This window comes from Catharus ustulatus, chromosome 1 (assembly GCF_009819885.2).
Source record: "Catharus ustulatus isolate bCatUst1 chromosome 1, bCatUst1.pri.v2, whole genome shotgun sequence".
NCBI classification, from domain to species: Eukaryota; Metazoa; Chordata; class Aves; order Passeriformes; family Turdidae; genus Catharus; species Catharus ustulatus.
The window spans coordinates 32313202-32457380 of NC_046221.1; the positions used below are offsets into that span (position 1 = coordinate 32313202).

The 144179-nt window shown below is 40.6% G+C and overlaps 2 protein-coding genes across 11 annotated transcripts; one reads left to right on the forward strand and one right to left on the reverse strand.

The window, feature by feature from the left end:
* The first annotated feature begins 980 nt into the window (after window positions 1-980).
* Window positions 981-61355, forward strand: ABCB5 (ATP binding cassette subfamily B member 5). Of its 10 annotated transcripts, XM_033079922.2 has the most exons (30): window positions 991-1341; window positions 10119-10224; window positions 22744-22838; window positions 23852-23939; window positions 24061-24109; window positions 24918-25062; window positions 25502-25568; window positions 25784-25975; window positions 27092-27263; window positions 28226-28350; window positions 30645-30819; window positions 31099-31212; window positions 32076-32186; window positions 34485-34610; window positions 35865-36068; window positions 37202-37372; window positions 39725-39886; window positions 40378-40608; window positions 42511-42657; window positions 43192-43296; window positions 44148-44225; window positions 45668-45751; window positions 47661-47864; window positions 48349-48449; window positions 49733-49873; window positions 50365-50521; window positions 52515-52712; window positions 53618-53824; window positions 54808-54954; window positions 55476-61355. In XM_033079922.2, exons 3-30 carry the CDS (start codon window positions 22790-22792, stop codon window positions 55671-55673), a joined length of 3948 nt encoding a protein of 1315 aa, XP_032935813.1. In that variant the 5' UTR covers window positions 991-1341; window positions 10119-10224; window positions 22744-22789; the 3' UTR covers window positions 55674-61355. The 10 variants fall into 10 exon arrangements, 7 of the variants coding, with proteins under 7 accessions (XP_032935858.1, XP_042635817.1, XP_032935848.1 ...); XR_004420078.2 differs by lacking the exons at window positions 10119-10224; window positions 55476-61355 and adding an exon at window positions 54163-54291 and having other exon boundaries at window positions 988-1341; window positions 54808-54854; XM_033079914.2 differs by lacking the exon at window positions 10119-10224.
* A 52780-nt stretch (window positions 61356-114135) lies between these two features.
* Window positions 114136-116877, reverse strand: SP8 (Sp8 transcription factor). The gene is made up of 2 exons (XM_033070209.2): window positions 116674-116877; window positions 114136-115614 (listed from the first exon to the last, which is right to left on the reverse strand). Exons 1-2 carry the CDS (start codon window positions 116692-116694, stop codon window positions 114136-114138), a joined length of 1500 nt encoding a protein of 499 aa, XP_032926100.1. The 5' UTR covers window positions 116695-116877.
* Window positions 116878-144179: the final 27302 nt, after the last annotated feature.

Consider the following 144179-nt stretch of genomic DNA (forward strand, 5'->3'; position numbering starts at 1 on the left):
GTAGAGCGTGAAATACTGAGGAACAAATGTTCCACAAGACAGGAACTGCACACAGTAAATGAAGCAAATAATGGCTTAATCCTTTATATGAATGTTTGGTTCTGGTTTGTTTCCCTGAGGGTAAATGAATATTTTATTACTTTTGGTTGAAATAGATAAATACACTAATGCTGATTACTGATAACAGCTTATGGAAATAAATTAAGTAAACTGCATATGTGGGAAAGAAAAAGGCATACAGTCCTGCTCTTCTTTAAGTCAACTACATTAGTTTCAAGCTTACCTAAAATGCTGGACAATATGTTTCATTTGCATATTAGGACCACATCGCCTAATGCAGTAAACTGGATTGGGAGGTGACTGAACCTTTAAGTAGCACTTGTGTTTAGATATCATGGTGCATTCAATAACTACTGCTACAAGTTACAGCTAAAGTCACAGTTATCTGTAAGAATTTTGCTTTGGAGTATAAGATCCACCAGGAAAAAGGACCTTGAAGCATGGGTAAGTTTCTGACCAGCAGGAAAACATTCATCCAAACTTTCTGTGATGTAAAGTCAGTCTTGTGTTAAGTCAATTTGCAAATCTGCACTGTTTGGGCAGGATAATAGTTTTGGTGAACAGCTTCTTCCACAAAGCAAAACAGATCCTGGAGAAAATTTTCACTTCACAGCGGACTTTTTTCATTTGGACAAAGATTCATGTAATGGAATGTGCTTGGTTATCAAATCCTGCTCAGTAAGAAGAGTGAGTGCAAAGGGTTACTCGTTAGCACCTCTTCCTGTTGAGTACACAAAGTGGAGCCCCCACTGAGACTACAGAGACAGAACAATACCAGAGGACGTGCTGAGAAAGATTGACCACACCAGACCCTTATCAACTTCCATCAGGAGGTGGAAGCGACCCCCTAGCAAGTCCTTGCCCCTGCTTGCTAAAATCACAGAGTGCACCAGCAAATCAGAACGAGCAACCGCAAGAACCGGAAAATAGACTGTATAAAAACGAACTAAAACTGCTTTTTGGTGCGAGCCATTGGCAGAGAAATGATTCCCTGGCCGTCCAGCGCTGCTTTTGCTTAGTTATCGCTTACTAAATTAGCTTACTAATAAATTGTCACCAGTATCTATGACAATCTTGGTGCCGTGACTTGGATCCAGGTCTCTTTGGTGCAGATTCCTGCAGAGAGGGAGGCGCCCTATCTCCGGATAGCCCTGTTCTGGGGAATTCTGTCACTAAATACTGGATCTGCGAATCCCTCTAAATTACGATACCTGAGCAAATAAACCTGCAGGACCCCCTTAAAATTCGTGCACGAAGACCAGACAAAGACACCTGGGAGAGGTAAGTATACGTGCCTTTGTGCGGTCCGTCGGGGAGACAGAACTGTCTGATGGGGGTGGTGATCCTGGAGTATGCCTGTATGAGAGATCTCTTTAGAGACTCTGCAAGTGGGACCCTCCAGGAGTGCAGTTCTTGTAGCCCACGAGGGAGTGAGTCACCGAGCAAGTGTGTGTGTGAGAGAAGGCACCTCGGAAGATGGGGCAGAAGAAAAGCAAGCCTTCTGAACCCATGGGAGGGGGAAAGACGTTACCGGATATTCCCTCGGAGAGCCCTTTAGGTGTAATATTGAAATATTGGAATGATTCCCCTAGGAGAGATAGGTTGAGAGAGAAAATGATACATTATTGTGTAGAAGTATGGGGAGGAAAGCCCATCCAAGGCCCAGGCGTAATCTGGTCAATTTTTGGATCTTTTGATGGTTGGGTCTGTGTAAACCTAAATTTGTATGTTAATGACCAGGAACCACCCCCAAGTCTTGAGGGGAGTAAGTGGGATTTTGTCACTGAGAGCTCCAAGGAGTAAGAGACAGATCAGGCAGCTGCTGGGATTGTTTGGATATTGTCAGCAATGGATTGAGAATTTATTGCAAAGGTGAGGTTCCTATACCAGAAACTGACCATGGACGGGTTAGTAAAGTGGACTCAGGAGGACAAGGGAAGGCTAGAGGAATTAAAAACTGACTTAGTAACAGCTCCAGTTTTAAGCCTCCCAGATGTAAGGCGACCTTTTTATTTATTTGTAGCCACCAAAGAGGGAACAAAATATGGGGTACTAACTCCAAGAGTAGGCAGGAAGGAGAAAACCCATGGGGTGTATCTGGAAATTGTTAGACCCTGTCAGCAGGGGATGGCTCACTTGCCTACAAGCTGTGGTGGCTGTAGCTTTGTTGGTAGAAGAGGTGAACAAAGCCACCTTTGGGGGCAAATTGAAGGTGTATTCCCCACACAATATTCAAGGGGTATTGAAACAAAAGGCTGAAAAATGGATTACTGACGCCAGACTCCTGAAGTATGAGGGTATTTTAATCCAGTCCCTGAAATTAGAGATTGAAACTACTACGCTGCAGAATCCAGCTCAGTTCCTTTATGGGGAACCTGCCGGGCAATTAACCCATGATTGCCTGAAAACCATAAGGGAACAAACTAAAATTAGGCCTGATTTAGAAGAAGAAGCATGGAAATCGGGGAAAGGTTGTTTGTCGATGGGCCCTCCTGAATAATAGAAGGGAAAAGGAAATTTGGATATGCAATAGTGGATGAAAAAGTCTTATCAATAAAGGAGTCAGGCCCCCTGAGCCCTAGGTGGTCAGCGCAGGCATGCAAATTATTTGCAGTAATACGGGTTTTGAAGTTACTTAAAGGGAAAGAAGGGACTATATGTGCAGACTCCAAATACGCCTATAGGTTAATACACACCTTTGGGAAAATTTGGGAAGAAAGGGGGCTTATAAACTCCCAAGGAAAAGGCCTGGTACACAAAGCATTAATCACAAAAGCTCTAAAGGCATTGAGAGAACTGGAGAAAATTGTGGCAGTACATATCAAAGGACATCAAAAAGGCACATCTCCCAAGATAACGGAAAACAATCTGGCAGACCAGGAGGCAAAATTAGCATCACTATTGACACTATCTCAGAAACCAGACACAGAAGAGTCACACACCCAATCCCTTAGATTTCGATTTACCAACACAGAAGAAGCAAATCTTCGGGAGATGGGAGTAGCAGAGAAAGATGGGGTTTGGGAATTGCCCCATGGGAGACAAGTAGTACCAAAGGCAATTGCTTCCAGAATTATGAGAAAGATACATTCCACCACTCATTGGGGAACTCAGGCTTTGGTAGATCATTTTGCTATAAAGTACATGTGCATTGGGGTTTATAATGTTGCTAAAGGGATAATAGAGGGTTGTTTAACATGTCAGAAGGTAAATAAGCGGCAATTACGGTAACACACTCCAGGTGGCCGTAGTTTGGCTTACAGACCATTTGCTAAAATCCAAATTGACTTCACTGAACTTCCAAAGATGGGCCGATACAAGTATCTTCTGGTAATGGTTGATCATTTGACACATTATGTTGAGGCGGTTCTGACTGCCCACCAAACAGCAAACACAGTAGTAAAAAAACTTTTTGAGAACATTTTCCTGAGATATGGAAATATAGAGGTTATTGATTCAGACCGGGACCCACACTTTGTGTCTAAAACAGTGCAAAAAGCTTTAGAACCTCTGGGAACAAGGTGGGAGTTCCATACTCCGTGGCATCCACAGAGCTCTGGGAGAGTAGAAAGCATGAACAGGGAAATAAAGAAGCAACTAACCAAATTAACAATAGAGACAAAAATGTCTTGGGTAAAGTGTTTACCCATGGCTCTCTTGAAAATGTGAACGCAACCCTGTACTGACATTGGAATATCCCCATTCGAGCTGCTCTATGGGATGCCGTACGATATGGAATTCTCAGCAGATTGTGCTCCTCTGGACGATAAAAGCATACATCCATATGTAATGAAAATTATGAAAAAGAGACAGGAGTACTGGAAAACAGGATTAGTGGCTCAAAGACCCCCTCTGGAAATAGCATTACACTCCATACAGCCTGGGGATATGGTACTAATAAAAGCATGGAAGGAAACCTCCTTCATCCCTCGATGGGAGAGACCATTTCTTGTTCTACTTACTTCAGATACTGCTGTTCGGACTGCTGAGTGAGGATGGACACATGCCTCCAGAGTAAAGGGTCCTCTTCCCCAAGACCGATGGGATGTATTGAGCAACCAGGACTTAAAGCTGACAGACGTAGGCATAGATGTCGACAATACTCCTTACTACTGGAGCCACCAACGTTCTACAATTTTATAGTAGGAATAATTATTTTTTGACAGATAGTGGTCCCTGTGCATACTAACCCCTCACATCAACCATATAAATGGTATCTTTATCAACTTGAAACATCCCAGGTTATCCAGTCAAGAATAATTCCTGGAAGCCCCAGTTTTGAAGTATAACTCCTTTCCCTAATCCCTGAGGAAATACCAGGAGGTAATTACAGGCTATTTTACATGTGTCCAAATTGTAATCCAGGGAAAGGATATTGTAACCAGCCTGGCCACTATTACTGTGCTTATTGGGGATGTGAAACTATTGCCTCAGACTAGACCCCACCTCAGTGAAATCAGTTCATCAAGGTAGGGTGGGGGCCCCCGAGCTCCAAGCCCCTGAAATATGGTTTTGGCGTTGGTATGATGGCTATGATTAGGGCCAACAATATTTGCTGGAAGATTTGTATGGATGTAACCAGACCTCAGGACCCTGGATGGCTCATAGGTCGAACCTGGGGTATTAGAATCTGGGAAGACAGGATTGATAGAGGGAGTTTATTCCAAATAAAAAAAGAACCTACCCCGCTAGATCCTCTACCTGTAGGACCAAATCTTGTATTATCTTGTCAACCAGAAGTGATTCTTGAGACAAGTACCTCCATTGTCAGTTCCAACTCCACCGAAGAAAGCAATAGTACCCCTGTAGACCTAGCTAACACCAAGAAGGGAAATAAAATATGGAATCTTATGGAGGCAAGTTTTAAAGCCCTGAAATTTACAAACCCCAATTTGACAAAACATTGCAGGCTTTGCCTTGTCATCATGCCACCCTATTATGAGGCACTGGGAGTAACTTCAAAACCACAAGGCACAAACGGGAGGAACCCTAAAGAATGCACATGGGGTGGTGGAAAGGAGGGGACTACAATGGAATATGTAACGGGTAAGGGGAGATGTATTGGAAAAGTACCCAAAGACAGAGCACATCTATGTGGAGTACCAATGAGCATTAAAGGGCGTAAAAGTCCTGCAGATTGGTTGGTAGCAGCTAAAATTGCCATGTGGATTTGCTCGGTGACAGGTCTGACCCCTTGTGTCTCCTTCCAGAAATTTGATGAAACTGAAGAATATTGTATACAGGTCACAATAATACCTAGAATAACATACCACCCCAAAGCGGCAATGTATGATGCCTATGACAGACTAACCAACAGAATACACAAAAGGGAGCCCTTCATTGCCCTAACAATAGCGACCTTGATGACTCTAGGACTTGCAGGGGCAGATACAGGGATAACTTCCCTTGTACAGCAAAACCAGGGATTCCAAGGACTCAGACTAGCGGTACATGAAGATTTAGTGTGAATAGAAAAGTCTATCACAGCACTCGGGGAATCATTGCAATCCTTATCTGAAGTAGTGCTCCAAAATAGGAGGGGACTAGACCTAATCTTTCTACAACAAGGGGACCTCTATGTCACATTAAGGGAGGAATGTTGTGTATATGCAGACCATACAGAGGTAGCTCGAAATCCCATGGAAAAATTCAAAGAAGGGCTAGAAAAAAGAAAGAGAGAACAAGAAATGCAGCAAAACTGGTATGAATCCTGGTTTAACCATTCCCCTTGATTAACTACCTTATTTTCCACACTAACAGGACCACTGATACTGTTAATATTGAGATTAACCTTTGGGCCATGTATTTTTAACAAAGTTATCTCCATTGTAAAAGGAACATTAGAGGCAACTCACTTGATGCTAATTAGAGCACAATATGATCCCCTTAAGGAAGTTAAAATCGAAGAAATAGCAATATTAGAAAATGCTCCAGAGGTATTAATCAGATTTGATAAACAAAATGGGAAATAAAAGAGAGGGGAATTGTAATAGAATGTGCTTTGTTATCAAATCCTGCTCAGTAAGTGCTTACAGACACTGAGTGCAAAGGGTTACTTGTTAGCACCTCTTCCTGTTGAATAAACAAAGTGGAGCCCCCATGAGACTACAGGGACAGAACAATACCAGAGGACGTGCTGAGAAAGATGACCACACCAGACCCTTATCAAGTCCCACCAGGAGGTGGAAGCGACCCCCTAGTGAGTCCTTGTCCCTGCTTGCTAGAATTGCAGAGTACACCAGCAAATCAGAACGAGCAACCGCAAGAACTGGAAAATAGACCGTATAAAAACGAACTAAAACTGCTTTTTGGTGTGGCTATTGGCGGAGCAATGACTCCCTGGCCGCCCAGCACTGCTTTTGCTCAGTTATTGCTTGCTAAATTCACTTACTAATAAATTTTCTATGATTAATCTAAACTGGCTCCTCCGATTTGTCACGGGTACCTATAAAAATTCATATTGATCCCGTGTGCTTGGCCAGTGTTTGCTTCTTAATATTTCTGCAAACTTGCTTCAGTTTTACTTGTATTTCTCCCTGTAGTAAACAAATGCATTAAGGAATAGCAGGTACACTCGAATATATACATCTCCCTCACATTAGATACCAATGGTCTAATCAATAAAAGTCATCAATTTTAGAAAGATCTCACTGAATTTTTTCTGCTTTCACTAGGCTAAAGTACAGTAATTTTACAGCTATAAGGTGCATCGGATTATAAGGTATACTTCTGGGTGTCAGCAAATTTCCAAACTTTGTCCATATATAAGGTGCACCAGACCATACGGCACACTTTTCTTTTTTGCAGACAGGATTTGCGCACAACAAAGTAACGAATTAGTAATGGAATCGCGCAATTGCGGGGTTTACTGGCAGGTGCTCAATTTGCAAGCATTTTTTCACAGACTGGTGTGGCCCTTAAACGCAGCCCCAGGTGCCATCCCCGTGCCGCGGGCCCTGGCACTCCTGCCCGCCCCCAGCGCCGGTTGGCACGGCACGGCTCGGCTCGGCTCGTGGCGCAGCTCGTGGCTTGGCTCGTGGTGCGGCTCGCGGCTCAGCCCCTGCGGCCGCCTCACCTAATGGCTCGGCCTCCACACCCGCCGCGCCTCATGGCTCGGCTCCCGACTCGCACTTCTGGGTTGGCAAATTTCCGAACTTTGTCCATATATAAGGCACACTTTGTCCGGATTATAAGGCTCACTTCCAAGTTTCAATCAAAATTTTAGTCAAAAGGGTGTGCCTTATAGTTGTGAAATTACTGTATTTTCTCTATTCAAAGTTCATGCAACCCCACAGTAAAATCTGGTTTTAACAAATATTTGCCTGCGAGACCTGTGAAAACTCCTTCACAGTCTTCAGTTGTCTTCCTCTTCTTTATGGCTTTCATCATCACGTGTCCTATAAAAAGCAAATATTAAAGGTCTGATTCTTTTATGCCTCTGTAGAAAGATCTGAAATACATGTAATAGAATAATTAAAATAATATATTTTACATATATGAAATGGAATAAAGGACATTTCAGTGGCTCATAGATTTTTTTGAAAACATCTAAATTCTATCAGGTGAAAAAAAAAACTTAGCCTTGTTGATATTAAATTATTTTCAGGAAGTTTAATTTATTTCAGAAATCTGATGTCTAGAAGCCCTGTCATTTTAAAGTTGTTTAGAAACTAAAATAAACCTTACTGCCTTAGAGGTAAGATCTTGCCAGACCAGACACTGGCCACTCTGGTAGGAAAAATGTTTCAAGTGTTACAAAGCAGATGTCAAGTCTGACTGATTTGACTGAAATCTTGTTCAGAGAAAATGGCAGAAGGACAAGTGGGAATTCTTTTGTTTTTTTTTTTTTTTTTTTGAGTTTTGAGTTTTGAGTTTTAAGCGTGGATGACAGATTTGTGGATCTCTTCTAGGGAAACATGAAACAAGTCCTGTTTTCCTGGGTGTGGTTTTCCCAGGTGCTGGAGGAAGTGACAGAAAATTCATTTTATTCTGTGTTTGAGACTCTGATTTCCTAAACATAGACACGTCAGAAAATCAGTAAGACTGATCATACAGAAGTAAGCAATAATTCTTTTCCTCACAGATAGGAAATTATACAACAAAAGTTTAAATTCTGTGGCAGATCTTTTCTTATCAGAAATTAATTTACAATCTTCATGGCACTTCTGCCCAGAAAAACACTCACATGTTATCACTTAAGCTGGAAATATTCCATATTGTACAGAATTTTTTTTTTTTTTTGGTATGAAATGGGTGGCAACTTTCCAATATCATGAATTACCTTCCTGAGAAAAAACATTATTTTGGTAAGAAAAAAACCCCATCCTTATTTACTGGTACCTTTAGAGTTTTTGCTTTATTTTTTACAAGTTATGCCAATTTCCAAAAGTTAAAACTGAAATGTTGATCTTCCCAGCTCCTGAAGTATGTCCCTTTTCCTGTTGCTGGACAAGACTGTGTGACAGATAAAACTTTGGGCTCTGATGGGCACAATCTGGAAAAGTGTCTCAAAATTCTTGGAAAGAAAACAACTGAGACAATAGAAAAACATACACCTGTAAATTTCTCATAATTTTGTATCCTTACATGACCCTGTTGTGATGTTAGACACTCCCTTCTGCTCACAAGGCAGTAACTGGACTTTTCCTGGGCTGACTTACCCTACAAAAAAAAATCCAACACAATGTGGAGATAATTCTTGAAGCTCTCTGCCTGCTGGCATACATTAACCCGGTACAGTAAAAGATCTACTGAGCTGTACCCAGCAATGATTGGTTTCTAAATATTGATCTTTTGCGCCAGGGAAACTCTTGCCTTCTGCACAGCAAAGCAGCTGAGCAGATTGCTTTCTGCCAGGGGTGTTTGTTTGAATTAACAAGTTGACAGGAGAAAGAGGTGTGTTCTGCTCATCACAGTGATGTGCATGGTGAGAGGCGGCTTTTCTATACCAGAAGGTAAGCTGAAATGAACCTCACTCCCTTTCTGTCACCTTGCATGAGCATCAGGGCCAGGTTCCTGGTTCATAACCTTTTATCTCTTTGAAAATATTAAACATAAACCACCCTCTGATAAGCAGTGATAATGCATTTTGTAAAGGAGTTGTAAAATAGATAAGGCAGTTGAGAAACTTGACTTCAATTTTCCCCTCTGGCTCAAGGGAATTTCCTGCTCCCTGCAAACAAAATCAGTCTGTGGGGGAGAGAACAGTAACCAACTGAAGGTGTGAGGGGTACTAAAGCTCTTCAATAATTACAAATAGTACGTGGTAAGAAGTAACAGGAACTGGTGTTTTTATTTCCACATTTTCTGACCCATCCAACAAGTGAATGTCTATTTATGGACTCTTTGGTAAGTGAGCGCATTTTATCTCTCTCTGATTGTGGTTATATTCAGTTATCTGCTTCCTACTGCATAAATCTCTGGTCTATTTGCTAGTCACTTGTTACCAAAAGTTTTAAGCGCAATTTAATTTTGATAACCCTCACATTACACAGAGATCAGATTTAGTAGCAAAGTTCAAACTGAAAGTTGGTTGCACTGATCACAGATTGTATCTCTTCTATAAGACTCACAAGGGCCTTTTGGTGGGAGTGACATCATGTCTCAACATTTTGCTTGTCTCTCAGAAATTATGCTTTTATCACAAATTATGCTTTTATCAGATTTCAGTGCCTGATTTTGTAGCTGAAGCTCAGTGCTAGCAGTCAGCCTGTCTTGTCTAGGTTTACTCTTCTGTGATTAACTGATCATTTACTCAAATATGTGTCCCTTTTTTTTTTTTAAATAAAATGTAAGGGAGATAAAAGGTCTTTCCGTTTCACTAGGAAGTTGAAATCCAGTCAATGCTGTAATATTGTTGCAAAAAGTCCTAAGTCTCAGATGACAGTCACTATCAAACTCAAGATATTACTTATTTAGGGGTGTTAAGTAGTAACTACCCCAAGAATAAGATTGTTCCTGCTCTGAGGTGCTAATGTGTGAATCCTAAGCGTGACCTAAGGGTGGGAAACAGCTGGATTTTCCTTTGATGCCCAGGGATTCTTCATTTTGTTCTGCAGGTTCTCACAGAGCCAGGACTGGGACACAGAGCAGCAGCAGGGCACCTGTCCTTGGAGACCTTTGGGAGGCACAGCTGAGCCTGGCCAGGAGTGCCCAGGAGGGCTGGTGAGGCCAGTGGGGGAGGAAAGCAGGAGTTATTTAAGGTCGAGGGCAGAGGGGAGAAAGAACAGCCCTGGGAATCAGAGCAGGAGGTATCCTGTTTGCCATAGTGCCTTTCTACAGCGTTGTTTATTACTATGGAGCATGCAACAGAGGGCACGTCTTTTATAGCGGGAGGTAAACAGGAATGGCCTCAGCACAGCACTTCAAGTGCTTAATTAGATTGCCCTTCACTTTTTATCACGTGCTTCAGCAAGAGCCCAGCCTGTGAATGCTGGCTGAGCAGGTTGTACATGTGCGTGACCCTGCATGCTGATAATTCACCAGCTTCTTCAGCTTTTTCTCACAATCTTCCCACTCATGTGTCTTTGCTGTTTGGGTTGTTACTGAGCTAAGAAACAGCTTCAACTACTGAGATACTTTTCCTCTCTTTTAAACACACCATGTGGGAGAGTAAATGAGAGATAAAAAGTGATGTTTTCAGTAGTAGTTCCTCTGCAGTTCACAGCCCACACAATGCTGTACAAAATATCCTGGCTTTAAACAGAAGGTATGTCCTGCTGTGGCCTTCCAGATTTGCCAAGATTTCCTGACCAGCCTAGTACATTTCTGGTCTTTCTTAAGAAAAGTCAACAGGTTTTTTTCATACACCATAACATTCAGCAAAATCTGAACAGGTGTGACTCATATTAATAAGTTCTGCAAAATTGAAACCTTGGCTTTAACAAATCTGCTAACACCACAGAAATTCTAGCTCCTCTTCTGTGGGCAAATGTCATTCTCAAATGAAAGCTTGTATTTCTGAGCTCTAGCCCACACGGTTCATCTTCCAGAAGAAAATAAAATTTTATTGGATTTTGTTTTTCATCTGCTGACTGATATTTAGTACTATGCACATATTTGACTTTTCGGTCTGTAGATTTTGGGCATTTCATCCTTTCTTTGTATTTTCAGAGCACTTCTGCAGATCAGGAAACATGCATTTCATAAATTCAGTTTCATAAATATATAAATAATTCAAAACTGCAATAAAATCTCTCTCTTTTTTTAAGCAAATAGGAAAGAATTGTCTGCCCAAGATCACACAAGTTAGAGGTTAAAGAGCTGAAAAAGCAAACCAATCACTTTCTGGATTATGTCATATCTAAAAATTATTTTCCTAAATATTGAGAGCAAAGTTCTTATTGTTAGAAGACATGGGAAGTTATATAATTGCAAGAATAAAGGATATAACATAAGGAAAGTTTTGTGTGGTGTTCCAGTTTAATTCCTTGCGTTCCTGAATCATTGTCTTTCCCCTGGGGAAAAAATGCATTAACATTTGCAAAATTATATTTGCTTACATTCAGCATGGGACACTGTTCCTACCTTCAGACACATCATTTGAGATGTCTGCTTGTAGAGATGTCCTCCCAGAGCCACACTTGTACTCAAATCCTGCAGAGCAGCAATATAAATGTTGTGCATCCCATAGAATGCTGAGCTGCTGGTGGATAAGAGCTTCTTGCCCTCATTCTTGATTGCTTTCAGCACTTCAGTAATTTTTGGCTTTGTCTTATTCCATCTACGAGCTTTTATGTGCTTTTCGCAAGAGAGGGATTATTCCCTCTTGGATTCTGATTAAGGCTATGATAAATTATTCTAGGGTCTTTGGAAGGAAAAGACACAATAATAGTTTTCTTGATTAAAAAATACATAAATCTCCAAGTTCTCAGGAGAAATAGCTGGGTTCTGAGCTTATTCATTTTTATCAAATGTATAGCTAATGTAACATTGCAGAATGTTGTACTCCATGGCACTGCAGTACAAATGCCTTGGAGGTGTAAAAGTGTTGAATGTTCAGATTGGGTCTTCTTACTGGTAATAGGACAGCATCCAATATAAACAGAAAAAAAATCCAATGCTTTTATAGCATTACTGACTGAAAATTCCTCCCAATTGCTTTATTGGACATATGGTAAGAATTTACTTGCAATTCATTAAAAGCTTTTCTGAATGACATTACAAAGGGTAACACAGTACACATTGACTTCCAGGATATTTGGCAATGGGTAGTGGGTACTGCTGGGATCTTCTAATTATTTCCATAAGTATCAGTTCATCAGAATAGTACAACTGGGTCATAGTGAATGACACAGATTGTTATAAAGAGAGAAAAGAGGAAAAAGTCTTTTTTGTTTGTGTTTTGGGGTTGGTTGTTTGGGGTTTTTTTTGCTTGTTTTGGCTTTTTTTATGTGTGTGTACCTGAACAAATTTGTATCCCTTAATAAATCAAAGCAATATTTGGGTAGCAACTATATTAAAGCTGAATTTCTTATTATACTTTGTAGTTTACTTCTGGTGACACTGATCCCAAATAGTTACTTAGAATGTCTATTTTACTATCATTATGCAATGCAACTAAAGATGCCTTAAAATGAAGTATTTCTTCTCTGAATGTAGTTATTTCATGAGCTAGTTAATTAAGGGATGTACTACCTGAATTTATTCCCATACTAAGACATTTATTAGGCAATGGTGAGACCATTCAGGATCTTCAAATAGATTTGTTAGTATTGCAGAGATAATTTGACATCCTTTTGAAAATAATACAGAGGAATTAAAACCAGTTACCATTATTTTTCAGTGTTCCTATCCTTTCTCTTATAATCATAGGTGCATAAGGGAATATTGACATATTTCAAAGCCTAGTCTCTGGTAACTCAATCTTTTTTGGGATGCTGTTGCTAATTTGAAAAGTCTAACCATTTCCTAGCTCTTTAAGAGCTACTGAGGCATGTTCTTGTGCATACCTTGGAAGACCTTTCTGTTAGCCATGCTAATTTCAGTCCAACCAGAAGTTTTTCAGAGTTCTTGTAGTCTGTTTAGAAAGTGGTGCAGAAGGAAACAGAAGGAAAGTTTGGTGAGAGCCCAGGCATGACTGTGCAGTGATGCATACAAAAATTTGCACTTACATAACTAGTTTAATATTGCAAACACATTTAGAGCTAAAAGTTTAGCCCTGCATGAAAACAGTACAGAGTCCTGATTTAGAGTTTACATCACAACAAAAACCAGGATCTCACTAGCCCCTTTAGTCACCTGAGGACTCCTCAGTCCATGTAAAGGGCTTCCTTCATTCTTGGAAGTGTAAATTGTTAGATTACACTGGACAAAACATGCTCCTAAATCTGTTCACCTGTCAGCTGAAGGACTGGGTCAGGAACTTATGGGAAACAGATGTGGCTTTAGATCCCAGTCTGCAGAGTATGCAGATAACCAAGGTCAGCAAATACTGTTACTTCTCAAAGTGGAAGGGGGAAGAAGTAGGAAAGGGAGATTGTAGTGACACTTGACAGACTACCTACCCAGAAGGAAATTTAGAACATACCAGCATCTTCCTTTTCAGCAGTAAAGTTTGACTAAGGCAGCTTTGGGACATGGAGTTCTCACTCTGCCTGTCACCACAATTTATCCACCTATGTGACAGGCAGGTGTGATACTTTATTCCTCCCCTCAGCTCTGTCAGTCTTGTTACCTCTGAACCAGAACTTGGTGCCATCGTAGCCAGAATCAAGACCAGCCACAAGACACTGCAGTCTGAAATGCAGGAACAACCAGCTGGCAGGAATCCTGCTGTTTTTTTGTGGAATGCCAAAATATTTTTCCTCAGAAGAGAATGTGGCCAAGTACATGTGAATGGCCTGTCATGGAAAAAACCTAACTACCCCAAGGCAAAACAATGTTGTGACCACATAGCACATGAGCAGAAGCAACAACTCCAATCTGAGAGATTTAAGACAAGTTTATAATTAGGATAATTTATTCTGGGGATCAATTGTAATTTGCATGCATGTAGTACAAGGCAGCTGCCTTCAGAAATTTTCCCCATCTCCTCTGTTCTGAGACAATTTCTTATTACGTTTAATAAGGATGTTTTTCCCATTCATGTCCTCAGGGACCACATACCTTGGAGGTGACTGTGAGATATAACGGCAGGGGATAGCTAAGATTTTCATCACCTGAGGCATGCCAAAAGAAATGGGAACTTTTAAACAAAGGAAAAATGTAGGTTTGAAATGAGGGAATTGGTGATACCAGCAGCACAGGCAGGTGCTGTGTCTCTCAGAAGAGGGGACAGCTAGGGTGCAGAGCTGGGTGGGGGAGCAGATATGAAAAACTATTTAGGAAAAACTATGCTCCCAAACATCAACATCAGCTCAATCTAGAGACAGCCACTCTCTCCATCTGTCAGGACTTGTCCATATACATTATTTAAATACAAAACCCACAGCTGTTTGTCTCAAGAGTTTTATTTTAGGCAGGGTTAAATATTTTATGTGTCTTCATCACTTTTTTTGTGCCTCTGCATTTTAACTTTATTTTTTCCTCGGGTAAATAGCATCAGTGGAAAGTCAATCTGCACAAAACTTTAAAAATTTTTTAAAAACCTAAATTTTTATCATGGCCTGTTCTGACAAGGGAAAGATTCAGTGATGTGCTCATGAGCCATGAAGAGCATGCTCAGAGAGATGTTTACACTGATTCCTTTAGATGAAAATTACCACACTCATTGACCCTTGGGAGCATATAAACATTTAATCAGAACATCTTCCAGTAGTAAACATATGCTACATGTATAAATAACACCCATTTGATTCAGTCATGTTATTTAAATTAAATATATGTACAAAATGTTCTATTATCAGAGGGTGAGACAGAAAAGTAAAAGAGACAGGTCTTTGCCATCAAGATTTGGCATTATGTTGAGAAATACAAATATTTAAAAGATAATAAGTGTCACTTGGCAATTCCCTTTGAGAGTTTGAGACTAAAAAGTGAACTTCCTCTGCGCTGCTCACATCCTGCCCAGCACTATGTAGCATATTCAAAGTGTTGTTCAGTTCAAGGACAGGAGCTTGGTTGGTGCCATCCTTGTGGTAAAGACATCTGATATTTTCTCCACATTTTTGTATTGTAAACTGTTCACTATCACCTAACTTTGTGATTGGTGAGATGGGATAGGGTGCTTGAATAAGACCTTTCAGACACAGAAAGGTTTTATTTCATACAGCTTTGTTCATCCCAGGGTTATATTCATGAAACACTATGAAAATGTATCAGTGAAAAAATTGTATCAGGAGTCATATCCACACTGCTGAAAATACACTTGCAGAAGAGATCCATGGACTTTATGGTTTTTACAGCTTTCATCCATTTTGCTCAGAAACAGTCCCTCTGGACAGCGTCATTTCTATGCAACACCACACAGCCTGGGTTTCCTTGGCATCTTGGCTGTGATGTTATATAGAATGAAAAAACCACATTTTTGCAGGCCAAAGCTAAGGACATGCATTGTATTCTCTAGAATGCAACATGTCAGTGCAGAAACAAAGCCACAAGGACAATGTTTCAAGATGACAAAAGATGGAAAGAACCAAAAGTGTTCTATAGAAATAAGCTCTTGGGAGTAAACTCAGAAACAAACTATTCCCAAAACCAATCCCCACTTTCATCTGAAAGTGAAACAACTGGTGCACTCCAAAAAGAATCCTGAAAATTTATATTAATTTCAATAGGCCATGTCAATGACCCACCCCAGGGTACAGACTGGGTTGTGACGTCACTGCCATTTGTCCACTTTCCCATCTTTCACCAGTGGAAGCCTTCACCAAAACTGTTGCCAGCTGTTCCATGTACTCAGTTTATTGCTAAACTCATTCTTTAAGCACAATACAAATTCCAATTAAACCTCTTTTGTTTCGTTTTACCATTCACTATATTTATCAGCACAACAGAGAAAATTAAGCTAATGAAGATCTCAGAAGACAATTTCATCTTTTCCCAATCTTCAAGACAAAATCATCTATAACAATCTTTTTCCTCGTAGGAAAAACATGCTTCACTTTAAAAGAAAAAAAAATACATCAAAAGCCTAGACACCAAGAGTTTAATCAGCTATTTGGCCCAGCGCATCCTGCTTTTTTTCTTTCTTATTGTAATTCAATGCCACAGTAGATGTGGAAGACACTGGATTATGCTGGTTTTGCAACAGTCTCTCAGACTTTTCTAGAGTTGATTGCGTATTTTCCAGTATACCAAACTCAATTCCATCTGTATTTCCTCAAGGGTCATATCTTTTATATTCCTTCAGTTTTTTCTTTCTTCCTTAATTCCTATCACCCACATCTGTCTTGGAACAACCAAAATTAGGACTTGACAGTGCTACACAGAGAAAAGACTACTCCATATGTTTCACATGTGACTCCTGTGCTTTTGTGAATTTTGCTTTTTTTCATCCCAGTTTGACAGCATTGGCTTCTATTCAGTTTTCCTTCCAGTACATCTCCCAGATGCTATTTTGCAGAAAAGCTGCCTGTAACATTCTTCCCAGGTTCTGCTTATTGATAGATTATCTCTATACAAGAATCTCATGCTTCTGAATGAAATGTTCTATTATTTGTGTTTCAAGTTCACAAAAAGATTCTATTAATGACTAACTCTTTTTATCCCATTTGCCCTTAGACTGCCTTTCCATAAGTAACAATGATCCTATTGAGTAAAAATTATCCTATATTCAAGCTTTCATTTATTCTGTAATCATTCCTCTCTTTTTCTCTAGATAAACATGAATTTCAGAATATCACTGTCTCTTCTATGCAAATCTCCTTCCTTGATTTCATTCCATTTCTCAGGTTGAAATGTAGAAAAGCCAATCTCCAGTTACTTCTTTTGACTTCTTAAAGAAAATTCTGTTCTTGGCACTTTCCAGGAACTTAAGGGGCGTTTTTTCACCTTTTGTCTCTGTTGCCCACTTAATACCCCTGAGCTGATAGCTGAAAGCTCATTGTTCTGTCTTCCTCCTGATACAGGAAGGAAGGCCCTAGAATTAATAACTCGATTACAAAAGACAGTTCCTCTTCCCTTTCCCTTTCTTTCCTCCCTGTCTTTCTGAAATATGTGTATAACAACGTCCAGTCCTCTGAACTATCTGTATAGATCTTCACCAGTTTAAGTCACCATTTCCATAATGTATAACATTTTCTTGTTCAAGGCATACAAAGTTTTCAGCAGAATGACTGCCTTCTTTGCTTAATATGATCTTACCTACTTATCTCATTCTATTACTTTGAAGGGGAAAAGAGTAAAAAATCCCTATTTTATGAAAAGCAACGAATCACATTGGCTTGACTTTTATTTTTTTTTTTTTAAGGTAAGAAGAATTATAGTAATTCTGCCAAATTCTTTTATCACTTAAGTGTCTCCTAAAACAGACCTGCAAACTATACAGATGAGAATAAAATGCATGTCTTTGTTTTTATCCTCTGAGAATATGTGTACTACAGAGAACTTGAAAAATTATTTCAGCGTTAATGAATAAATTCTTGCAAGTTGCTCTGTTAGAAACTTTTATAAAAAAATAGCTATCTTTGATGTTACATTTCAGTTAAAAAGAATCAGATGTGTTCCTGCTCCCCAGTTTCTGGGAAACCACAAATAATGGTTTTCCTTGGTTGCAGCACTAGGACTTTTGGACAACATAGCTCAGCCTTTCTCAGAAAGTTCAAGTGTTGGGACATATTTCTTTATCTGATTTTTCTTTCTTCCATCATTCACCTCTACCCAGACCTTCTCCCTTCACTGCATCAAATCTCCAACAGCTCTGCATTTGTCAGTGCTACAGCAGAAAAAATAACATTGCTTCAGTTTGGAGAATTACAACATTTAGCTAGCTGCTTCCTGTATTAAACCATTCCATTTATGCCCAGCAAAATCCAGTCTCCTAATTCCAAGTACAGTGCCACGACTACAGCTACTTCAGCTTCAATAGAGTACTTATATGTAGTACTGCTGTGGATATGTGGGAAGGGATTATAACTAGTGGCCCCCAAACCTTACAATTTCGATTTCCCATTTTTAGTCTGATAGCCAACAAATAAATGAGAAATCACAACTTTCTTATTTTTAAGTGACTCTGTCAAGTCCTTTCTGGCTGAATCTCAGGTTGTGTAAGCAGAAGTCACAAAGCAACAAAAACCAAAGTGCAACACGATCTTTTATAGGTCCTCCCTGTGAATATGATCAGCTGCAATTAAGGTGGTGGATCAAATACTAGCCTTGACTTCCCTCATGTGTTTTCTGAGTGCAGACAGGTGTCTTGCTGGTGTTCTTCTGGTCTGTTGGAGAAATCAAAAATTGCTAAGGAGCTATAATAAGAGTGAAATACAGTACACCTCCTTTGTATTTGACTGTCATTTTGAGGAAATATTTCAGTAAAGCTGGGTGTCACCTGGTTTTGCACAGTATGCATTGCATTCTTTTCAGGGTTAATGGTTTTCTTGGGAAAACAAGTTGTCATTTCCCGCTAGTGTTACAGGGTGTTTCTGGTAGGGTGTTTCATTTGCTTGTTTTTCATAATGTGCTTATGGATAATAGTTTTTTTAAGTAGATATATTTTCTAGTCCATTATGGCTGGTGTTAATCGATGATATTTGTGTTTAACAAATGTTGTTGTCCTGTCAGTGACAACATTTGCACGGATGAACCAAACACATGGAGACATGGGCGTATATTGGCCGTTCAGAATAGAATAGTTTTCAGATGCATCTAGTATTTTACAAAGATAGACAATACTTCTTGATAAAGGAAGAATACTATTTCTTCTCCAAATTGTATTATGATATTTTTATCATAATGTGCTCGCCCCAAAATTATAAAGGCAAAATTGTAAACTACATTTTTTGTTGCTCCCACCCTTCTATTGATGGGAGTCTTCTCTGTTTTACGTGTGTATTTTAGTCCAGAATTTTTTCTTCTGAAAAACTGTTAGAATATGCTGATTAATTTTTTACTGAAACACACAGTGGTTAGCTGTAACTAGATTATGAGCCCATGTTTCTCAGTAAGTTTGATGGGGAATTTTTTTTCCAGGAGACTATTTCTTATTCCTTCTTTTGTTTATTTTCTATTTAATCTCTTTTTTTATAGTTTGGACGATGCTCATTAACTTGCATAAAGCATAGCATCCCTTCCAAAGGAAGAAATAGGGAGAGTAGGGAGAGAGAAGGAAACAAATTCCTGCTCAACACCCTGTGATTCTTTTTTCTGCATGATCAGTTCTGTGCTTTGCTCTTCTCTCCCACCCTTTTTGGATCAACTTTTCTATGCAGGGGAGTTCTGAGGCTCTTGCCAGGCCTGTGGAGTGTAGAGCAATGGATCTGAATTGTGACTGACGCTTCACTGTGTGTGAATAACTAATAATGAAGCTTTAAAAAGTGGAAGTGTCTGTGTTTTGGAGGTATTAAACACTCCCTAGATGCCAGTGATGCTGAGTATGATGTGTGTGTATTTCATAGCTCTGAAATCTGGTCCTGGTGATTTTTTTTTGCATTCATGCTACCTCCATTCTTCTACTTTGCTATCTATGTGCTCTCAATCCCACACCAGGAGTTTGCTTTCCAGGTCCCTTTATCTAAAATTTTATATGCAAATATAGTTTTCTTCAGAAAATAATAGTTTATAACTGGTTTAAACAAAAAACTGAGATGTGGTAAGGAGATGATCTCACTCTTGTTGAGATGAGCAAGAAGAAAACCTTTTATCTTTGGTGAAGGAAATACTGCATAAAATTGTGAAGCCTGAGGCTGGGGCAGTGAAGTAACTTCAGTTTGCTGTTCTGGCTCTTCCAAAAATCTGTAAATTCATGTTCTTCACAGCAGCAGAAGTCAAAGCCCTTCTTAATTTTTGAAACAGATGTGTATGTGCATAATGAAGGCTTAACACTGAACTGTAGGATCATAGAACCATTCAGATTTGAAAATATCTCAAAGATCATTGAGTCAGACTATTAACCCAGAACTGTCAAGCCCACCACTCAGCCATGTCCCTACATGCCACAGCTACACATCTTAAATGCCTTCAGGAATGGTGACAAAACAACCTCCCTGGGCAGCCTATTCCAATGCTTGGCAAGACTGGTGAAGGTATTTTTTCATAATATCCAAACTAAACTTCCTCTGGCACAACTGAAGGCCACTTCCTCATCCTGTGACTTGTTATTTGGGAAAAGAGGCAGATGCACACTTTGCCACAACCTGCTTCCAGGTAGTTCTAAAGAACAGCAAGGCTCCCCCACACTTCCTTTTCTCCAGGCTAATATTAATCACATATAAGTAATATAAAATATAAGTAAGTTATATAAACCCTAAGTAAAGCTAAGGAGATGAGAAAATAGTAAAAAAGTCATAGGCCTGACATGCAGGAGTTTGGCTCTATCTAAACATACAGGGTTCCAGTGGGCAGGGAGCAAATAACACCCAATAATGCATTTTCTTCTGAGGTTCTTTCAGAGCATCATGAGCAATGAATTTCAGCTGAATAACTAGTTTAAATATCTGGAAAGCTTCTTTGGGATACTGGCATTGAAGTGGATGGAAGAACAACTAGGAGTTTATACATTATAAACTCTAGAGGCATTACTGAAAGCAAATTATATAGCTTATAATATGTATCGGTGGTGGAGCTGAAATACTGTTATTTTTAAGCTTGTACAGAAAACCTTGTTTACCTGATTTCTTCAGACAGGGGAGAAAAATAACACATCAGCAAAACCACCACCCTCTCAACTAACCCAAAACAAGAAACAGTCTTATTTCTGGGGGGTGGAATTTAATAATAATAATAATCATCATCATAAACAAAATCCCACACAAATTGTGGGGAAGAGGTGAGAACCAAATGAGGAAAACCTGTTGCTTAGCTTCTCTAAGCACAATTTTGAGTTTAGCTGGCCTCAGTTGTCATGTCACTTAAAAGAGGAACACAAAAGCCTTTATATAATAACATTTTTTAGTTGCATACCTTCAGTCTTATTTTAAATTCTCCAAGTGCAGTGATGCAATTTCCCAAATGTGGCAGGACCTTCAAGGGAGTTTTCCCAAATCTGAATGTTTCCCCGGACAAGTGACACTTCAAATACCCCTTCATTTCTGCTTAGCAGCTGAGATTTCTAGATTTAAATCCATCTGGTTTTAGTGATGGTGAGACTCTGTGTCCAGTTCTGGGCTTCTCAGTATAAGAGAGATATGGAACTTCTGGAGCAGTGTAAGGCTATGAGGATGATGAGGGTACTGGAGCACCTCACTTATGAGGAAAGGCTGAGGGAGCTGGTCCTGTTTAGCCTGGAAGGGATCTCGTCAATGCCTGTGAGCATCTGGTGCCAAGAGGACAGGGCATCTCCTCTCAGTGATGGCAGGCAATAGGGCAAGGGGCAACAAACAGAAACGGGAACATGAAAAGTTCCACCTGGACATGTGGAAGAACTTTTTTGCTTTGCAGATAACCAAGCACTCTAACAGGTTTCCCAGAAAGGCTGCACAGTCCTATTTCGCTGGGAATATTCAAAATATGTCTGTACCGATCGAGCCTCTGTGCCCTAGATGCTGGAGCAGGGGGGTTGGGCCGAGTGAGGAGCAGTGGTCCCCTTCTCCCATGAACCATTCTGTGACTCGGGGTGGATGCGATGCCCCGCAAGGCGCTGACGGTCTCTCCGTGCGCGCTGTGCCGGCTCGGAGCCCCTCGGGCGGCTCCCGAAGGGCGGCAGAGGGCAGGAGCCGGCCGGCATCCCTCTGCGGGGCCCTTATCCTGGGCGGCTCTGCAGCACCGACCTTTATCTGCAACCCGAGCCGAGGCGGGCGGAGGGCGGCCCTGCCCGGCTCTGCACCGACCTTCGCGGGCAGCCCGGGCCAAGGGCGGGCGCGGCCGCCGCTATAAACCCCGGGCGGGCGGGACCCGCCCTGCCGCGGCCGTCCGCGCCTGCGGGAGCCGGCCCGGGCCGTGCAGGTGAGCTGAAACAGCGGGAGGGAACGGCACCGGCAGAAATCGAACAGGTTGTTTCGTTCTTTTTTTTTTTTTTTCTTTTTTTTTTTTTAAATTTTTTAAAATTTTTTAAAATTTTTAAAATTGATCTGAGATTGATAAATCGTTTTCTTGTCAATGTTTTACGCTTTGTCAGATTCACCTGTACCTTTTTGTTTGGCATTTGGTTGTTGTTGTTTGATTTTTTTTTTAAACCATATATCTGATAGGTCAAGAAGAAAAGCCTTGGGAGACTTATTTACTGCGTCTAAATGCATCCTAGTACCACATGGTATAGTGAGTGCAGGTCTTTATCATTGTGCTCATGACCGCATTATGGCTGTTCATTTAGTTCTAATCAAACATAAGGTAATGAGGGACGTCGTCTGTTCTGTAATAGGTTGTCTACAATAACTTTTATATGGATGATTTCAGGATTTAGCATAAAAGACCACTAAAACAGGCTACTGACCTAATTATCTAGTAATAGTATGCATTGTTCTTAAGATATCATTAATAGTAGTAGTTCTTTTTCATGCTGTTTCCTATTTTATTTTCTTTTTAGTCTTTCAATTAAAGTGGAATAATGTTGAGACCAAATGTGATGAGTCATGGAAAAACCCACTGATATGAACTCTTTAAATATTTACTAAATCAAAGTGGTTTTTTTGTTGGGGGGGTTTATTGCAGGTTCTAATTAATGTGACTCTCGCATAAGCATGCAACAGAAAGAACAATGAAGGACTATTCTGCAAATTCCACGGAACAGGACCTCCCTGATCCTGGTAAGTAGGAAAACTACATGTATTTTTGAAGAATATGTTCCACAGATTTGAATCTAAAGAACATTTGAAAGCTCTCCTGATTGCCATAGTAGTTTTTGTAGGAGATAAAATTATGTGATTCCTACGAATGAGTGAATTAAAACCACACCTATAAAACATTTTCTCCATGAAGCAAGTTCAGCAAAATTAATTTACATTGGCAAAAATGTTCAGGAAGGCATGAAAATTCTTCTGAAGAGAATGTTATTGCTTTCAAATGGTTGTCTAAAAGAGCCATTGTAGGCCAACTAACATTAAAACAGTAGGTAGAAAATTCTATTCATCATGAGTCAGCAGCTAAAATTCAGGTAAATGTAAATTGGGAGTGGCTGGTGCATAGAGCACCTTTTCTACTTCTGTTTTACAGCTGGTTCCCACTGTGGTAACTCATCTGTTTCTTCATATATTTGTTACATCTTACTCTGTGCATTTAGAACTATAAGCTTCCAGGGTAGGATGATGCTTTCATATATCTTTCTGACATCCTCAGTACAAAGGAAGTGGGAGATGTAACAACTACTGCAATAGAGTAGTGAAGATAGTTATCAGAGTCAAGGACATGATTCTTTAGTGAATTGCCATCTATTCTGTGTTACCTACAGCAATTATAACCTTCACTATAAGCAATTGCACTCATTTCATTACGACTTCTCCTAATTTTCATTCAGTTGTGCAGGTATTTGAAGAAAGAATTAACTCTTTATTTTTGTTTTAGTCTTTGATAATATTTCTGTGTAAATATATTTTAATTATAAAAATGAAGTTATCTCCATGTCAGAAAGGGACATGGAAGCTTTTTTTGGTAATGAAGATGAACTGAAGAGAAAGAACCTGTTGAAGTCTTCTTGAAACTTTCTCCCAAGAACACAAAAAAACCGCTAGTCTTTAAATGCAAAAGAATCAGCAGTGAAAAACACAAGAAGTTGATACAATAGATGGATTATTATGCTAAAAAAAGCCTTTTTATTTCACAGAATCTGGAAGCAAGGGGTGTGATGGTCCTTCTTTCCAGCATGAAGAACATGTAGAACAAGTTGACCAGTTAGAGCCCAAGAAGAAAAAGTAGGTATTTTTTAACTTAAAGTTAACTGGGTGTATGGGGAAGTCAGAGGGGCAGGGGAAGGAAGAACTTAATGCAGGTTTACGTAAAAACCCTCATTTTAATTAGTATTTTGTACTTTAGGAAGGAAGATAAGAAGCCAGAGAAACGAATGGTTGGCATTCTTGAATTGGTTAGTGTCCTTTTTAATGGTCTGCTTTATGCTCTCTTCTCTTTATTTGGCATTGTGAGTTGTTCATGAATTGCAATTCATAGACAATCAAAAACTGGAGAAGAAGCCTGAGGGACTACTGATTCTAGACCTGCTCTCTGAGAACCAGTGATATGGTTTTGTGTCAGCTTTCTATAGGACAGCTATTCCCAAACAAAAATAGCTCTTTCATGTGGACTTGCTTACTCTGAAACAATAAAAGTTTTACTCTTCTTCATGGTTTGTTCCATGTGTATTTACACTTTATGAGATGATTAGGCCAGTCAAAAATAAAATGCTCTGATTTCAGATTGAAATTCACATCCTTCCTTAAACTAAACAAAACTACAGAGATAAACAAGTCTTAAGATACAATTTCTCTCTGCTGAAAACATTTTCTACTGGTAGATGTAAGCCAGGCACTGGTCAATAACTCACTCTTGTTTACATTGTAGAGGCATTATCTTAGTAAATATGTAATTCAGTAGAACACAAAATACAATACATTCCACAAAGGTCATCATTGTTTGGAAACATGTAGGTTTTTTCCAGACTGAGAATCTGTGTCCTACCAGTATTCTCTTAGCAGCTCGAGTACTGGTTCAAAGATGTGTTGGACTACTACAAAATCCTTATGTACTGAGTTTACCTTCAGTTGGAGTGTTGCTACTTAAAATATGTGGATGAAGCATGTTCTACAGTCTGCTGTACGGTAGCAAACGCATGAACTGTCGGATGTAATGTCACTTTTTTTTCTCTTTTTTTTCTTTTCTTTTTAATGCTTACATAGTTTCGCTATGCTGATGGGGTGGATGTCCTGTTGATGATAGTTGGTTTGGTCGCAGCGGCTGCAAATGGTACTGGAATGCCACTTATGATTATTCTCTTTGGAGAGATGACAAACAGCTTTGTGCTAAGTGGCATACAATCCAATGGTAAAAAGTTTAAATTTCTATACATATCGGTTGGCTTTTCTACTGAGGCAAAGATTCTTTTTTCCCCCAGACTATACATTGGTACATTATCTAAGAAAGTATATTATGAGTGTCACTCATCCTGCTGGTAATAACCCAGTCATTTCCATCCATTTTTAATGACTATACCAGGGCAAAACCAAAGCATTGGATGTACACTTTATAAATGAATTTTTACTTTTTTGAGATAGTAGGTAGTACAACCAACCTCAGTTATCAGGCACTAATTGCTTAAAAATCAATGTGCATTCACCAAATCATTTTGTATGTGAGTTTGTATAGCAAGACCCCACTTGCAAAACACAAAACACTCCCAAACTGACGACACCATATTGCCATGAATCAACTGTTGTATATAACGCTTCCACAAATATTCCTACCTTTTATTTCCATTTCACAGACACTTCAGTAAACAGTTCCAGCTGCCCATCACACCCAGGCGTGGATATAGAAGGTGAAATGACAAAGTAAGGGTCTGTAGTATCCTGTTAATAATGTATTGGAGGATTTTCTTTTACTGTGTTATCTGTTTGTGCAGAAGCCATGTTTGCTTCCCAATAATGCATTCACAGGCTTCAGTATTTATTTTGGTGTGATTAATGAGGGCTACTTGCTGCTAGTGTGTTTAACTTCTGTCATGGCATACAGTGAGATCACATGGGTTTTTGTTCCCTTATCCTAGGTTTGCTTACTACTATACAGCAATTGGCTTTGCTGTGCTTATCCTGAGCATCATCCAGGTGTGGACATTTATGGTTACCGCGGCAAGGCAAACCACAAGGATCCGGCAGAAGTTCTTTTTTGCAGTGCTCCATCAGGAGATGGCTTGGTTTGATACTACCCAGATAGGAACACTGAACACCAGACTGACAGAGTGAGAGCTCTGCTTTTGGCTTTTTTTACACACATACACACACCTCCAAGTATGGCAATTAAAATAAAACTAGCATTTATCTCAGCAGAATACCCTATACAGAGTTTTAAAAAACAAAACAAAAAAAAACCAACCAACCATCCACCAAACCTAAAGTATGAAATATTGCAGGTCAAAGTGAGAAATTCATTATCCTCTTCAGCTTCAGTTATGCAGTTTGTGATATGTGCATTGGAAGGGTTTTTTTCATGAAATACCCAAAGTATGAAGTCCGTGAAATACATGTCAGCCACTGCTAAACAAACTTCTCTGCTGTCTCCACCTAGTTTATAAACAGCAAAAGCTGGCACTTAATTGAATGGAAATGACCTTGTACTTGCACCCAGTCCAATCTCAGTCATTATTCTATCCAGACAGTTAAAGTCTTTGGAGTTTTCCCGTAGACTTAAATAGATTTAAGGGTGAGGATTGTAATGCCCATGGATTATATGTATGAACACTACTTTTTTAAGATTTTGTTTTTATTTTATAGTAGCCTTGGACACAGATCTGTCCTGAAAAGTGTACAAGAAGCTTAAATGAGAACACTCTCAACTGTAGCATCTGTATGTTCTGGAAAGAGAAAATAGGGAAGAAAATTCATATGAAAAATAGCAGTCATTCCAAATAATGGTATGATGGAATGGAGGTAGCTCTTCTTCTGAGTCAGTAGCCAAAATTAAGAACATAAAATACATTGGAGAACTGAGCAGAAGAAATCATTTAGAGATGATCATGTTAGGTGAAGAGGCTGCTTGATTGTTTACTTATATTACTCCATTTGGATGCCAGATGAGGAAACTAGGTCATTGGTGACCTAGTGACATGGCATAGAAACAGCAGAGAGTGTTGAGAATACAGAAAATGAGTCCTTAAAAATTGAAGGTTTCTGCTGTGTTTCGGCCACAGAAGAACCTAATGGTACAGTTCAGTAGCTGTGGTTAGAAACTTCCTTTTGCCAGTTAGGAAATGGCAAAGCTCCTGACATGAGGCCACACAGCATGAAAAGAAGTGGGAGGGAGTCACAATGAGAGGCGTTCTAAACTAACAAATCTTTTTCTATTATTGTTATTAAAGTGACATCAACACCATCCGCGAAGGCATCGGAGACAAGATCAGTATATTTCTGCAGTTTTTTTCCACGTTTGTGTCAGGGCTTATTATAGGATTCATCTATGGGTGGAAGCTGGCATTGGTGGTTTTGTCAGTCAGCCCACTTCTTGCTGCATCAGCAGCATTTTGGTCAACTGTAAGTGTATGGGGATTCGTAAACATAGAAAACCAGAAAAACCTTACAACTCTTATGCATAGAAAAGGGGGAGAGAATGGGAGAAACCTAGTGTGATTTCTAAGTTGGGAGGTTGGCCCCACTTTTACTTTGATTTCTGCTCCTCCTGCAGCCTTTCTCTGGGTTCCCAAGCACACACTTGTAAGTTGTGTTCCTTCTGTCTGCATATCCTGTTCTCGTGCCATGTTGCAGGAGGGAAATCTGCATCAGAGCATCTTTCTGGCACTGCAATTTCCTCATGGGAAGCGCTGGGGAAGCCCTTGCTTTTCCCTCCTGGCACAAATACCTTTCAATCTCTTTCCATCTGCACATGCATGTACCACATCTCTTGCAAATAATTTGCCAAGCTTCATGCTATACAGAATAGATCTATACAGCTATGCAGATACATACAGCTGCTGAAAACTGAAGTGATATAAATCAGTGAAATGGCTGGAGAGGTTTCCCTTTCAGATAGGAGAACTTCTTCCCCTTATGCACTGTTTAGCCACATTAATGTGGATGGCTCATACTCCTGAGTGGCTATTTATATTATTTTATGGGGTTTTTCCTGCCTGAAGCATTGCAAATAAGCTAAGAAGAAGAATGTTAGACTTGCTTACTGCTCTAGTGTCTGAACACCTCAGAAACTCAGAGCAGCTCCAGCACTCCCTCCTTCCCTCTTCCTAGTGTAGTTTGTAGGCTGTCCTCAGCTTGGAGGAAAGTGGATCAGTAGACAAGTTCACCTAATATTTGTGTATATTTGATTTTAATGAGGAGATGATGATAAATTGAACTCTATTTGAGGGAAATTCAGGGTGTGGGGAGAAGCTGACCCCCATGTTGCTAACGTCTGATCTTGTGAACCTCATGTGAATGTTCACCAAGAAAGTGTATGTATTCTTTCAGTAGGCTGCAATAACAGCTGTTTTTCAACTTTTCAGCTCATGGCTTCCCTTACTGCTAAAGAGCTGTCTGCTTATGCCAAAGCAGGAGCTGTGGCAGAAGAAATTTTGACAGCAATCAGGACTGTTGTAGCTTTCAATGGACAGAAGAAAGCATTAGAGAAGTAAGTTTTTAGATTAATAATTATATTTAAAACATGACAAGGAAATTTAATTGTGGATTTGGTTTGTGGGGATTTTTTTTTGGAGGGGCAGAGGGATGAGATTCTCCTTGGTGTCATTCTGTCTTTCTATAAGTGGACAAATCAGCTGAAACAAATGTGTGCAAATGGACCTAGTCAGTGAATACAGGCTACTTGGTGTCACTACAGCATAGATGAAAATTTCTGCTTTGATTGAGGTCTGCAGTTGAACTGAATGTGAAAGTGGTGGGAAGGTTACCTTTACCTATGAGTCAGATGCAATGAAGCATACAATCAGTTGTTTACCTTCTAGAGCATTTGTGCTACTGCTCTGATGTTTGATTAGTGAGCTTATTTTTAAACTACACTGGATAACAGCCTTGGGCAAAATCACATTACTGGCTTTTACAGTGATTTGCAAATAACGTGTATAGCTGCCCAGTGCTGGCCCTAGTCACACAAATAAGGTGAAATAATTGTGGCTGATCACAAACTTATTGACATCCATATCAGATAACTCAACAAGCATAAGCAATAAATGTTTTTATACAGATACAAGACAGCACTGATTTCCATGCAGTTGGGAAAGGCAAAGCAGATAACCTGATCCATATGTCTCATGAAACTCTTCTATCTTTTTTAACTCATGTTTGCCTTTGCCTTGGGCAAAATTTTTAAGGTGGTGTCAACCCTAGCTTAGGATCCTACAACCTTTTTCCTGCATTTGCTTCCAGGGATGGAGCTCTGACTATCTTACAGCCCTGTCCTCTGCTTACTGGAATTTGTTATTAAGATGCAACAGTATTAAGACTGTGCCTGCTTGCACAGTAAAGGCAAAAAACACCCTAAGATGACCTAGATAAGTTCCCCTCTCCCCCCACCCCTTCGCCCAGTCTTCTGCAGTTACCAGTGTCTGAAAATTAAATGACAGGAACTGCCAATACTCATTCAAAATACTCTGTCTAAAAACAAAATAACTGATACCTGTGTCAAGTAAGGCTGCTCCATTTTATGATTAACCAGTCAGCCTCTTCCACAGCTCTATCTCCATTTAATCTAAAAACCCCAAACAAACATAATGGCTCCCCATGGAACATCTACTAGAGACAAACTCCTATGAGGGAGTGCATTTTTCAGATAGTAGATTGTGACTTGTACATAGCTCTTGAGTGCTGATCTCAGAGTTAGGAAAAGCATCCTTTCATTGCACAGTGCCTCCACTGACCACAAAAGTTTACTTTTGCAAGGGATCTTCAGTCACCTTTAGTTTCTAGCAGTGGCTTGGCTTTTCCTCAGTATTTGAGTGATTACACGTATTTATCACACCACTTATAGGCAGTACCCATTTCCCTGGAAGACCTATGATGCTGCTGACTCAAACATAGGACCTGGTTTTAAGAGCACGATCAAGTCAAAATATTTCAACATGTTTGACAGTACTGGTGGCATCTTAGAAATTTACATGAACAAAATTAATGCCGTTTTTATAAGGTTGCTTCCCAGCTGAATTAATTTCATGTCTTTCTACGATGGGGTTGTGCTTTATTGAAAATACATGTTGGGAAAAGAGTGCAAGCTACTGACCATGTTGATTACAAGTAGAATGTTACACTGTTCCTAGGCTACACTTTGAATAATGAGCTTGAGTAAATTAAAGCATCCTTAAAAGAAATAATTCTCTAGTTGAAACTGTTAGTCTTTATACTAATCTTCTGTATACACTGGTTTTATATGTTAACCAGTAAACTGACCTAAGGGAAAGATACTTGACATCCCAAAATGGCTAGTAAGAGAATGACATTGCAGTCAGAGGGACATCACATTTATCTCCTTCCCTATTACCTGGGGTTGTTGGAGGATTTTATTTTTATTTTGTTTATTTTAAATGTGAATGACTAACATTTACCTCTGTGGTAAACAATGTTGCTAAAACTTTTTCAAGGTTTCCTTTCAGGATTAATGGAAAAAATTAGTTCAAGGGAGCTACTGTGTCTTCCATTATGATAACAAAGTTGTGATGATTAATTGTTTTCTGAATGTGTTCAATATTGTTGGCATATGTCAGAGCAGATTCATTCAAATTAATTTCCTCCCTAATAGTTCTCTGTTAAAAAAACAAAACAAAATATATATATATACATATTATAATAATCTGTAATATCTTTGAGATTCTGTTTTTCTTACACAAATCCTATTAATTAAGAAAAGACTGGGAAATACGAAGCAGAATGGCATGTAGTACCTGTCAAATTAATGGTTTCCTTACCCACTTTCAGATATGATGCAAACTTAGAGATGGCTAAACGTGTTGGAGTGCAAAAATCCATTATCACTAACACATGTCTAGGTCTTTCACAATTTTTCATCTTTGGATCCTATGGCCTTGCATTTTGGTATGGAACCAAGCTCACTGCTGAGGATCCACATTACGACCTCACCCGTGTGTTGATTGTAAGTACAGCAATGCAGCTTTGAAAAATGTTCTGTATCTTTAGGGAAAGTTATGCAAATGGTGTCTCTGTTTTCTGCCATGTGCTTGCTAAATTAGCTGTTAGAGACTCCGTATAAAACAACTGAAATGTATTCATCTTTCCTGGCTTTTAATGTAACAAGTTTGATTGTCCTGGACTCTAAATAACCTAGAGCTGGTGCTTCAGCCTTTCTAGTGCCCATGTGGGCACTGATGGCATTGTGATCATTAATTGCAATGTTCCTCTCCATCTGCCACAGGTGTTCTTCTCTGTGCTTATTGGAGCTTTCTCCCTGGGCCAGGCAGCTCCTAACCTGGAGTCTGTGGCCAATGCACGTGGGGCTGCCTATGAAGTATATAAGATTATCAATAAGGTAAGCACCTAAGTACATAGAATAGAAACCTTTCAACCAACTTAGCTTCCACTCCCTCTCCTTTTAATTTTTTTCCCTTGAGAAATATAACAAAAGCGCTCTAAAGTCCCAAATCATCTATAGATGTTTACTACAGAAACCCATAATATTTTCATTCATCTAAAAAAACCCAGCCTCTTTGTTACAGTGAAAGCTGGAAAACCTGGCATGTGTGTCTGAGATATACAGTTGAGATTTTTCTCTAATTAGATTTTCAGCTCCAGAGGGAAAGTAGTATGGCAGTATACCAATTTTTTTTAAATGCATGTATGCAGAAATTCAGCTGAGATGGGGTTTATTGGGGAGGGGGGAATTGGTGAAGAGGGATTAATATCACTATTGAAAGTTATAACAATAATAAACTGTAATGCTGATGGTGTTATAAAAGTGGTTTTCCATATCATTATCTTGGTCTTGCTGTACTATGCAGTAATTGCATATCTCTGTATATAAAATATTTTAAAGTAGGAGTAAAAAGTTTGTGGAGAAATGGCTATATCATTCTTTTTGATGTGGGCATAAACCCCTCCTATAGAGATTACTGAGGCCCATGTTTTAGCTGCAAGAGAATGCGGTTAAGTTCTGCAATTACATATTTTCTGCTATGAATTTCTTGCTTTTGAAAATGTACTATATTTGTCAAGTAGAATTTACAATTTGATGTTCCCCCATACTCAGCATTCTGCAGGCAAAATGCAGCAATTCTGCAACAGTGAACTGCAGTGTAAACTAGCATCTGAGAAAGTAAAGAACAATGTATGCAGCAGAAATAACAGTTCCAAAAGTGAAATAACCACCAATTTGTTTTACAAACCTCTTTCCAGAAACGGCTCATCGATAGCAGTTCTAAGGAAGGTTACAAGCCAGACAAACTCGTAGGAGAAATTGAATTCAGAAATATCCATTTCAGTTACCCTTCTAGACCTGATGTTAAAGTAAGTGTTCTGTTTAGATTACTGTACCAAAATTCTTCAGCCTATGTCTGTATTGTTTGTCTAATTTTGTTCTTGAATGTGAAATGCATCTCTGTTTTGGGGTATGTGGTATAATTTTCCTCACAACTATTCACAAAGACAAAGCTCTAGATATACTGTAACTGTGTATCTCATTCTCTTCTGTGGGACAAATCTAAAACGTGTTGCCCCTAGTCTGAATTTCTATGAAAAAGGGCTTTGATAAATCAAATAAGATTTTTCAAAATCTTTCATTAAAGCATCCAGACTTTAAGCAGTTAAACCAGAAAGTTACTTTTTTTCAGTTTCTTGGCTCTTTGGGGTTATGAAATTCCACGTGAAAAATTATTGAAGACAAGACTTCACAACAATACGCTGTCTAGAGTATTGAAACATATCATCCTAAATGTACATTTGGAAGTCAAATATTGTTTTGGGCATATGTTAAAGTTGCTGTTCAAGAAACCATTGTCCCTGTTCTTTGCTAATTCAGTTTCCATTAGTGACCTGTGTGCGCCATGTCACGGTGATTACTTTCATGGTGGCACAGTTGGTTTGACCTCTCTGCCATATTTGTTTATAACCTTTTGATCACCTTGATAAAGGTGAAAAGAAAAGGAATTAGCTGCTGTTGTTCCTTCCTTGATGAAGATGGAAATAGAGATTTCAAATGTCAACAATCAAAAGCTTGACATGCTGATTTAATGGTGAGAATAGGAAGGTTTATATCTCTATGGCTGTTTCTTCAGGTGGCTTTTCCCAACTCAGTCATCTGAGGTCTCTCCCATTGTGCATCAAATCTGTTTCCAGGACACTGGGACAGCTGGAGGGCAGATTCAGAGCTGGATTTTCTCCTTAACTGTACTTTGTACCATGCACCTTCTATCCCTCTTGGTTCACAAATCTGAAGGGACAGAGCAGAGTCTTCATCTTTCCTCCTAAAAATCCTCTTCAGGCTGCTGATCTATGTTGTGAGCACACCAAAGGGGAGGGAAATACGAAAAATTTCTCATCCGTCCCAAATCTGAGCCAGCAGCTCCCCCTACAAAGTTTAGTAGAGCCAAAAGGAATCAGCAAAGCTACATTGAAGTTACTCACAGTCTCTCAAGTAATTGATGCAACACAGTAGAACCTTCCCTGTCCACGTTAAACCAAATCAAACAAATCTAAGGAGTATAGTTATTGTTAGTTTTAATCTTAGCAATAGGTTACCTGATGAAAGAGAGTTAAAACTAGCCTAGTATCTGGTAGTGATTATTTGCATCTGGAGATATTATGGTATCTAGAATAAAGTTCATTCCTGATAATGCAGGCACCAGGATATCAGCTTCCTGGAGATATAAAACTGAATGGATGTAATACAAGGAGAGAAGTGGAATATTGCAACTATTTTAATCTCTCATTGCAAAAACATGTGTAGGCAAACTTATAAATCAGCCCGGTATAAACAAGAAGAGTTCCCATAGCAGCCAAATATTTTGGCAACTAGACAGCATTACTCCTAATGACATGGACCTCTTTTGAGGTAAAATGTTCTCTAAATGCAAAAATAGCAAAAATTATATCATTAATCTGTAACTACTCCCCACATTGCTGAGGCTGTTAACAATAAAGAATGGGATTTATTTAGGGCTTCCCCTCAATTACTTCATCAAGACAGCCATTTATATTATAAAAATAGAAGAAAGGCTTGGTTTTCAGTGATACCCTTTAGCACCTGAAAATACTTTTCTGTGAGATTCATGATTATTATGCCCTGGAAAATGGAGGACAGCAGGAGAATTTAAAACCCCAAGCCTGTTACCAGATCACACAAATTGGAAAAAATTAGCTATGAAGTTCAGAGTAGTGTGGTTGTGTCAATATTAGTTTATTTGAGTGTGCTGGGGAATTTTCCCAGGCGATGGAATGCAAATGGTCTATGCAAGGGAACTCTTAAAATGTTTCTTGGCATGAACTTGGCCTGTGCTAGCTATCAATCTTCTCAAAAAATTCCCAGGCTTGCTTTGATAGCCAGAAGGATCTAGGGGCCATTCCCAAAAGGCAGGTTGCATGCAACCATCCTCTTTCAAAGACTAATATATTTCACAAGCATAGGTGAAGACTTCTAGCTGTCAGTCCTCCAGGATATTACCAGGTACAATTAGCTTATTAACATTGCCATACCTTCAGACTGTCGTCATCACAACAGCCTTGGTAGCTGCATTTACCTTGACAGACTGTACATTAGTCAAACTTGTTAAACAAAGATATAATTTTTAATTTTTTTTTCATTCGCAGATCCTCAAAGGTCTGAACTTGAAAGTTCAAACTGGGAAGACCATTGCTTTAGTTGGTGCCAGTGGCTGTGGAAAAAGCACTACTGTTCAGTTGCTGCAGAGATTCTATGATCCTGACCAGGGAGAAGTGAGTGTCTGCAAAAGAATTGTAAAAACTCAGAGCTATTAGGACATGCATGAGTTTCTCATGTTGACTGAACCTTTTTTTCTATTTTGACTGAATTTGACCGTGTATCTCCATAGTTCATATTTCCCCAATTTAAATTTCAAATGAGCTATCTTCTCTTGTTGGCTTGACTTGATTATTCTGCTCCTTCTTACACTGCTGTGTCACAAATAACAAATGTCACAAGTCTTGGAATAGACTTGCAAGATCTGAACTTAAAATAATTGTTGTCAACTGTTCATTTTCAAAATTTCCTAAAATTTTTTAAGCAAAACATAATCCAACAGAGTCCTGCTGTATTTTGCTTCCTTTTCATTGAGTGTAAGCTAAAACCCGAAGAAAGCTTTCCTATTTTAAATGGTTGTTTTCTTGGCTTTTTTTTCACTATCTGCTAACCCACAGCAGAAGTTTCAATCATTCTGCATTGTATGTGCTTTACCACTGAACACTAAATCCAATTGGTAAAGGGTAAATACTTCCCACAAGAAATTTGCAAAGGAAAAAAAAGAGAGAAAAGAAACAATGTATTTTTAAGAAAATTTGCTTTTTATTCTTGATATTTGAAGGATGCTACTTAATAGTTGCTACTACTAGTTGAAGGTAAGTAAACATTTCAAATATGAAAGATTGAACTATCAATATAGAAGGTGTCAAGGCAGCTGTTTTAAACACAGTTCTTTCTTAGTTTTCTTGTGGATGTTCATTTCTGCCCCTATATGCCTCATTTTGCTGCGTCAATGCCAATGTTCATATGACCACACTGTAAATTACCTAGGTTAAAAATAACTTTCCCTTTCCTTTTAGTCAGCTTGAACTCTCTTTGATCTGGTGTAAAGCCCAGCCAGAGAGATAATTGTGTCACACAACTGTGAGGACATCAAACTGGCATAGGGGCTTGAGAATCATGTAAAAAGCGTGCAAGGAAGCTGTAAAATTCTTTAGCCGACTCAGACAGGATGGTTATGGGGGAAAACAGACAGGAAAAAAAAAAAAGCCCCAATTTCTTCTCTGTTTATGCCACTTCTCATCATTTTCCAGCTTGTGCAATGGATGGAAAAACTGCAGTTGTAGCCTCTCCCTCAGCATAGATTTCTATTAGAGACAAATTTTTTTCTCGACCTTCTGGCTGATACTTCATTTAAGTAAGAGTAATTAATTCCTTTATTATGAACCTAGTATTTCCTTGACTTCTTTGACACACTCTTTTCCTCTCAGATTACCTTAGATGGTCGGGATATTCGGACCCTTAATACAAAGTGGCTACGAGAAAATATTGGCATTGTGAGCCAAGAGCCTGTTTTGTTTGCAACCACAATAGCAGAGAACATTCGCTATGGCAGAGAAGACATTTCTGATGCTGAAATTGAGCGAGCAGCCAAGGAGGCCAATGCTTTTGACTTTATATCTAGACTGCCTGATGTAAGTTCATTAATTTACTTAGAGTGTAAGAGCAAGAGGTTGTACTACAGTTTCTCAAAATATACTTATTGCCTCCAGCAGCTTTCAGTTTAGAGAGTTTTTCAGCTAAATATTTTGCCTTTGGTTGCTCTCAAAGGACTTGTGCTGGAGTCTGGGAAAAAATGCCAGTGCCTTAACTCAGGAGAAAGGAAGCTTCACAGCTGTATTGCCATTCCTACCCATTTCATGAGGCATAGAAGAACTGACTTTTAAAAAGAAGAACCAGAAATCCTAAGCCCTTTGTCAGGAGCTATCTGTACATTCACATTAAATGGGGGGAGTGGGTGGAAGTTAATAAGTATGCCCTGAATCAAGACCCTTTTAGCAGCTACAAGCTTGAACTCTCCCTTTGCCTGAGATTCGCAGCTTTGAGCCCTCTCAGCAGTAGACGCCGTACTCCTTTCAGGGTGGGGCTGAGAAGCAAGGTCAAGCATCTAAACTCATCCTCATAAATGGATAATAAGTCCTTCCCTTTGCTCCTGAAGTTAAAAAATGTGGGAAAATTGCCCACCTGGGATTTGATTTCAAATCCTTTTACTAGAAAGCTTGGCTCCATCTCTCAAGCGCGTGCCATTTCAAGCATGTCAATCTGTTCCAAGGTTCCTTCTTCTCAGGAAGAGTGATTGGATTATATTTACTCTTAAATAGCTATATAATGAAAAACTATAATGGACTTTGAGACATGTCACTTTACAGTAAGTGATATGGTCAGTAGGAACCAAACCATGGCTCCAAGGGGGGTGGTCTCAGAATCAGAAGAGGCACACTCTTGGTGTGTCCCTATAATTCCAACCCTTCCTCAGAAAATATAGAGAGCTCTTTAACAGGCTTGTCTTGAGAAACCCCAGGGTTTGGAGCACTGAGTGAGCAATAAAGATCTTTAGAGAAACATAAATTCAAAGTTAGGCAGGCACAACATGTGGGGGTAGGAGGGTTTGGCTAAGGGCCAGTTGGATGGATGTCCTTCCAAGTTTGCTCTGTCTGTGCTCAAGTCAGCTGGAAGAAGCTACATATTCTAGAAGATAAGCACTTGGTGTTGCACTGAGAAGTGAGTATTTGAGATGTCTCACAACTTCTGTTCTCTCCTTTATCAGAAATTTAACACCATGGTGGGTGAAAGAGGGGCTCAGCTGAGTGGAGGCCAGAAGCAACGAATAGCTATTGCCCGTGCCCTAGCAAGAAATCCCAAGATTCTTCTTCTGGATGAAGCTACATCTGCATTAGATACTCAGAGTGAATCCATAGTGCAGGCAGCTCTTGATAAGGTAGGACTCACTGAAGCTAGCACCTGCCATGAAAAAGTGAAACAAGTGCTTCAGAAAAATTAATGTACGATTTTCAGTGTAGATCTCCATCAGAATCAAGAACACTGGAAAATAAAATTCGGATGGATGCTCAGTTTCAGTGTTTTAACAGGGAGTTTGAACTATCAAAAATTTTATTGAAAATCGGATTTGATTATTTAGGGGGTTTTGTTTTGCGTTATTACTAATTAATTAAAATACTTAGTTATATGAAAGTGTAACCTAAGTCTCCTGAATTCCCTTTCTCAAATAATAACTATTCATTTGCTGGTCAAATATTGATGGTATCCTATAAAGGCAAGGTGTGAGGACAGAATAGCCTTTTTCTGGTGGATTAATAGAAAAATATATGTTACTGAAATCTCTAGTATTAGTTCTTTATTGAATAGTTACTTCATAATATTCAGAAAGCTCTTGGGATTTAGCCATTTTCATTCTTTTCCTGCTTTTATCAGCCTCACAGCTCTAGGGTGGGTACTGCTGCAGAGCAGAGCTGTCAGATCTTGTATCCATGTCTCTGATCAGCATACAATACCTTCCTCACAGCCCACCTTCATCAGCAGTTTCCATCAACATAGAGTGGAACCCATAGTCTTTGACTGAAAAAACTTCATGATTTGGCTTGAATGTTTTTTTCTTTTGTCTAATATTTATTTTAATGCATTCTTTTAAATTAAGCGAAAAATACTGCCTTTCATTTCAGTAGTTGTGCAGAGAGATACTAATTACCAGTATGGCTCAAGGGAAATACAGACTTTGTCATCTTCACTTGCTAGTCAGTTTAAATCTGAGGTAAAGTGCAGCTGTTATATTCATGTCATTACAGTGATATTAGTATTGAGGTGACATGTAGATGCAAAAATAATATTCATATAATCCTTCTTCTGCATTTTTTTTTAAACTTTGTAATCAAGCACTTTGCTTTTCTAGAAGCTTCATTTAGAGCATAACACAGAGGGAGGTCACTCAATTAAGTGAACTCTTTCTCATCTCTTCATGTTTTCAGAACACACCAAAATGAGCCCTGAATCATAACTTAGTCATCTTTTCACAGCTTTTTGATGTCCATCAGTGTAGTCCCCTAATGAGATTTCCAAATTTCTTTTCGACATCCCTGAGTGGAAAAAGTGGTGCTACTATTGTTCATTATTTTTACAGCTGAGGAGCAGAGTTAACCTCGTGAACACTCACTGTTTCTGGACATTCATGAGCAGCTCCTTGTAGCCATCTGTTTTTCAGATAACTTTGCATCTTATAAAGGATTTTGTTAGTTTGATCACAGCTCCCAGCTGCAGTGGTGAAGGCATAAAGGCATAAAAACCACACTGTGGCAACTTCTTGGGAGTGACTTGCATCAGGTCCATGAGAATGGCTGGTGTAGGGGGAAGAATTTAAATCTCCATGGAAGCAATCCTTTTACTGCAGATGGCCTCATCTTCTTCATGCCCCTGTTCCAGAGCCCATACAACGTACAACTTCTGCAGCAAGAACCTTCCAGCAGGTTCCAGGAGCACAGAACATACCTGTTGCATGAGGTTCCCTTGGATCTCTGCTCCTGCCAAGCTGCCACCTGCTCCAGGCTTCAGGGTGGAGGGCAGCCAGCCTCTCCAGCAGTCACAAGGTGGCCTGTGTTCATTTGCTGCACGAGGGCTGTGTGTGCCACCGGTCTGTGAAAGGGAGCTGGAGAGGGCTGGAGCACAGAACCAGCAGTTGAGACTTCAGCAGCTCTTCCTGCCGAATCCCAGCAGGATTATTGTCAAATAAGTTTGTTTCAGAAGGGAGTGGCTCAAACCCATTATTGATGAAAGTTTGCTCCTCTGATTTCCTGCAGATTCTTGTCAGAAATTATGCTGATGTTGTACTTCCAAAAATTTGCAGGGACAGTACATAAAGATCTGCTCTTTCTATATTTGCTATCCTAGCTTTCTTTTCAGAAAGATCTAACTATTCTCATGACATCTCCCCATCGTGCTTGTATTCATATGGAAGCATTTTGTGAGCAACTTTAGCTCAAACAGTTCAAGTATTATAAAAAGTCAAATAATAAATAAATTTTAATTAAGATCTTTAACACTTGTTGTCTAAAAAGAGTAATGTGGTTTTCTTTAGCTAAATTAGTCAGATGAAACTGTCCTTAGACTGCTAAACAAGGAGACAAAACCCAGAAAGAATAATAATCTTTGCTCTTAAAAGAAAGAAAAGTAATTTTAAAGTTTTGATTTACTATATATTAGAGGTGACTGAAGTAACTTTATTTCTGTGCTGTGTTCTGGCCCAGTTTAACTGTAACTGGGTTTTGTGTGTTTCTGCAAGGCTCGGGCTGGTCGTACCACCATTGTGATTGCTCACAGACTGTCCACCATCAGGACTGCTGACACTATTGCTGGATTTGAGAAAGGTGTTGTGATTGAGCAGGGGACACACAGTGAACTGATGCTGCAGAAAGGCATCTACTATTCCCTTGTAATGCAGCAGGTAAGGGCAAATTTATTTATTTTCTTTCTCCATTCCACAAAGTTGTCAAATGGTGGGTGGAGCTGTTTGCTCCCTCTAGTTTCTGCATGTTATCCAGCTGGCAGCTGCTCAGTTATTCTAGTCTGGGCACAGACACAGGCTTGGAATTCTTGGGGGTTTTGCCCATATGTGTTTCATATTTACACAATCCAATATGTCAAAAACATAAGTGAGTTAAAGGCACAGACTGCATAATTATGGCATAACCACAGAGGTGTTAGATTCCAGGTGGATTCCATAGACTGCTTTAAAGGAAAAGAGAGGGAAAAATCAGAATTAAATAGTCTCCTGCTATGCAATTGCAGACTGAAATATGTGGCCTATAGACAACTACACAATTACAATTACTACACAATTGAAACAGCAGTATTCATGAGGAGAAAAAAAAATACATTTATTTCTTTCTTTCTACTCAAAATGCCCTGTATCTGTATATCCTGAATTCTCACTAGGGTTGTGGCAATGATGTTCAAGATGATGGCACATCAGAAGATAGTGAAGGCACAGGACCTGAGGAATATGAGGAAAAAAATCATATGGAAGAGCTGATTCTTCAAGATCATTTTGAAACATCTGTGATACCAGAGAGAGGCAGCATTCGAAGAAGATCCAGCAGATATAAGAGCAAGAGGAGGTCATCTAAAAATCCCTTTGGAAAAAAGAAGAAAAAAAAGGAGGTGGAGGTTGGTATTAGAACTTCAGTTTAGAATTTTAATTATTAAAAAAAAGAAAAAAGCACACAACTTGGATTACTTTTAGATAGCTGGCTTTCATGCAACCTTTTACTCTGGTGCTGTTGCAGTCAGTACTCACCAGACTGAGTATCTGGGGACAATCTGTCTTAACAAAGATCTTCATTTTAACACTACTGGGTTAATGTAGAACTGGAAAAAAAATTGCTACTGATTTGTCACATTGCTTTGCACAATTTTAGAGTACTATTTCAGTGGTACGGATGTCTTAATTCTATTTAATTAAAACTAGTTATGAGATTTCATTTGCAAGATTCTTTACTCCCTGATACTTAGTGTTGCAAATACTGCTGGATCATATAATCCCTGGAGTGGGCATACCCAAACTGAAGGCAGTTTGGAGTATCATACTACCTTTATGTCCAGCAAAAAATAAATAATCAAAACCCTGACATTTTGAAGAGCATTCCATTAAAAGAGCCATTACTCTCTCTGTTTTAGTGTATGCTTCAGTTTTGCAGGATTTTTACAGATTGAACATCTTCATTGATATATGTCATACATCAATAAAAGTCACATAGGAAGTTTGAGGTTAAGGAAAATTTTTTTGTTTCATCAGAGTTGAATAAAACTTGCTCATAGCATCAAAAAGAGCAGATTTCTAGTGCATTCTCGATCAGACTTGGGATGAGCAGCTCAAAATAAACTTGATTTTGTTTCCTATTTTGTAGTACTTTTTTCATGAAACATATTGGAAGAGTGGTTTGGCATATTAAGGGTGCTTGAGTTTTTGTTTAGTTTTGGAGTTTTTGATTTCAAGACCTTTGAAATGAAGAATTAAAATATAAATTCCAAGGTCAAACCATTAATTCTTCTAAATCTGTGGAAGTTAGGATCACATCTGTAATTAATAATATTTTAAATTATTAAATTCTTAGTATAATTTTATCTATAGATTTTCCTCCTCTCTAAAAGAAATCTTCCAGCTAATGAATATTTCAAAAAGGAAGAATGAGCTGGACCCATTCGCATTACCATATAAAAAGTCATGTAACTTCAAAAGATACTTTTTGGCTGTATATTAATACTGCTCAAGACCTCAGAGGAAGTAGAGGGTGTTCATGCTCAAGAATAAAATATTCATTGCATTCAGAACAAATTAAGAAGTTGAACATCCAGCAGTTCTAATTATTTCAGAAAAGGTCAGCCCACTTTTATAGCTGAGGGTTAGCCACCCTCATTCAGCATCTAAAATACAGGATGAAATAACCAGGAAGCAAGAGCAACTTGCTTATAATCCTGACTAATATTTTGTCTCATTTCTGATGTTTTTATTATTTGTTTTTTTCCGGAAATATCCCTTGGGAGGTGTAGGCACTTAAATAAAGAGATAAAGCAAGACAGAACTTTTTTTTTTGTGCCTTCAAAGTGCAAACACATTAACTGACTCTAACAAATGCCCCATTCCTGGTTTTGGTAATAATTCATTGGATATAGTTTGCCAAAGAGAAAAATTACCTCTCTACCCAATTGTTCTATTACCAGCACACTGATAATTAGCTGAATTGGAGGGATTTCTTATGTCCTCTGAAATGTGAGACTTTCAGTTCTTTATAATGATTGAAATGTTAGTTGCCATTCATGGTGACCTGTCTTATCTGACTTTCAGTGAACTGTCCTGGCCCTTCCCTCATGACTTAGCCTTTTGTTAAGTTTTTTGCCTCCAAATTTTTACAGTGCAGTTGATGCTGTAGGACATGAAAGAGCAAAGCAACAAATCCACCAAGTTTGGAGTGCACACAGAGGGCTTTCAACACCTTACCAAGACAGTTCACTGCTCAAGGTTTAATGTTCTGCAGCTTTCCAAGGAAAACTTACAACTTTTTCCTGTAGGAAGAAAATCTCCCTGCAGTGCCTTACCTAAAAATCCTGGCTCTGAACAAACCTGAGTGTTTCTCTGTACTGCTGGGAATGATTGCTGCTGCTGTCATAGGTGCAGTCAATCCTACATTTGCTGTTATATTTGGAAAAATCATTGGGGTAAGTTTTTGGGGGATTTTTCTTCTTTTTGTTTTTTTTTTCTTTTTTTGACGGGGAGTTGCTTTATGTTTTGTTTGTGGATTTTTTTTTCTCTGGGGAGTGGTTTTTGGTTTTTTCTGTTTTGTTTGGGGGGGGCGGTTTGCAACTAGAAGTTGCATTCCTGAGCTTTCCTCATGCTCAACCACTCAGTTCTTTCCATGTAAGTCTCTGAGTGGGATTAACTTGCATAAATACATCCATTGAAAAATGTTGAAGGGACTCTCTAGAAGCAGAGGATGGTGGAACTGCATCTAAGTAGCAGAGGAAAGGTGGAACATTGATGGCTTTGGGAGAACAAATTAGTGCAATGTAGGTTAGATGGAAAGCTGGACTATCTACTGGGTCCTCAACAGAAAGTTGACTGCAGACTGATTTCAGGATCCGGGATACTTGCTAAAAGAAATTAAAGTAGTCAAGCTTCTTGAAGTGAAGGCTGGCCAATGTAATGGATGCTTATCTATGTACTCATTTTTGTGGGTTATTTCCTTTTCATAGGCTTTTCAAGAAACAGATCCAGAAAAAAGGAGTAAAAACACTGTGGTGCTTTCTTTAATATTTCTTTTACTTGGAGTGATTATCTTAGCAGCATACATAATCCAAGTAAGTGTCACTACACTGAAATCTTAAAAGTGCTGAACTCTCCGGCAGGCTGCAGGTATAACTCCTATGAACACAATCTGAGAAGTTAGACACCAATCAGAGCTTACAAAAATATGCACAAGTGCCAGGATCTTCCTGAGATATATAGGTTTAATGTTAATGTTTACCTAAAGGCATATGTCCGTACTTGCTCTTGGTTTAAATAATCCAGTGAAGGCAATGTTAATTCAGCATGATTGAAATCAAAGCTGAGGGTCTGGCCTTAAAAGTCAAAGTTAATACTGATATTTCTCACTGACTAGGCTATAGGCTCTTGCCAAAGTAAGTATAAAGCAGACTCACTCTTTCCATTGCAGAAGGTGCTTTTCAAACCATTGAGTAAATTCCATCATTTGCTGTCCTCTTATGACTGCTTTAAAGCTTGCAGAAAACACTTGGTATTCACTGATGTCCATATCATAAAAATCCATCAGTATGACTGCTGTAAAGAATGTCTCTGGTCACAGGGTAGGGAGACCAGCCACCAGACAGGTTGATTTATCTTGCAGTGCTGCTCTCTGTGTGTGCAAGTTTGACCAGAAAAGTTTACTTCCCCTTGGCTTAGGTGGTTGTGATACAAGTATGTAATATATAGATGCCTTCTGTGCTATGTTGCTTCCTTTCTGTGAGACAATCAAGTTTCAGGTTCAGGAATGTGAATGATGCTTTTCCCAGGACACCTATATTCATGGGGGGTGTTGTAGATGTGATGGCTTTTGTTGTGCTTCTTGGTGTGATTGCTTTTGTTGTGCAGATTTATAAACAGAACTACAGCATCAGATGAGAAAATGTGACTCTTTTTCCTCCTGCAGGGAATCATGTTTGGGAAGTCTGGGGAAGCCCTAACAATGAGGCTGCGCTCTTTGTCCTTCAGGGCATTACTTCAGCAGGTATGAATCAGGCAGTTAGGATATCGAGAGAGCAGTGGGTGTGCTCAAGAACCCATGTGTTCATGGAAATAGCTGAAAGGGACCAGAAGACAGTAAATTGGTGATCAGAAGAAAGAGCTCTACGACAGTGTTTGCAAACGAAAAGGCTTCCTTTCCTTTCTGTATGGACAAATCCTTGTGGGTCCTTTTCAACCAAGGATATTCTATGATTCTATAGCTGATGGGATAGGTGATTTGTAAGACAATAGTTAACCTCTTCAGAACTAAGGAATGTCTAAGAAAATAGGGGTTATAATAAAAGTTTCTATATAGGCATGTTCAGGAAAACATCGCAGCCAAGATCACTTGATTATGAACAATTAGATGTCCACAAAAGAATAATATTTTTTAAACTTTTTCTTTTCATTTACAGTAATTTCACGATTATAAGCCGCACCACATTGACTAAAACTTTGGTGCGAACCCAAAGTGCGGCTTATAATCAGGTGCGGCTTATATATGGACAAAGAACAAAAAGTTGCTGTTTTAGTTTGGAGGACAGGTGTCTGCTGAGAAAGGCAGGAACTTCTCTTTGAAATGGACAATGTAAACCCCCTCCCTCCAAATTATTATAATTTTGAAATCAAGGGGCTTTCAGGCAAACATATGGGAATTAGGAATAACAGTTCTTTACTAGGGAAATTAAAATAGAAATACAGTACTACAAAGGAACAAACTCCAAACCCTGACAATGTCAGAGTACAACCTGACACCCCGTCAGGCAGGGTGTTGGTAGCAGTCCCATTAAATGGTGGCTGCATCCTCCTGCAGTGACAGATGTGATTCAGTTGAAGCAGTGCTCCTGTTGAAGGTACAGTTTCCCTCCAGAGGTCCTGTGGTGATGTGGAGAAATCCGGTTTTCCTCTGGAGTCCAGTGGAGAAAGGGGCTCCCTTAGTGTCCCAAAACCTCTGTCTTTATCTTGATAAGAAATGTTGGGCTCTTCCCCCTGGCTGGAGCAACTTCCAATGGGATGAAGTAATTTTATCAGTCCCACAGTGGGACTCAATGGGCCATTAACAGAAAATGACTCTTGGAAGAAGGATGGGGTGTGAAAAGATAAAGAACAATGCCCCTTCTGGTTTCAATGGATGGCCCATTAACAGAATATCTGCCGTTGAGATAAGGATCACTGCCCCCACCCTCAACAGATGGCAATATAATAGATACCTTTTATCACACTCTGTATTGTAATGTGCGGCTTATAATCAGGTGCGGTGCTTATATGGACAAAGAATGAAAAGTTGCTGAAACCCAGAAGTGCGGCTTATACTCAGTGTGGCTTATAATCGTGAAATTACTGTACTTGGAAATGCTGACTACACAGAGAGAATACTTAGTTAGCCATCATGTTTTGTACTTTCATGTAATTTTTTGAAACAAAATTCAGTATCTTTTCTTGCAGGAGATTGGATGGTATGATGACCAGAGAAATGCTGTTGGTATTCTTCTAACTCGTCTTGCTACAGACGCTTCCCAAGTTAAAGGCGTATGTTGATTCTTTTATGTGTATTTTTTAAATGTCTTTTTCCTTACAAATATTAATTGCAATTGGCAAGGAACTCCAAGATTGTTTCAGAAAACAAAGTAGGAAATCTACCCCCACAGACTGGCAGATGCATTCACATAGCATACTAGAGACACACTGGAAATGGTTTCCCAGCTGATAATTTACAACAACCATCAAAAACCCATCAGATGTTCATGCGCCTTTCATGTACCTCTCTGCAAGTCTTTAAGCTAAATATATAATAATAACTGTAGACCATTTCACCATGCAAAGTGAAATCTGCTTGCATGCTTGGACCGCAGTCACTGGACCCCAGGTTTTTACATCCTGCTATGGGTGTCACCTGAATGCCACAGAGGTTGCATTTGTAGAGGATACAAACCTTTACTGGCCTCAGTGAAGAGAATTCTTCCCACTGCCACAAAATGTGCTTCACAAAACAGTGAGAAATAGATCAGCATAATTAAAAAGCACCATGGAGGGACAATGGCCAAGGAGGGGAACTACTCAAGAAGCTGGTGTAGGAGAGGTGGCCACTTGGAAGAGAATATGGCAGATTCTGCACAGTTCCTTCAACTGCTCACCTCATCAGCAGAAGCTGACAGTCTGCCAAACATTTCTGTTTCTTCCTGTCTCTTTGCAGGGGAAAAAATCACTGCAGGACTTGTGGGGAAAAGTTTACTAGTGTGGTTTTTTTTCCCTTCATATTTGTACATCACCAATCTTTTAATCCTTACGTTTTTCAGTCTTCATATTCTTTTTTCTCTCCAGCCCTCCTTCATTGTGGGCTTGCAGGGATAAAATAGTCTTTGACAAAATTTAGTCATTTTTATCTTTTAAAGTTTGTTTGCTTCAGTGGCAATGAAGTCTATCACCCAGTCAGGACGATAAAAAGGAGGGGTGCACACAGTTTCCTAACTTCAAAAAACAACTAAAGGGCACAAATGGGTCTCCAGAGCTATTGTGTTCTCTGGAGTTCCAGATGTCTGTAAGTCAGTACCATGCCTCATGCTGCACTGGTTGAAGTTTCCAAATCCATCTTTATGTGCAAACATCTAGAACATATGGCAACAATTCACCTTGGCATTGGTTTAATTAATATTTTAAATTTATTGAACAAGAAAAGTCTTTTCAGGGCAGGAAAGCCTTTGGCAAAAGAAAGAATATTTGCTTCCCACCCAAGGGTTTTTGTTTTTACCGTCACAACTCTGGAAGATGAACTATTTCCACAGGGCTATTTGCAGAAGTTCTTTCTGCAGATCAGAGCCCACCCATATGCTGGATACTAATCAACTCTCATTTTAAAGAGTTTTTTATGAAAAGGTTATACAGGCTGGGAGGAGATGAGAATTCCTCAGTCAGAGTTAATCTTTCTTACTCATTATCCCGCTGAGATAAAGCATTTCTGCTGGGTGGCCAAATTCAGATTCCTTTTCTTTAAGAACATAACCTCAAGTGCAGCAATGTAAGAAGCTGAGGATGAATATTTTCCCCCATTGTTAGTGTGGAGGGTCTCAGTGGACGGATGTTGTTACAACCAAGCCCCTCTTTCCTAACACTGGACATCTAGCTGCCAACACACCCTACTGTCACAGTGGTCACAATTTTCTCTACCTTGGATAGTGTTTGAAGTCCTAGATACATTTCATTGGACAACTGTCACATCCAACTCTCTAGACTACATTAACACCTCTTGAAGGCCTGTATGCTGGCAGGTGTGAGGAATCTCCAGGGATGGTTACCAAAGTTGGTACATAATGTCCACACACGTGATTGCACATGGTTTCCTTTTCCAGCCAAACCTTCGACCTTGACTACAGCAATTTGAAGTAGTAATTTAAGCTACAAAAAGAAAAATCTAATGATATTTATTTGGGGCGTTTCTTAGGCAACTGGAAGTCGACTTGCACTGATGACTATGACTGTCGTTACCCTTGTGACTGCCATCGTTGTTGCATTTGTGTATAGCTGGCAGCTAACTTTGCTTGTCCTGGCCTGCATTCCTTTTGTTGCTGGTGCAAATGCTGTGAATGCCAGCTCTATGGCTGGCCATGCTGCAGAAGACCAAAAAGCTTTGGAAGAGGCTGGAAGAGTAAGTTCTTTAATTTTAATTACAGAGCTCTTGTGTGAAATCATTTTTAAGGATGACAGTGTAGTTATATTATAGCTGAATCAATTGTCCAAGACCTTCTTATTCTGTCATAAAGGCAAGCCATTAATGTGCTCAAGAGTTTCAGAGTACTGTCTTTATTCACCTGATAGTGCTCTTCCAGGAGACAGAAGCAGTCCATGCAAAAGAGCAAGCTGTGTCCAGATTTCTAGTGCTTGTCCCCCATTTTATTAAATTGGGTTTAATTAATAAGGGCCACAACCCATGGGCTAGGGAAGACACTGCTTATGAATATTTTCATTTCTCAGGACTTTCCTTACCTTGATCCCTACTCTTAAGCAATCATGTTCTGATCTGAAATAAAAAATGCTAGAGCATAAATCAAGTGTTCAGAAGATATCTTGCAGATTACAGTTGTAAGAGTAATAGGAGTTGTACCTCTTATTTGTTTAATATCTTTGTTTAGATTTCAACAGAAACAGTTGAAAACATAAGAACTGTAGCTTCACTGACCAAGGAAGAAGCATTTTATGAAAGATATGTGGCTAGTTTGAATCATACATATAGGTGGGTTTTTTTCTTTACAGTACACTTTAGTCTTTCAGATTTACTGTAAATACCATTCTTGGAACCTAATCAATACCCAAAAGTCTGGGAAGAATATCAGTAGCTGTTCATATCGCTTTGAAATGTGTATAGTCTCTATATTTTAATATACATTCTTAAGTGCAGAGTGAAAAAAACTTTCGAAGGATTTGTCTTTTATTATACAAACATTTTATAAACTACATTCTTTGCATATGTGCTACAGAATATTGTGTTTGTCTACAATATATGTTCACTCCTTATCAGAGTTTTGCATTGATACTACTTAACTTAGGAACTGACCGTTGCACCACACCCTTTATAACATAAACCAGTTTTATTCCCTTCATATGGCTTTAAACCTTGAAAATACAGTCATACATTTCCCTTGTTTGATCCACTACATCCTGCTGACTTTTCTCTACTGAAATGCATTTGAATCACCATGGTTGCCAGATTTTTCTAGCTCCATTTTATTTAAATAAAATAGCCCAAAATCTAAATTGCTTCTAATGTAAAAGAAGGAATTGAAAATGATCTGTTGCAAAATCTGTCCTCAGCCAAAACAGTGTTACAATTCAATGTCTGGTGAACTGCTAAGAACCCTGATTTGGGCAGGATGCTCGCTTGGACTGTCACAGGTCTGATTTACAGCTCAGATTAGAAAAGAGATTTGCTCTTCCTCAGAGAGCATCCTAAACAATGAGGACAGAGAGTTCACCGGATTCTTATTCGCTGTGTGTGTTTAATTAGCTGTACAAAATGAAACCTTTCCAGAGGGATAGATTGAGAAATAGTGGCATAGTCTGATTTCCTGTGGGGACGCCCATCAATGAGTCCCTGCTCTGCTCAGATGGGATGAGCTGGTGGAAGCCTGCAGGCAGCTCTTAGGCCAGGCTGGAGCCTGCTTGTTTTCTTAATACCATGGGTCATATGGGGTAGTTATTAACTTATTTCATTTTAACTAACTGCTCTAGTGACCCACCCTCTATAAAAGCAAAGGAAGGGGATTTAGTTTAACATAACTGAGGATCAAGGGTGTCATTGCTTTCTGTCCTAAGGGTGGTTCTGTGTCATGAAGCCAGAGGCTCTTAGGGTCCGTCAAGGATTGTTTGTGAGTGTGTGTGTTGTGGGCTCATTTGTTGTGTTTTTGGGAGTGAGCTGGATTGCTTGAAAATTTTATTCCAGAAGTCTGGCTATCCCCCAGCCAGTGTCTGTTGTTTGTCTTTTATAAGTCATTTATTGAAAGCCTCTTCTTTTATCAGAAAATCTCTGAAAAAAGCCCCTTTCTATGGATTTGCCTATGGAATAGCTCAGTGTTCAGAGTACTTTATTCATGCAGCAGCCTTCAGATTTGGAGCATGGCTCATTGCTAATTGTCTGACCAACTTTGAAAACGTATTTATGTGAGTATAATTTATAAAATGTAAAAATCATCAAAATCAGTACACAGTATAGTGATTTCAATGCATGTAAATTATTTTATCAAATTACAAAGATACTGGGGCATGGGAATCCAGGAATTCAGTCTGGTTGGGAGTGTTCTTTAGGCATAAGGGCTGTTTAGGGCAAAGGTGCATATTTGGGCAGTGTAACAGCAAGAGTGAATAGCAAGCTCAGCACATCTGCTCTGGAGAAGCCTTTGCCCTTTGACAGCCCTTCCAGGCAAAGGGTGTTAAAAAGAGAAATTATATGATACCACTGTTCAGCTGTAAAGCAGCTATGAGAACAAGCTGACCTTCCTAATCCTGGATGACATCTTGGAGTGTGAGTAGTTCCAAAAATATCATATCCTAAAGGTGCTGAAAAACTTTATTCTGAAGGTATGTTTTACATGGTAGGAAAAGACTGCATTGTTCTACCTAGAATTAATCATGCTTTGTCCTTTACTCTTTAGAGTCTTCTCTGCTGTCGTGTTTGCAGCTATGAATGTTGGTCAGTCTTCTTCCATGGCACCAGACTATGGCAAAGCTCGAATATCAGCCCAAAGAATCTTTCAGCTTTTGGACAAAAAACCTCTTATTGACAGTTACAGTGAACAAGGTGAAAAATTGGTAAGGGTTGGTGGCATTTTGCATGGGGGGTTGGGGGATATTTGAGATGTGTTTCTTTGGGTTTTGGGTGTATTTTTTTTTTTTTGAAGGAGTGTTCTTTTTAACAGGAAAAAATGTTGTAACAAACTAAATTAGTAATTATCTATTACTGGCAATTGTATTCACAGGTGCCTATTTCCTTAGGGTGTCACAAAAGGATGCTGAATTAGGATGACCTAATTGAAAGGAGCCTACAAGAAAGATGGAGAGGGACTTGTTACAAGAGTATGTAGTGATGGGAACAAGGGGGAGTGGCTTCAAACTGAAAGAGAGTAGACTTAGATAAGATACTAGAAAAATAAATTCTTTACTGTGAGGGTGGAACGAGTTGCCCAGAGAAGTTGTGGACATTCCATCCCTGGAGGTGTTCAGTGCCAGGTTGGATGGAGCTCTGAGCAACCTGGTCTAGTGAAAGGTGTCCCTGCCCATGGAAAGGGTGTTGGAACTAGATGTTCTTTAAGGCCCCTCCCAACCCAAACCACTTCTGTGGTTCTGTCAAAAGACAGACAGTACTTTAGTGGTGGTACTGACTTATTTAAGGACCATATTATTTCTGGGTTTCAGACAAAATGCGGTCTTTAAGGTAGTTTTTCTCAAAATTATTTTTAAAAAACACTTCATTCTACCATTCTACTGATCTCACAATGTAAATGACTTCAGGAAAACACTGGTAATGTCAGTTCCAATAGAAGTTTTTTGTCTTTGTAAGGGTTTATAGGAGAAATTAAATACTAATATATTTTTCTAATTATTTTGTAAATAAAAGAGATTAGTTCCTTTACAAAGAGACACTTTGCCAAAAGCTATCCTATTCCATCTGTGGAAACTTCCACAATTAAAGATGTGCTCTTGTGAAGTCAAAAAAAGCTTGATGAATAATTTAGTTTGCTCTGAAGTTGGGGGAGGAAAGACACAGCAAGCAAAAAACTATAAAAAGTAAAAACCAGAAAACACCCAAATAGCCTCACTTCAAAACCAAAATTGTCATTAAGGAGGCTGATCTCAGCACTTGTCAAATTTCTACATGTAATGCTTTCAATTTACAAGTTCTGGAAGGATTACAACGGCACATCCAGGTTCATCTAAATTAAGAATTGAGCTCCCATGTAGGTTTAGATGGCTGCTCCTACTCAGGAAGCCATAATCCAGTTTTCTATAAATTCAAGCTTATAGTCAGGATTTTTGGCCTTTAAAGTTCTGAGCATGCTTGCATATTTTCTTGAACCAAGGTTCTCTGGCAAAGACATTGAAAGGCTTGGCAGAAGACCTCCAGTAAGATAAAACTTAAAATAAGACTTAACATTTTTAATATAGGCTGGACTTAACTGCCAGTGATGCCTGTGACTTAGCAAAGCAAAGTTTTGAGTCCATCAAATTAGGTTATTACCTACTGTGAGAGCATCGTAGTAGTGCTGCTGGCATGTACAGGGGGCTCTATTAAATATATTAGAAATGCAAAATCTGGATATTGTCTATTTTTCTTAAGAAGGTGTTTGGGCACTGGAACAGGCTCCCCAGGGAAGTGGACACAGCACCAAGCCTGACAGAGTTCAAGAAGTGTTTGGACAATGCTCCCAAGCACATGGTGTGACTCTTGGGAATGGCGCTGTGCAGGGCCAGGAGTTGGACTCTGATCCTGGAGAGTCCCTTCCACCTCAGCCTATTCTGTGCTTCTGTGCTATTTTTTTCAAACATGAAGTGAAAAATAGACACAAGAGATGCAGAAAACTCCAAAAGTCACTACAAAGATCTAGTGACTTACAGAACATCCTATAAGTAGAGATACTATGCTCAGTCCAATATGTCATTTAAAGGAATTTCAAAAGCACTTTTGAAAACACCTTCTCAAACTTTCTTGGATCTCTCACTTTAATAACCAAGTCTTAACAAGTGTCGGTATGGATAAGGCTAATAAATATTAATATGATCATGTGAACTCTCTACTGCTTTTCAGAGCCATTTTGAAGGCAACATTGAATTCAAAAACGTTCATTTTGTATATCCAACAAGGCCTGAAGTTCAGGTTTTGCAAGGACTCAGTGTGAAGGTTAAAAAAGGACAGACTCTGGCATTAGTAGGAAGCAGCGGTTGTGGCAAAAGTACATCCATTCAACTCCTGGAAAGATTTTATGACCCTGTGGAAGGACAAGTGGTAAGAATAGACTTGTGTGGCTATTAATAGTAATTAAATCTACAGAACTCTTTATCTGCCAAGGTTTCAGAGGCCTTTGACAAGCCTGTCAGTCCCTCTGTTGAGATGCCTTTTTTTAGAGTTGTGAGTTACTGAGGCTGTGTCTCCAGTGGATCTGCAGGCAATCCCCAAACCCCTGTCATTGCCTGCCCTGTGCATTTGCCCACATGTACAAGCAGTGCATCCATGCTGGCACAGTGTGCTCCCTCAGGTCACAGATCTTGCCTGGGAAAGGAATGACCATGTCTGACTGCACTTCCTCCCCAGGGCTCCTCACACCCTGGTCAGACAGGGGCATAACACAGATGTATCTTGCTTGTGAGTAAATTTTCTTGCTGATGTGGACTAACACATTAGGGACACAGATACATGTTTCAGATAACACAAACGTAATCTCACATAGATGTCATTGTGTCACCATCAGGAGGTCCCAATGGGCTTTTTGATGCAACCCCTGTTAATGGGTATAAAAAGTCAAAAGGCACCTCCTTTGGAGGTTGCAAGATCAAAAGACCTACAACTGAGAATATTTACTGTTGTGTTCGGCTTCTTAAGGGACAGGATTTCCCATGCGCTTCCAGGTGCTTCTTGTGGTCAGCAGGGCTGGAAGGACTGCAAGAACAATCTGTTACCTGCATGTTGTTTCTGCCTGCTAGCAATCGGAAGAAAAACAACAAAAAATTAGATGCTAATGCAGGAAAATATTTCATCTATTCTGCTGGTTCTTTTCCATTTAGCATGCAAAAAAAATTACTTGATTGCATCTGGTAAAATAACATGTGATGGGCATTCTCTTAGAATTCCTGTTCTATGTGTGGATGAGCTCAGTACCCAGCTTGGCATCATGTTTCTTTTGCTTTTTCTAGCTAGCAGATGGATTTGACACCAAATCCCTGCATTTACAATGGCTGAGGTCCAGGCTAGGCCTGGTGTCACAGGAGCCCATTTTGTTTGACTGCAGCATTGCTGAAAATATCCAATATGGAGACAACAGTAGGGTGGTTAGTCAGGAGGAAATTGAAGAAGCAGCTAAAGCAGCAAATATTCATGCCTTCATTGAAAAACTGCCAGAGGTAAGAGACAGTGATGTTTTCTTCACAGTGAGATCATATATTTGGAATGTTATAGAGATATCAATGTAGTGCTCACTTGCATAGATCAAATTAAAAATAAACAGTTTTGTTTCCCCTAACATAATAACCTTTATGTTTTAAAATGTCAGTGTGTTTCAAGCTAAAAATCCTTTTTAATTTGTTAAAAAATAGCCAATGTTTCCACTATTACAGTGATAGACAACTCAGAATATTTGGGGGGTGAAGAGTGCAGATGGGGAGAGGGAAATGAGAGGATGTTCTATGTATAAGTAAGTAAGTGCTCCTAATAATTTTTTTATATATTTTTCCTTTGACAGCAGAAACTCTTCAAGTTACTCTGATAAAGACATTTTCCTAAAAAATGTAGTCAGAGTAGTATATTTCTAATTGAATGGATATGCACAGGGAGTGTTTCTTAATAAATACAAAGGGGCAGTAAATCAAAAGTAAGTGGCATGGCATTTGACCTTCATACCTGACAAGAATTTGGTTCTAACAAGGAAAAATGCTTTGATAGCTCATTTTCACTGTAGTTCTGGGTACCTGAAACTGAAGTTATAAAAAAAATATTTAATTTTCATTACTACTAATAATGTTTGAGATTCTTAATTCACAAGCAATGCAGCATCAAATTCTTCGTGTATATGTCAGTAAGCATTAAATTGTTAGTTAATCTTATGATCATATGCTCTGTGGATGCCTCACTGCTGGCACTATGCAAGACCTATTCCAGCCTTTGAGGGAGTAAATTTTCAGACTGGGTATGAATATATGTGGCTGTATTTATAACTGCTTGTACTAGTGATGTTTATAAAGACTTAGCTTTCTTAAAACCACTTGCACTATTCTTTCTTTCAAGATGAAAATGCTTAACTTTTCTAGCCATGAATAAATTTCACTTCTCTAATTTTCCTTCTCTAAGAGTATTCACTGGTGATCTTTTTTATTTTTTTAACATCCAGAAATATAATACCCGTGTGGGTGAGAAAGGAACGCAACTTTCTGGAGGTCAAAAACAAAGAATAGCAATTGCCCGTGCTCTGGTTCGTAATCCTGCTGTTCTGCTTCTGGATGAAGCCACCTCTGCTCTTGACACTGAAAGTGAAAAGGTGAGTAATGATTATTATGGAAATACTTATGCCTATGTACATCGCTAGCTGCTTTCTGTCAAATAAAAATAGAGCAAACAGGCTACAATTGCTTAGTTGTAAAACAAATCAGGTGTATCACAGTAGCTTTCCCAGCTGAAAGGTTTGAACTATACTAGAAAGCTGTTTATATTTGCTAAATGAAAAGTAGAAAAAACCCTGAAACTTTAAGTATAAAACTCCACATTAATCTGACATTCCTCAGCTGTCTTCCTCTCAGATGCATTTGATGGTAAATACTGAATTTGAGTTCTGACCCGAGCTGGATGCCCAAGAACCCACTCCTTCATGTCTCACCCTTGTTGCTCAGGCTCACTGACCGCAGTGAGAAATGCTGTTGAGTAAAGTCTCCTGTGAGCACTGACTTGTACATCTGTGAGATATGTATTCAGATGATAAGAGAGTGAGAGATCAAACGTGGCTTCTAGGACAAGGGAAGCCTTTTCAAGTGCTAACAGCACTGTCATGTTCCCTGTGTGCAGATTGTCCAGAAGGCTCTGGATAACGCCCGGCAAGGTCGGACGTGCATCGTCATTGCTCACCGCCTGTCCACCGTGCAGACAGCCGACATCATTGTGGTGATCCAGAACGGCAGGGTGGTCGAGCAGGGCACCCACAGCCAGCTACTGGCAAAGGAAGGACACTACTACGCCCTTGTAAATGCACAAGTCTCTAATTAGTGCTACTTGCTGAGTTGGGGTTTTTTATTTTGTTTTGTTTTTTTTACGGGAAGATGTGAAAAGCTGTACAGAGGGTTCCTGTTGGCTGTGTCTGTGCTGACTGAGCAGGAACTGTGTTGCTGCCTCGTTGCTGTATCCAGTGTAGCCTTTGGCCCACACATCCATGGGGATGAGCAGGGCATGCCTGATGCTGGGGCACAGAGGGTGTGCAGAGGAGTCCTTGGGACTGAACGAGTTGAGCAGTTGGAGGTGTGTCAGACTTGGTATAGTCTCACCCACAGCTCAGGTGGGTATCCTGCTCTCCCTGTCCCCTTAAACCCTGGCCCACTGCAGCTGCCATATACCAAGGTGCTAACAGTATGACAGCAGTTAAGCATCATAGATAAACAACAACCTGGTGCTTGGGGCTGCTCTTTGAGTTTCTTCACCAGCCAGATGAAGTCATAAAGTCTTCTTTATTTAAAGATGAGTATCAATTCTTATTGAAAACTGAGATTTAAAAAAAAAATGCATTAAAGAGAAGGATGTTAAAGCATGGGCTTGGTTTTTTCCCTACTTTATGCCACATTTCTCCTATTACTGTGCTTCACACATTTCTTGTGTTACCTGGAAAGGCTGACCTGGAACAGAGACTAGACAGAGCAAAAGGAATAAAATAAGTATTTATTGAAAGAATATGCTTTGGGCAGGGCAAGACCCCGGCCGGGGCTACACCCAAATCAAATCCAAGGTGGATCCCAGTCATGAGTTTATACACTTCAGTAAGTTTTGGTTCATCTACTTATTGAGGTCAATTATCCAACCACAGCCCCAGACTATGAAGTCTCATATCCCTGGCTTGCCCCCTTTCCCTCACTGTTTATGCTTTTTGAGTACCAGTTGTCCTCGAATCTCTAGCTAGAAAGGAATTGTTTTGTCTAACTACCCTGTGAAGAGAACTTACTAACACCTATTAACACCTAATATGAAGTTTTAGAGTTACATGCTAAGCAGCAGAGATTTTGAAAAATATAAAAGCTAAAACCCAAGGCATCACTTGGATATTCAATACTCTGTTTCAGACAATAATTATAATAGTTACAACCTTTCCATATCATGATAAACTACATAGAAGATACCATTTTTTTGTATTTTTCAAATGCTAACCTAACAGGGTTGTCATTCTTTGTATCCATCAAGATAATTTCAATAGTTTTGTGGGGAGCTAGAATGGCATGGACTCCTATCAGCCTTGTAAACAGCTTTTCTTTAAAATACAGGAAAAAGGCAAAGTTATTTTCAATATAACTTCCTTTCTTTTTAATAGGCATGGTACTTAGGGTCATGGTTTAGTAGTGGACCTGATAGTGATAGGTTAACATTTGGACTGGATCATTTAAAGGGTCTTTGCCATTCTAAATGATTCTATTATTCTATCAACAATTTCAAAGATTTTTTTTTTAAGTGTTGGAAAAGCTTGTTTATACATGTGTTTTAATAATTTGTTATTCCTCTGATACATTCCTCAGGGTGCTGCAACACATCCTTTAACTGTTGAAGACTATGTACTCTGTAGTCAGAGTGACTCAGCAGATAGGATTTTTTGGCTGGGTAAACCCAATTGCAGCATTTTAATTTTCCAAGGCTTTGCACGTGGCTTTGGGCTAGGATTTATAGCCTGGAGCAACCTGCAGTACTTTATAATTTCCAGATTGTAGCAGACAAACTTGGAGTAATTACCATCTCCTTTGCTCATTTCAATTATTTTCCAGCATCAGGACCTACAAGGGGAATAAAACACATAGAACGAAATCTGATCTCAGATTTGCCAAAATAAATACAGTTGTTCTCCCTCACAGTTTTTCTCAGAGGCTGTTTCAAGAAGAATTTTTATTCATTCAGGCACCCCTCTTGTGTGATCTCTTTATTTTCTTGTGATAGGCACATACTATGGAACTGCTGCCCTTATTACATTCCCAATTATCTAATGTGGGCTCAAATTAATTCCCTTTTCCCTGACTTGTTTCTGCACTAGATTTAAAATTACAAGATTTTGATTCTCAATTTTGAAAATAAAAAAGGGAAGTAACTTCAGTGTGCATTGTATCCATTCTTTTTGACATGCTGTGCCTGCCTACTAGCGCACAGATGGAGCTGGATGACTTTACTGACTCCATAAGATATAAATATATAAATATGTTCAGCTTGCAGGCACTACAAGTAAACTCTGATAGTTTATTTCAGATTATTCAAGTCACCTTCCTGGCTGGATATGCCCATAGAACCTTCAAACTGGCTATGCTCTGATTACAAGCACACCTGAGACAGAAATGTATGTCAAAAGCCTATTTTAGCACTGAGCCCTATATGATATAGAAATCAAAAGAATCAACCCTAACAGAGGATTTGGTGTCTCCACCAAGTAAACACTCCAGTTTTCCTTCAAAAGACCTTCTAAATGCCTTCTCTGAAGCCTTCACTCTCTTTTCTAGGAATTCATATCTTAATAATTCCATAGGAGACTTAGATCAGTGCTGGCAAGTGTCCCAGCTAAGTGTTCCTCTTTTAGTCATGAATGAGGCCTTTGGTGTTCCTTGACAAGCACAGGCCAATGTGTTCCCTTCACCCCTATCCTTGTGGCAGTCATTTTAGGGATGAGAGACCCAGCGACAACTGCAGTGACTCAAAATATTGTGGGCATGTTTGGGGAACACCAGCACATGTGCATGATTAGGGGAGAATTTTAACTCTGACACCTGAGATATAAAGCAGCACAGAACAAACATTTCAGCATAAAAATGTAATTATAAGAATGTTCTGGTTCTGGCCAGGACAGGGTTCGTTCTTGGATTAGCCAGGAGGGAGCCTGGTCAGGACCCAAAGGTTATTCTAAACCACCTCATCACTGCCAGGGGTGGGGCAAATGGAGTTCCTTCTGGGAAGAAGTGGTTCTCCTTGGTTGAGTAACTGTGGTTTTGTTACAGCAATGCTCCAGCTTGGCCCCCATTAAGGCTCATCTGCAGCCTGCAACCATGGGCACTCTGCCCAGGGAACTCAGCTTTTCCAAGGATAAACAAACAGCTTACCTAAGACAAGACAAAGAAAGCTGGAGAGGGACTTTTTACAATGATGTGCAGTGTTAGGCCAAGTGATGGGTTTAAACTGAGAGTGTAGATTAAGAGGAGATATTAGGGAGAAATTCTTTACTATGGGGGTGGAAAAGCACTGACATGCCAGAGAAGAGTGGATGCCTCACCCTTGGAAGTGTTCCAAGCCAAGGTGGATGGGGTTGTGAACAAACTGGTCTGTGGAAGGTGTGCCTGCCCATGGTGGAGATCTTCCATGTTCCTTCCAACCCAAACTAACCCGTGATTCCGTAGAAAACAGAAAAATTCAGAAAGCTTATCTGGAGATGTGGTTGCATCTTGCTGAAGCAGGAAATACAGTGGCAGCTTTTCCAAGGTGTTTCCAAACTCTTCTGCTTCTTAATGGATTTGGATAATATTAGAGGAATGTGGTCTGTCAATCACTAGAACTATACCCAAACTACTAATAAAATGGACAAAACAATGGATGAAAGCCTGTACTTCACCTCTTTCTGTGAATCCTGCTGCTGTATGCAGACAAACCAGACCTCTGTAAAACACATATTCTCCATGTCTGAGACATTAAATCGTTTGTAAGATCATCAATGTAGAGAGAAACAGATGGGCAACAAGGTCACAAACAGCATCCATAGTGTTTCTTCTTACAAAATGCACTTGAAGGGCTTATATTTGATTTAGTCCTGATCCTTAGGTACTTATAAATGACTGGTAGTTTTAGATGCACAGGTAGAAGAATCCAGTTACCTTGTTATCATTTATCACCTTCCAGCTGCCCTATATATAAGCTCCACCACAGATTGGCCCTGAGATTTTCCAGAGTTATGGCTCTCCCTGACTGTTCTTTTCCTCCTCAAGCATCTTGCCTATCACACACAACAGATACTGTACCATGTGACCTGGTGAAAAACACAAGAGATGAGAGGGGAAGTGACAAAAACAACAGCAAAGCTAAAGGATTACTTTCCACAATTAAAATTTCAACAAAACAACAACAAAAATTTCTCAGGAGAAAACTGGTCACTGCATTCAGTAAATTAATCATTTGCATTGGAGTGCTTTCATCTGCCTCTGTGCTATGCCTTATTCAGAGTGCAGGCAGCACCTATCTACCTGAAACCCTAGCAATTATCTCATTTTAGCATTTTACTGCCTACCTGGTTCATCAGCAGTTAAGTCCAGAAACTATTTTCTGAGGCATATATTTCCATTTGGAAATAATAATTTGTTGTGCCCTTAGGGAAGCTCAGACATCCGCTGGAGTTATCCCCCTCCTGCTCAGTGACATCAGTATCCCAAGCTCCAAAGCAAACTTGCTAAGCCTTCCTGTAATTCTCCTGAAGATGCCAGGTTACTGAATGCTTTCGCAGAAAGATGTTTTAAAGTCATGTTAGCTCAACTAATAGATTTTGTGGACTTGTTTAAATTGACCAATGTACTTTTCATTGCACTGCTCTTTGCATAGGAGTAACATTCACATTTCTTTCTAATCCTTATGAACAGAATGTATTTTTACGGGTCTCTCTGTCCTATGTTGTCCAAAGCAAAACCTTGCAGCCAATCATCCCTGGAATAGTTCCTTTTGTTATGTCCTTGACAACCACTATAAGAATATGGCTATACTCTGTGGGACACTTACCACTTAACTACAGACATTTGGGTCTGAAGATTGTCTTTAAAGTGCTCTAGGACATGCCTCTCCTGTTTCCAAATGTCTGCCTGAACAGACAGTGAATTAAATCAAAATGCCCATTTCTTACCATAAACCAAAATGAGGAGTATCGGGTTTTAGTCAGAGTATGCATTTGCATTACATCAGGTGAAGGGAGTTTTATCTTTCTTAAAGAGATCCCTAAGTTAATCAATCCTGCAAATAATTCTTGGAGATCCTTACCTAGGCTCACCAGGCATCTCCACATAGGCACTAGGGAGCCCAGTCTTGCAGCCAAGTGCTTTGCAGAAGGTGAAGGATCTACACAGTAAACAAGGGCCAGTTTTCCTCTTCTAGATATTAGCAGTGCAAGAAGCTTTGGAGTGAAGGAAAAACATTCAGGAAACAGGAAATATTTATCCTTAATATGCAAAAATTGAAAGGAAATGGACAGGTTGCAGAAGAAACAACTTTTAACCATGACTGGATTAGGAGCATCTGCATTTTTTTCCCTCTTGGATGGCATGTGGAAAATTTTAAACCAGAAGTTAACATTTTCAGTAACCAAAATAGCTGATGTCTCTAACATCTACATATAACGGCTTTTATGAAATCACACTAAAAATGATGAGTTCCTGTTTTCACATCTGTTGCTCATATGAACATATCCCTGACAATGCAGTGTGTGCATTTCTTCAAAGCAAACTCAATCAAAAAACTATCACTTTATACAGCACTAATAGGTTGGGTTATAAATCCACTACAAATGAATGTTTACTACAAATGAAGTGGATATCAGCAACACTGAGTATGGAAACAGAATTATAATTAATGGGTGACTTTTATTATTCTAGAACAATATGAAGAGATATCTGCAATGTGGTTTATTTTTCTGTATTCAGTAATGTAGTTTGGGTTAGAACAAATAGGATTCCTAATACAGACTTACACTATTTTCTTCAATTTCTTATTTCACACATACTTTGAGACCTAGGACAACTTTTCCATTAATTGATGCTTGCTTTTTTTTTTTTTTTTTTTTTTTGTGTGTGTGTGTGTGTGTGTGTGTGTGTGTGTGTGTGTTGTGTGTGTGTCTTACAGCCTCAGTGCAATTGTTTTACACTCATAAATTTAGATGTACATTGTTACAGTGTATTTTGATTCTGAAAAATTTGTCTGCATCCACCACCATCATTTAATCTTTGGATCTATCACTACATAATTGTTTTTTAAACAATTTTAAATTGTTTTTTAAAAATAAACACATTTATACACTTTTTCTAAGAGGAAAATGTCATATCTGCCCCACTTACAGAAAAGAGGAAAACATACGATTTATATACACGTATGAGAGTATACTTAAATGGTTACACAGTTCTATATTTATAAAATATATACTGCTGTATACTTATATTCACTGTAGATTGCTTTAGGATAAGAATTTTGGAAATAATCCAAAAATTCAAATTAATCATGGGAAAATTCCATTTGGTGTCAGCATTTTAGTTCAATTTTGCAGCCAAAATGAGCTTTTTCTCCTGAAAATCTCGCTCTCATGAAGCTTTGATGATGTAATTTCTCTTTTCAGCTTAGTCAGACGATTAAGTTCTCCCTTGGCTCACATACTGCACTTGCCCGCATGATGCCAGTGACTCACACGTATTTATTCTGTTTTTCAGTAGATAAACCATTGTTAGTTTTATATCTAGGCCTTTTAGCCATACCTCCTGAGAAAGCAATTAAACTCCTAGCACTTGAAAAGCCCAGACAGCTCAGGCTATGAAAGCAGCAGAGGGTCTGTCCAGCTGCCCTCAGCTTTCATGAAAAACTGCACAACTCAAAGCAGCTTTTCTGAAAATACTTACAGCAAAATTAAACCTTTCCTCATCTCTGTGCGTTGCCAGAGGCTTCCCTTCTTCCAGAAAGCATAGTTTTCCTGTGAAGGCTTCATATTTCATTCTTCCCTCATCCATCCTACAGTTGCACATTGTTGTTCGTTCTTGAACAAATGGGAGACAGAAATGCCCCACTGCTGCTCAGAACTCCACTCTACATCAGAAAATGCTCAACACGGGAGCCCAGAAGTGCCACCCACCATGGCCAACACCCTCACACTGAGTGTCCTTAAAAACTATCTCAAGCCAATGGCAGCACAGCCTATCCCACCCCAATTATCATCATCACACAGTATTGCCAAGCACCAGTGAGAGATGTGTTGTGTAGTGACATTTAAAATGCATTTCATTAAAGTTCAGCTTTCGATGTGACTTCTTTAGCTTGTTTACACCTTTATGGGGAGCATAGTTCACATAAAACTGCATTTTATCCTCTTTCATGTTAAGTACAATCACAATTCCACCAGGAGTGGTATATTCACATAAACATCCACAGGTATATATAACAGACTTGTGCTAACACTAGTCACATTTTTGTCTGAATCTCAGGTTTTTAATAAAAAACACAAAAGCACAAGAACAATCACTGGTTTTTTTAAATGTTGCATATAAAAGGTTGTGTTCTTTGAATACAAGTGATTTGTATACAGCAAAACATTGCTAAAAACTACCTACTGCATTACATACTTGTATTTGGGTTGGTTTTAATACCAGTAGCTCTATTTGTTTTCCCCAAAATCTGATGGAATTTCCTTCATCTCCACTATTTCCTCTTAGACTGCCTCAGGTTTTAGTCAATGCTTCAGTGGCAAAAGCTGACACACAGAAAGAAGCTAAGGTATCCTGGTAGCTCCATCCTTCATTGAGACTAGCAAGGCCCCATTTAGGGGGGACATTACTTGAAATAACGTTTCTCTGGAAGGAGAAGCACACAAAAAGTGGCTTGCTGTGTCTTATCTACTGTGCAGGGAGATAAAGATGTCCGGTCAACTTTAAGAACTAGAAATGTCTGGGAGCCTCCAATACTGAGATGCAATTATTGCATGTAAACCTAGTTTGATGGCAAGTCAGAGTCCAATGGGATTTTACTATAATTGTTACCATATTTATTATTTGGACAATTGCCTCCCAAATGTGCCAGCCTTGTTCTGATGAGGCAAGGAAAATCCTTGAATGAGATTAAAATGAGACCAATTAGATAAATGAGGCCAATCTAACAAAAAATAAAACAGGAGAAACCCCAAATCTTAAACACTTGAAGTACATGTATATGTAAATACACACAAACAGAAGTCTTTCTCAGGACTCTGCACTATTTTAACCTTAAAAAAACTTGGCAACCATTCAAGGTTGTATTGAAGGATAGTCAGATGTGGGTGTTTTCTGGAAGTATTTCATCAGTCTTGAGGCGTAAATTATGTTCTACAAGGACTTAGCCATCTATCTTTCCTGTGGCCTTCCTTCTTTCAGCTCATCATATTCTCTTGTCCTCTCGCTTCAGAATAAATGGCAGGCATGTCAAGAGAGGGGGAGGAATTTCCCCAGGTTGTTTATGAAATGGCTGGCACCATCCAGCTTCAGTCCTGTCGGAACACTTTCAAGCACAAGAAACACAATAATAACCCTCAGTGTGCCTCTCCCAGCGCTCACCACACAAAAACTGTTTTTATGATGATGAGGGTGTCTGTGCCACTCTGAACCTGTCCAGCACAGCCACCACCTGCACTGTGCTCCCTGTCCCAGGGAACCCTTGCAAGTGTGGTCCAAGGTGGGACACTCCTTCGCTGCCTTCTCCCATGGGAGGCTGCTGGGGTTCAGGGCTGCTGGCAGAGCCCTGTATGGGCCTTCTGAGCAAGCCTTGCCCCCTGGTCTAGTCTGGAGGAGGAAAGGTGTCATCTGTGTTTTCATCCTGGTTTCATTTGATTATCTGGTTTTAGCACTTTTGCTGTTAAAAAAACCAGCACCCAGCTTCCTCGGATTGATAAAGTGCCGCCTTTCCTCCTTCCTTAACACAGACCCAAAAACTCTCAGGGCCTTTTAATGCTTGAACAGATAGTCAAATATTTTGAAGTCTCCATAAATCAATGTTTTTAGCCAAAATAGGTCTTGAGCTATGTTTTCATGAGAAATTCTCTGGATCTTCAATACAGGATGTATCTGAGATTCCTGAAGAAGAGCAGTATTAACAGAAGAAGGTGATGATACCCAGTCTGCACCTCCAGGATGAGAAAGGTTTCAAGGTAGCTTAAGTTTAAGGAATTCTGGCTTCTGATGTAAGTTTAGAAGTTCACATTCTCCAAGAATTAAATTATAATAATTTACCAGAAAGGTTTTTTAACTTGGACAGAGAAAAAGAGAATTGGAAATAACAGCCCTGGCTTAAATTCTCATCTGTTTTTTTTTTCTTTTTTTTTTTATTTTTAAGTATATATCTTGTGAGTTGCATGACATACAATATGACTGAGGGAAGAAAGGAAAACAAACAAAAAATTCAGGAGAACAAAACCTCTCACCCATTGGGCATTTTTGTGTAATTTACAAGGCAAATTCCTCAGGTCAGAGTCTCATCTTTGGGGATTTTCAACTTCCCCACTCTTGAGGAAAGCAGAGGCTATTGCAGACATTGACCCCCCACAGAGAAGTGACCTGTCAGATAAGAGATTGCTTTTGCTCCCTTCCAGCTTCCAGGAAGGTACACAGTGCACAGATCAGTGTTTGTGTTACTGCTGAAGGGAAGGATTTCAGCCAAAAGAAGTTGCCAGCCCTGGCTTTTAATGAACCATGTGCTGACAGGCCTGGTTGTGAACTGTTACAGATGTGCACTGGACAGTCTAATGAGACACAGGAAATTCAGGAGGCAAAAAAATCTCTTTGGATTCTCTGCTGTGGGGGTAGTATCAAAACTGCTTGTGTTCTACCTGGCATTGCCAAGCAAGGGGTATGCCAGCTGTCCTTAATCAAAACATTTCCATTTGGGGTAAAGGCGCTGGTGTGTGTTGATTGCCATAAGGGGAAATAAAAGAAGGGCTGAGTCACTAGTCAAGAATGAGAGCACAGGCAGGACAGGATCCTGCAGTGGCACATTAATTATAGCAACATTTTCTGTGACTCCCCTGCTACATAAGCACAGATGCAGGAGTGTGAGTGGCGGCTGCAGTGGAAAAGGACTTGGCCAGGATGAATGATGTGGCAAGTAAAGCAAAACAAACCCTTGGTGAAAGAACAAAAACCCCTGAAAAATTCTCCTTCCTGCATAGTGGAGTCTCCCGCTGATGTGTCCAGTGAGGAAGAGGCACCTTTTCCCAGTGCTTTAGCGGAGGAGTGCTCTGGTACTTCTCTCAGAGCATGAGTCAGGCCCAGGCGCTGCCAAAAATACGTGCCAAGCCCTGCTCTCAGTTACGTGAGCCCACAACCACTCGGCACATGAGCAGATACATCAGCACCACTAGAGCCATGGAGCAGCTGTGGGCTGCTCTGTGCAGCTCTGCAGCTCCTCCATTTCACCTCTGTTCTCTCTCTGAAGTCTGATTAGCAACTGGATTGCAGATGGTATTGTTAATTGTCTGGCCTGCAAATTTAATCAGATCAATGAAAAATGTCTGCTTTTACTGTTATTTGACAGATAAAACTTATTTATAACTACTAACTGATGAAGAACTAGCCAGCAGATGACCCAGCTTGCTTGGTCACATGGACAGGCTTAGGTACAAAAAAATAACATAGACAAGGGCCCATGAAACAAAACAGGACACATACACAGATCTTTCCCAGCAGAGCTAGCATTTGCCAGAACTGTGAAGCTACATAAGATATGCAACACTGACATCTATTGGCACACAAACCGTGTACTGATCTCTGCTTGTTTATTCTGTTTATTCTGTGGCAGTATTTTTTGCTGTGTTAACAGTGCTGTGAGTGCATGCCCCACGCTGTTGCAGTAGCAAGCTCCCACGCCAGGGCACAGCCCCACGAGCTGGCAGGGATGCCCTGTAAAGAGCTTCTGGGATAACTTGCAGTAGGACAGTGAAAAATTCAGTCTAGACTGTGAATGGCCCATTCCCTTTGCACAATATGAACTGCAGAGTCCATGCTTCTGCAATTCCCACTCACTGTGGGCCCCCTCTTTTTGGCATGTTTTTATTTTAAAGACATTTCCACTTGTGTAAACATTCATTCACAGCAACAACATCGTCTTGTGACATGCTGCATTCTGGGGAAAGGCTTCACTTCAAGAATCTCTTGTCTCTTGGAAACTCAATGCCTCTCCAAGGGCCAGGAAGTTAGAAATGAAACTGCTAGTAAAACTATTTCCTCTAGATGTAAAGTCCTTGAGTCCATGTGTAAGTCCAGCCACAAGGTACTACAGTGTTTTCCTTCTGATTTCCCACCCCAAGAGGCAATTATTAGCTTGTGAATTTTGAAAGTCCTCAGTTGGAGTTTTTAGATCACTTGACTTGTCATGCCCCTATGTTCAAAAAACAAAATTTACACCACAGCAGTAACTTTCCTGATGAAGAGTCCCAGGGAATTTTGCAGGCAGATCTTGTTTGTCAATAAGCCTGTGCACTGAGAGGACAAGCGAGATTTACTCAAGGTAGTAGCTAACACAAGGGCATTAGAGACTTTATCTGATGCTCCTTGCCTGGCTGTGGACAATAAGCAGGTGGTTTTATTCTCTTTCTTATCATTGTAGTCTCAACTTTTCTGATTTAGGGTGGCATGCTTTGAGTGTTTTGAGGTTTGCTTCTAACTGAAGCTGCCTGCTTACCGAGTTGCCAAAACAATGATTCTAGCTGTGTGGCTTAATAAAGACTAACTCCTGATTTTCTTTCCTCTTTTTTTCCCATAATTATATCTAAACTGTGTAGTTCAAGGCAAGAGGATAAACTGAGTTCTGAGAATTAAGTGTGCTTTAGTATTTCAAGAGTATTAAGTCAGTTTAAATTTCCTATTCTGTTAGGTTTTTTTAGGGTTTTTTAAGACTTCTTTCAGCGAAATTAATTTCTGATTATCTCATTCACAAGGAATTTACCTAGCACCATGTGGGTCTGAAGAGATGTAGGGAAAACTTAAAGGATTATGTACTTTAACCAAGGAATATTGGTTTGCTTTCTTTGTGTCAACAGAGAAAAAACGAAACAGGGAAAAAAAGAGAAGACATCCTATACAACTAAGTTTAAAGTAGATATTAATTTCTATTTCACCTGTTTCTGGTAATAAAGTGTTGTCAGGTTTTATTGTATTAATGAGATTTAGGTTTCTCACATGTGAGCCAGCTGCCTGTAAAGAAACCCAAGCCGAGTAAGATTGCACATCATGAACTTCGTGAGATCTTCTGTATCAAAAGCAGAGAAAGCAGGCACAGTGAGGAGACTGGATTTCCATTGCTGCTTTCTCAGAGAAAAGTGGTAACTAATACATTTACTGCTAATGGCAAATAAAATAGAGCACAAGCAGAGAAAATGCTGCCTTCAGAAGAGAGTAGCTTTCCTAGCAATGCAAGAAACCCCCCACTGAGCAGTCAGGGCTGTCAGTGGCATCAGAGCTGTCCTGAGTGAGCATTTTATGTGTGCAGGACATGATAATACCCCCTGGGTGACAAGTTTTTCCCCCTTCCCATGAGTAATCATCCTGCTAGGTGACAACTTGCTAAGGAGTCTATGGAGCCAGAGCCAAGGAAAGGCAAGGGAGAGAAAATTCCACAAAGCTTCATTCACTTCTTCCTTTTCTTATCAAAACGAAAATATTGCTTTTATCAGTGTGCTTTCTACAGATTGCATAACTGATTATATTTTTGAATCCAGACATGTGGCTCTTGATCTTGATTGTAAACTGAGTCACTGTTTTAGGAGCTGCATTGGCACACACAGATTAGATGATCCATCATTATAAAGCAAAGGGAAGAAGCCAGAGTCAGCAAGGTATCTTCTTAATGACCTATATTCCTTTATGAAATGTTCATTAAATTGCGATATTTTCTTAATCAATAATGCAGATAAGCTCGGCTTTTAAAACTCTCTGCAGCAAAGCCAGTGAAATCTGGCAGCAAAGACAATCTGCTGGAGTTCAGAAAAACCTTTCTTGTTTCCACCTTGGTTCTTTCTTACACACATGTCCCTTGTTGATAAAGCTTTCCAGCACAGCATTGCTTGGGGAGTTATTATACAAAGCATCACCAGCATGAAGATTAGGGGCCCCAGCCAGTGAAATTAAAATTAAAGAAATACTAACATGGAGACACGTGTGAGGAGAAAAAAAAACACTGAATAAAATGGTAGTCCAACAGGTTTTCTACTTTGCTTCAAATTTAACTTGGTGTCTTTTCCTGAGGTGTCAAAACTATTACTCACAGAATCACAGAATTTTCTGAGTTGGAAGGGACCCACAAGGATCATTGAGTTTTAAGTGAATGGCTCATACAGGATCAAATCCATGACCTCACCATTGCTAGTCTGAGCTTGGACATGGAAAGAAGTCCTAATCTTTAGTTTTGTCCCTAAAATGAAATCCTGTCAGGTAGTGATGTGTGTGCTGAATTTGGAGAGCTGGAATGGGCTCCGGGTGCTTGAAGATGAACATTATTGCAAGGAAAGATGGACATGCAACATTTTGTATTTTTTTGATTTCTTTGATTTTTTCCAGTATGTTCTGCAAAGAATGTTGTTTTATAGGATTGAAACACAGGATCCCCCTCTAGCCTTGCTTACCCATGCGTCTTGCTGAGATGAAAACTGTGGGAGAAATGTCCTAAATAACAATCTTCTCCAAAATGTATCACATCTATCCTTAATCCAAGTACAGCAACTTCCACAATTCCAGAGGAAAAAGGCTTGTCATTTAAAAATAATTGTATTGTTTCAGAAAACATCTTCCTGCTCCAAGCTCCCTGCAGTCTTTAGGCGTGTTCCCTCCATCGTTTCAAATTTACTGTTAAAATATGGAGCTTATTTTTATCGTGTATGGTCATGAACTTTTTATTTACTTTTGTCAGCATGGAAATGTTTATTTCTATCAGAATTTTCTTGTAAATTCACTAATCCAGGGAAAAAAAAGGAAAAAAAAAAAAAAGAAAAAAAGGGGGGGAGAGGAAGAAAATAAAAGGAAAAAAATGAAAGTAAAAGAAAAAAGTTTTAATCCAAAAAGTCTCTGTATAAAATTGAGAAGATATCCCACTGAACTTACATTTTGGATGACTATTGATTATATGCTTAGGTTCAAATGTCTCACCAAGAAACACAGATAAGATACTAAAAAGAAAACCCTTTCAATACATCAGTTGGAGAGTTGGCAGAATTGCACTACGAGTCAAGAGTATTAATCTTGGGGAAAAGACAGGAAAGGTCTGGGTGGAATCTGTTCAGAAAATAAATAAAATTTGCTGGTATTTTAAAGGAAAAGTGCAAAAAGACAACAATGCTCATTAGTCAAAAGCAAGCCTGTAAGCACAACATGGAAAAATATATCACAGCTCTTATTTCTAACAAGTTATACTCTAAAATCAAGGATATAATTAATTCATGGAAAAAAATATCATATACTGACCCAAATCTCTGTACTCTTTCTGGAGAACACATGTACTGACCCAAATCTCTGTACTTTTTCTGAAGACACACATGTATATATATCTACAGACCGAAGAAAATATTAATTTTATAACACATACATGGTGTATAAATATATATCATATGCAATGATGCATTTAGTACGTTTAATATATTACATGTGAAAAGTATATCGTAAATATGTGGTAGTATTTAAATTGCAAATACATAAAAGTGTGTAAGTGGGTTCATAATTCCAAATATAAAAAAAATAAAGTAATTTACAAAATTTTCAGAGAATCATAGAGTCATTAATGTTGGAAAATACTTTTACGATCATCAGGTCTAACTGTCAGACTAGTGCCACTCCCATGTTCACCATTAAACTATGTCCTCAACTGCCATATCCATATGTTTTTTCAACACTTCAGGAGGGTGACTCCACCACTTCAAATGGAAACACTTTTCAGATGAGTGTATTTATAACCATAGCTCTTTGTAAATCAGGTGGTGTTCTCTATACCTCATGTGAATTTCATCATCTATGATGTTTTATTTTCATGTGTGTAATTTATAAATTAGCAGTCCTAGAGGTGCTCTCTCAGATAAAGGCACCAATAAAATAGTTTCTGGTCTGAACATCTGTTTTATATCCAAGAGTAGTGCTATGAATCACTAGCCTTAAACAGGAACTTCATATGCTATCTGAATTTAAAGGAGTTACAGATCTAATTTTGTCATGTCTTGTGAGTGGGATGTGCTGGTGGCAGTGGCCAGTCTTTACTTTGCATCAGCAAAAAGGGGTTTTTTTCTGGATTTACAGGTCTTATTCATCATTGGCCTAACAGATTTGCACAACAAATCTTGCTACACATTGGAATGTTCTCTTTATTTAACCTGGTGATTTAAAATTCAATTTTTGCTGATGTGAGAAGAGTTCATTAAATCAAATTACTGGTCATCAATTTGAATACAAATTAAACTTTCCCTTGATTTGTCTTACACATACTATTTACTCAGTAAAATAAATTTAAGATTGCCTAAACTATTTGCACAAGCCTAGGAAAAGACTCAGTCATTTCTAATCAGTTTCTTCACATCCAGAAAACATTGTGATATCTGTTTTCTGCCAAGTAAAGCGTGCAGTGTACCTCTGATGTACCCAGAATGTTCCAGCCTGGCTGCCTCTGGGCAGAATCACAGATGTCATTTCCTTTCTGGAACAGAGATTATCCAAGCTGAGCCCACGAGCTCCCTGGCCGTGGTCATTTCCATTTCCATGCTGTCTGACCCCTTTGTGATCCTGCCTTTCCCACGTACATGACATCATCAGCTTCCTGGGAAGCTGAGACAAGGTAATAACTTTGTAGTTACCTAGTGCCTACGTTATGCAGTGTTAGTGGAGGCAATTATGCACAATGGCCATGCTGCTTCCTTCATTTTCTCTCTCTGTGTCTTGAGAACTACTTGGTATTTGGTTTAATTTTTTGCAGCATCCCAGTCTGCTTGATTTGACATTATTCTAGCTTCATTTCTATGATCCTGACATCTAAAATATACCTACATTTGGTGACAAATGTATTTTTCCCTTTCCCCAGGTTCTTTGTTCACTTGTAGTACCCTTTTTTGAGATGAGTTTAATTCTTGGTAGTTTTTGTTTCTTCTAAATAGAGTGGCCTTTCAAATTCTGTTCCTGAGCTCTATTAGCTCAATTGACTTTACTGGATATTCAATCCACCTGAATACAAATTCATAATAAACTGTTTCAGTTAGCATATTTATGATCCTGATGACAGGAGAACTCAATGGAGGAATGGTATAGAATGGTTGGAAAAAGGATTCCATGTGTCTTCAGTTTTAAAAACATATCCCAGCTATTGCTAACTTTGTGTTACCAATCATCCTAAAATTATTTCAAGAAAACTCTTTTGAGACTACAGTCTTTTTTTGTCTTATTGTGGATCTGCAGCACTAAATGGTGAAATTCACGGATTAGGTGTAGTCAAATATTTTTAAAACATCTTCAACCACTTTTTATCCTCTGTCTTGGAGATTCCATCCCATGCTCATTTCCCTGCAGTAGAATTAAAAGCAAAGAGATGTACTAGTTTTCTTACTCTGCAGTGCTTGTCATTTTTTATACTGACATGCTTACCCCTGTCAGTTCTTCACCCTTACATCTCTGACAGTTCATTCAGATCACAGGTGTGTCAGCTGGTGGCACAGCTTGGATAGACATCCTCCATGAAACTATGTTGTAGAGTGATGTTGTGGCTTTATTTGCTTCTAGAGGTAAAACACAGAGGTCGGAAAATACAGATCTGGAGGTGCAAAAGATCTCCAGAAGTTGATTTCAAGGGATCCTTCAGCCCTCAAATTTAAATTGTCACAGGACAGCCTCAGGAGTTCTTAGGGTCCCTCAACTACTGTCAGCAACAAAGGCTCAGGAGGACAGTGAAGCAACCTTTCTGAGTGCCCCTTTGTCCACCACATGCAGAGCCAGCAGCTTGGGTGGAGGACTTTGATTTAAATTGGGTTTTCTTGGCAAAGATGGCACAACAGGCTGTATCTGCCAGAGCAGCTGATCTTTCTCTATGTTTTTCTTATCAGTCCCTAAGACTTTACTTTCATAATATTTTGCACCAGCTCTTTCAATGTCTTTTGCTATGATTTTTACTTGTAAAATAAAAGGCAATAGTATTATTTCTCCCCTTAGATACATTCTGAATAAGTCCATTTTTCCAAGTTAATGTTTGCTTTGATAAACTGAAGGCAGTGCGCCTGCAGCTACCATAACATAGTAAAGAAATAACCCAAGTTAAAAATAGACTCATGCAAATTAGAGTCCCAAGGCAAAGGGCAGGAAATTGGTTGCAGTTGAACTAATATTTCTTTTGAAATTATCTGTAGCTGCTATTTGCTACACAGCTTCTGCTCATCCCTGGGCAATTCCGGACGCCTTTGGAAAACCCTCTCAAACTTCTTGCTGTGCTGCCTATATATGGAGTGATCCCTCATGGTTGTAGCCCTTTGGTGCAGAAGAAATGTGTGTCTTTATATGAGGGGTGTAGAAAATGTCTGTTGTATGAGATGACTCATTCATAGAATTTCCCCTTTGACTGGAGAATAAGGGAAGTGCATGCCAAAACTGGGAACTTCCACTCAGGCTTGTAAACTCTTCTCTCCTAGATATTTTAAATAGATAAACTGAGGGAAAATGATACACAAAAATATATGGATGGTCCAGTACAATGTAGACTACTATACAAGCTTGAAACAATTTTTGGAAATAGATAGATAGATGATATAGATATATAGATATATATATAGATATATATATATAGATGATATAGATGATATAGATGATACAGATGTAGATATAGATATAGATAGATAGATAGATAGATAGATAGATAGATAGATAGATAGATAGATAGATAGATATATTCACACACGTAAGTGAAGCTTGCGTTGATGCATGATTGTAGATGAAATAGTGATGTTTACAATGTAGCCAATGTAAAACTTGTTTTAACAAAAACTACTTTTTGCCATAATAATAACTACTTTTTAAAGCTGGTAAATATTTAAGAATTACCTTCTCGTCTTTTTGTGAGAATTACTTTTTCTCCACAGGAGATGATTAATCCTGAAAGCAATCTATTTGCCAGTTTCAAACATTTCAGACTATAAAGCATTGCTAATTTAAACTTCATGATTTTTACAATTTCTGTGGGCATTGTTTTACCTGGCTTTAGCCATCCATCCAGAAGTCTGAGGTCCAACTACCTGCACCCAAAGGAGACATTACTTAATGACTTGTTAATCTATATCAGATTGGCCTATCCTGTATATCAGTCTGATCCAGAGGTGAAAGGCCCTAAAATGGAATCGTGTCCTTTGACAGAGAGTGTGGTGTTTTCTGTAGATCATCCTGGAGGAACATGACCTAAAAATCATTTTACATAAGAGGTTTCTGAGAACTCATAAGCATGGTCAGACAGGCAGCCATCATTTTTGTATGACTAATAAAACAGGTGTAAGACATGGTAGAGAAAATGAAATGTATGAACAAATTGTAATCAAAACAAAAGGAGAATTTGTTTATGATCCAAGTTAATGGATCTTCTGCTATGACATTCAAATCTCTTTCTTCATGAGAAATGAATTGACACAAAGTTCAATACTGAATAGGAGATGGGGGTTTTGTCATGTGTAGCAGAGTTTGGTGTGCTCGTCTATAAACCAGTTTATCTCTAAAATTTAACTTTTCTCTAAACTCAGTGAAATTAAAATGAAGGGGTTTATATGCACACTGGGAATAGAGAAATTAAGATCAGCCAGGTAATAAGAGAAAGTCCAAAGCTACAGAGTGGCTGAGTGAATGTAAATGCAGTAGAAATGTTGGAGGGACATTGGAGGGGAAAAGAGAGTTATATGTCACTCCCAAGTGGGTCACTTCTGCCTCCCTGCAAATCCAGTAAAACACAGAGAAGGAGGGGAGTGTGTGTATGTTAATTTAAACCACAAACTGATTTGCTGCAGCCACCTTGTGTCGAAAATGGAAAATGCACGTCTCAAAATCTGTTTTTGAAATCCCAATCCCCTGCTTCAGCAAGGTGTTTCACCCAAGGGACTTAAAGCTCATAAATATTACTGCTGTTGCCAGGACACCTGCTCACACATGGAAGTTTTGTCAGTGGGAAAACACCCTGAGTTAGGGTGGATTTTCACTGATACTCAGTTTCTAGGAGAAAATGTCACCTAAAAAGAAAGCATTACTTTTAGATCCCATTCCTTTGCAGCCCAAACTTTGCAGAATCAAAAGGGATCTCGCAATTTATCTTAATGCTCAATTATGTTCTATAAGACATTTTTTTTCACAGTGAAAAGAATTATAGATTTTACACCCTTCTTCTCAAAACGTGCTAGCATTTTAGTTGAAAGAAGAAATCTGCACAAATCAGAGGTCAGGAACCAGAAACAGCTATTAACTGAGTTTTAGTATGCAATCCCCAAATTGTCTTACTAGATTACACTGCATCTGCTCTAGACATAGGCAAGACATGGCTAGCTGACATTGGACTGGGAAAAGTAAGTGCTTTGTCATTGATATATCTCTCATTTCTCTTGTCACCAACCATGAATTTAATTTAAATTCAGAGAGAAGACACAAGTGACAGTTATAATTTTCCTTGACATGTTTGTAACAAGGACAAGGATTATTTCCCATTCAGGGCAAAAAGCTGCCTACTGTGACAATACCCTCTTCTCTTCCACCTCACCACTGCTGCAACAATGATTTCCACCTGGCTTATCTAGCTGGGGGCTGGACTGACACCACAGCCCTAAGAGAGGAGGAGCCCTCACTGCAACACCCCAGACAGTTTAACTGCACTGAATGTCTTAACTCCCAACAGCTCATTAGGAAGATGAATTTTGGAAAAGGTGTTTGTCTCTCTTCTTTGGTTGTATAGGCAGTCTGCTGGTACTAACCTGTATGTTGTTTATTCCTGGAAATTCGGCATTTGCACTTATGTGAGGTGACTAGCTTTCCTTCATAAATTACCAAATTATAGCCTCTATACTTTTTGTGTGGCAAAGGAAGCCCGAAGCTGCCTATTTAAGGCTAACAGATTGCCTTCAGCCAGATAATGCTGAACAACATTTACCAGTGGCAAATAACTGGTGTCATGCTGTTAGAATCTGTGAGACTCCAGGAGCAGACGTGTCCTTCAACAGTGAGCCATTCTCCATGGAAATGCTCCCAGCCCATCTTGGCTGGACTTTTCAACAGCATTTTAAAAAGACTTACTACAAGAAAAGCAGGAGCAGACAATAAGCCAAAAGAGAGAACAGGTGATGACTACAGTCTGCCAGGGAAAGGAGCCATTGTTGAGTCAGTTGAGAAAGAATTATGAATTATAGGGATATTCAGCAGATGGGATCAATGGGATGTTAACAGCAGTATCAATGTGACAAATTAGAGGAATTACTCCAAACCACCAAGCAACAGGGGACGTGAATTACAGTTTGGGGTTTTGTTTACAGGCCACACGAGGTCAAACTACTCTTGTTATTGTTCATTGGCTCTCCACTGCTCAAACTGTGGATGTAACAGTGGGCATTGTGGATGGCACAGTGGTTGAAATGGGAACACACACAGAGCTGATGGAGAAAAGGAGCCATATTATTCATTTGCAACCTCACAGGTAAGTTGATTTTCTTTGCTGTTATTACTTGAACAAACATAGTATTCAGGCTGGATATACCATGGATCAAATCCCTACTGAGCCGTTTTTTAGATATGGGAGCTGGAAATATGATCATGAATAGATGCATTTGTTACTCAGCAGATTTACAAATGCTGGTTTCCTGAATGCACCACTGTGAGTTTGTTTATTTCTGAATGGCTCAGATGGGCTTTAAAATGACCCACAATTCAAGCATAATCTGTCATGTGCTTTAAAGTGACGCATGCAGATGTGGACGCACAGACCTAGCAGCTACATCATGGCCATCATCAGGAAAACCCTTGGTGCTCTGCTGCTAGTGCTGCCTACTACTGAGACACCAAAATCAACTTGCCTCCAAATAAGATTGCACTTCTTTATGTCACTCTGCAATCTCCTGGCAACAATTGTGCCCATAGTCTCAGTCAGAAGTGTGGGTGAAGGTGTCCACAGTTCAGAGTGGGCTGTAAAGACAAGAGCAGTAGCTGAGGCTGCAGCTCTGAGCCCTATACGTATGTAGGAGCCAAAATGAAAACAAAATCAAGAGGACACAGAAAACATTCCATCATTTTTTTGTACAGACCTTACTGGTCTGCCTCCAACAGCAAAATGGAAAGTACAAATGGAGGTATTGGAAAGGGTTAAGGAGGCCAGGTATGGACAGGCTCTCCACCACTCCATCTAATGAGGTTTGAGTAATTGTCAACTCTGACAGGCAGAAAAGTTCTGATGGCATGACAGAGCAGAGATAGACACTGTCTTGACCTACCACATTACCAGTTCACGTAGTAGCTGTAGGGGCATAATTTGAGACACTTCTTTTTAACACCGAGTTAAACCAAGTTAAAATGGACAATAAAAGCAGTGGGACTGGATTTCCAGAGGTTACTAAAGCACAGTTTAAAAGTTGTGTTCTGGAAAATTACTTTAAAACAGGTACTTATCTAGGCCTGCCCAGGAATGCCATGCAAGCCATTTGATAGTTGTGTTTCTGTCATTGCTGTTCATGTGCTGTGGCCAGGGTCTTTCTGGCATATTATCTAGAATTAAAACTCTGGGGGGAAAGGGGGCTAAAACTATAAGTACTCACAAAGGAAATTACTGCAAAATTTTAAGGGTGAAATCTGGCTCTGTTTGACTTAACGTTCGCTTTGCTAAACTGTAGACACTGACAAAAACGTACTTGCAAATTGCAGCAGCCACCAAAAGCATTTCATCAAGAATTTGACAAAATTCCAGAAAATTGAATTAAAAATTATCAATGGATATAAGAATCTATTGTTTACAAACTTGCTAATTTGAAGAGGTGCTAAGTAAATATTACATCATTGTAGTCAATGAATAATTGCAGGAACCTTTAAAAATCACACAGAATTAATCCCATTGAGGAAAAACAAGCACTGTTTTTCTAGGGCTTTTAAAAACACATTTTCCATTTTTTTCTATACTATAGACTTGTATGTGGATTCCTAATGACTAAGGGAAATTTTTATAATGTTACATAGAATCATAGAGTTGTTAAGGTTGGAAAAGACATCTAAGATCACCAAGTCACATAAGAAATAGCTTTTAGAAATGAGGCTAATTTGATAAGATTAACAAACTTAAAACCAAATACCAGAGTACTTATGTGAAACGACAAAGAGAAATTAGGGTGCTTTTCAGAGCTACAGTGACAAACACAAACATTTCTGACTGATTGATTTTTTTTCATGTCTTATCCTCCTTGAATTAGTTTGAATGGATGTTAGTAGAGGAACTAGTGACTACAGAAGATCCTAAGGGTGGATCAAGCATCAACAGTTGGAAGCCAAATAGACCAAAAGGGAAGTCATGCTCCATAATAAGAAGACAAAGAACAAACCCCTCAAAAAGTAATGAACAACACAAGCTAAAAAGTCCAGGGATCTCACTGAATCCTAAAACAACTAACATGAAAAGGATAAATATTCATCAAGCAGTGTAACTGTGGATTCTCCATCCTTGGAGCTGGTGAAGACTCAAGCAGTGAGGCCAGCTGCCAGCTCTGAGCACTGGGTGTACTGGATGACCCCTGGAGGTTCCTCCTGACCTACAAGGTTCTGTGAGCTTATGACAGCTGATGAGAGCTCCTGCACGCACCACTTCCCCTTTCACACTGACATCACTTCTTCAGAAGAACACGTCAGTGACTATTTCTGTAGTAATCAGAAGGACTGTTTCCTTTTTCTAAAATTAGTGTCACTGATACAGCACAGTCATTAAGCTTGGATTCTGCTGTTATTTGTGGTCCTGAGGCAGCATTATGGAATGACTCAGACCTGTATTCTCACCCTTGTTCTCTACTGCCTCAAGATTCTTCTGTTTGATTCTTCCTGTAGCTGAAGACAACATTAAGAGCAGTGCATCCTAAAAATGTAGAAATAACTATAATTTCAAAGTATTTTTTCATTTCTTATTTCTGAAGATACTAAAATTAAAGTATGAAGGATCATTTACTGGTCTGTGAGCACTGACCACAAAGTGGCCTGGTATCCTGTTTTGCATCACACGTGCTGAAGGTGTAGAGAAATTACTTATATTACCATAATTTAATTGAAAAAATAAATTCAGCAAAGTGACATGGTAAGTGACCTTTAACAGTCTTTGATTATCCATAAAACAAGGAAATACCAGTTGGAGATGTTTCTTAGACTGATTATTAAACATTATTGCCATCACTTTCCTGGTCTTTAATCCCCCATCTTAAAAAGGATATGACTGATCTCCAAAATGGTCCTGAATGTGGTCCTACTTCATTCAGAGAAAGAATGAATGGGTTCTACTACTCAAAATAGTTGTTCTTGACATCATTTTTAATGTTATATTCAGTCCTAGCACATATATGGCACATTTCCCATTTACAAGTATGAAGAATTAATGCCTGAGCTTTTACAGTATATTTGAGAATATGTTTTCCCAGGAGTACACTTTGCTATGTCTCAGGAACATATGAGGCTCATTTTATTTACCCATAAAAGCAAATTCTTGGAGTCTCTAACTTCCAGTTGTGTTTACACTGTTAAATCATTTCTTTTTCTAGCATCCTCTAGTGCAAACAGAAGTGTTTCTCCACAGAGGAGCTTGCAGCCCCAACCCTGAAGTGTAGTGTGATTTTATTTGATCCAACCCTTGCTCAAAGCAGAGAGAACTGTGAAACAAGGGCAGGTTACTCAGGGCTCTTGAAAACATTCCTGAATAGCCCTAGACTGTCAAACCCACAGCCCCTCTGGACACACTGAGCTACTGCTTGGTCACTCCCCTGTGAATACTCTGCTCCTTTATTCAGACAGTGTTTCCTTCCTGTAGTTGGCATCTTTAACCCATATTAATTTTCCTATTTCCATTCTGACAAGAATGTGGCTCCAGCTCCTCTGGATCTTCCCATCACCCAGCTGTAGACAGCAACCATTGTACTTGGCTTCTCCAATGTGAATGCACATTTCTCTCAGCATCCCAGTAACTTCTCATACAGCGTGTTCCAGAGCCCTCCTTGTCTTTGTAGCCTTCTGTGCAGCTCATTTCATGTATGTCATTGTCCTTTTTTCTGCAGTGGGAAGCCCAGGGTTCGACACAGTGCTCCTCAGAGCTCCCAGTTTCTGAACAGTGGAGAGTAAAGTAATTTCATGCTTATAAGCCACACCATTTTGACTAAAATTTTGGTCCGAACCCAAAGTGCGGCTTATAATCAGGTGCGGCTTATATATGGACAAAGAATGAAAAGTTGATGTTTTAGTTCGGAGGACAGGTGTCTGCTGAGAAAGGCAGGAGCTTCTCTTTGAAATGGAGAATGTAAACCCCCTCCCTCCAAATTATTATAATTTGGAAATCAAGGGGCTTTCAGGCAAACATATGGGAATTAGGAATAACAGTTCTTTACTAGGGAAATTAAAATAGAAATACAGTACTACAAAGAAACAGACCCCAAGCCCTGACAATGTCAGAGTACAACCTGACACCCCGTCAGGCAGGGTGTTGGTAGCAGTCCCATTAAATGGTGGCTGCAGTCCTCTTGCAGTGACAGATATGATCCAGTTTAAGCAGTGCTCCTGTAGAAGGTGCAGTTTCCCTCTGGAGGTCCAGTGGTGATGTGGAGAAATCCGGTTTTCCTCTGGAGTCCAGTGGAGAAGGGGCTACCTTGGTGTCTCCCATACTTCTGTTTTATCTTGGTAAGAAATGTTGGGCTCTTCCCCCTGGCTGGAGCAACTTCCAATGGGATGCAGTAATTTTATCAGTCCCACAGTGGGACTCAATGGGCCATTAGCAGAAAATGACTCGCTGGAGGAAGGATGGGTTGTGAAAAGATAAAGAACAATGCCCTGCCTGGTTTTAAGGGATGGCCCATCAGCAGAATATCTCCCACAGAGATAAGCATCACCGCCCCCATCCTCAACAGATGGTGATAGAACAGATACCTTTTATCACACTCTGTATTGTAACCCAAGATAGTTGCTGACACCAGACATGCGGCTTATAATCAGGTGCAGCTTATATAAGGACAAAGAACAAAAAGTTGCCAACACCCAGAAATGCGTCTTATAATCAGGTGCGGCTTATAATCATGAAATTACTGCCCCTCTCCACCTGCTGACTGCACTTCTTCACTGATCATATCCCCTGTACTGGTGACCTCTTTACTGGAAGGCCACGCTGCTCAACATGTCCACCTTGTTGTCCTCCAGGATCCTCAGATACTTATAAAACAGGGAACACTGATGATCCAGAAGCTGTAAAGTGGCAGTAAGACAATCCCACTTAGACAGTCAAAACCACAGAAACTTTATAGGCATAATACAAAAAAATGTATGCATAAACCTGCATATCACTGAAATATGTACCTATATGTATATCTAAGTGTATTTTAAATGCGTATACTCAGTGTAGATAAGCCCAAAATATTATTGCAAGGTCTAAGCAAAACTGTAATGAGTGCATATTTTGAACAAAGCTATATATAATCTATTTCTACATTCCTATTGCTGTTTTTCCTATGGAAATGCTCTATGTATTTCCTATTTCCTATGGAAATACTCTATGTAAACATAATCTGTTTCCCAAGTCAGTATCCTAACTTTCACCAGAACATTCCGCTTTAATTCACCTATCAGGAAGAGAGAACTAATTTTATTGATCAGTCTGTAGGAGAAAAAAAAACCAGAACTAATCTTTATATAAACCTATGAAAAAAATTCCCCAATGTGTGTTGTACATTATCTAGAAATTTCCTTTTTATTTCAATTTTCATTTAATTTGAGCTTCCTTTTTAAGATTTCATCTAAATATTTATGTGTGGGAAGCAATTATCATAAAATTACTATATATAAATCTTTAATTCAAATTGCAAGTTTCTCCATTTTTCTAATGCAGCAAACAGCCAAATCCTATTACCCTGAACAGTTTGAAATGATAAATATTTGTCTGAGCTCAGTGGTGATTTGTTATAGAGAGGTTAGCCTGTGTCTTCAACACAAATTTATTTCCACAGTTGAAGTTGGAGCTAATGAAGTCCATATTGTCACACTGATGATGTTCTTTCAAAATGCACATTAGAACCCAATGTCTTTGAGTTTGCAACCCAACTGCATTGAAAAATTTTATAGTGAGTGTTCATTCTTAGTCTGGAAATTATCACTCATATAACATTTTCTTCCCTTCTTTTTTCCACTGTCAAGACTGTGACTGAGAATTGTATAAAATTCATGAACTACAGCACTCTTCAGATAGTTATTAAATTAGTAATAATTTTTTGCTTGTATTTTTATTTTTTGTACATAAAGAATTATAATTAGGGGACTAAGAAGGAACCAAATGTCTTTTCTACTCCATTAGTGATTCTTTGCTAATCACTGAAGTCTTGCAGATAATTTTTAGGTTTAATAGAATAAGGTTTAGAAGCAGTTTCTAGTCTTCTTGTTTAAATTGGGATAGATTCAGTTTTCATAGCTGAGGGATCATGTCATAAGAAGTGAGGAAGTGTTTGACTATACAACTGTCTTTATCCAGTCCCTTTAGAATTTACCTGTAATATTCTATTCTTAAAGGCTACTATAGTAACTTATATAGAATATGTAAAAATGGCAGAGTGCTTGTAAGTGCAAAAGGGAAATGTGGTATGCACACAGTTGTTTTCTTGCAAGGATTTCATGATAGTGAAGTGGGATAAATTCTATGAACATTGCTCAGGTATATAGAACTTAAAGTCTTACTTTAGTGGGTTGGTATCAAGCACACTAATGAGAACAAAAAACAATTAGTAAAGAGTTCTATTTACATTATACTCTTGTCCAGTTTGATTTTATTGTATCAATTTCTATGGTAAAAAAAAATATATTTGGAGCATTTGCTAACTCCCTACCTTTTGGTGTACCTGTCAGTGTCAGAGGAGACCTTTGCTAGGTCCCCACAACTGAACCTTGTCCTCCCACACAATATCCCTGACCAATCATGGCACTAAAATGCAGTGGGAATGGATTTCAGCTTCGTTTTGATAACTGGGTCAACTAACCAAACATGTTGTGGTAAGTGTTTGTATGTTTATCTCCAACATGCATCATACATACATATATGTGCCCAGAAAGTTTGCAAGAATCTCTGCTGTTTGGCCACAATCCCCATTTTCCTGATTAAGACACAAGACATTGTTTCTTATTTTTAGCAGCCCTAACTCTGCCTGCCAAGAGCAAATGATTAATCAGGTCCTTAAAATGACTTAACAGCTGTAAATCAAGTAGTAATTTTAAGAAGCAGAGCTCATGGACAAAATAGCTGTTTCATTTGCCAGGGAGCAGAAAGATATATTTAGTCACCTCTGGATGCTAACATTGCTTCCCCATCAAATCGCTTAGAAGGTCAAGTTGATTATTCCTCTGGTCTTGTATGCATGTTGCTACTGACAAAATCTCACTGCAACATGCATAGATTCCCAATTTTTTCAGGGTTTCTGAGTATCACAGCAATAAGTCTCTTTGAATCTAGACCTTGCTTGAGAAAATAGGAGGTGTTTCCACACATTTCTGGCTGTGTGTCCTGGACTTCATTCTTGATGTCTCTCTGAGGCTGTTGTCCCTGCCTGCTTTCCATACTGCTCCTTCTATCCTTACTTCTGCCAAATCTACTAGCTAAGATCAAACAAACAAATCTGGCTGAAAGGTATCATTCTTGTCCAGAACTACCTGTATATCTCCTTATCTTGTGTCCCAGCACTCATGTTTGTCCTGGAAGCTCATTTCTGACCCTCTCAGTGCCAGGTTCAGCAGGTTATTTCAGGGTCACTTTACAGAAAGCCATTTCTAAGGTGTCCATGGTACACCAGTGAGGTGCACTTCCCTGGGTGGGAATGACTGTGCTTACAAATGGGACCGGGGCAGCAATGTAGAGTGCACGCTCAGAATGATGAATGGCTGAAGATGGAGAAGAATTCCTGGGTATCTACTGCCCAGCAGTATTTGCCATAACCAAATTACCTGCTACAGCTGGCCCTCAAAGGAGAGCTCATATCATATTCTGGTTATTTTACAACTGACTTTTCTTTAAAAGGCCTGTTTCTCCACCCAGCAGAGCCAGTGGAGTACCTCTGTATTCCTTAGGGTCAGACAAATCTTATCTCATGTCAAGAAAAATGACATTTTATATTTTATGAGCTCTGCAATACATCCACTGCAAAGCTTTTAGTAATGATTTTGAAACGCCTTCTTTAAACCTCTAGAAGGCTAAAAACCTAGAAAACCCCAAAAACATATTTTTCAGACCACTTTGATGTCATTTGGACCACCACATTCCCTAATCAAATGCAACATGGCCCGTAGTGACACAATAGTCTCAGTTGGAGTCACTATCTACATCAAAATAGCCTGCTCATTGTTAGAGTGGAGTTTAAGCTGGACAAATATTTGAAAAATTAAGCCTTTTCCAGATCTTCACTTTGCAATTGCCTTCACTCCAGCTTTGGAATCAGACTGCAGATTGTGAGGCAGAGTCTGAGCTTACCAGGAGAAAGAGGAGCTTCAGCATACAGAACTTATAGACAATGCAAAATCCAGGCCATCATTAGAGTCAGACACTGTGTTTACTGGGAGTGCAAAAAGTCAACTTTTTAAAGCAAGTCTATAACTGTGTCTATAATTCCACAAGAATGAAAATTGCCTGAAATAAACATGGAATATTCTGTAGCAACTATGAACCAGCATAGTTTGACTGAAGCCTCTGGAGTTATTCCAGTTTACAACAGGTTAAGATCTGGTCTCAGCTGGACATTTGCATGCACAAATCAAGTAATTGCATGCACAAACTGATAGTTATTTTGATTTGCATGTGTAAGTGTTCATACTAATTAGCAAGAGCACTATTGAACTAATGCTTGTCATGTTTTTTTCATGTGCAAACAGATGCATTTGCAGACACTGAAGACTTTGTTGATAGTAATAATGTGGGAAGGAGAGAAGAGGCCTCTTACACACTGAATAACCTCTTTTCTTCTTTCTCTGCGTTTGCTCCTTAAGTCTGTTCTTATGTGAAACCCCCTACTTTTATTTAAAAAAAAATACTGGACCTTTGGGGACAAGTTAGCCAGAGAAAGAGAAAAAAAGTCTTACCCTGTGTCTGTTTATGGCATTTCTGTGTCAATTTTACATTGACATTAAATATGGGTCAGTCTTAAAGGATATTAATCATATCAAACTTAATACAGAGTGCATATTTCTATGGTGAAGCATTGCAAAGCAAGCAATGAGTCACACGAGGGAGAGAAAAAGAGGCAGGTTTTAGACAGGAGGGAAAGTAATCAAAGTGTACTTGCAAGAAGTGAATGTAAAGCTCATGTGTTTCAATCAAATTCTAATTAAGCTCAAAGGATGAAGAGGTAATACATATTGAGCTGTGAAGTTAAGAACTTTGCACCACAACTTTTCAAAAGTTTGAGTCTTCTCAGATATAAATCTGTCCGAACAGTCACATTTCTCAAGAATCAAAACAACCTCTTAAATTCAGCAAGGGATAGAAAAGAGAAGACAGGAATTTGCAAAAAGTAAAACATTTTAATTTGTTATTTTTAAACTGAAACTTTTTGTTTCAAAACAGTATTTTCAGTTTAAGCTGAGCTTCAGCTTTCAAATATCTCTCAGTGAGAGTTGAGTATTTTAAAAAAAGGAAAAGAACTTTGAGTACCGTTAAACAACTCTTAAAGCCATTAACATTTTTAATCACTAAAAAATACACTGATTTTCTGATTTGGACTGATTTTGAGCTATATGTAATTTCCTTATTTTGTGGTTCAGCTGCCAAACTAAGAATTGGCATTATTTTCAATGTCTTTAATTCTGTACTCTAGTCTGAACTGAAGCCAGTTAACATAAAATCCTGGAATAGGTTTCTTTTCAAAGGCTAGTGTTAAAATGCAAGCTAGAATAGGAGAAGAGAAATTGTGTAATCTCAAAGTATCCTAACAAGGGCAGTGTGATTCTGTCCTCCAAACCCATCACTTCCAGCTCTGTGTGACCAGCAGTTCTGTGCACACAGAATACAGATGCATGCAGCCTGGGAGGATGTTTTAAAAAATGGTCACTGCCTGGTTGACAGATTGCAATACACATTTCTGTCAGCGGAGATGAGGCTATGGAGAATGACTTCCACGACATGTTCATGGCCTCTTATTTTTCTCCTCTTCATTTCACAACTCTTTTATAGTTCTTGCTGTGATCTAGAGGATGAGATTTTGAATTAATATTTAAGACTCGGTGGAAAACTATTTTTTCTTTAATTACCTGATTATAGCTTACGGGCACAAGACTTGGAGCTCCAATATAAAACATCTTTGTCCTTGGTATTTCAGTCATTTTCTCCTTTATATAACTGCTGATCTTTTCTACAGCATCTGTGCTTCCTGTCACAGGAATGCTGTAAGTGCATGGATTATGTAAGTTCCATGGACAACCAGGATGAAAAGGGGCTTGCAGGCATTAGAGAAGGCAAGTCAGTACCACTCCTGATCTTCAGAATTTAAAGGCTCTGTGCCTGTCATGTGGCCTTGCTAGGATGTGTTTTCTATACAGCTTTCTTCCTCCTTCTCTGTGCAATACTTGTCATAGTGACATCCTGCAAATGAAGCTCTTTGAGCTACCACAATGATGATGGCATTGTATAAGCACAGTAACACAAATGGACCGATAACTATAATATTTTACAGATATATATACTTTATACAAACTTCATTGTCAATAAGTTGGGGGGGACATGCACTCGTTTTTGATTACAATAATGTTAAAGCTCAAAAAACCCACAAGAGAATTACAAGACACAAATCAAACACAGTCAGCAAACATAGAGACAATATGTGTAACTTTTGGGGGATGCAGAGGCACATTCCCTTCTTTCCCAGTCATACAACCTCAAAAAACAGGACAATTCATAAACTCCTCAGAAACAAAAAGGAGGAGGGAAAAGCTAGGAAAAATCTGTCTACTGTAGATGAGCACAGAGATTTCTTAGGGAGGAAACAGCCTTCAATACCAACTTGAAAGTGATAACAAAATAATGCAGAAGAAATATAGATCATATGGCATCATACATTGTCACTTGCTAGCCCTTTTGTAGCTATAATATCTCTGTGACCATAATTTCTCACATTTAGGTATTTCTTGTGTGGGAAAGCTGTTACATTTGGCTGATTAGAGGTTAAATGCTGACCTGTTAAAAACAGTTGAACACATTTATTTTTGAAGTTCTGAGATTTCACCATACAAATACTTCAGCTCTTGTATATGAAAGAAAAGTATCTTTTCCTTGGGGTACCTGAAGCTGATTGAGACCAAGTCCCTTTTCATTTCTTAGAAGCAGAGGTGTTCAGAGTGACAGACCTCTCACTGAAACTGCCAGCAGTACACTGAAAGACAGGCTTCCAAGGCATATTGATGGAGTGATAGGCTGTTATGAAACATTGCCCAGATGCCTTGCTTGAAGGATGCTGTTTTCTAAGATTACAGAAACCTTTTTTCCTCCTTCTTCAAGTGATGGGTGGCTTTGGTGACATGTCTGGATGGAATCAGGTGATTACAGAATTATAGAATCATAGAATTATAGAATTATACAGTAGTTTGTAGTTGGAAGGGACCTTTAATGGTCATCTAGACCCTGCAATGACCAGGGAAATCTTCAAGTAGATCTGGTTCTTCATATCTAGTTCTTCTTTCAACCTGACCTGGAATGTTTCCAGGGATGGGGCATCCACCACTTCTTCGATCAATCTGTTCCAGTGTTTTACTACCCTCAGTGTAAGAAATGTCTTCCTTGTCTTAATCTCTTTTAGTTTGAAATCATTATGCCTTGTCTTATAGCTACAGACCCTACTAAAAAGCTTGTTCTCATCTTTCTTGTAAGGCTCCTTTAAGTATTGAAAGGCTACTGAAAGGTCTCCCCAGAGCTTTCTCTTCTTCAGTCTGAACAGCCCCAACTCTCTCAGCCTGTCCCCATAGGGAAGATATTCTAATTCTGGATTGTTTTTGTGGCCCTCCTCTGGATCCTCTCCAATGTGTCCATATCTTTCCTGTCTCAGAACTCCAGAGTTGGATGCAGTACTCCAGCTGGGGTTTCAGAAGAGTTGACCTGTACTTATGGGTGCTCTGTATTAAAAAACGCATTTTGAGGTTTTCACCAAGCAGCCATTTGCACCTGAATTCATCATGTCTTATACAGGTTCCCTAGTGAAAGCAATAGAAGAGGTTAGGAATATTATCTGTGTTTCCACTTGTGCATGCAGTCTGTGTGAGGTGCACCTTACTGTGCATGGGATCTTCCTGCATATATGAACCACATCCACTAGTGAAGCTGTCTCATTTATCAGGAAATCCCTGACTCTTCAAATGGAGATGATGTTTACTTTTCTCAAGTGATTTATGCTTCTAAATAGTGAGTGTTTCAGAAATACTTAGAATAGAGTTGAGATAGGTGGGTCCTGTTAAGGATTCAGTCTTGATTTTCTGTATTTCTCCTGCACTGAAGGACTCAGGTTGAGGGTATATTTAATTATTCATGTGAGACTGACTGTGAAGGGTGTTTTGAGGCAAGCCATATAAATTAATAAACATAAATGTGTTTATTAAGAATGTGCAGATTTACACCTCCCTTCACATCTTGGAAAATATTTCACTGTCACAATGATAAATTTCCTTCTGAGTAGAAGGAAATAAATTCTAGTTTACATCTGTATTCTTTAAAACACTACAGACTTTCTCAAAACATTTCAGCTCCTATTTCAGCAACAGCCTATTGTATAAAATTGGAACTTAATTTAGCCACTGTGGTTAAAGAAACAAACAAAAAAATAAATAAAACTTCTATAAATACATTGGCAACAAAATGAGGGTTAAGGAGCAGCTCAGTCCTTTGCTGGATGCAGAGGATAGCAAAACATCCAGGGATAAGGAAAAGGATGAGGTACTTAATGACTTCTTTTCCTCAGTCTCTAATACCACAACCAGCTGTTGTCAGGTTACTCAGCTCCCAGAAGTTAGTGATGGGGAATGAAACCTGCACAACCCAGGAAGAAAGGATTATGCCTGTTATGCCAATTAGACATCCACAAGTGTATGGGTCCAGATGGGATGTGAGACTAATGAGGGAGCTGGCAAAAAACCTCACCACGCCACTTTCAACCATTTACCAACAGTTCTGGTTAACAGGAGAGGTGCCAGCTGCTGGGAATTAGCAAATGTAGTGTCCTTCTGTAATAGGGGTCAGAAGGATGATCCAGGGAACTACAGGCCTGGAAGGAACCAAGCAAGGTCATGGAGCAGATCAACCTGAGTGCCATCACACAGCACCTGCAGGATAATCAGGCCCAGTCAGAACCAGTTTACAAAAGGCAGGGGCTGTTGACCAACCTGATCTCCTTCTATGATGGGGTGGCCCACTCAGCAGATGAGGGAAAGACTGCAGATGTTACCTATTTAGACTTCGGTAAAGCGTTTCACACCACATCCCACAGCACTCTCCTGGAAAAACTGGCTGCTCATGCCTTGGATGGGTGCAGTCTTTGCTGGGTGAAAAACTGGCTGGCCAGGCCCAGAGAGTGGTGGTGAATGGAACTAAACACAGCTGGTAACCAGCCACTCCTGGGGCTCCCCAGGGCTCAGTGCTGGGGTCAGTCCTGTTTAATACCTGTATGGATGGTTTGACCTCACCTTCAGTCAGTTCACAGACAGCATCAAGTTAGGTGGGAGAGTTAATCCACTGGGGGTAGGAAAGCTCTGCAGGGAGATCTTTGATGGGCTGTATTGATGGGCTGAGGACAACTGCATGGCATTCAAGGAGGAGAAGCCCAGGGTCCTGCACTCAGATCACAACAACCCCCAGGTGGCACTGCAGGCTGGGGGAAGAGCGGCTTGAGAGATCCTCAACAGGAAGCAACTTCAGGGTGCTGGCTGACAGCCTGTTGGATATAAGCCAAAAGTGTGTCCAGGTGGCCAAGAAGGTCAGTGGTATCCTGGCTTGGATCAGCAATAATCTGGTCAGCAGGATTCGGGCAGTGATTGTTCCCCTGTACTCACCACTGGTAAGTCCACACCTCAAATCCTGAGTTCAGTTTTGGGCACTTCACTACAAGAAAAACCTTGAGGTGCAGGAGTGTCCAGAGAAAAGCAACAGAGCTGGGAAAGGGCCTGGAGCACAAGTCTTACAAGGAGTGACTGAAGGCAGGTGTTCTTTAATCCAGAGGAGGCCTTGTTGATGTGATGCTACAACTTTTTAAATTCACCACAACCGTGATCCCAGTCTATTTGCACATCCAAAAGGCAAGACATGCCTGGAATTGCTCTAAAACCACATAGTGTGTCAAGCACAGAAATAAATTGAGGCTGGAGAAAAGGATTTGAATGTTTTTTGGGAAAACATGAAACACGGATTGCTAAGAATTTTAAGTTAAATTGAAACCACCTAAAATAATTTTCTCAGCTTGTCAATGTTTATTTATCCCCTCTTCAAGCATCCCTTCTGTCCCCTTACTACTTTGCATTTTGTAGTAATTAGTAAAATATGTAGGAAGATATTTATTTTAAGTAGAAAAATTAAAAGTCTAGACATTCTCTGCATTTTTATCCAAAACCTTTCAGCAGATGACACATTTTTGGATCCTATCTGATTCTGGTGTCAGACTGCTGGCAGTAAAATGTATTTACTCTTGTTGTGCCTAATCATATAAGCTAGTAATATCTGGGAAGATATTGGCAATGTAGGTGAGACATCTGAAGGGCAGATGATCCAAAAATTTAAATAGCTCCTCTAGAGGGGGAGTGTCTGGAAAAGAAGTTTGCCATATTAGGAATGGTTAAGTGCTAAACACAAACATATCTTGTTCCAGACAGATACGCATATTGGCGTAATACAACCACCCAGAGCTAGGGAAAAGAATTGCATCAGTGGACAGAGTGCAGCACAATGCAAGAGAGAGGCCACTGGTGTGCAAGAATGTGGTTTTAGTGGCTGATTATTAAAAAAACTTTTGAAATCCACTTTTTGTCCTCATTCGTCGTCTGGTGTTGGCAATGTTGTTTTACAAGGAGAATTGGGCTAAGCAATAATTTTGTCCCTCCTTTTTGCCACCAGTGACAAAAATACCTTCATCTGGATTATTCTTTGGGAACAAAAATTCTGGAAAATGTTGTTTTATATGTCACTTGAATCTGTTTACACTTTGCCAATATCTTTTACTATCTTTCCACTTACATATCCAGCTTTTAAATATCGTCATAACAACTTAGGTTTCCAGATGGTGTAAAACTGTGAGAAGGATCAATGAATCAGGAAATAGGGCTGTTGTTCAGAGGGATCTAGACAAGTTGAAGAAATGGACTGACAGAGACCTCGGGAGGATGCCATAATTGGAACGAAAGTAATGCCACGTAGCAGGAGAGTTTGGGAGCTGACTGGTTGGGGGTCAGCTTTGAAGAGAAGGAACTGAGAGATCCTAGTGGATGGTAAATTGGATGGTATGACCTTCTGGTGATGAAGACTAACCACATGCTGGGCATCATTTACAATACTGCACCAGCTGAAGAAAATCAATACAGTATTTGTGATGTCACTCCTGGAGTGCAGTGTTGAGTTTTGGGTTATCCATCAAGAGTTACACATAATCGTAAAATTATAGAATAGTTTGGGGTAGAAGGAAGCTAAAAGATAATCTAGTTCCAACTGCCCTGCTATGGGAAGGGATGGATGTCTTCCACTAGAACAGGTTGCTCAGAGCCTCATCCAGCCTGGCCTTAAAGACTGCCAGGAATGACACATCCATAACTTCTCTGGGCAGCCTGTTCCAGTGCCTCACCACTGTCATAGCAAAGAGTTTCTTCCTACCATCCAATGTAAACCTGTACTCAATTTTAAGCCATTACCCCATGTCCTATCACTACAGTTCTTAACCAAGAGTCTCTCTGCAACTTCCCTGTAGGACCCTTCAGACATGGAAGGTTGCTCTGAGATCTCTACACAACCTTCTCATATCCAGTCTGAACAGCCCCAACTTTCTCAGCCTGTCTTCACAGGGGAAGTGCTCCTGTCCTCTTATCAACTTCATGGCCCTCCTCTGGACTTGCTCCCTGTCCTTCTTATGTTGGGGGCACCTGAACTGTATGTAATATGTTAGATTAAGTGTGTTCCAGGAAAATGAAAAAATGTGCAAAAGCAGAATTCTAAAGAGTAAATTTAACCTCTGTAGGGTGGTTTCTAAGACAGACATTCAAACAGCACTACATATAGAGCTCACATACAGCACAGCATCCTGTGGTTACTGGGGAGCAGAGTTGAGCCAACAGGTTGATCTGGCAGATATTTTGAATGAGCTTCACATAATAAATGCATATATGAAGAAGGCTTACAGAGTAATGTTGCTTTCTTCTATAGGAGGACAGTGGTATGCAATATCTCTAATATCTTTAGACCATTTAAGCCTACACACTTCCAACTTCCATAAATATCAGAGGCAAACCTAGCTCTTTGATGAACTTTTCTGCATGTTGTTTGAAAAAGCAAAATAATCGCCTTGCTTCCTACAGCTTCGAAAACAGAAGCAAAACAACAGAGCAAAGACATTTTTTAAATTTGTCTTTTCTGAATTGTCTTTGAAGTCAAATTTTTAGCAATGTCATTTCATGTTTCCTTTTTAAAACTATAGGAGTGGTTTTTGTCAAAATATATTGTTATGTCAAAATGTGTCAGTTTTCATTAAACTGCAGGATATAAAATAAATAAGTGGAAATAAGATAATTTCTTGGACTATGGAAGATTCATTCCCCTGTTTTGCCTCATTTAAAGGGTTTAGACAGTAAAAATAAGTATTAAGAGTTATTGTTTATTTCCAGTCTTATCTGATCAGCTGTATTTTTGGTGGAAGGGCTTGGTTTTGTTCTGCATGCAGTCTAAAAATTCTATTTTTTCTGGAACTTTGGTCACTAACCCAAAACAATGTTACTCTGCTGGTCTGTTTTAGAGCTCAGGGTCTCAGAGGCAATGCCTTGGTACCTTCTTCCTTCATGTGGGGTTAATGCAGAAACAGGTGGTGTCTGTTGTTTCGGACTCTGCCAAGAGGCAGGATCTACAGAGAAGTTGTCTGAGAGAGAAATAAATACTTCATGCACAGTCATAAACCATGCAGGAGAGCTCCTTGAGATACCCTGCTAACTTCTCTACTTCTCTTTGTATCTAATTTCTCAAAGTAACTGCATTGCCACCAATAATCCTTTTACAGTAATACTGTGTTTGTCTCCCATTCCTGAAAACATCTGGTTTTCCCATAAATTCTTTCATTATAGAAAATCACATTAAATAAAGTCTGCTCCAAGATCTGCTATCAGGCAAGACTAAAAAAAAAAAAAAACCCATGGTTTGCTAGACATGTCATGAACTTTGTTATTAAGAAGCTGGTGATGGAAAATGGTAATTTTCAAGGGGTTTTTTTGTGTGTGATATAAAAATTTCTTTATGTCACAGAAATCAGCAACATAAAGCAGAAACAGCCTATTGAAAAATCACTATTTGCAACTGTTGTCTTTGATAACCAGAAGGTGTAATCTTTTTCACAGTTATTTTATAATCTATAAAAATTAAGCTCTGATCAAATATGACTTAACTGAAGTAGGTGTTTTGATTACACTTACAGTAATACCGTGTAGTACAGTACACAACAATTATTCATGCTGCAGTTTTATTGGTGACAAGAATATCTGATAATATTACATTATATTAAAAGATAACAGAGTTGCCATGTCCTGGAATGATTTTCATGGAATCCTAGACAGGCACTCAGATAACAAATGAGTTGTGTAGCATTGAAATATTAGGAGTTTCAAGGCTCAGAGGCTGGTGTAGTTATATTATCGCATCCTATGTGAGTGTTTTCAAATTGTTTAGTTTGGGAAGGACATCACACACTCCCCCCTATACAAATGGTCAAGTTTGCCATTATTTTCCATGCAAACGCTGAACGAATTCTTTTCCTGTAAGTGCTAGGAATACAGCAACAGACCTAAAATTAAAGGCTGCTTATAACAGAATGAAGCTGAAGAACTGCTAATAAGGGTTACTCAGAATAGTTAGTCACCATTACACCTACATCAACATTTCAGGGATATTGCAGAAATCTTTTGGTGAATCTAATACTTCAGCTTATCTGAGTATGACAGAGCTACCTAAAAACATGTCTACAATAGATTCTTAATCCGACATGAGCATTTTAAGACAAATGACTACATGAAATTATCAGTTTTCAGAACATAAGTTGCACATAAGCATTGTTCATCACATCTCAAATGGCACATTTGATGGAAGTTTAGAGCTCTGTGGCATTTCTTTTGTGTATCTCTATTGCTCAGATATCCTCATTCTAGGAGGCTTGTGCCTTCAAGTTGTAATTGGACATACTATCATCTGTCGACATCTGTGGATAAGGGAACAGCTCTTCTGTGGATAAGGGCACAACTCTTCTGTTGCACTGTAGAAGACTGCAATTTGCTGTACTGATGATTTTATTGATTTATCTAAATAGTGCCACAGTTATGCAAGGAGAGCTACTGTCCAGTCTCTAGGGCTTTACAGGGAGGGTGATTACTACTGTTACTTATTACTAACATAGCAAAGTTTAATATCATACTCTGTAAGAAAACAGGTTTTATTTTTCCTTATCCATCTTTAAAATTTCTATCAGCAAGTTGCAGATTAAGAGGTGGAAAGCTGTTATTTCATTCTGCTTCACCATGAACTCCATAAACACCGATTAAGCTATCCCTGTTTGCATCAGATAAGACAGGTAAGCTGCCACCATGTCAATATGGGTCCAATTTTACTTGAGGAATAATTCCAGTTGATATAAGTGGAAATGAAACGCTGCTTTTATGCTCTGTGTCAAGGAGGATGATGAAGACTTAATAAAGGATGGTTCAGCTTCAGCAAGTTTGGATTTTGGAGATTTCTTTTGCCCTCTTCTATTCATATCCTCTCATCCCATGAACCCTCCATCCTTATAAGTGTTCTGCTTCACCAGGGGATATACCAGAACTGTTCTTAGATTTCCTGTTGCTGATATCTTACATAGAAAATCATGTTATCATGCCAGATTTGCTTGCCAGCACATAGACAGCTGTTTTTCAACATCTACCCTTCCCCGCCTTCTCCAAGGAAAAGCAAAAAAACACCCTGTGATTCTTCCCAGAAAAGCCCTCAAAGAACATAAATCTTGAGGTCTTGTATAAAAATGTGCAGAGTTATTTAGCAATGTACAGGAAAAGGGAAAAGACAAAGAAAACAAGATGAACTTAACACAGTGTGGGTACTCCAGGTGGAAACACTTATTTCTGCCCTTGCCACAGTGGAAGTGCTAGTACACTGCAGGACAAATGCAGGGTCTTGGTGCAAGTTCCGTGTTTACTTCTGTTTGAAAACATTTTTTCTGGGTTTGTTTGTTTTTCCCTTCTGTTTTTTAAATGTTTATGTTTCAAAATGCTAGTACACTAGTATGGTTTCTACTTTATCATAATTTTGTGTTTTTAAGGTTGCCACGTGTCTAATTTTTCTTACACAACCAGGCAATTTGCCCAAATTGGCAATTCTTTACTGCCTTTTCACCCCTTTACTGATGTCCTTGAATGGAGAGAAATTATAGGTATCCTCATAAAAGAAAACCAAAGCCCAGGATGCTGCTATGAACTGCTAAAACTAAGTGCTCAGGAATTTTTTAAAACCACTGTAGACCTTGTTGGAGCCTGTTAACAGCCATTTTCATACAAGTACATATTATACTGCCTTCTTCCATGGCACTATTCTTTCAGAGTTCATCTGGACACATCCACTCTCCCCTGATGCTCCAAAAGTTCAAAAGAGTCATGAGTATAAATCATATTTTAAAAACTCCTCTTTTTTCCCCCCAGAATACATAGTGGAGGATTTCTGAGTATTTTGGGGTGGGTTTTTTGGGGTTTGTTTTTGTTTTTGTTTTTGGGTTTTTGGGTTTTTTTTGGGTTTTTTTTGAGCTAAGATAGGTATTTAAATCTAAAAAATATGGTTCAACTGATACATGCCAAAAGCCTTTAAAATCCATTAAAAGACAGGCAGTCTCCAGTTTGCTTAGCATCAAGAAGCTGTACAAGGTGATTTTAGTAGTTAACACATTGAGAGCCAGTTCTCTAGCTCAAGAATTTCTGATCTTTATATGAGCAGATCAGAGAGATCAAGATGTTCATTAGTGTGTGGCTGGCCCAAATCTAACACTAGAAAGATTTTCTTGGGTGGTTACCCCTGTTCTAGTTAAGACACTTAAGCCCTAAATTCACATAGAGAAGCACTTTATTCATATTTTCTGAAGACACATGGGCCTATGTACACTTCTTATACTTCATATTTACCAAAAAAAAATTTCCTGTGACTTTCAGTGAAATAGGTTGTTATCCCTGAGAATATATGTAGAAGTATATGGGATACAAAAAGTAATTTTGATGTATCTTCTGTCACTCGTCTAAAGTTGGTCTGTCACTACATATGTAGTATAAAAAACCACAACTATTTCTCCAACATACATCTAAGCTGAAAAACAGGAGAGTGGGATTACCACCAGATTTTAGTCCTACTTCTGAAGAAAAGGTAGAATAAGTCTCAGTAGTCATCTATTCATACTTTAACCTGCACTTCTAACAACTTTACTGCACGGTTTAGACTTAGGTTTTCTGGGAGGAAAAAAATTTGCAGGTATTCCTCTAGGAGATTTTTGCTTCACAAAATTTGGGCCAGGGTCACAGAGTCATGCTGCTCCAAGCTGGGCTGAGATTTTCAGGATGAATGAATCCTGACAGAACATGGCATGAAAAAACATCCTTGTAACACAACTGCGGGTAGTTGTCTCTTAAACTTGTGTGTGTAGGTATAACCTAAACATGAGGAAAGTATGCATGTATCTGCTACTCCCCCAGGAGAAATATTTAATTTTGCAGTGTTTCTTGAGATGTCTGGGCCTGTCTAAATAGGAAAATTTACCAACTTTACTGTACCACTGTAATTCCCTATGGGGATGGAAGGAATAAGTGTATCCATGAAGACAGTTGTAGTTCTGGCAGTAAATTTATCTGGATAGACAAACCCTTCAGGTTTTGTCCATAACTTCAAAATTAAGACCTGATATTCATAAGACATAATTGATGAAATTGCAACACAGAGACAACACAGCTGCTTAACCTTAGGGAAAAAAGCAAAGGGGCCTTTCTGCTACTTGACAACATAGCCCAGCATATAAAATACTGTCATCATCTGATTTGGTGTTGTTTTGTGCCCTCTCAATGATCTGTAGATCTCTATTTTTTTGGATTAGACATTGACTATTCAAATCAAACTCAACTGGTTTGGGTCATTAGACTCAACTTCATGAAGCTGAAGAGCCTGTGCTCTTCCCATCCCTGTGGTGGAAGGGTCAATAAAGTAACAGGTTTTTCCAGCAGAGGGTTATCAAGTGTGAGAGGCATTATGCTGGGATATACCTAAACTGTACCTAATTATTCCTAAATGTGTGCAACCTGCCCAGTGAAGGACAGTTCAAGGTTCCTACAAAACCACATTCTTTCTCAGCTAGGCAGTGACAGACATTACACAGAGATGTTTGCAGACTTATAGAAATAAATCCTATCCATCTTAACTTGCATGAATTTGCATATCCAGAGCTGCCTTCACAGGCTTCCAAACGCATTTCTCTTGTTCCCAGACCATGTAGACACATTATACCTTCTCTTATTTTTCTTCAGATGGTGGCACAAACTCCTACCTGTGCCCAGAACAGAAGGACCTGCATTGCCACCACTTACCATCACCAGCACCAAGCACAGTTACTCTTCTAGCTGTTACCAGTGAAAAAATAAAAAGAATTCACCAGCAGTAATGGCAAGACATGAAGCATATTTTAATTTAGCAAATGCACGAACATTGCCATAAAACATCAGTAGCTTGAGGTCTTCTTTAGAAATGAGCTGTCAGAAGGGGAAGGGAAAAAAAAAAAGAGCAGTTACTATCAAAAGGGCGTTGTCTGACCTGCTGGATTTACAGGGTTTTTTTCCATAGTACATAGTACATATTTAGGACTGGGAGTCTTTCAACCTGAGCAGTATTCTTGCCTTCAGAGAATAAATACATAATTTTTTACGTTGAGCTGAATATGAATGTGGCTGCAGACAATTTTTCACCTTTTCACTCAAGTGCTTACTCCCTCTTTTCCTCTTCCATAAAATATGCAACTGAGCAGACTCCCTTGGAACTAACAGTGACAGATATAATTAATTAGCTGCATAATCTTAAATTGTTACTCTAGTTTTTATGTTAATTTTTGTGAGAGGAAGTTTAAATCATTAAACTGAACTCTTGGTGCTAAAGACTGTAGTGATGGACCTGATTTGGAAGCACAGATCAAACAAATTAAAACCTGTAAAATAGGTTTTTCTGGTTTCAGGCTGCATCTCACCTCAGTTCCAATTTAACATATTATTTAGTGTTCTAACCATTTTTTTAGTCACAATTTAAATTGCTAGAGGTGGGTTTTAGGTTTGTGTTCTATCCCTAGATACCCCAAATGTTTACATTCCATGCTTCAGTTTCTCTTTGTGTAAATCTGTATTACTGCTAACTACTTCAAAGTACCTTAAGAACAAGGGATAGAGAAATACTAATAAGGAGCAAATATGTTAAAAAATATTTGTCATGATAGTGCCATTTTACAGAGAAGTTTAAGGATTGTGACAAATTTTCATTAGCCACAATCTCTTTTTTCTTGGTCTGTATTTTCTTTTACACATTTGTGGATAAATTATAAGTTAATTGACAGTGTGGTTGGCACACATTACGGTAGTATGAAGTAAGTATAGGTGCATGACCTGAAGGCTACATTGAGCTTCTTTAAGGAAAGAAGCTTTAAGCTGGAAAGGAAAATAATTTTTATCTGGTTTTGTCAGTCAATTTTCAGCACATAACAACATTAAAGTTTCCTGGAATACCTGTTCTTTGGTTCTGATGAAGTATCCTGGAGAGCTACATGCCCACAATAGGAATTCTCAACCCATAATAGAAGACTGCTTACTCTGTTAGAGATGCACACAATCCCACAGCTGCCAAGCATGTACCAAAATATCAAGAAGTGTTAAAATGTGTGTCCTTGACAAACTGGACAAATCATCAGAAAAACAGACTGTTTCAGTGCTTGAGTTTCAAGCTCTTGTGATGTTGAATCCTTCAGTGCACCCAGTTCAATAAAGATAATTACTACAATTATTTGGGAAATGGTAGGATATTTGGTTTGCATTTATTGTGTGACCCATGGAATTATTGAAGTTATGTGGAGAAGGAAATGAGAGTGGTAAATGCTTTATAATTAATCAGTCATATTATTACTCAGTCATGGGTTAAGAAATTAGAAATGCATTTTCAGATTTGTCGAAGTACTAAAGATCTTTAAAAAATTTGTGGCTAAATAATCTGTGCATCTTTTTAATGTAGAATAATCTTAGCTGAAATACATAAGTATTGATACCTGAGGCACTTCTAAATGTCCTATGCCAGACATGGCCCACTTCTCAATTTAGGGTAGACTTATCTTCTAAAAACATTTACTGAACCATAGCTAATTCACACTGTGGTGTACAAAGCCTAGAATAAACACAGCTCAATCTCGCTTAAAGGACTTATTAGACTTGCAGGTGGAGTGTCTAAAGCAAGACCTTCAACTTTCTCAGATACAAATAGGTATCCAGTGCTGACCATTCCAAACCATCAGCAACCTCTGCTTCACTCTCCTTGTTGAAACGCCTGCTTTGCCCTCATATCTAACCTAAATAATCTTTCTGTTCATCATTGTTTTCTGCTGGTTATTTTCCAGCTGGCACACACCCTTCATGAAGTCTTTTGCCCAAAGCCAGGTTGCCTACGCTAGCTGAGACATTTGCAGTGCTGAGCAGAGCAGGATTATTTGCCATGCTTTATAACCTGTATTCCTGCCTAGTGTACGTCAGGAGGGTGTTTTGCAACAGCATGGCATTGCTGCAACTGGTGACTCCCTGCTGAGTTTAGTTCCTAGAACTTGTTCTTATTGAATATTGCCCTATTTTTTTCAGACAATTTATCCAGTTAATCAAGGTAATTTTGAAATCTAATCCTGTCCTCTGGCATCCAGTCTTTCTCAACTTGACATTTTCTGGAAATTTAATAAGCATGCTCTTCTTCCCATCTAGGTCATTAATGAAAATATTGAATATAACACAGCCAGGGCAAACGCTTGCAGAATTCCATTTATGCATCCGTTTGCATGAGGAATTCATGGCAGAGCAATCAGCAAAAGTTAGCAGGCAGATGCATCTAACTGTTACAATTATCTCTTCTAAGTCAGCACACTTTGACTTGAACACAAACAATTCAGATTCAAGCTGTAAAGTTTAAAAATCTAAATATGATTGTGTCTGTTCCCATCTGAGCAGTCTGTTTCACAAGGGACCCATTTCAAAGCTCATTATAGCTAATGAATGGCTCCTATAAATTTCAGTGGGCCATGAATCAGGGTTGAAAAAAGTTGAACATGATCCTTCACTGACACTAAAATAAAGTTTTGCAGAAGTCAGCATTTGATTTTTTTAAAAGTTATTTTGATTAATTAAATTAACAAGTCAGCTAAACTGGTTAAAAATTGATTTTTCTCGAACTTTGTATTTTCACCAAATGATCAAGGAATAAATTAAACACATTTCAAATTTATTGTGCAAACATCTAAGATAAATGAATAACCCACTCAAACCTAATTATCCAAAAATATCTCAGCATGAACTGGTGGTGAGCCTCGCTGGAACACATCTCTGAGTTCAGAGTCAGCCTCTTCTACCTCTCACAGAGTTTGAAAGGTTAAATACAGATTAGAGTTTCCTACAGCCTCTGGCAGTCAAATAATTTTGCAGTCTTGTAGCTTATCTACATAGATTCAGAGATAGTAAATTCATTGTAGAGGACTGCCGTGATTACCCTCCAATTATGCACCAGGGAGTCCCTTAAACTAATTTCTGCCTAGACTACATATTATTTTCTTAAAAAAATAAAAGTGGTTGAAGAGTTAACAGTAGCAAGAATTTTACTGTGGTCTTTTTTGATGAGTCCAGAAAATGGTTATTTTAATTCCAATGACTAGTTATCATCACAGTTAAAATTTTGCAGCCTGGAGTCTAAACTTGGTTCATTTCAGCTGAGTTCACACGCAATAACACTTGAAGGATCACAAGAGCCTTTCCCTTTTACATTTCTGTTTTCCATACAATTACTTCAGGTGCAACCCTTAATTCTCCTCTTTCCCTAGATAGAAGTAAGTGTCCTTACAGTCTTTTTTTATCCAGCCCCCAGCTGTGGATCTTCACTAAATATACTTATATTTCCCTGCATCATCCTTCAATCTGATTTCACCAGAAATTTTTCACCAGACTCTAGTGCTATCACTAAATTGCAAGCTGAGGAAATCACAAAAGGTGTGTATCTTGTTCAAGACAGGGTTTTTAAAAATAGCTTCCTTTCAAATGAAGGTGGTGAGACCCTGGAACAGTTTGCCCAGGCGTGTTTTGGGTGCCCCATCCCTATAGGTGTTCAAGTCTAGGTTGGAAGCATCTTTGAGCCACCTGGTCTAGTGAGATGTGCCCTTGCCAATGGCAGGGAGTTGGAACTAGAAGATCCTTAATGTCCATGGCAGCACAAACCATTCTGTGGTTCTGTGAATTAACACTAGATGTCTGCAATATTCAATTCAAGTCCTCTGCCCTTACATACTGGAGGCAAGCATCACCACACTTTCCCATGACTTATCTCCTACTCTTTGGACTATCTTTAAAGATTCTTTCAGTTGCCCTTTTCTCTCCTGCCATATTCCAGTGTGCATTTCTGTACCTAACCTTCCACACTGCCCTCTGTGTGTGCACTGCTCTCTGCATTCATGATGAAGACCTGTTGCTTTCTGTTTGCGTGAACTTGCTCAAACCAGGGTAGCAGCAACAAAGCAGTCACTGATGAGTGTAGGACAGCCCACCAGACACTCTGGGCAGGAAACTGTCCTATAAAAAGCTGGAGTGACAAAACAAACTGCAAACCAGACTGTTCTTTCAAGAAGGAAATGGGAGGGAGAATGGAAAGGAAAAGGAGGACTATTGAGAGACAGGCTAGAGTCACATCTTCAAAGAGAGAGATTGTGTGTGTTAAAGGATAAGCTTATAATATTTCCCCTTTGTATTTTTTACATCAAAACTTATTCATATTTCATCTTGCTGTATTTTTTTTTTACTGTAAGAGAGTTATCTTTCTCTGAATTTCTATTACCTTGATTGTCCCCTTCAGGGTGCCTTATGTGTCAGGCCTTCTGTTCATCCGTCACTTTGCTATGGGAAGTGTTCCTCTCCTATGGGTGCAAACTGACAATGTCAGAAGGGTTTTGCTGCGTGTTTGCATAATGCTGAATATCTTCCTTGTGTGACACAGTTCAGTAATTTGGTGGTCTAGCAAGAAATATCTAATTTGTAGTTTCAAGTCTGGAAAATCTTAAACCATGTTAACAGCTGTGAACCTTCAGCTGGGACAGCCACTTACGTACTCTGCACAACGGTACTGCAGCTCACCTGGGCCCTCCACCCTCTTGTCCTGCTCACTTGTTTTGACTTGTTTCAGGTGCTTTAGGAAACAAATTCTGAATATGCCTACAGGGAAAGTTTTTTTGCAAATTCTCAAGTAGACACTTGCTGTGATAGTGTTACTTCCATATGAACTTTGCCAGAGAGTCTAGCCTATCATCCTATGAAAACATACTATTTATCTTTCAGTAGACAGGGCAAGTATTGGCCTGAGCACACAGCACACAACCTGCAATGCTCACTGAAGTTTTCATGCTAATGCTAAATCTAATTAGCAATTAGTAAAAAGAACTTTTTGCATCAAAAATATAGGGAGGAAAAAAATCAATATATTCTTATAGACTTGACTTGTGATTTTTAGCTAGCTGCTTCAGCATCTGCTTTTTAGTTTTACTTTCAGGAAGAAAAACTTGTCACTTTTTTGTGGAAAGCACTGTGAAAATATGAAAACCTTCTCAAAATTATTTTGCAAATAAAGCAAACCTGTCTTCTCATAAAAATTACCAGATTCATAACTTGGTGAAGACCAAGTTTGCCTGATTCAGAATTTATTTTCATTACAACACAGTGTGAAACAATCCATTTCAGTCAAAAGGCATCACTCCGTGATACTTTTTCAGCTAAACCAACTGAGATTTGATAGCTGCAATTCAGACTAGGAAAGAAAGGCTTCCCAAGGCAACCATTTGGAAGTGAAAATTGCCTCTGACAGAATTGTATTACAGGCATATTTGATAATTATGCAACACCCATGTGTGACTGAGACTTCTCTCCCTCCCTCAGCATGTCCCATATTTGGCTAAGAAAAGCCACTTCATGGCACTGGAGGCACAACAGCAGTTCCTGGTTTTGTGCCCAGCAGCACTGCCCTCATGAGAGCAGGGATGGTCATCCACCAGCACCCCTCCTTCCTGCTGGTTTAACCAAGCCTCTGACTGTTCAGATTCATTCTGAAGGTCCTAAGTCCCTTTATTGGTAGAGTTCCATAGACAGAAGATTTTATATGCTTAGATATATAACTTTCCAGCTGAATTTTGAAAGCAGTCTGGGTGTCCCAGCAGTCCACTTCTCTTCCACATAAATGTGTACTTCATGCTGCTGCATTAAGTCTTCCAGTCTTGGAAGAAGGATCAGAGCTGCTCCTTACACAGTGGGAAAGAGTTTCTTTTCAGCAGTCCTAAATCCATCCTAAATTTACAGCTTTACACAACTGCTCTAGTCCTGTGATACAGAATGTCATCACAACAGAGGTTTTATACCCCCAGCTTCCCACAGGGAGGAATGAAACTGGTCCTGGTGGCAGCATTTGCAATATGTGAAGTGCCTTCCCATCAGATAAAAGTCAAATCTAAGGCGCTTATGCTTAGGGAAAATCACTGACTTAACTTTATCAAACAAAAAGTATTCCAGAATTTTTCCACATGCAAAAACAAGTTGTAAGTCAGTATTTCTTAAGAAAACTAATCTGTAACTCAGTAACTTTCGTTTGCAAACCTATTTGTACCAGATTCTGAATTAAATGGTCTTTTGTTAATTAATTAGTTTATGAGTCTGTGTTAAGTGTGCTACAATTCCCTTCTGAATTTCTCTTATTAGAACAATCCATCCCACAGCCTCAGTTACACAGATCAGCTTTACATAATGGGAAAGATACTTGTCAAAAATAAATGCAACCTCAAGAGTCTCTAGTCCTACCAGGGACATATTCTTGTATTAGTCAAGAGTATAAAGATTATTCTGAGTTCATTAAATACTGTTTTCCAGTGTGCACATGTGGAAATAAATTCATCTGTAGTTTGAAGTGGAAAGTAATGGAACTAATTCTCGTATAATCAAACCACCAGTCACCCTCTGTACCTCTCCTCACAGAAACTCTTGTATATGCTAGCTGGTTTGAGGTGCAATTAACTTATTAAAAATGAAGAAAAGAAGCAGCTAGGTAGTGGAGTTTATTCCTGTATCCCAACTAAAGAGAAGGCCAACGTCATGCCTTGTTCCAAGTTAAAGTGTCTCTCCAGCCTGGCAGCTTTTGTTACTGCCCCTGTTTCAGAAGAAGCTTTTACATCTCTGTTGAGATAGAGATCTCTTTCTTCTTTGGCACGAATACAAGAAAAACCACACATCATTTGATCTCTGGAGCAAATGCTTAGTTTTGTCAGTGTGCATTTGGCAGTGAGACAGTGCCTGGGGACAAATGACTGAAATTCTGCTCACTTCTCAGCTTGGGCACCTCTGCACTGACTACTTGGAAGTCCTGCCCTGCTGGGGCCCGGGCCAGGAGTGAAAGGGAGGCACATTGCTGTGACCTTCCTCTCATCATCCATTAAAACAGTTTCCTGTATATCGTGTGGGGTGCTAAATCCTGGCAGTGTACAGAGGGAATCTTCAAAGCATGTGAACAGGGTCAAGCTTATAAGGGATGAGCAGGATACGACACTGATGTGGCCATACAGAGCCTGGGAGCACATGGGGACAACCATAGCTAGGCATGCAGGGACCTGTACTGTAAGGTGCTTGTAGGGTTCAAGTGCCCATGTTTTATTTCCTGTTCTCTTCACTGGGTTTTATCTTGCTTTTTTTCTTTTTTTTCTTTTTTCTTTTTTTTTTATTTTTTTCCCCAGAAAGGGGAAAGACTTTGCCTACTTTCTCTGCTGTAGATTTGCCTCAGAAAATGAAAATAATAACCTAGAGAAAGTGCCATCAGGGGAAGACCACAGTAAGATCAGCCTTGAAACTCACCCATAACCGGGATCCTTCCTTCTCCCATGTGCTTGTTTCCTAAAGCACATTTATCATGAAGGCACAGCCTGATGTGTTACTGACTCTTCAGCTCAGTCTTCACCCAGGCAAAACCCCAGTAAAAGCAGTGTTTCATGAGAATGAAAATTTGTCCAACACAGACTAAACAGAGATTTTATCAGAGAAGTTATTGCAGTTTGGCTAGAAATGACAGCTGACAAAAAAGAACATAAGGGAAGGATAGCAGGTTTAGTGAAATCATGATGACTGCTACAAACAGGGGAGGTGTGGCTAAGTTACGTGCCAAAAATGTATCTAGTTGATGCAGCTATTCCCTTCTGATCTCTTCTGTGCCTGAAGAAACACAATAAATTATATGAAAGTATTTTTAACAGAACTTTCTTGAATTAAGCCTGACTTCAGAAGTGCATTTTCCTCTCCTATCAAATGGCAAAATCCACACATGTAATTTTAAATTTATTGCAACAGATGAAATGTGTGTTTGGCCCACAATCAGTAAGTGCAATTCACCAAATATTTTACAAAAGGCTGAAATCTTTTCATTCATATTTAGCTGTTGAATCTCTCTCTTGCACTCCTTTACATGAAAAGAAGTGACAATGTGCATATTTTCTTGGGGTTTTGGGTTTCTTTTAAAATTTCTGTTAATTCTTGCGTGAGTATTTTGATAGGATATCAGCAATTATATTATGAAACAAACATGTCTTTCTGCCACCAAATGAGAAAATCAAAACAAAATAGATAAATACTACCAGATTAAAAGACTAGGACCATTAACCATGGGTTTGGGGTTTTTTATGGCTTTCATCTTTTATTACATTTTGATCAAAAGGTATTGAAAGTATGTAGTCTTATGTGTGTTATCTCTAGAACTCAACACAGCTTCTTGTATCGTCCACAATCATTTTATGTAGTATTACTGACGACAGGAAATCATTGCCTGCTGTACATTTAAGATCAAAAAACACTGTGTCAAAAGGAGGAAAATCTTTTGTTCTGTGTATCTATATTTCAACTTGAATGTATGTGTAAGAGATTTTTTTTACACTCCCTCTCTGATATGCCATGAAGCTGAATGCAAAGTATTTTGGAATATCTACCATACGATAGACTAGATGGTATGGATGTGGAAATTTAGCACCTTAGAAGTCCATCATCTTTCTTACCTGACTCATACAGTCAGAAAAACTTAATGTCTGCCACAGCAAGTGAAAATTAGCAGGGCCTGACATGAATGCTAGCCAGGTTGTGATTTAATGTCTATAAAACATTATGAACTCTTACATACTGTGTTTTGTAACTGAACTCGTGTTTGGGTATTCAGTGGCTCTCCAGAACAGAAACAAAATCCACAGCATGACTTTGACATCAATTAAGCTTTTCTCATTTATGAGTAGAAACATGTCAGACTGAATTTTTGGGTTTCTGTGTCATGAAGGGAGAAGGACTAGGCTGAACTAAAAACAAATATATTGCACTTACATTTTTAAGGACGTCCTTGATAAGAGAAATTTTTTCAGGATCCAAGTCTTTCAGAATTCACAGAGCTTTGAGAGCTCTTTTTAAATAAAGATATGCTGCTTCCATGTGTTTCCAATTCATTCATTCATTCATTCATTCATTCATTCATTCATTCATTCATTCATTCTTCTAAATATTCTGTGTTTGGCAAAACGGGACATAAATTTAGTCTGCAGCTGTTCCCACAGGCTGTTGAGTTTAATTGAAAGTAGAAGTGGCCCAGTGTCAAAGTGGGCATTAAAACAGCAGTCTGGAAATCTTGGGTTTGGTGCATGAGGCTGAACTCCCTAGATGCTGGGCTAGGGCTGTGTCACTGTAAATGTGTCATACCAGTGCTCTGGAGGGAAGGAGTCCTGCTCTTCACCCCTCTAAAAAGTGAGACCTGTGCTTGTCCTAACACAGAAGATGGCTGTACAGAGTCAGCAGTGTGCATTCAGCACAATTGAAAATTCTGTTTGGCAAGTATTTTCTCCATTTGGCTTTGTCCTTTCATATGTATATGGATAAGCAAATTAAACCCCATTCTTAGTGTGGTAATGGTTGGACTATGCAAAGCAAAGCAAACACACACAGCAGACAGTGATGCTGGCTCTTACTCATGTTTCAGGTACCAACTTATTACCAGGTAGGGATTTCCTCCTTGGGACAGCCTGTTTACATTGCCCACCTAAACTGCACAACAAATGTAGTACCCTTTGCTGTTCAGCAATTCCTCTTTATAGGTTATTTATTTACCTGGAGAAACAAAAAATCACTACTGTAAGTAATTGTGGCTTTCCTCCTTTACCCTGACAAAAGAGAGGTTCAGAGCACTCATTTGGCAACTCTGAGAAGGCAGTTGAGTAAAGTGTGGTGGTAATGTCTTTACAATAGGCAAGATTTGCAAGGACAGACAGCATCCTCGCAACAGGTTGATTGCTTTAATGGAGAAGAAAATCTTCATACCTGTTGCCAGGCATCCATGTCTGATCTTCGAGTATGAGCACGAAAATACCTAAAAACAAAAACCACAGACAAACAAACAAAAAAAACACCACAAAAAAAACAAAAAGAATCCGAAACCTCTGGAAAGTAGAGGAGAGAAGGCGACTAAAGGGTTAAAAATTCGGAGCGCTATGTAAGAAGCGACAGCAGTGCAAAGAGGAAAAATCCTGTAGTTCTAAGTGTTAAAACTTCTTCCTCCGACTAAAAAATCCGAACTCCTTCTTCTTGCAATCGGAAGCAGGGAAGCAGGCGGCGACAGTTCTTCACCACCTTATTTGCAGGCTTGAAGGGGTTTTCTTTGCCGCTCGCCTTTCCTTGGAGAGGACACCTTTGCCCGCTGTGCCCATTCCGCTGCATTGTCACTGTGCCGTTCTTCCTCCCGCGGGGCTGCCGGCTGCCCCCTTCGCCCTTCTCAAACCGGGTGCCAGCAGGGTTGCAAGAATTTAATAACACGCTGAACATTTTGATTAGGGAAAAAAAAAAAAAAAAAAGCTTTCTAAAACTAAACCCGGGAGCAGCGTTAATTAACTGTGGAGCAACTTTAATTGTCAGGAACACACTTTCTGCCTTTCACACGCACAAGTCGGTGAAAAGAACACCTGAGCTACCCTGACAAAATATAGGAAAGTACTTTGGAGTATCTCCTCGGGACAGAGTTTTCTGCAATAAACTCGAGGAAGAAAAAAAAAAAAAAAAAAAAAAGCCGTCTCCGAGATAGCGTTCAACGACGTGAATGAGTTTAGCAACTCAGCCAAAAGCCCTTGTCACCCTATCACCTCCCCCTTCCAGCAGCTTTCAAAGAATTCGGGGATGAAATACCTACAATAAATTCCTAGTCCTTCCCTAGTGGCTGCTTTCGCATTTCCAGTGTCTCTTCATTCGAGACAAGGAATGGGGATCCCCGGCCACCCCATTTCCAGCCGAGAGCCTGGGGGGCTGCAGGCACCTTCTCCATCTCACCTATTTCCAGGCGATTTCACGGAGACTCATTCTCCCATTAAGAAGCGGAGCGGCTCATCTCCCCGCAGAAACGAATTCTGGACCATTTGCTCTGCAAAAATATAAGCCCACCGCCCTAAGGACTGTCGCGGTGTGTCCCTTGGGGGAACGCGGGGAACTTCGTCCAGGCGGAGAGAACTGGCTGTGATTTGGAGTAAAGCACCCCGAGGTTGAAGGAGGCGCCGCTGCCCGGTGCCAGGACGCGTGCGATGCGGGCAGGGCCGGCCAGCCCCGCTCCTCCCCGCCGGCACCGCCCGGCTCAGCAGCCCCAGAGCTCTGCCAGAGCTCCCCTCCGGCCCGGCCCGGCCCAGCAGCCCCGCCGGGGCGGCTCGGTCCCCTCGGGGGTCCCGCTGCCGACGGGGCGCACACGCCGGGTGGCGCTGCGAGCCCGCAGAGCTGCGGCCGCGCCGCCCCCGCTGTGTCCGTGTCCGCCACGGGCAGGAGCGGGGAAGGGCAGCAGTGGGGGGCAGCGAATCGCTCTCGGAAGAAGCACCGGCGCGGTGATGGGGAGAACGTCCGGGTAAGGTGCAGAGCCTTCTGCTCAGCAGCACCCGGGATGCGCGAGTGGCTTCGCTGCCAGCGGAAGGAGAGCTGCTAAGGCGCGGGACAGCTGGAGGCTGCATTGAGTGCATGGGCACACGCACATCCTCCTGTCTCAAGGGATGAAGACAGGAGTAAAGCAAAGTATGTTGCCGGCAGTAATAATAATAGTAATAGTAATAATAATAATAATAATAACAATAAGTATTCTTTTCCTCGTCCCCGCAAAAGAAATTTGCAAGACTTTACTTCGCCCCAGCAGCAAAAGCTGTTCCAAAGAAGCCTCCAGCCCAACCACCTCTCTTTCCATAACAAGGGATGAACGCTTACAACGTTTCTTTCTGCGTCCCCGACCACAGGGCAGCCCCGAGGCTCCAGCCGGGAGCGGGGGTTTCTCCCAGCATCGCCTCCCCGGGGACACCGACTTTGAGAAAGCGTCGGGGCTCCCTGTCTGCTTCTTGTACTTTTCAGAGCAGTATCGCTCAGCCTGAAAAGTAGAAGTCTCCGACTGCCAAGACCAAGATTACTCCACAGGAGGTTGGTCCATTATTCAGCTCCTCACCGGGTCTTGCAGGCAGTATAAATATGCTTCTTGGGAAATTGTGCACTTCTCAAGAAGTAATACAGGATCCCAATTTGTTTCAAAATCCACAAGTGTAAAATGGAATTACTCTGTATTTAGAGTGCCCAGCTTAAATTCCTATGCACTTGCCATTATCCCCTATTTCCCTAATCCCTTTTTTAAAAAAGTAATTCCAAGTGGCAGTTAGAAAACCATAGAACAGGAAACACAGTAATTGTCCTGAATAGCACAGTTTTTCTCAATACACACCTTCTTCTCCATACACTTTAGCAAAAGACAGCCAGTTTGCCATAACAAGATGTGAACGATGCTATAGCAAGAAGTGAAAAAATTTATGTTCTACTTTTTAAAGCAGGTATTGCAAAATGTGCTTTCCTCCATGGGATTGTCGAGGAATTTTTAATGTATCTTTATGATAAAAAAAAAGTGTAATGGAGTGAGATGAGAAAGCACACCCCGATTTATACTAAGAAACGTAAATTATTCTGATACAGCGGAAGAGTTTTGTCCTTTAATCACAGACCAGGCGAGAGCATGAGCACACCTAATTCGTTCACACCTTTTCCCAGCTCCTTCTTCGCAAAGCTAAACCAGAGGTCGCTTCACGGAATGTAACTGAAATGTGGCAGGTTTTGGCAAGTGCATACTTACTTTCAGCCACTCGTACTGAAAGATTTGTTGGACTGTATCAAGTATCCTTACTCCATCACCTTTACAGCTGTGAATGTGTTGACGGCTGGATTAACCATCACATCCACAAATAAAGCTTTTGAGATTTCAATTCTTGTTTTCTGCTTTCGCATTCCTAGACTGGAATCGAGGAGAAGTCAACACCTTTTGATTCCTGTTTAGTCTCATCAGACACAGGCCGAGGGTAGCAGGAAAGGAACTACCAGCAGGCAGAAATGAAGTGGTATTTTAAATCACTTCAGCTCCACACATCTCCCATCACTGCTCTATTGAAAATTTAAACTGGAAAATGACAATAAAAAGACGGAATAATGGGCAAAGCAGGACACAAAATTCGATAGACATTGCTACGAGCTTGAAGGGAAGAGACTTAAAAGGTCAGAGAGCAAACGGGAATGGCCACAATCATCTGAAGGCAGTTGGAAGGTAAGTTGATGGACACCGGTTTGACCTGCAGGTCAGCAAACTAGTTTAACTCTACCTTGATCTGCACAACGCAGAGACAAGTTCCCGGCTCCTATCAAGCAACTCAATGCCCTTATCTGGAAGGGTTTAGTAAAAGTAAATCCACTACAAAAAGGAGCTATTCAGCCTTCAAGTGCTGGGTTTTGCTGGTAAAAGAAAGGAAAAATATGTGTGTTCTCACACAGCCTGGATCCAAACTGGCGGCTCCCAAACAGCAGCAGCAGCACACGCTCGTTGCTTGGGCAAAGGATGAGTTTTGCTGCTTGCTCTATCCCACTGCCAGACAGTCCCGAGATGGAGCAACCAGTGCCCTAAAGAGACCGTCAAGCTCCTGGACAACAGCATTTTGATAGCGCTCTCTTTTCAGGTGGATATCGGAGAAGCAGTATTAGAAGTCATCCTCTGCTCCATTGCCCTTTTCACTAGGTGCTCAGACCATTTCACCATGACCAAAATTTCCACTGCGTCTCACTCCCACTGGGGAAATCAGGTGCCACCGCATTTACATGTCATTGAAAACAAAATTTTAAAAAATCAGAGCAAGCTGTTGCTTTGTTTCAGCACCAAACTTTGCAGGCCTCTCCATGTTGTGTTTGTAATGAAGAAAAATCCGAATGCAGCTCAGAAAAAGTCAGCCAGAGCAACTCTTGTTTCTAGTGGTTGTCAACAGTCTCTACACCAGGCAGAGGACCAAAATCTTGAAGGCATATGGAGTTGACTAGTCTGTGTATTTTTGCCCTGTAGTTTAATACCTGTTGTTCAACTAACAACCATGTGTGTTACACATGTGCACAAAACAGCATTCTGCTATGCAGAGTACATGCTCTAGCCCTGATTTTTCAGTACCCCAACAGTGAGCATCACCTCCCTAGGTAACACAAGAGGCCAGATTTCCAAACAGAAACAACATGTCCACACACTTCCCCACCCCCATCCCGGCACCCCTCAAAGAAGGTGGCAAAAGAAAGTGTTAGGAGTTCTGAGGGGTTTGGCTTGGTTTGGTTTGGGTTTCAGTTTGGTATTTTGGAGGTTTTTGCCAAAACGCTAAGCAAATGCCAAAGGCACAATTGTGTTTTTATTGATGTCCAGGGAGAGTTTGTGGGAAAGATTCAAAGAACACAACCAGAGCGGTAGCGCTGGACCGGCTGGCTGACAGCACCCCGCAGCCCCTGAAATTGCTCAGATTCCCGGTCCTGTGGGGAAAACGCCCCCGAACAAGAAGGGAGTTTTCACACACAACCGCGAAGTTTCCCAGCCCTGAGACCCGAAGAAGTTAGTGCTCGCTATGGCAATTAGCATTGCTCCCAGCCACAACCACCTTACCTCAAAACAAAAGCGGAGGACCACTTTTTATTTCGTCTTTTAAAGCAATAATGACCCTCAGCATTTCAATATTAAATCTCCTTTCACAATGGATCTGGCGTGATGTGAAAAATAATTTCAAGGAAGAGGTATATGCAAAGCAGCTTCTCAAACATGCTCGGATTTGTGAGAGGCACTGTATTATTAGTCTGATAAAAATATATTTTTAAAAAAAGAGCTAATGTCTTTCATTTAGTTTTCTCTGACAGTGCATCTTTAAAAGCATGGAACAGAACAACAATTTACCCATTTTAAAGCCTCAAGCTGCTCTCAGTATGTGCTAAAATTTACGTTCATTGTATGTTCACTTTTCTCTGAAACTCTAGAGAGCAACTTATGCCATGTGAGTTCAAAGTAAATCATTGACTGTAACGATAGACTTACAAAGAAGAAAAACAACTGGCTGACCTAAAGGGTAGAATGTTTTTCTGGAGTTTATTAATGCCAGTTAAAATATTACAGATAAAAATCAATTACATTTCATGCATTTAAAATGCAAATCTAAAATGTTCCAGCGAAGGGCTTTTCATTTCAATGTGAAATATTCAAATTATTTCAACATTACAATGAGACAATTAGTTTGCAGAATTGCAAACCGCTAATGTAGTGTCAGGAGTGTTTATTAACATTTATCAATATTATTTTCAGGAAATACACATAGGCCAACATTAGTTCAGTTTCACTTGGACAGTTTATTTAATACATGGGTCGTGGCAAACCCACTTTATGAAATATAGGAGAACTCTCACCGTAACTATACCTGAACTGCCAGCAAATGCAAATAAGTACATGCTCCATTAAATTAAATGTCATTCAACATTTATCAAATATTGTTTGCTTAATTACAGGTGTATGCCTAGCTAAATTAATATTCAAGCAAAACCTATATCCTGAAGTGTGATTTGATGCACACTTCAAGAAAGGAGTCCAGAAAAAAAAATATGCAGTGAACCAGGACTGCGACAAGAATGTTTTCTCGTGACAGGAAAAGAAATAAAAATTAAAAAGGAAAAAAAGCTCAACTGTACTTCAATATATTTTCAAATATTTACTGGAAGAAATTTACAAGAAAAATACTATACAAAATCGTCTCCTGGACAACTGCACCTCACACCGATACACTGGTGGAGTTTTATTTAATTGTTAGCTAATCTAGAACGATTCCCCAGTGGTACAAACCTATAGGTTCAGACGCATTTTACAAATATTTAATTTTCCTGTTCCCCCCCCTTCGGCCTCCCTTTTTTGGCATTGGAAATACATCTTCGCTTGAAACCCACGGTGCTTCTTCATTTGTCTGAAGTTTAAAAAATTATACGACTTTCAACCTAATTATTTTCAATGTATTTCTCGATTCCTGTTCGAACGAGAATTATACAAATGTGCCGGCAAACGCAGTGAAATTTGGACTCGAGGAGGTAAAAGATTTGTCAAAATTTGAAAAAAATAAAGGGGGAAGGGAAATAAGCACACTGCCGCTCCGGTGCCGGGGAGCAGACGGGCTGTGAGCAGGTAGTGGGATGAGAGCAGGTCCGAGTGCGGGGCACGGAGCGCGGCTGGCGGCGCTGCCGTCGGAGGCCCCGTCGGGACAGCCCCGGCCCGCCCGCCCCGCCGGAGGGAGGGGGCACGGGCCGCTTTCCAGCAGCATAGCGAGAAGGGACGTGGGTGTTTTTTTCCGCTCTAAAAGCAACACGAGGCGGGGGGGCTCAAGGCGAAGGGGGCCGCCCCACGGGGGGTCGCGGCTCTCCGCCCTTGCCCAGCCGCTCCCTGCCCCCGTCGCGGGGGTTGCGCGGCCCGGCCGCACCGCCATCCGCGCACGGGGCTCCGGGAGGGCGGCGGAGCGGCGGCGGCGCCGAGCGCTGTTCTTGCGGAGCCGTGCCAGCTACTTACGTGTCCGCGTCCCCGCCGCAGGGCTGCGCGCTCGGGGGGCAGCGCGACCAGGAGGGCGGCGGGACTGGGGGGCGCGGCGGCCCCGCACCTCCGCCCGTCACTCCAGCCCGTTGCGGTGGCCAGGCTCGGGGGGCGGCAGAAGCTCCGGGGAGTGGCAGGGCGGGCTGCCGGCCGCGCTGTGCTCGCTGTCGGTGTCGCTGCCCTTCTTGCCGCCGGGGCCGGGGCCGCCGCCGGGGCCGCCGCCGCCGGGGCCCCCGGCTCCTCCGGGGCCGCTGTGGGTCTTGACGTGCTTGCTGAGGTGGTCGCTGCGCATGAAGCGCTTGTTGCAGACGGGGCAGGCGAAGCGCTTCTCGCCCGTGTGGGTCCGCAGGTGCCGCTGCAGCTCGTCGGAGCGGGTGAAGCGCTTCCCGCAGAAGAGCCAGTTGCAGACGAAGGGCCGCTCGCCCGTGTGCCAGCGCAGGTGCGCCTTCAGGTGCGAGGTCTTGCCGTACACCTTGCCGCAGCCGGGGATGTGGCAGCTGTGCAGCCCCTTGCGGCGCAGGCTGGCCCCCGCCGGCCCCAGCCGCTCGGCCTCCTGGCAGTTGGGGCAGTCGCAGGTGGCGCGCCCCGAGTAGCGGCGGGCGGAGGAGCGCGGCGAGGCGGCCAGCGGCGCGGCGGGGCCACCGCCCAGCATGGAGCCCCCGGCGCCGGCCAGCGGCGAGGGGGCCGAGTCCGGGTAGGAGCCGGGCAGCACCGGCTTAAATCCGTCCATGAGATGCTGCCCGGCGGGGCTGAGGAGATGCGAGGAGGCGCCGCTGCTGAAGGCAGAGTGGCCCAGGCCCGAGTAATCCGAGTTGTAGCCGCCCAGTGGCGAGTGGAGCGAGGTCTGGAGTCCGCCGGCCGCCGGGTGCAGCGAGCCGGGCAGCGCGGCCGCACCGTTGGGGCTCTGCACGTCGATCCAGCCGGCGCCCACGTCCCACCAGCTGGAGGCGCCCGCTGAGCCTACCTCGCCGGCGCCGAGCCCCGGGTGCGAGGGCTTGAACCAGGACTCGTAGGGGTGCGCCATGCCCACCCGCGGGTAGATGCCCTGCAGTCCCTCCACCGACGTGTGCACCTTAGAGATGAAGACGGGCTGGTGCGCCGTCGCCTCCTGTCCTGCTGCCCCGCCGCCGCCTCCTCCGCCGCCGCCGCCGCCACCGGCGCTGCCCGGCGCCTGGAAGACGGAGTAGTCGTTGGCGAAGGGCGAGCTGGCGGCCGCCGCGCTGCTGGAGGTGAGGGAGAAGGCGCTGGATCCCGGCGAGCCGCCGCAGCTGAACGAGTCCGAGACGAGGGCGGCCGCCGCCGCCGCCGCCGCTGCCGCCGCCGCCGAGGAGCCGTTCCGCGCCGCGCCCGCCACGCCGAAGCCCGGGAGGCCGGAGCCCACGGCTCCGCAGCTTCCCGCCGAGGCTGAGGAGGAGGAGCGTTTCCAGGGGTGGAAGCCTTTGCCGAAGGAGGACGTGCTGTCCGAAAGGGCGGACGGCGAGGGGCTGGGGCTGCCGATCTTGTTGCAGGTCGCGGCGAGCATGGCCAGCGGCGTGGAGCCTACCCGCGGTTCCTCCTGCGGGCACAGAGAGGAGAGGGCCGTCCCGCCGGCGTCAGGGATGGAGCGGCCCCGCGCCGCCGCCCCGCGCCCCGCGTTCCGCGCCCGGCACCGCTCCGCCGCCCGGCCCCGGGCGCAAAGTTTCGCGACTCCCGCGGGAGGATTCCCCTCACTGGGGCCGGCACCGCGGTTCTGCTTCCAAACGCCTTCCGGGGCTTTTTTTTTTTCACCGTCCAACTCCCCTCCCCCGAAGGAGCTCAGGAAGGGTTAAAAAAGGGGGAGAAAAAAAAAAAAAGAAAAGGGGAAAAAAAGTTGCGTCTGTTACCGTAGCTTTAAAGAAGCCCCCGGCACGGCGGCAGCTACGTTTCAGCCTGTTCCCTTTCCCCGGGACGTGGCCGGTCCCCGTCCCTCAGGCCAGTAAGGCTGTTTTCTTAAATACAGAATCGCAGGACTATCAAGTTACTACTTTTCTTTCTTTCTTTCTTTTTAAAGCGTCCTTTAAATCAACCTAATTTACGTAGCAAAGATAATGAACTACATATATAAATTTAACATATGTAAATATGTATGCATACACGAGTTGAACGTACCTGCTAGACACGGTGGGTTGTGTTATTTTAAAGGGAAATAAAAAGCCACAATCTGTTGCAAATTTTTTTAAAAATTGCACACAAAAAAAAACACCGATAGTGCTGGGTTTGGGATTTTTTTGTTTGTTTGTTGGGTTTTTTTTCTTCCAGCAGTCACATGTAAGAAGAAAAGCCACTTCTTCGGGGGCACAGGAACAGCACAGCCCAGGCGCTGTAGGTTGTTTCTACAAATGCCCTTAAAACCTTTTCTTGCTCACTGAAAAGTGACTCTGCCCCCTCTTCCCCCTCTCACTCTTTCTTTTCTCCTAAATTCACTTGTACTTAAGCTAAAAAAAAAAAAAAAAAAAAAAGGAAAAAGAAAAAAAAACCCAGGCTGAATAGAGGAGACTGATAGCCCCGGTCAAGACAGGGGTTATTTTAACCCCCTCCAATCGACAATAAAAAGAAACCAATTAAACCAGCAAGAGAAAAAAATCCTTAGACTCACCCCTAGAAGTGAAGTTGCCATCACACAAAAGTGCCCTCCTCTCAGAGGATCTTTTTTATATTGATAAATCAGAGGCAGTGTTTTTTTTAGAGGTGTGCAATACAATGATCAGTTCCGCCCATTCCACCACAATTGTAGCTCCCTCGCCGGCTTTGAAGTGCCGCTGAGCCACCGTCAGCCAATCCCCGGCACCGCCGCCTCGCTCGCCGACGTGACTGCGTGAAGTCAGCAGCGCCGTCGAGCCGGGCCGTCGAGCCCCGCCGGCGCTGATGACCTCACGCACTCACGTCGGCGAGCGCCGCGATCCGCGGTCCCGGTCCGCAGGGACCGCTCACCCCGGGCAGGGCTACTTCGTCCCGGCCGCCCCTTTCCGTCACCCCCCCGTGTGCGTAATTTGACAACAGTTGGTTTGGGTTTGATTTTTTTTTTTCCGTTGAGAGGTTTATATTTGAATTTTTATATTATCATCATCTCAGTCTTACTATGATTATCGGCACGGACTGGAGAGAGCCCCCCCACGATTTGCCCCCATCCCGATCCCTTCTGAGCAGCTCTTCTTCTCCCGTTGTCCCGGCAAGTGGTGGGGGGAAACACTTCAGGCCATGCTGCCTGTCGTTCCCTCCCTTCTCGCCCTCGCCGGCCGCGGTTGCAGGCGTGACTCTTGGTGGTGGGGTTGCACAAGCGGAGTCCACCCGGGCGGCACCGGCACAATCAGGGGCTGCCTTCCCTTCACCCTGTCCCCCTCGAAGGTGAGCGCTCTGCTCCCCTCGGCTCCTCGCCTGGCCCTGGCGGCTGCTGGGAAGGGCAAAGCTCTCTCCCCGTGTCCCTGGGGGACCCCGCTCGGCCCGGCCCTGCTCGCCCAGGTGCTCTCACCCCTGCGGGTTTTCCACGGCTTTGCTTAGCTTCCCAGGGGATGTTTTTCCTCTTTCTCTCGGCTTCGGTTTTGACCCGTTTCCGTGTCCTGGGGATATTGACTGTACATCATATCTATTGATCAAGGGGGTAATGTACATTATCATACTTTGAAGTAAGAGTGAAGTAAATTAATGAACTGCTTTCTTTCTCTGAAAGCTGACGCTTACCATAAATGTCGCGTTTCTCTCTGCGAGCTGCTCTGAATGATTTTAGCCTGTTGAGAAGGCGTGACAGGCCAGCCCAGAAGGAGGAAGGGGTGGGGGAAGGAGGGAACTCCGTTTAACAAATAAAAAAGAATTAACTTCATTGCTTTGGTCTCCTTCTATAATGATATTCATTTTACAGACCTAACGCACACTTGTTTCAATTTCGGGTTTAATTTAATCAATACTATCACCCGCAAAGAGGGGAAGAACATTTCCCGGAGATACTCCCTTGTATGAATGCTTATTAACTTTTTATCTCCACTTTCTTTATCTGCTGGAGATGGGGAGGAACTATTAAGACATAGATCAGAAAGCGTAAGAGCAAAACAAGCATCGTGAGCATTACATTTTAGAGGAACACAAAATCGCATTTTGTGGTGTGCCAGGTTAGGTAAAAAGATCGACACGCATTCCTTTCAGCCCCAGAAAGTCTGAGAGACTTTGCCATACACCGGGAAAGTAGAAGCCTTTAGTGATATATCTCTTTTTAGGACAGCCTCACCGGGTGGGTCTTCCATTCGCATCCGTATTTTGTCTGCACTTGTCTGCCCAGAGGAAATGTGTCCTTTTTTGATCTTCTCGTGTTTGTTTGTTCCGATGCTTGCCCTGACTCTTTTGATTTGGGGTCGAAATGCTTTAATTTTCAGTGCGCTTTTCCTTTAAAAGACCGTGTGGGAAATTATGAAAAACTCGTTGTAAAAATAGTCGTGGGAGTCTTTATAAGGGAACTCAACTGAGAGGGAGGGAAAAAAAAAGGCAAATACATCAGAACAGAAATCACAAAACTTCTGCCAGTGGGCATCCTCCTGCTACTCTGATAATTCCCCCGAAACTGGAAAAGCAGCAGCTTCTGAACTTTGAGAGCGGTGAGCTGATATTTTCTGAATTCGCCACGGAAACATCTGTAACCTTCCTCCTTTGTATACATTGCCTGCTGGGCAAAGGATTTAAGCAAGCTTACAATTTTGTTTGCATTTGCCTTATTGACCACTGCACTTAAGGGTGCAGTACATCAACATAATATGCAGGTGGGGGCGGGGGGGGGAGCCAGCAAAGAGAGGTTTTCCAGAAATTAATTAAAACTTTTTTTCCCCCCCATTTGAAGTTTAATGTACGGGAGGAGATAAATGTTCGTGCCGTTTCTTGAAAACCTGTGGGATCCACTCTCAATAAAGCTAAAATCTATTAGCATTCTGTATGCATCTGCAGCATAAATTTCATTTGAATTTCAAATTTAATAAACCAGGAGGTTTTTAATCATCCCTGGTTTTATTTGTTTGATATTAACATGCTTATTGACCGGGTCTGTTGACCAGTTTGATCATTACAGGACAGCAAAAAGTTAATTAAAACGACCACAGCTCCTTAATCATATCATCTGTCTCATCCATGTCGCTCCCTTTATTACAGTCTATGATGGATAGTCTCCCAGATTAATTTCTCTGTTTCTTCGATTTGGAGAACAGCTTTTGGGACCTAATTTACATCCTGGGAACAACTTGCTCAAGTCTACCTAACATCTTGAGTCTACAATGTAGATTAGCAATCTCGGAATTTTAGCCACAACGATAGCTGTCGCTAACCTTTCGGGGAGGGGGGTGGATTTTCTTGGAGCAAACCCCGATTCTCTGCGCTGTGCTCGGCAAGCGGACAGAGATGGATAGACCCTCGTACCAGAGGTCCTCGCCTGTCTACAGACAGCGCTACCGGGGTGCAGAAGGGGGATTTCTCTTTGAGGAAACAGAGGTCTGTGCTATTTGAAAAGGCGTAGCTGGAAAGATTACACTGCAGGCTGACCACGCCGTGTGCTGGATGTCCGTGTTAGGGAGGGAAAGCGTTTCACGCCACCCTTGCGCCAATTCAGGGACACACGGGTGGGAGCCAGACTCTCCTGTCGCCTTCCTGGCGGGTCGGCTCCACTCCGCTCTGTCGAGCGTCCAGCGAGGAGGAAGCCTCGCTCCTCAGCGCCCAGGGGCTCCCAGCTCCGCTCCCGTGCTCATGGGGAAAAGCATCCGGGCGGGGGCCTTGTCCTCGCCCTCCCTGGGCTCCCTGCTCTGGAAAAGGCTGCGTTGTCCCCGTGTTTGTCCCACCGCCCCGTACCTGCTGCCCTGGGTGGGTGAGGGCCAGGAAGTGTCCCCCTCGCCCGACACCTTCACCTAGAATCTGTCACCTGGAATACTGACGGAGGGGTGACAAACAGCTCTCCAGGCGCACGAGGGCACGGCTTGTTCGGGAAGCACAGAAAGGGGAATAGGACATAAACGAGACAAAACGGCCACCAGTCAGAAAGGACCGTGCTGTGCCTGGCGGTCACTGAGCTAAGAGTGGGGTTAATGTCTTTCTTTAACCTCTGCCTGCACCTCTGCACTGCTGTGCTTTACCTGGGACGTTTCTCTCACTGCCTCGCTGGGCACTTTCGTTGAGACCGGAGCTCCCTGTGGGACAGCGGGAGCGGCCGCTCCGTGCGCACCGATGCCTCCACCTATTGCTATGTGGGTTTTTTCTTCCGTCCGTGCAAACTGGTCCCAGGTGCCCTGCCGGGGTCCCCGTCCCGCTGCCCGCAAAGCGTTTCCCAGCCTTGAGCGGCCTGATCGCTCCACCGCGCAGCCGGCGGGGAGGTGCCCGGCAGAGCCTGGGCTGCTCTCTGAGCGACTTTGAAGATGGAGAGGGTACACGCCGACCTGGCTGCAGTCGGTGGAGGGGATTCAAGATTCACTTTGATGTCTTTCGTCGTTTGTTTGTTTATTTATTTATTTATTTATTTGTCTGGCTCTGTGGGGGAAAAAACAAACAAAAAAACCCCAACAAAACAGCTAGCTGCGTCTCCGAAAGGTCCCTGTAATTAAATTAGCCCGGAAAGACACCGTGCACATGCCGGTGTGTGCATGCCTGGGGAGGGAGAGGAAGAGGCACCTTAACACCCACTCTGTTTACATCGCCGGTGTGCGCCTAGATCCGATCCGCATCTCCTCCTTCTTCTCCCCGTTTTTTTCCCTGCCCTCTCCCCCCGCCACCGCCACCCCCCTCTCCCGTTATCGCTGTGCACGCTTCGGCTCCTGGGCGGTCATGTAAGTACCGGGAGGCTCCGGCGGGGAGAGCGAGCGCCCGGGCTGAGCGCGCCGGCACCGGGCGGGGCAGAGCGCGGAGCTCCCGCCGCCGCTCCTTCCGTCCTGCCTAGAATAGATCTGGTTAAGCTGCTTTCTGTTTTTTTCCTATTATATATCACCTTCTCCCAGGCACCATTTACAGTTAAAAACTACTAAATTCTTCTCCTCAGCGGTATTGATTTCTTTTCATTCTGCTCCGTTAGGAGAGGAGGTAATGCTTCCAGATTACCCCGCGTCTCCTCCAGACGGTTGACAATTGCAATCGCAGTTTCGGGAAGATAAATGTTACTTTGGGAATTGTGCTTAATTACAAATAATCTAGGAGCTGTTCTGGGTCCGATGGTTTAACCACACGTGTTCAAATCATAGTACCAGCTTTTCAAGAGGGTGCCAAGATATAGTGAGCGTTTGTAAAATGCGTGTAAGACAGGACGTTCCCATTAAATATGCTGCCTGAAGCTGGGTCACGCCCCGAAATACATGCTATTTATATATAAACATACAAATATATAAATATATATACACATGGGTGCCTGAGGATATGTGCGCGTATATAGATGTGTGTGACAGACACTCGCGTATGCAAATCCTAAACCACCTAAAATCGTAGCCTGCAGAGAACATATAAGAGAAGGAAAGCTTTTCTACGCATGTATGTATGTATGTATGTGTGTATGTATGTATTTATTTCTTTGTTCTCCCTACTGCACAGAAGTGTCAATAAAAAAAAAAAAAAAAAAGAAAAGAAATTAAACATTTTTGCTTGCTGCTGTTTGTGGAGAGGAGAACCCCTGGTCTTACGGGAAAGATGTACCTTCGAAGCACTGTGCCAGGAAGGTTTTGCCCTCGTCCGTTTACCACTCAGTGTGCACCACAGCCGTCTCCTGAATGCAGAACTCCTGCGATTTGACTTGAGAGACCCTAATATTGATATATTTACTGTTCCTCTTACAATGTAGCTGCCACCTTTCCCTGTCGTTATTTGCCTATATGGCAGAGCAATTAGGTCACCCCCTCGCTCCCTCCCTCCCCCCTAGCAGCCTTATTAACTTCGGGGAGGGGGGCAGACGAGCAGCGGGGGGGAGGCAAGGTGGTGAACAGGTTATTCTCTTAACCCGACCTGGCTGCAGGAGCGAGATGAGCAACACTGAACAGATGTCCCCATTTAAGCCATTCTTTTCCCACATGCCTGCTGGATGCTGCCAGGGCGCAGGAAGCTTGCTGCAGACCTGGCCCATTCCCGGCCATTATGGCCAAGTTATTCTGGACCAGTGAGCACGAACAAAATGGGCTTCAGATCGCGTGCTTGAGAATAATTCGACTCCGAGCCCTGGAAGAGCCCCCTCCCCCCATTTTTTTAAGTGTTGGGGGGTGGACAGGGACGTGTCGCAGCTCTGATCGTAGCAGAAGAACTTCTCAAAAGCCCCTTCCCCCTCCCTCTCTTCGGCAAATATGGTATAATTTACAGAGCAACTTAATAATCCGAGGGCCACCGCAAAAGCCCTTTACGTTGTAAACCGCTTCTAATTACCTGCCAGAGCAATTAGCTGACTATCACGAAGAAATTAGATCGCTCAATGTAGCATAAATAATGCGAATAATTTTGTAAGGAGAATGGAAAGCGAGACCTGGTGTTTCTTTATAAGGAAATAACACCTCGTACTGTACGAACCCTACATGAACACATATTAATGTCTAGGCATGCACGGAAATGAATCCGAACATGAACCCTCTGGCTTAGATTCAGCACTTTCTTCATTTACATATGCGGGGTGAAAGTCGGCTTCCAGGCGTTTAGATACAGAGCTCTTCCAGATCACAGTAATTAACACATAGCGACTTCAATAGGAAAACCTGTTTTCCAGATGATTTTTACAATGCAGCTTTATGTCTCATTTGGCAGTTTAAATAGCTGGAGTTGTTTTCTGGCTGCATCTCCACTATCATCTGTTGAGCATATTTTGCCTAGAATATTGACCAAAACTTCCGAACCCATTAAAAAAAAAAACCATAAATGACTAATATACTGGACATGCCTACAGTTTTCAAGAGGTTTTTTTTTCTTCCCCCTCATACGGTTAGTTCATGGAGAAAAATTTTATGAATCGCCTTAGAAGTTTTTGTTATTTAGCAGCTGTTATTTTCTTCTTTCTGCATTTCACCTTGTAGGATCGCAAGCCTTTGCTCCATCCTCACTGCTTCAATTTTTCATCTGAAGAGGAAAACGCTTTTTTTTCCAGTTTGTAATTTACAGATATTAGACAGTTTGCGGGGATTTAGATGTCATGTATAACAATTAGGTTATTAAATTGGAGTACCGGCGAAATATTTGTTCACGCTGCCAGATCTACTGCTGCGGATTTGAGGAAGGAGTTTGTGCCCACCAACGGCAGGAGCGTGGTGTAATGAAAAGTGCCTTTACAGATGAATTCAGCTAAAGTGGATTGAATTTGTTTCTGTTGTGTTTCCCCCTCTACCCCCGCCCCCGTACTGAGAAAAGCGCTAGTCATAAAGCTGGACGTGAAGGTGCCTGACCGTAGTGAGCATCATCCCAGCCCAAACTACAGCTGCTCACTGCTCGGAGGCACTCCGGGATTTAGCATAACTTCTTAGGAGTGCTCCGGGCTGAGGATAAACACAATTACTTGGGTTTATCTTTGATAAATAGGAGCAGCAGGGTATACTGTGGTTTTAAAAATGCGTCTTCGATGGGGGACAAAAGCCGAGTGTACGACCAGATCGTTCATAACTTTTCAGTGCGTCTCTTTCCTCACGTTCGGACACTAACGCAGCAGATATGAAGTGACTCGTCAGATACCCTTGTCCCCAGGTTGTCTCCGGAAAGTTGGAATTTTTGCTGGACACGATTTCTAAGCTTCTCCAGGTCTGAAGGGGACTGCTTAGCTGTTCCGTAGCCCCCACGTAGCACAATCGGAATTGTACAGCGTGTTTAATGATTCTTGCTAATTAGAGAGGGCTTTGAAGCTCCATTACCGGCAACAAAATTATTGCGGTCAGTTTAGGCCAAATTCTGCGGTCCTTAATGGAGCGAAACTCCCATTGAAGTCAATGGGACAGAAGTCAATGGGCGTTGTGCTCTATTAAGGAGCACAGAATGTGTCCCTTTGTGATCTAGAGATTAAAAATCGGTATCGGTAGAATGTGCGTTTAAGACGGTCGCACTCCCGAGGCAGGATCCCACCCGCGCCCCTGGGAGGGCCCGAATCCTTTCCACAGGGCGGGCTGAGCCCCGCGGCTCCCCAGGGACCATGCCGAGGGCAGGATCGGTGCCGGGGGTTATTAATCATCAACCGGGGCCAGACAAAAGAGCTTTTCCGGCGGTTCTGAAAGGACCAAAACTTCGGGCTCCCGGGGGCTTCAGCGGGACGGTCAGTGCTGTGGGAGGAATTCAGTCCGTCCCGCGGCCCCGGTGCTCCGCTGTCCCCTGGTGCGGAAGGGGCGTCCCGGGCGCGTCCCCTCCCTCCCCCTCCGCGTCGCCCTGTCCCTCCGCTCGCCGCGGCTGATGTCCCCAGTCACCGACCGAAGAGGTTCTTTTCCCGAGAGAGACTTTGGATGCCGAGAGTCCTGCGTGAGGACACAGGAAGCGGCCCCTTCAGAGCCCGCAAGCAGCGCATACACGGTTTGGACACCAGCACAGCAGGGCTTGGGAAGTCCCGGTCCTAACCCTGACCACCCACCCACCGCTATCGACGTGATCTGACAGCTAAACTCTGAGCTCGGGTTTAAGGTGCAGCTTGGGGCTAACCCTTAACCTCTGAAATGGAGTTTGGTTGTGCATTATTAAAAATTTCCTTATTATAGGGGCGAAATAGCACTGGACAAGCGGAAAAGCCCGTTTTACAAAACTGAAGGAAATGCGGCAGGTCACTGAAATATGGCTGTAGTTCAATACCCTGCCTTTTTGAGACAGAAGAGGGACGGGACATAGAGATCTTCCTTTCTTCTTGTTATCGCCCTAGTGGAAAGTAAAAGCCTTCAGGAAAACTTCACAGCGTTTTTCTCAGAACGCAGAGGGGCACACACAGCTGATCCTCTAGGAAGCTGTGCACAATTAAGACTCATTTTCTTTCTGCTGGAACAATTAATTGTACAAATGAAAGGTCAGGCATGTGCTTTTCCCATGTTTATCAACCACAATAATGAGCCACTTCTATTTTTTCCCCCAGTGCATTATATTGCAATAAAGCGCTACCGCAATGCTGTCTCTCTGGGTAAACATCTTCAAAGGCGATGCGGCGGAGGCGAGCGGTACGTATAGTTAAGAAGGACGCGATGGCCGAGGCGAACGCAGATGCGAGATGTGAGAAGCGAGGGCTTCCCCAGCCCCGCTGTTCCCGCATACCGGCGGTAGAAAGGTGCCCTTTTCCCTGGAGCGCTGCCGGGATGCCACCAGCCGGGGCTGGCTGAGCCCTCAGGGAGGGTCCTACCTCCCGGGGTTTCTGGGCTCCTCCCGGTTTGGGTTACTTTTGTAGAGGGAGGGACGGATCCTGCCCTACTTCTCAGAGGATCCAAATCACTTTGGCAAATTCTTCTCGCTTGCTTCCATATCCTAAATCCACCCCCGAAGAGACAGGTTGGTGACACCTCCATATCCATGGCAGGTTTTTTTTCCATCACAGCATTCTTCTGCTCACATCTTCGAGAATACACCAAGTACCTGCCAATTCTAAAAAATTCAAGGGGCTCCACTTTTTCATGCCAGCTTAGCACTGTGTGAATTCATTGATTACATATAGTAGCAACCTTTGGAAGACAAGTATGATATTCTATATTTTCACCAGCAGGTTCATTTATTTTTCCTATTACTTGGGGAACAGGCAAGTCATCCATTGGGACTGTGCTTGGGGGAACACAACTAGTGATGTAGAAAAGTAAGGTGCTTTTCTCCCAGCTGATAGGTTACCCTACATTCCCTACATCCGGGACATCTACCCTGTGAAACATTCTCCTTAACCTCCATCTGCCCACGCTCACAGTGGATAAGTTTTTCATTCCTGACGCGTGTGAGATGATGGAGAACAACCCTACTGAAGCAGGCTAATATGCTGTGTTGTGTCTGTCCAAGTGACCAGGTGTACTTTGATTTTTTTGTCATGTTGGCCTAAGATACCTGGAAGGTTTCTCAGAAGGGTCAGTCTCCATCAGGACCCAAAACATGGGTCTGCTTCTCTCCGGGTACGAGTCATTGTCCTATTTCTTACATTTGTAAGAGGATGCCTTGTGTACACCTGGAAATTGTGGACTGGCGAGTTTGGTTTAAACCAGCAGGAGGCTCTGAATGCCTTAGACTGGCATTTGGATTCAACGTCACTACCATAACCAGCCCAAGAGAAACATCCATCTGGAAGGTGAAGAACTCTGCTGACAAGATGCAGCATGGCCTTTTGAAACGGCCTAAGTAGTCCCAGCACTGCAATCCACGAGACAGAGTCCAAAGGGAACGCACAGACCGAGATTTTAGATACAGTGGATGCAGAACAGCGATGTTTGCGCAAGGAGAAGCAAACGCCATTGCTCCTGGGGTGTGCTAATTGTCTAGCAAGTGCTCTGGATCAGAGCTGTGTGGTAAAAGGCCAGAATGATTTCTGCTAGAAAAACTCATTGCTCCTCTGAAAGGATGCTCGTTTTTGTGCAAACGTAAAATTGTTCTCCAAACACTGAGCAGTATCAGATGAAGTTTACTGTAGTGGCAGGTTTCATAGCAGGGGAGGAATAAGTGGCAACGATGACTTTTGCCACAATAGGATAGGGGGCTGTCCCCGAGCTGGAAACAGCACTGGGGCCAAAGCATGGAGAAACACCCCTACCCCTGTCGGAGGGATTCCTGAATTCAGGCGGGGAGCCTGGGCTTCCCTGACGGACCGCAGGCGTGACCTGCGCGACCCGCAGACCCCCTCTCCCAAATCACAGTGACGGACACAGACCGCTGCACCTGTCTGCCAAGTCCTGACCCACCGGTGCGCCCCGAGCGAGCACAGCCGTGTCCGCCACAACCTGCTGCCTTAGCCCCCGGGAGGGCCCGCGGGCCCGGCCCCGCTGCGCTGCCCCGGGCTCTCGCACGCTGCCTCCCCCTCAATCAGCGCCGCCCCGCTGACAGGCTGGGAGGGTGCCGCACAAAAGGCGCGGCCCTCCCCGGCCGGCCCCCGCCCGCCCCCCGCCCCAGCCCTCCGCCCGCTCCCGCCCCGCTCCGCCCCCGCCGCGGGAGCGGCGCCCGCACAGGCGGCGGCGTCGGGGCCGCGCTCGGGGCCGCGCTCGGGGCCGCGCTCCCGCCGCCAACACGCCCAAACCTCGCTTTCCCAAAGCGACGCGAGCAGAGCTTGTGCAGGTGGATTGCAGTAAACACACACCTCCTCGTGCTCGGGTCCGGCCGCGCAGGGTTCAGTGAGATGATAGCTAATTAGAAGGAATTCACACTTTTAGAATCTTTCGCTGTATTTCCGACCATAGTTTGTATGTGGACTCCTATTTTTCAGACACTGAAATTCAAAATTGACTTTTAGGGCATAAACTACTTTTTTTTCCCCTTATATGTTCTTGGCTAATGAAAAATTGAATAGTACTGTAAAGAAAGACCCTTTAAATATCAGTTTGTGTCATGCTATATTAAAAGTAGGTAAAAGAGATATCGAATACGAAATGGATTTTCTGAAATGGTTGAAGTCCATTCGTTGGTAATTAGAAAATTGTTTACACCAAAAAATTCTCTCATAGGCAGAAAGTTTAAAGTAATTTTTTATTAGGATGCAGTTTTATATACTGTAGCAGCAAGCATTAATTAGATCTTGCACAAATTTCAGGATGGTTTCAAGTACAAATTTAGGAACCTGGTATGTTCAGTAATGAAAACATATTTCATTCCATGGGGAAAAGTGACATTTAAGTCTATGCTACATTTTTGTGGAATTACTGTTTCCACAGAATCATTCAACAGACATCATGTTAGTAGTTATTAATTTATTCATCTACTTTTGCTATGCTAGGAATACTGCCTTCAACTGTTAAAGAAGCAGCTGGCTTTTTTATACAAATAAACTGGGCTCTGAGACTGTCAATCTTCTTTGTTTGACAGAGAGGAGTTCCTGCCCGCTCTGAAAGAATAGCTCAACATCTGTCATCCCATTCTCTGTGATGGCCCAAAATCAGGAAGACTACAGCTGTCCTCTTCCTTTCAGATACTTCTGGGAGAGAGAGGTAGGAGGACTGTGTATTTGGTCAGCGTGTTCATCATGCACTAAGCAAGTCTCTACAAGCCCTTGCATGTAATTGTACTGTTTTTCCACTGCTTGAACAGTATAATTTGCAGTATAGAAGATCTTCAGAATTTTGGTTCTACTAAGAGTTTTTTTGGTTTTTGTTGGTTTTAGTTTAGTCTGTGTTTGTTACTAAAACAAATTTTAATTATAATTAAAGTTTTAGCAATAATTTATACCTAGGCATGTGGCCCACGGGCTTGTCAATTGAAGATCTATACATGAGCATAAAGCAGAAAATATTTATTCTTTCGGATTAGGAATTACACTACAGTGCTGAGTGATGGAGGAAGATGAAAATGAGGGATGCAATTTAGCATATTCCTTGCAAGCTCAAAAGTGGCATCTTTAGACATAACTCTGTGGAGCGGAGGAGAGAGGGAAGGGGTGGAGGAGGAAGAGAAAGGGATAGAAGAGGCTGGGAAGAATGTGTTATCATGTAAAAGAAATGCTTCACCTCTTTATCTCTGGTTTAATATCCAGCAAATTTGCCAAAAGCAAAAAGAAACAAAGAAAAAAAATATCAAACAAACAAACAAATAGGAAAAAACCAACCCCCAAACTCAGAATAGAAATTAAAATAATTTTTAAATTAATTGTAATGTCATCTTCCAATCAGACAAACTAGTAGTCAACAGTGGAACGTTCATTGCACCTTGGAATCCCATCCAGCAGCAATTGAGTGAAGCATGCATCTCTGTGACCTATGATTTCAGCTTCAGTCCCAAGATTTGGGGAAAGCACGAAGTGGAAAATGCACAGAGGGATTTAGGCACTGTGAAATTTGGCTCTGCTGTCCAGGGGAATCCACCCTCTGAAGTTAGGCTGTCAGGCTGCCTGTCATGTTCCTGGTGACACTTAGGCTGTGGTTACATGGTGGTTTTGATTTGGCTCACACCCATGCTGCTGCTGAAAGGATGGATCAGCAGCTCAGTCACTCTGTTACCTACCGCTTAGGTTCTTAGAGCTCTAACCTCTGTTTATCTGCTCATCTTAAGAGGATGCAGAAAGGAGGCAGTTTCTTAGTAAGGCTGGTATTGACTCACTTAACATTTTCTAAATAAAAATAAATGAACTGTATTTTCTACAGAAATGCCAGTCCAATCTCAAGGTTTTTACCCATATCAAGTCCTAGAATGAGACCTTACTAAACTGTATCAGATTATACTTAAGGGAGATTTTGATGTGTCACTTCCAATTGCAAATATGGTACCAAAAAATGGTTTTTTAAATTATTATTTACAGATGGAAGAGCCATCGTGATTCCAGAGCTGGACCAATCCAGAAAAGATTCCCACAGAAACAGGAAAACCTGTGGACTTCAGTAAACCTTCTGCACTACAGAAGAGAATCATGAACAATGAGATCCTATTTTTCCTCCAGTCTCTCTGGTTCAGGAACTAAAATTACACCTTCAACTTCCCCTGTTTCTTTTCACGTACATACCAAACTTGTCTCTGCCCTATGTGGAGTGACATACTCATCTTAAACTAGGCCCCCAGATTTTTGGAGACAGAAATTGATTTGGTGCCTCCTCAGGTCTCTGTTTCGATAGTGTTGGAATCTTAGAGCAGGAGTGAAGATTTTAGTCAAAAGGACAATAGTTTAAAGAAAGGAAAGGGACTTGCTAGACTGCCCAAAGGTGAATATCTTCCTGCATGTATCTGCTGGGGGAAACAATAACTGACTGAATTTGTTGTTGGCCTTCTCTCATTGCTCTGAAAACACAGTCCTGTCAGCTGTCTTATTTAGAAAGTAACGTAAGCCAACCCTGGCCTGGAAATTTCATTTTCCAATAGAAATGTTGCAGTAAGTTTTCTCCAGATAACTGTGTATAGGAGTTTTCCTGTGCTTTGTAACAGAAGGCAAACAAACTGTCACCAATTCTGCATGGCCTTCTCATGAGATGATAGAGATTAAATATTTTGCATTTTCCTTCTGGTTTATGGGTTTGCACTCATTTAATGACTTTTTTTTTTTTTTTTTGTGAAACAATGCAGAATAGAATTTGGTGCATTTTTCATGAGAGCTGTGAATTTCGCAACAGCATTTTCTTCTAGGGTCTAGCTTGGAAAAAAGTATCAAATACAGTGACACAGTAAAATTGAAAGATTTATAAACATCGCAGCTAGCCTTGGGACTGTTTTGACTGAGCAGACCCTGAAAGTTAATAAGCTTAGGAAGATTTTAATGAGTATATAGACACTGAAGCAACTCTGAGCATTTGCCTTTGTCTTATGAAAAGGAATCACATTTTAACTCCTTATTACTTATGACATGTAGTTTGTGGTTTGGATTGGCAACCTTCAAAGGTATGTTATCATGGTTTGTTAAATTACGTGAAATAGGTAGAGAAAAATTTGAGCCTTTAATGACATGGCCAATACTGTCACTTTGTCAGCTTCCAGAAAATCACTCTTAAAGTAATGAGCAACACTACCATTTATTATATCATAATCTGATAAAATAACATTCATATTCTCATAATAAAATAGAATAAAAATAATAGACAGAATAAAAAATAATGTAACAAAGAGAACACTTGTTAATGTGGTTACCCTGATCTGCATACAAGTCATCAACATTTGAACATCTGATGCTTGAATGGTGGTGCGTCCATTTCTGGTTTGGATTGCAGAGTGGCTTCTGAGACCCTTTAGCATTAACACTATCCCACTGCCATGAGCTATCCTCTTGCTGTCTCTGTGATCCCAGTCAGAGTCTAATACACAGGATTGTAACATTCACCCACTGGATTGTTCTAACCCTTAACCAGTCCATTTTATTCTATGCTAAAATGCAGACAGGAGTTGATTTAAGAAACGATTCACTCTCTCCTCCCCTGTCTTCACCTTATCAAGCTGTGGTGAGGTCCTCTCTCTCAGATGAAGATGGTATTGCCTCCAAGTTTAAGACTCTATTTGTGGGTGGTTTTTTTTTGACCACATAATTTATCCAATAATTAAATCATTGTCTGAATCGTGTGAAAATAGATCTCTTATAAAAAGAGTAGCCTTTTGATTTCAAAGCTTATTTGGGGGTCTAGACCTTTTAAAGAAAAGCAAAAGTGGAGTTCCAACTGTATTGTTAATCCTGAACCCTACAAAGGGAGTTTCTACATGAAATAGTGAACAGGCAGGGACCACCTTTAGGGACATGTGTCATGGGTGGTTGCACAGGTCACCACGACGCAGGGTCGCTATTCACACAAAGTGGGAATGTTGCAGTGTCATGCCTGTGCTGCTGATTCAGCTCCTTATCAGCTCCTGGCTTGGAGCTTTGATAGCTGATGTGACAAACCATAAATAATGGAAGGTCAAACTGTGCAATGTTGTTCACTCTGACCTTCTAATACTTCTGGCTTATTAGATCAGTCATTAGTGTTTCAACAGGCTGCTGAGAAACAGAGTACAGTGGCTATAGCTGCCAAATCCTTCCCTATTCACAGACAGCCTCTCTGTGTAGGTATTAAATGCATCCCAGGGAAAAAGTCATATGTTCCTTGAAAGGAAATCAATTTACAAAATAGGGTGAAAATCACAGAATAGCCAAATATAGAATATGGCCATGTATAAAGAGAATATATCAGCAAAAAAATCTATTACAACCCCTAAAAACCCCTCCAAACAATAACCAAAAAAGAGTTCAATAGTTATCAGTGCAAATCCCTTTTTTTTTTTTAACCAAAGGGATATGGGTAGTAGTGTAAGAAAAGAAGGCAATGAAGACAGAATCTGACAAGGAATAAATATACTGTCATTGTCCGACTCCTGCCTTCTCCAAATTTCTGAAGTTGAGGAAGCTCAATAGTTTCCATTTTAAGACTCTATATTTATCCTTCTTATATATTGTGAACTTTTCCTATTAGAGCTCTGATATTTTCCATACCAGTGGTCTGCCAAATCTTAAAACTTTAAAATAGGAAAAAATAATTCAAAACTCGAAATATTATTAATTCCAAAATTAATTTATAAGCAACCGTATTTTAGCTAATTTTAAGAATTATTTTACAATTATTTTCTTGAAAACATCTAAATGGGCTTAAAAAAGGAAGATGTAGGACCATGAATGCTATACCAGAAGGAGAAAGGCACACTATTAGCACAAACTCTTGCCAAGATTTACCTCAAGATTTTATGGCTGCAAAGCAAATAGCTGTCAAATCTAAGGGCAAGATGCCACGTACACTCCTGCCATGGGTTTATATGGATCTCCATGACCACCTGTGCTGTTGCCCCTGTCTTATCTTGCCTTATAGGAGGTGATACTGTGAATCACAAGCTGACAGCCATGCCAAAGAGCAACCTTGAGCAGCAGTGTTGCTCTACACAGCAAAAATCTTGTTTGGTTTTAAAAAAGAAAGGCTTAATAAAGCCTGTATAGTAAAAATTAGTATTAAAAAAATCTGAAGAGTATGCATAGATCTGAGAGATTAGAAATGGACAGAATTAAGCTTTCCTTGCCAGCCCTAAATGTCCTCTTTTGTGCTATGTTTCAGTCTTAAAATGAACAGTATTTTTGATTTTTTTTGGTTTTTTTTCTACAGCATTCACACTTTGTCAGGCACAGGGGCTTCCTGGGGTACTGTGACATAAAAGGCTGTCATCTGCTCGAGTATCATGAAAAATTGAGAAGTTGCCATGAATGAAACCAGAGCAGGGAGACAGCAAGCTGTCTTGTTAAAACAGCTCTATGTTATGATGGATAAAAGGATTCTCCTGGAACCGTAGCTCCAGAAGTGAAACCTCATCTCAGATCCCTCACGTGATTCAAGTGAAAGCTTTATAGGTGGAATGCACTTGTGTATTCCTTATTTCCTGAGCACACAACTTCGTGTGGACTCAGGACTGATTCACGGAAGTGCTGAGTACTCACAGATGTTGCTGAAATCAATGGGACTTATGCTTTAGACATATAAAATGCCATAAAAATGCTAAGCATCTTGGCTGTGAACATGTCCTCATATTGAGGACCCCAAATTAGTAGACATTTTCATCAATCTTGGCCATAACAGCTCAGCACTTCAGTTCCCCATCTATAAAACGAGTCTAAGAGTACAGTCTCGCTTCTCAGGTTTAAAGGTAAATTAATTAGTATTTGGGAAGTACTTAGAAACCCTAGTAGAGAATGCTACAGAAACACCCATAAAGATATTAATAATTCAGTATTCTGCACAGGGCTTGAATGATGTGCAGTAACGAAGGCATGGAGCTACATATTGAGTGATAAGAATAAAAAGAATATTGAACAGCTGCTCACTCCGGGAGCATCGTCCATCCTAGGAACTGAATGATGTATGTGTCTCTGCAGTTAAAGACTTATTATCATGCATATGTGCAACGAACTCAAATTAAAGTTGCAAAAGCAAGCTTAATTCTGATTTTTCTGAAGTTGAGGGGGCCTTAAATTTGCAACACGAACATATTTTCAATGTAAATATTTTGTGTGACCATCTCTGTATTTTCATGTTTTCCTTCTGAAGACATGGAAAGTTTCCTGTGTCAGTGAACCCAGTGACCACTTGCATAAAGCATCCATGTGGCCTGGGTCACTCTGGGAACAAATGTATTGATTTTCTGGGGACCAACACCAGGGGCAAGTTTGGCTCGAACCATCTTCTTTGATTGTGTAGTTTTGTAGTGGCTACTGGGTAGAAGAAAGGCAAAAAATGTGTTCAGGGACAGAGCAGCAGGCTTGTCTTTTTGGCTTTATTTTGTGTCAGGTTTTTTTGGTGGTTAATGTAGCATTGGGAGAATTGCATAAACTTCCATCCCAGAGATGAAGTTATTGCCAAAGCAAAAATTCCTATATTTACATATAAATATCCCCATTCAGCATGACTGAATAGCTTTCTCACTTGTAATGAAGTAGCAACATCCACAACAATCAAATTCTAAGACAGAGATGTTAGATTAAACTGACTGTACGTATCTTTGGATGTAAACCCAATCTTTCAGAAATTCTACCTGATCCAAATTAATAATCCTTACTAAACACATTCTGAATTATGACTAGATTTCTAGATAAGGTTACTTGATCTCAGCTGAAGACTTCTGTAATACAGAAAAAAGACTTCTGGCTCCTTCTGTCTCACTCAAGGATGCAGGTCTATTTTTAGTATGTCATCTAAGTTTAGTTCAAAGGTTTGGACTTTCCTAGTGACATGGAGAAGTCAGTGCACATGGTGATCTTCTGTTATTTGTGACCAAACCATAATCCAGTCATTTTAAACCTGTAACTTACTTTATGCTTTGAGTTCTGGAAAGAACAAGAGTGGTATTTGAAATTTTGTTTCACTGGTCACGTAATAACAATTAAAAATATCCATTTCTCCCCTTTCTTTATTCTCACTTTACCTCAGATTTTGTAACAAATACATTGGGTTCCCAACTAGATGTAGTCCTGTTCCACGTTATATTTTGTTGTTATGCTAACTCAAAGATTATTTCAGAGAAAACCATATCATCCCTTGTCAGGAGAGGATTTAAAATAATAAATAATATTGTTTTAAGCAAGCTCTTAATTTTGCTTGCACTTCTACATGCTTTTCTGGGCATAGATACTTTTTTTGAGGAGAAAGCAGTGTTGCTTATTTACACAACTCTCTTTTCTCCCTTTTACATTTTTTTTTCAGAAGCATAACTTATTATCCACTCCAAGATTAAAAGCATTCTAAACCATATCAGCTGCGAGAAATAGCTATCTTGTTGATTTTCAGAAAGTCTACAATGCTCCATCTAATGTATTCAATGAATTATTTATTTCTTAAAGAGATACAATAAATCTTTACCTACTGTATTTGATGATTTTCATAGCAGGAATAATAAGTAATATGATTTGAGTGTGATTGGAACCAGGTACCAGGAGGGGGGAAGGGAGGTCAATTTAGACTATTTACCAAGCACATTGAAAGACAGTGCATCTGTAAAGACACTGGACATTGCTACTCACTTAAAATTTCCAGGGGAAGAAGATGCATTTCCATTGAAAATAAAGAGCAGTAATTACTCAAATACTTATATTTTAAAGGAGCGGCTTAGGTGCAAAAGCACAATGGTGATGTTTAGTGCCACTGCTCTCCGTCACATTGGAGGGAATCTGAGTCATTCCATTGATCTCAGTGGACTTTCATTGGGCTAACTGAGAATAGAATCTGACTCCATGTTAGCTGGGGGTGAGGAAAGTGACAAGAATATAAATAACTCCAGATAAGTATTTGAATTACAAATACTCTGCAAGATGGTTTCTAGCTGTTAAGACTGGTCATATGCCAAATCATGAAAGTTCTGGATACATCCTCTCCCGTTTAGTTCTTACAGTTCAAAAAAAAGACAAAAAAATCAAAGCACTGCTCAGTGGGCAGCTGTTTTTGTTGTTGTTATTATATACTGTTGATGTCATTCTCTGAAGCATCCATCAGAGGATCTCCAGAGTACCTCAGAAGTGTGTTGGCCCACTCTGACCTTGAATCAACCAAAAGTTATAGCTTAGTCTAATTTTTTCTTGACAGGTAGTGGAGGAGTTGGTGAATCCCCTGTCCCACTGCTGTGTGTCTGCACAGTGGCCTACAACTGAACATGAAGCATGAAAACTAAGTCTTTAAAATTTAATGTTTTCTAAGATATTCAAAGGAACCATGCAGAATATTAATGTGCATTATACAGGAATTTCAGGGTTTAACAGTTCCTTGCCTTGCCATGCTTTGCCTTATCTTTCCTTCCCTGTCTCTATCCCCACAGACACTGCATTTTTCTCTAATTTTTAATGATGAGATGGAGACCCTAGTTCAAGAAGAGCATAAGATTTTAATATCATGCATTACTCCTCTTGTCTTCTTCTGCAAGCAGGTATATTTTACATGGAATATCTGCAGTGGGATCTTGCTCTACATCTAGCTAGAATCAGCAGCAAAGCACAACCTGGTGCCAGCCCTCTCTATATTTACCTGTATCCATCACGCATTCTCCTCTGAGGCTTCTTCACAGATATGTTCAGACTTACACACCGTCTTTAAATCACCTTGAAGTCTGGCTCTTTCAGATCACTGGTGCTATATAAATGTGTATTGTCAGGATTTTAGTCATTAAAATATCTGACCTTCAGAATATGCTGTTAAACAGCAAACAGACTGACTTAGGTAATTTTGCCTTATGTACTTTTCTATTTAAATCTCTCTTCTGTGAAAAGCTTATCCAAACATCTGTTTGCAAAAATACCTTAGTAATTTGCATCTATTGACTGGATTGCAGATTCAGTTTTCAATTTTAGGAATATTTTACTTTAATATTTGTGTTAGTCAATGACTTTTGGCTGGTAATAAAGTGCTGGCACACTAAATAGATGAAATCTTGTTTCCCTTTTTTTCTTTAAAGCATGTTGAGCTTCCTCTTCTCTTGTGCATTAGAGATATGAGTAACTATCTAGTTAATACTTGTTCTGCTGATACTCTGGAAAGCTTTTCTTTAACAGCATGAATGAACTCAGCATAAACGTAATTCTAAACTTTGGCTGACATAGCTCAATAAATCAAAACCTTCATCTCCCAGTCATACACTCAGTTTCATTAAGTACATAAGAGCAAAGCTAGTAATGGCATTAACATGGCAAAAAAATTACATTTCAACCTGTTGGAAATTCCCCACAAATAGACTTAAATAGACACTGATACCATGAAACCATCTTATTTCAGGTGTGCACATTCAGGTGGCAGGAGTGCCTGCTGTATTTCTTTTTTTACTAGTTGTGGTGGGAAGGGAGAGTTTCCCACATTTGGGATCTCTTGCAAATCTTTGAGGTTATTTTATGGCAAGAAACATCTGGATGCAAATGTTTCCCACCACCTCCCTCAATGTTTCCACCTGTCCCCTCAGAGTAAAGAACTGGCGTCTATGGAGGCCCCATAGGAAGGGCAGAAGGGTCAGTGGAAACTGCCACTTGCCTACCCATATAGCCAGAGGGTTATAGACCACAGCAGGCAACCTTTAAAGGATGCATTTGAAAGAAGATAGGGCATGATAATCCAGGGATTTTGAATTTATAATCATAACCAAATAAATTGGAAGTCTTGGGCAAACCAAAGATCACAAAATCTGTCCCAAGAAAGCCCTTATCTCCGTGAAAAGAAACATGTTCACATTAGCCTTACAGTGGTCACAGCCAGCATTTATTGTAGTTCCATAGATTTTATATAGATTATATAGAATAATTAGAATTATAGAATTTATATAGATTTTATAAAGAATATATTTGCTGTTTGAGAGAGAACATGGAAAAGCTCCCTTTTATTTAAAGGTTCCTTTCTCAGAGGATGTACAGCTTAATGGCAAGGCTCTTGTCTTTATTAAACTGGAGTACACAGGGCATCATGATGAAATGAACCTTCCAAGTTTTCTTGCTCATTGCTTGCTCTTTTGGCCTGATTCTCCATCTTGATTTGTCAGATGGTATAGGTTGGGGAATAGGAGTCTTACTTTTTCAATAAATGTAAAATCCAACAGCATTAGTTACGCCGTAGTTTTGTAGCCAACAGTGTTTTCTAATGGCACCAAGGAAATGTTTTCCAACTTAACATCAGGTGATTGAGCTTGGAAGTATCTGTTAAATCAGCCTTCAAGCTTCATGCTGTTCTTTTTAAATTAAAACTTTCATATATTTATTCCTGGCTTTACTCTACTGTGATGGGATGCTAAATTGCCAGTAAAAAGATTTCTTTAGTAATAATTAAAAGCAACTCTTTCTAATTCAGCTTCATATGTTTTTTTCTCTTAGTTTAAATTATGTTTTTGATATTAGAGATGTACCTAGATTTGGCTATCACTAGTAAGTAGTAATTGCCTGTCAGCGTTGCTACACGAATGTTGTGTCCTATTAAGATATTAACTTTTTAAAGGGATGATGGAAAACTGGAGCAGGTTCAGAAGAAAGCTGCAGGAATGACTGGAGACTTGGAAAGTGCTCTTTACAGTGACAGCCCAAATAAACTTTATCCATTTAAATTATTTTAAAAATAAAGGTAAAGAAACAACTTGACTGTGGTCTAGAGCCCTCTGCATAGCAAGAGATTAGCTGAGGTAAGAAGATTCTTAAAAAAAAAATACAAAACAAAAGGCCACAAATAACATGATTCCATGGCAGAAATCAAAGTCAGCAGTTTTCAAACTGGAAATTTCTAAGGAGGGAGAACAATTAACTAGTGGAAAATACTGACAAAGGACGCAGTCAATTTTATATACATTAAATCAAACCTGCATATTTTTCTGAAGGTACATTACAACTGTGGCTTGAGGCAGAAATTGTTGGGAGAACTCTTGTAGCGTGTATTATGCAAGAGAACAGAGCACACAATTGTAAATGTCTTGGCTGGGAATGTGTGAATCATGTTCAAGTGCAGTATGAGGCATTCTTTCATCAGAGCCTCTAAATTTATATTAAGTGCTGTCCAGGTCATTACAGTCCTCTACAAAGAGTATCAAGTCTCCAGGTAGTCACAGACTGGCCTTTTTTTCCAGCATATAGAGTACAGAATCACATTTTTCTTAGTGGGAGGGGTAAACTTTAAACTTAGCTCATGGAGGAGCTGTGGGAAAAAGAAAAAGCCTAGGAAATCAAAATTGCTTTTTTTAAATTTGTGCTGCCACTGCCTTTCTTTTGTTCCTTTGGTGTGTTAAGTTCACCTGTTTGCCAATGAGTAGCTGAGTGCACTTTCTGACCACACAATGGGTTTGTGACTTCCCAGGGGTTTCCAGAACCTCTTTAGCTACAGTCCATTTTGTGATGAAGATATTGAAAAAGTGCTTAATTAATTGACATCATTTGCCACTGTTGCCTCATAGTTGTAACACGATAAGAAACAATTCTCTCTTACCCTAGGCTGGGAGTTAGCTGTATGTATGGCTGGTGATTTAATATGGTTTAAAAGCAGTCTGAGCTGGGGTTCAGTCTGTTTATATTCTGCTTGAATCAGGAAAAGTGCTTGACAACTTGTTCACATTCCAGGCACCAACCCTGTAAACTATTTCCAGTGCTACCTTACTCTGTAGTTTTGCTCTGTCTTTAACTGGAAGCAGGATATTTTTTCTATTTTTTACTTTTCCTCTTTATTGAAGAATTTTTACATTTCTGCCAGCAAATGAAACATTTTGCACAAATGGGAATTCTCCAAGACCGCATTTTAGCCTGACAGTAACAATCCTTTTCTGAAGGTTTGGAAATGTTGCCTTTACCTACCTTCACAGATGCAGTTTTTTAATATAAGCTGTGAAATCATGCGCTTATGTTGACCCTTACACCCTATTCCTATTTTTCCTTTCCATCTCTGATCTTAGCTTGTGAATCCTCACAGAATCATTCTCCTTCTCTGGTTTGCTTCCTACCCATTGCCTATTTTCTGTGTTTTTTGTGCATTGCTGCTAAATATCCCACATCAGTCAACACCAGGGCATTTTAGCTGGTGACATTGTAAGCAGTTTGCTACCAGTACTCTTAGCAGTGCTTTTCACCAGTGCCAATGCAATCTGGGAAAGTGTAGAATGTTTGGGGTTTTTTTCCTTATTAGGATTATTCAGGTTTTATAGAAAAAACAACACATAGAAAAAATTTTAAAAGTAGCTGATGATGTCTAAGCAGAGGCATTTGTAGTTTGGTTGCTCCTGTCATTTAGTCCATAACTATAACTAAGATTTTTGAGAATTAAAAATAACAAATTTCTCAGTCATTTGTGATCCAGTTTTGTTCTCTTGTAGTCATCAGTGACAAAAATGAAAAGATCTTTTATATAAAGGCAGTGAAAAAATAATTGTTTGTAGAACTCTGTTAGAACAGATTGCCTAGGAAAGGCAATGAATCTATATTTCTTATTTTTTGTCCCCTTTGACTGTCTGGACTAGTAAACTCCAGACTGAGGGATCTAGTCCACTCAGTAACTAGTAATTCTTTCTTCTATGGTGCCTCTGAGGCAGAGAGGCTGGAATCAGGAAGTAACAAGCATTGGTTTTAGAGAAAAAAAGCACTCAAAAGTGTCTGTAAAAACCACTAAAGTTGAGGAATAAAGCATTTCCCCACCTTTGCTAATCCTTTAGCCTCTACATATTGCCTTTGCTAAAGAAGCACACAATGTGCAATATCTGATGCATAATGAGCTAATTTAAGGAGACATGGTTAAGCCCTTCTTTGGATTATTGTCTTTTGTTGCCTTATTTCCCAAACATAAGGTTATTTGAAGCTCTCAATATGTTAACTAATACGTTGTTAATTATTTTATTTTTTAAAAACCTTTGTGTTGGTGTGCTTCTAAGGATCATGCAAGCCTTTACATATTTCCATACTTTCAGCATATTTTATGCAAATGGTTGTTAAAAATGAAAATTCTAATTTCAAATGAAGAAAATTCATGACATGTATCTTGTGTTGCAGTTTAATCACTGTATACCCAGGAAAGTATTGACAGTTGTCCCGTGGAAGCTATTAAAGTTCCTGTCCAAGGTTAAATGAAATTGCAGTTTATCAGAGCAGCATTGAGAAAATAAGGGAATCTGTTCATGGCTCTTGATTAATGCCAAGCATGATCAACACAAGGGGGTTCATTAAGCTATACATCATGTGGGTAATTTAACATGTCATTGTGCCTGCTGTCTGCTTTAACTCTCTGCATAACCCGGTGTTCTGAACTTGTACCTGAAGTGTTGTCTCCCAGACTTTGTCATGCTTGGCTTGGCTCAGCATTTGCATTTATACCAATGCCTTTTTTATGACCATTCTGGCTTTTTGTATATCATTTACAATCTATACTGGGAATACTTCCTTCACTGTCTAGATTTTCCTTGGTTTTTTAGATATTTTTATATTTTGGGAAATTGGTTTTAAACAAGGCAGTCAGAATTAAAGGAATGAGGTCCTAATCCTCACAGAGAACCTAATCCTCCTCAATTCCCAGTGAAGAACTGCATCTCCATGCAAGATCAAGCCTGACAGCTTTCCACACAACTGGTAACTCTGAAAGGTGGACAAGACTTTTCCAAACAACTATGGAAATCTTCTGATTGAAGACTCTGATTCACCCTCCTTGGGACTTCAGCTAAAGACATTTGTTGAGAATGCAGCATAGCACTGTGCAAGGAATCCAGGAAGGTTTTAGACCACTGAGATGAGTTTTCTAGCACAAATGCCAAGCAGATCAGACTTGACCAGCCTGATTCCTTGATGTAATGGAATGACTGGTTGTTTGAATGGGGGAGGACTGGTGGATTTAGTTAAGGTTTTCATGCCATCTCCCATATGCCATCTCTTCCATAAATAGACTACTGAATGCATTTGGTTTTGTCTTGGCTGTTGAACCCATAGGCATCCATAAATGATTTTATATTTAGTTAACAGTTGTCAATAAAAAGAACGCCATGATGTTGAAATGGGACTGACTCAGTTCGATGTGCTCATCACCAACAACACTGATAAAACAGAAGGTGCTCTTAGCAAATTAGGAGGATTAGTTAACATGCTAAGCAGGACACTCAGTCTAGCGGGACCTTGAGAAACTTAGGGATGGAACCAACATAAAATCTGTGAAGTTCAGCAAGAGGTGCAGAGTCCTGAGTAACCTCATGGACGGTGCAGGTGAGGAGAGCCAGCGTGGCTGAAGAGGTTCCTGAACAGTGGCCACCATGCTGAGTATGAGCCAACAGAATGTGCTCACTGCAAATAAAACAAATCTGCTGCTGAGCCATACTGAAGGGCTGAGGCCAGTAAATTAGGGGAAGTTATTATCCCATTGTGCTTGTTACTGACGAAGCCGTACTGGCAATATTTGTATCCTTGGATTTTCCAGCTCTGAAAGTGGAGAGGGTCCAGCAGAGGGTTGTGAAGGTCAAGGACTTAGATCATTTGCCTTTCAAGGAGAGGCTGAGGAAGCTGGTCTTTAGTCTGGAAAAGTGGAGGCAAAGGAACACTATGATAGCATCCTTGCACTGCTTGCAGAAGATTTGTAGAAATGATGGAATCAAGCTCAATTTGACAGCTGATAAAAAATAAAGGATGCAATGGCCTACTGGTACCCTGCTATGCTGTAACAGAAAATTAAAATTTCAAGAATGTCAAGCTGTGCATCTGAATGCATGCTGTGCTCAAGACCATATTGGGATGGAAATGGTGAAGAATGCGCTGTTCCTCTCACCACATTTCCTCCCTATATTCATCCTTAGGTCCATCTTCCCCAATATCTGTGGGAGAAAAATCTGAATTAAAAGAGGGAAAGGCAGCCCCAGCATCTGGGCAATAAGTGACCAGGATTGTGGGTCCCGTGGCTGTATTCCTGAGTCTCAAAGGGCTGAAGTTTTAACAGTCTTTGATATACTGGAAAGCCTCCAAGAGCTGGAACTGCTAAGGTACGGTGATGGTGTAATGTGCAGTACCTGACCAAAAAACCCTGTAAATACCTCCTCACTGATACCAGTAGCACTGAGTGGTTTAAAGTGCAGTATGGACCAGCTAGTAGCATGTTGAAATTCACCTTGTTCTCAATGAATTTAGAAAATATCTACTACACACTTATGTTAGCTGATGATTTTCAGTGCCTGTTTATCTCCTGTGCAATTGCTTGCACTAGCTATGGGAATTTACTCAAGGCAAAGGATACTGCATTTAGTTTTCCAAGTGTATAAAGCTATCAAATAAAGGAATCAAAGGATCAAGTGATTAACAGGGTATGCATTTACAAAGTCAAATAGCACAATTCAGGTCATGTACTATGTTTTATTTGAGCAACTGAAGTGATTTTCCATTATCTTCATGTTTGCTTGTTTTCATGTAGTTCTGGAATTAGCTGAAAGTCTTGTATCTAGGAAGGACTGACTGTGCTAGAACTTTCAAAGCATTGTCATTTAATGAGAAGTTTGTCTTATCAATTAATTTCTTTTGCAGAAATTTTATTTGCTGCCTACATCTGAAAATAATTAACTGTCTTATTTATATTAGTATAGGGATTGAGAATTGACTATAAGTAAAATAGATATTACAGTCTAAAGCCAGATTATAAAGGTGCACACTGGTTGTAGTAAGTAACACAAAATGGTTGTTCAATTTAATTGTAGTTAGTGTATTACTGTTTCTAGCAAGTTTGCCTTTAGTTACAACTATTATGTCTCGCTGCAATGTGAATCCCTTTTACCCTGAAACCTAAAATAGTTTTCAAGTATTCATAGTTCCATAGTGAAATAGCTTAAAAAAGATAGTGTATTGCTTTCTGGTACCATTAATTACCAAAGGTTTATTTACAAGACGATAATTAATTATACTTCTGGGATGCTCAAGAGTCTAACATAAATCAAAGCAGACTTGATAAGAAGCGATGAAAGTCTCACATAATTAAACAGGGCACTAGAGACCAATTGTTTATAGAATTATTTGCTTGGGCTAATTGACACTAATTATTTAATCTGATTTTCTTCTTCCCAGTAATGCTTCTATCAATTCTCAGTTCTCGGCTGATGGCACAAGCATATTTCACTTTATCAAGGTGTTCTCACTGTATCAATACAAAGGTTTTTCAGCTGCTACCTTCACTAGACTATTTTTGTAGCAATGCAAGAGGGAAGTATGGAAACTGATGATCATTAAGTTTTGCTAATAATTTCCTAACTACCCAAGGTATCGAAGTGTTGCAAATGCTAAGCAAGGCAATGACTTAGTTGATTATAAAAGTTAATTCTGCAGTAGAAGCGTCCTTAGGAACACAAACATGAAACATATTTGCAAGCCAACTGATAGTATAGCTCACTTGCTACAGCTCCCTAGCTACTATAAAAATTCTAATAAAAAATTTATTTCTAGGTAAGATCAGTAACATTTCCCTGATGATGCATTATCTCATATTTTATAAATATCAACATGTGGCACAAGAAAATGTTCAGGGAATTTTTAAATTTCTTGCCAGCAACTGAATTCAAGACCCAGCGATGTTATTGAATCTCTGGTGCTGTTTTATTGAGTAATCACCCCTCACATGCTGGAACAGAGCA

Coding starts and splice junctions, on each gene's coding strand:
- SP8 (XM_033070209.2), bottom strand. CDS start 116,694: ATGGCAACTTCACTTCTAGGG. Junction 115,615..116,673: donor TGGCAACTTCACTTCTAGGG/GTGAGTCTAAGG, acceptor CTGTGCCCGCAG/GAGGAACCGCGGGTAGGCTC.
- ABCB5 (XM_033079922.2), top strand. CDS start 22,790: ATGAAGGACTATTCTGCAAATTCCACGGAACAGGACCTCCCTGATCCT. Junction 37,373..39,724: donor TGCAGGCAGCTCTTGATAAG/GTAGGACTCACT, acceptor TGTTTCTGCAAG/GCTCGGGCTGGTCGTACCAC. Junction 52,713..53,617: donor ACCCTGTGGAAGGACAAGTG/GTAAGAATAGAC, acceptor TGCTTTTTCTAG/CTAGCAGATGGATTTGACAC.